Genomic DNA, 101,671 nt, shown 5'->3' on the forward strand with positions numbered 1-101,671 from the left:
CTGCATTCAGTCTTAAATTAGCTCCTACTGCCTGATTTGGTTCTTTGATTTATTTTTAAATTAGTCGTACATCTAATACCTAGTTAGAACTAAAAATGTGTCTCACATAAGTACTAAATTTGGCTTTCTGTGTCACATGAAATTTGTAATGAAACTGTTTGTAACCTTACAAGAAAATAAGTGAATAGAGAAATGTACCAGATGCAGATTCTTTAGTGTACTGTAGCGCAGGAATGTGTCTTTTTGCTTAACCTTTGCTCTCTGTGGCGAGTTATTTTCAGGGTTGATTTTTTTATTCCAGTTGGGCTACAGCTGCAGCTGACCCGAAGATTTATGTTTTGTCACAGATGAAATCAAACTGACACACTGATCCAGCAGTGACAGGAGACACACACTGGAGGTGGAAGAGCAACACAAGTGTGAATTTTCCAGTGGGGGAAGCATGTTGTGGATTTCACTTTCCCCCCCGTCCGTCAGCAAATGTTCTCTCTCTCTTTCTCTCCATCTTCACGATTCCTCTCACCCGCTCTGTTTTTCTCACACTTCTCTTCATCCCCGCTGTATTTACTATCCCTCCATCTGTTTTCTTTTGCTTTTTCCTCACTTTTTTTCCTCTTCGTCTCCTCCCTTGCCTTCACTTGCTCCCTTTACACCTCAGCTCCCCCTCTATCTCTCTCACCATCACCCCCTCCCTCCCCTCTCTCTCTCTCTATGGATAATTCATCAGTGTTTCTCAGAGCTGCTGTCTGCCTGCCTGCCTACTGTGATTTCCACTGGGACTCTTTCAGGGACCATTCCCACCTCAGCCGGGAATTAGAGCAACGGCTACAGAGAGAAATTAATCACAGCCACCTTATACTAACCTGTATACACAAACACACACACACACACACACACACACACACACACACACACACACACTTGGAATGTTCTTCTTAACTTTTCTCTTTTTTCACACACGTTTCAACTCTCGTTCACTTGAAACTTTCACACATGCACACATAAACATGCACCCTTTCTCAAACATACTTTTTTTTGGTCTTGCACACTCTTGATCTACACACACACACACACACACACACACACACACACACACACACGCACACACTAGCAGCCTCTCTTTAATCAGTTGTGTCCCCCGTGGCTGAGCAGTGTACCTGGACCGGAGCAGCGATCATGTTTTATAGCATTTGGAATAAATAAATGCTGCAATCTACACTGCAGGTGAATGAAAACACACGGCCCAAACACACACACAGACACACGTGTTACGTAATGATTGAGATGTTTCTTATTTGGATGTTTTTGTCATCAGAAGAAGAAGAGGAGGAGATTGGTTTAGCAGCTAATCATCTGTTTTTAATTGATATGATAGGATGAAGGAAGGCAAAGCGAAGAAGAGGAGAAGAAGAGGGTGGAAAGAGGAGCAAAAGAGCTGATACAAGAGAGGTGGAGGTAGTAGGGGGGATGGGAGGGTTTCACACATCCAGCATTACGACTCGATAACAGCAAAGGCACAGTTAAGTGTGTATGTGAGAGAGAGAATCAGGATATAGCACTGTATTGATCAGGGATCGAGTGGCTCCCAGTGTGAACACCAGAGAAGGGACTGGGAGCACAGTGAATGTCACCACACACACTGCACTTATAGTTCTTACAAGTGTGTGTGTGTGTGTGTGTGTGTGTGTGTGTGTAAGAGAGGGAGAGAGAGTGTGCACGTGCAGAGGTAATAGGGAGAAAGAGGCTTCACAACCACCATACAGAGCTATAGGAGAACATCTGCTGAGATCTGGCCGCATTACAAATTATTCACAGAGCCTCTTTTCTTGTATAACATGTTGCATCTAAAGGTTATATCTGCAGTTAATTACAGTGATAAGCTGTTTCATCACAGAATTTATTTTTCATGTGAGTAATAATCCACCACATTTTCATGTAAATAAATTAATTGGAAAACAAATAAACTGTTTTTGATGTAAGTCAATATTCAACTTACTGCGCAGTCTGTTCCTTACATCAAGTCCTTACATGTGCACTGCAATTACAGAAAGTATTCAGGGGACGTGTTCACCAAAAACTCAAAGTCCTGTGCTTGTTGGACCCATTCACTTTCCCTCTTATCCTACCTACACGGATGTTTACAGTCTTTATACAATGTCCAATGCTCTGAACATCTGATACTGATGTAGGCTGGCTCACATTAAAGGTGGTGCATCTAATCCACGCACTAAAGGGTGCCCTCAGTGTCATTACAGGGTTTTCAGGGACACTGATGCCCTGGGAGTGAGACCAGCTTGCGTTCAGTAGATCTTGAGTTGAGATTGTTTTGTCAACTGAATTACTATTGTTAAGAGACTTAGCAGAGTCAAAATTAGGAAGAATAGCACAGCGAGCGGGTACCGAACTTGGCTCTTATGGAAAAACAGAGTTGAAAGAAACAACCTTTCATTTGCACAGCAATTAGTGTCACTCCCCTTTGTAGAGAAGCAGTGCAAACTAATTTACCCATGGGGAAATAAGAGAACTACGATTTAAAACAGAAAAATAGTGGCAGAAAGCTGCACTTTGAAAGGAACTAGCTTTCTCCTCACATAAATGGATAATAAATTCACTGCTTCTCAGTGTTTAGTTGCAGCACTACTGACAATTCGGCGTAGTGCAGGACATCTGATGCATTCAGATTTAAAACACTAATGTGAAGCCGGCCCATTTTCAGGGCAGGACTACTACATGTTGAGTGGCATCCTTCTTGTAAGAGAACATGAAGGCTTGACGGGAACATGCAGCGGGTCAAGGGGAGCTTCATCCCCCCTTAGACAGAAGGGATGGGGCTCAATTGATTAGAGTCAATTAGAGAAAAGGTCAGGCCACAGCTGCTGATATAAGACTACTGTCACTGGGATCACTGCAGCAAAACACAGACACACACACACAAACACACACACACACACACACACACACACACAAACATATACACTCATCACATGTGGTTTCTCGTGTAAAACAACTTGGACACGAGTACATTAATAGAGACGGATGAATAGAACATGTCCATGACACACTGTGAAAAAACCAATAACAACAACAACACACACACACACACACACGCACACACACACACACACACACACACCTCCTGTTGCTTATCCGATTGCTGCTCCGAAACATTGGATCAATCCTCCTCGTGTGTAATGAGCCGTACAGACCATTTACAACTCTGTTTTCAACAACACTGAATATGAGTGTGTGTTTTCCACACTTCAGTAAAAATGCCTTGAAATACATGTAGCTACTGATTTGGTCGCTCAAGGTCTCTCTCTCTCTCACACACACACACACACACACACACACACACACACACACACACAATGAGAGCCCTTCCTCGTTTTTTGTTTTTTTTTCTTATAACAAACCATCTTTAAACATCCCTTGACACTTGCGCAATCTTGTCCTAACCTCCCTCTTCTCTCACTTTGCTTTCTTCTCTCTCCTCCTCTCTGCCTTCCCCAGTTTAACCATTCATTAGTATAACCTTCACTCCCTTTCTGTTCTTTCTTTCTCTCTTTCCCTCGTGTTCACCCCTCCCATGCATATATCTTCATAATCTGTCCTTCAAGCCCTTGTATCCACTCAGTATGTCTTCTTTCACTCTGTTTTTCCTTCACCCTCTTTTTCATTAAGTCCCCCCATTTATTCTCCCTTCACTCTCTGCTCTACGTACATTCAAATTATGTTTTAAAAGCAAATAAACTGAGAGGAAAAGGGAAGCCTCTCTCTCTCTCTCTCTCTTTGACAACTGCACGTTTAATACTTTTGATGATATCTACTTCGCAGCTTTCTCTTCTCTGTACTTTTTGTTTTACTTGCAGTGAATGTTGATGTTCAGAATGACTAGATGTACTCTTTTTGAAGAGTGGTCCCTTTAAGTTATTGATGTGTTAACCTGAAAGCAGACGCTGCTTCATATATACTGTTGTGTAGTTTAAAACAAGACTATAAAACTTTTGAAAGAAGAAATAACACAATCTCTCTGAAAATGAAAAGTTTTACTGCATAAGAAGTAAAACACACACTCACTCGATGAAACAACTGTATAAGAATTTGCTGTTAAAGTAACACTTCACCCACAAAATAACCATTTGTATATCAGGATGTTCTCATTCTGTCATCAAATATTGCAGCTTTGTAGTGCTTTTGGCAAAAGATCCCGACACCAAAAGCCACCTTTTGTGTCGCATGCAACGCTGCTGGACGCCATCAGCTGAGAACACAGCCGGACAATCACTGTTTGCTGTGTTATTACATGTTGACCAAACGGCGCGTGCAATGGCAGCATGATACGCAGATTGCGTCATTTGAGAACGCGGCTGGATGACATGTTGCACGATGATGTTATATGACATGAGCACAAAGGTCCCTATAGGGTGGGCAGGAGAGTCGGTGGATTGATCCAACAAACCCCAGACTTTCATGCAGGAGTCCAGTGTTCGATGGGTTTTTTCTACACCTTACCATGGGCCTATTTAGTCAAAACCTAACCATCCCTGCCAGCGTGTGGGTTTGTTGATGCCCTGGTGTTGGTTGTCATGTGCTTTTGTTGCCTAAACATAACATGCAGTGTAATCCCACCGTGTGCTTGTGTTGACATCATGATAGCGGCATCCTGGAACGTTAACAGCAAACACAGAGGGATCATAATATGTAGACGTGGAAGTCCAGAGTATCGTAGCAATGTGTGAGGACTTGGGATGAGAATATGTTGATATATAAATTACTCACTGTGTGTGAGCTTTTATTTGTGAGGAAAACTTTTCTCCTACATGCCTCCGCTGTAAACGGGCAATTTTTAAAAAACAAAAGCAAAACTATATCAAAACATCCTTTTACAAACTTTCAAACCACTCCTGCATTATAATGCATTTCTTTATCCAGTCATATGCTCAGTACTTCCCAAACACATGCAATTTCACTTAAAAATTTCGATTTAAAACATGTCAGTCTCATAATCGGGCAGGTAGTGCGCCTGGGCACCAACATGTTTGAACTTTGCTCACATGCTCAGTGGTGTAGCACTTGGGGTGTGCTACCCGTAGGCAGAACTAACACGCGGTGAATAATTGATATGTAAGAGGTCATTTTGTGGGTGAAGTATTCTTTTAAAGCCTTACTTGGTTTGGTTTGGCCAGGAGCTTGTGATGGCTATTCTCAGCTTATGTAACTCTGGCTGGATATTGCTGCGCAACAGGCATTACTGAGTTAGTACACTGACTTTGATATTCTTGTTCTACCATTTCGTTATGATGTAGGCTATCATTTATCATTTGTCATTTTCACTTGAAGCCACAGTGGTCACTGTCACCACTTTAGATAACAATGCATTTTAATTAATTCTTATTAAAATATGTCAAGAACTCCCAATATTTTTATTGCTTGATGCTGATTTTCTGACCGAAGTACTGTATTTCTGGACATCCTGCCACTAAAGTCCAGATTCAAGAGGATCACAGTAATTAAAAATACTGAAACCATAGAAAAAATAATAGACATAGCAACTGTGATGTTACTCAAGCCTTGCAATTGGCATTTCTGCTGTCGTCATCTTGGATTTTTGGAGCCAGACGTGACCATATTTGAAGCTGACTCACAGACTGTAGCGACGCCTTGCAGGCAGGCCGTCACTCAAGTGGCCCCACAAGATGCGTTACTTTAAGACTTAACAAAATGCAAACAGTTGATTCATATAAAAATGTACTCCCCATACAGTGTTATGAATGTTGAAATAAGCTACAGAGACAAAAATCCTTTTTTTTTTTGTACCACGCTGAAAACATGTTTATTTCTGCTGTAAAGTTTGTCATTTTAACATGAGTTCAACTTTTAAGCACTGGCGTAGTGGCCATTTGTCGGCAAAAATCAAAATCAAACTTAAATCAAACAATCAAAGAGAAACAGATGCACCGTGCACCAAGACGTCTAATATTTATTCAAAGCTATCGCGGTTCTTTTTGATTTATTGATCCAAAAACAAGCAAGTAAATAAAGGAACAAAGGAATCATAACTCCCGCTGCCTCTCTTGCTGTGATAAAAAAAGCATTTTGCCCACCCAGGTGCATGCTGGTCCTACCTGCCTACCTATCTTAATAACAGCGGGTGCCTTGTATTACCTAGTCAATTAAAACAAATTACTAATTATGCAGAAGCTAAATATGCCAAACAAAGTAATAGAAATAATTGAACTAAACAAATAATTAGAAAAAGAAAACACTATCAAAATCTAATCTAAATAATTCAAACATCTAGAACAAACGTTCTCAAAGTCTGGACTCCAGTCTGGATCCAGACCTGACGGTAAGTCTGTCCGGACCCAGCCTATACCTCATATTAGAAATGCAAAAATACAAAGTTATGAAGTGAATGTTTCTTACTTTGAAGACGAAAAGTTTTATACTTATTAATAAATTGCTAGTCTTGTTGAATATAGTCTATTTGGAGATTGTTACAGTGATCTCGGCCTGAGATCAAGGTTCAAACGTAATCATTTTCCTGTTTGGCATCATTGTCATGGCAACGTTGACAGCCACTGGCCATATGAGGTGAAAGTCATCACGTTTCAGATTTCAAGGGTCGGCTAACAGGAGTCCGTTCAAAATTAGCAAATTAGTTAACTGCTAACAGGCGTTTCGTTCACTATCCTGCGGCCACTTCGTCCAGCTCTTCCCGGGGGATCCCAAGGCGTTCCCAGGCCAGCTGGACATAGTCTCTCCAGCATGTCCTGGGTCTTCCCCGCGGTCTCCTACTGTGGGACGTGCCCTGCACACCTCACCAGGGAGGTCCAGGAGGCATCCTAATTAGATGCCCGAGCCACCTCATCTGGCTCTTCTCAACGCGGAGGAGCAGCGGCTCTACTCCGAGCTCCTCCCGGATGACCGAGCTTCTCACCCTATCTCTAAGGGAGAGCCCAGCCACCCATTTCGGCCGCTTGTACCCGCGATCTTTTACTTTCGGTCACTACCCAAAGCTCGTGACTATAGGTGAGGGTAGGAACGAAGATCATAGATAAATTGAGAGCTTTGTCTTTCGGCTCAGCTCCCTCTTCACCACGACAGATCCGTGCAGAGTCCGCAGTGCGGCAGACACCGCACTGATCCACCTGTCAGTCTCCCGCTTCATCTTTCCCTCACTTGTGAACAAGACCCCGAGGTACTTAAACTCCTCCACTTGGGGCAGGATCTCCTCCCCAATCTGGAGAGGGCACTCCATCCTTTTCCGGCTGAGAACCGTGGCCTCGGATTTGGAGGTGCTGTTCTCAGAAAAGTCGACCAAGAAAAGTGAGTTTTCAAAGACGAGTGGACAGAGAAATATGCGTTCATTTTGCCCCAATCCAGCCTGAAGGCCATGTGTTTGATTTTCACAGAGACAGTTGGAGTTGTGAGGAGGGGAAATGTTTTATGCCACTATGACACAAAGCACAGACATCTAGAACAGCAATGTCCTCAGAATACAGAGGTGAGGACAACAAAACTTTGACGGTTAAAATCTTCCTATGAATCAACAAAAAAGTTGTTTGTGAGATCAATGACACAGCAAGAGAGAGCAGTCTCTGTCTGAGTGCTGGGCGAAAACGTATCACCTTATCACCAATAGCTCCAGACCTTTGGCCTTGAATAAAATCAGATTCTGACCTTTTAAATATTAAATTTGAGAACCTGTAATCTAGAGTAATAAAACAACATTACTCATGTTTAGCAAACAACTAAACCATGTAGCACTTGATGACCTGGGATGAATATGCATTGAAATAAGAGCAAAAGTGGCAGAAGTAGTTAAGCTTTTTCAGTGACTTGCTTGAGGACACATTAGCACAATTTATAAGGAGGCCGACACAATTGTTTCTCACTCAGTACTGATGTTATCAGGTGACTTGAATCAGTAACCTTTTAATCAAAAGCGTCCTCTACAGTAATATAAAGGACACGTGTGGCCACTGCATTTTGCATATATGTACACACTGATTACAACTGTCTGTTTTCACCCTTTGCTGCACCAGGGGACTAAAGATAAAACTCCATGGTATGTAAATTCTTTGAATAATGAAAGCTTTTGTGGCTGTTAACAGGAGAACATGGAGGTTTCTCCCATATACTAAGCTATTAATAGACTCAGCTCGGTAATTACTCGATATGAATAATTTATTAGTTTAATGTCACTATCAGGTATCCATCAAATCTAAAAATATGACTGCAATAACCTTAAAGGATGTAGGCATGATGTGCTTGGTTAGCTTCTTATTTTAACAACTTCATGGTAAAAAATGAATCAAATCAAAAAGTTATTGGATTTGTTGACTGTGCGGGGCTTCTCCAGGAGTCCAAAAATATTGAGTTTAGGTATGTCATTGATTTTAGGTTTAATTTTTTCCCCCAATTTCTGGTGCCTGTAGTCCCATGATAGACTCGTGCTGGGATAGACTCCCGTGTCCCATATGGATGGATACCTTACATTAAATCCCTTTAATTACTTCCCCAGACAATGACTATATATATATATACCATGGCAATTCTAATAAAAAAATAAATTTATCAATATAAAAACTGAAAGTTTTATCAGATCTGTGTGAGTTTGTTGTAAAGAAGGGGCCTCGTTACTGAGAGCAGACTGAGCTTGCTATGGATGATTCTTTTTTTTTTTTAAACTCAACCACACAACTAATTCACAAAAAAGGAAGAACAAAAATACACTTCATCATTTCTGATATGGGAGTGTGAGTGTGTTTGAAAGTGCTTTAACTTCTACTCACAATGAATTGCTTGGACAATACGGATTGCCGCAGCTTGTCTTTCATCATGGGTACAATCATGTGCTTCACAGCTATCTCGTATATGTGCAGGAGAGCTGCCGCTGTGTTGGAAACATTTGCACCTCAGGGTCAGAATGAATAAATAACGAACTTTGGCACAGATTTCTACCCACAGTTTTCTGAGCACAAACCTGAAAAGAAGCTTTCCCTGTAATTGAGGCCACTGGAGCTGAAGGTTTGCTGCTCATTGCTTGTTGGAAACACAGAAGAAACTGCAGGAAGGGAAATAACCTTTGACGTAGATTGCTGAGTCCAAACTAATATCGTAACACCTTCGCACTGTCTACAAAGCGGATGTAGTTTCTGAGTCTGCAAGTACCAGTGTGTCAGTGTCCCAGACCATCGGAGTGTGTGTTTACATGTGATTATGCACTCAGTGTGTAAATGTGGGGAGGTCTGGGACTTCATATTCACTCTATAAACTGCTGCTGCTTCTCTGTTTACAGAGGCATCCGGCAGTGATAAAATATTCATTTGCAAAAACCATCCAAATAACTGGGAGCGACTCCTGCATAACATACGTGGCTTTCACCTGAGACTCTCACTCATGCTCTCTTACACCACACTGCAATGATGAAGCGCAGCGCGGGAATGTACGAAGGCCAAACACGCACACATACACACTCACAGTTACACTCTCACTTGCACACCATCTCTCTTTTACTCTTTGTTGTGAGATTTTTCTGTTCCCATAACCTCAGAATAACTGGTAACTCAAAGATGCTACTGCTCAAGCCATGGTTTTAGCAGGTGGTCAGCGACAGCAGAATTTAATCTCTGCTCTTTGCAGATGATGTGGTTCTTTTGGTGTCCTTACAGCCAGCATGTTTTGTCAATCAGCCCTGCTTTTGCAGTGCTCTGGTGTAAGATCCCGATGCCAAAAGCCACCTTTCGTATTTGCGTGATACCTCACTCGTCGGTGTCAGCTGAAAACACATCAGAATGAAACCTGTCCTCAGCTGGACAGTGTCAGGTTGATATGCTGCTGGTAACAACATGATTTAACAAGCACGAAGGTTCCTATAGGGCGGGCGGGAGGGGTGATAGGTAGATTCGACAAACCCCAAACTTTATTGCGGGAATCCGGTGTTTGCTTCGCGTCTGACTGTGATGTGTTTCTTTTCTACACCTTACCATGTGCTCTTTTGCCTAATCCTTACCATCCATGACTCTGTTGCCTATCCAAACCATCCGTGGCAGCATGTGCGTTTGTTGACATCCCTGCGTTGGCTGCCATGTGCTTTTGTTGCCTAAGCATAACCATGTGCAGCACAATCCCACCATGTGCTTGTACTGACATCATGGTAGCAGAAATGTAAATAGCAGATGCAGAAGGATACCTACAGCATAATATGTAGATGCAGAAGTCCACTGCAAAGCAGAAACATGTGATGATTTAGGATACAGATGGGCAGTTTGCAGCCCAGTGTGAACAGGTTTGGATAAGAGTCAGCACCTCTAAGTCTGAGTCCATGGTTATCTGCCAGAAAATGGTGGATTGAGCCCTGTGGGCTGGGAGAGAGTTGCTGGCCCAGGAAAAGGAGCTCAAGTGCCTCGGGGTCTTGTTCACACAAAAGTGAGGGTAAAATGCAGCATGAGATGATTGATCTGGCGCTGTGCCGGACTGTCGTGGTGAAAAGGGAGCTGAGCCAAAAGGCAAAGCTTTTGATTTAGCAGTCAATCTATGTTCCCACCCTCACCTATGGTCATAAGCTTTGGGTAGTATCCGCAATAATGAGACTGCGGATACAAGCTGCTGAAAGGAGTTTCCTCCAGTGGGTGGCTGGACTAAACCATAGAGACAGGGTGAGGTGCTCAGACATCCGGTGGGGGGTCAGAGTAGAGCTGCTGCTCCTTTGCATCAAAAGGGGCCAGTTAAGATGATTCGGGCAACTGGTCATTGAGCATTGTTTTGAATTAAAATTAAGGTATCATTATAATGTAAAATAAAACTCAAAATATAGGGAGAATATACTGCAGTTTTAAATGCACGCAGTCGAACTATCCCTATTTTGGATATTTGCCCCCTTAAAGTAAGAAGATACTGGTTTTAATCTACATGCAACCTGAATGGATGAATGTGTAATTAATATAAGAAACAATACATATTTATACCGTATATATATATCAGCATTCTCAAAATATATACTGTGTGTGTAAAATGCATTATTCAGATGTGAACCTTTCTTGGTATATTTGAAATATGTTGTAAATGTGATAATTGCTGACAGACATACATGTGCACTACCTATGTAAATTTCCATAAACCCATATATTACATTCATGTATGGGTTACATTACAGTCCACAAGTTTGGCTCATTGTACGCAAACAGCAACAAAAGGTCAGAGTGCCCAGTGTAGGACAACACCTCTTACTACATTCAGGAGATATTTTAGGATGCCCCAAGGGTTAAACTATCCCTGTGGTGGTTTTGCATGAACATGAGGAGTGCAGGAAGTGTTTAAGTATCCTGAATCATATTTCACATAATGGCCCTAATGTGCAAAAATAGTGTTCCTGGAATCTACTCTGAAGCACTAACCCACGGGAACAAACGTGAACCTGGAAGTTTTTTTCAAGAAAAAAGACACGACATGTTGTGTGTGACATCTTGTCAGAGAAAATGCTCAAGCAAAGAGCCTGAGAGAAGATTCAATCAAACTAAGGCCATGTGTTCAGCTTTGGTACTCATATCCAGCAGCTGTTGAAGAAAGCAGCAGAACATTTTCTTTTTCAGCTGCTGGTGCTCATTATTGCCAGGCACATGTTGAAAGTTCACTTCATTTGCTTTATTCGAAACAAATTCAGCCAGAACTCCTTGATGGTGTTCGGTGCAGTAAGGCCTTCAAATTTTAACTACAAATTACTTGTAAAAACTATCCATCCAAAAGCATTGTTGTCTGCACTAGACACATTTTTGAGTGACAAATATACCTTATTTATGAGAATAAAAAAGTGTGGCTGCAACAAAAAGTTTGTCTCGTCTCTGTAAATTGCAGCAGATTCCCCGTCTGCCCAAATAAAATCCTTCTGTTGGATGTGTTGACTTTTTCTGGCCACAGGAAATGAAGAATCAAAATTTAAGAGTGAAATCCAATCTGACACAGCAGAGAGAGCAGCACTCTGTCCAGAAAAAGCTGCACTCAGCAGACCTTTTCCGCCTGCATTACTTTCCTCTCCTCTTTAAAGCATCACAGACGAGAATGTCGTGCTGCTTACTGATGTCACCTTAAAGGGTTTCTGGGTACTGAAGTTCAAAATGTTCAAACACTTATCTGTCGCAGCCATTTGGATCTGCAAACATGCTGAGTTGCCCGGTGACGCTTTAATCTGGAGTCATGAAATGTCACAGGAAAACATCTAACAAGTTTTGGGGGACATCTTGTGTCATCCAATCACATCTGTGGTGTAGCTACTAAAGGCTCATTTATGCTCAACAATAGATATGAACTCTGTGTTCATTTTGTCCATATTTGTGCACGTTTTCTGAAAGCTTACGTAATCTGCTGGGGTAAACAAAGTGCACTGACTGTAATACTGCAACCAATAGGAATAGTAAACACATTCTCATCACAAGTCGTCACATATTGTCGCTTAGACTTCCGTGTCTAAATATTACGCCCTAAGTATCCTTCTGCGTCTTCTGTTGACATTCCAAGTGGCGCTATTGTGATTACACTGCGCATGATTATGTTCACACAACACAAGCACATGGCAACCAACGACAGGACCTCAACAAACACACATGTAGAAAAAAACATCACAGACGGTAACAACACCATAAACAGTTCTGTACGGCCGTATTAACGCAGACAACGTCCAACAGTGTATCATGCAGACGCAAAAGAGGGCTTTTGGCATCAGGATCTTACACCAAAAGCAGTGCACTAGCAGCGATATTTGATGACTTTGGAACCAGATCGGGCTGTAAGAACAATGGCAGTCTGTTAGGTTCATTTATGAATATGATTAGCCTTCATTTGCAAATAATTGTTTGGCACAGTAATACTTGGTTGTCTTTCATAGCATTTTTTTAGGATGTGCCCCCCCCCAGTATATATTCTAATTATGGCAGAGAATTATTTTACAAAAACTCTTGAACCAGGGAGTTGCTCTGTAACATTTGATGGTGTTAGATCCCTGATGAGGCTCTGAGAGTGAGGGGAGTAGCAATAAAAATGAAAACAGAAAACAACAATACTTCTTTCTTTAAAGAATCAAAGGGGTCACGGTTAGATTTAGAGATTAAAGTGTTTAACAAGGTCTTAAAAAAAGTTAAATGTTCAACAAAAATAAAGTTCTCACACCGAGATGGTCACTGTCTCTGGTGCACTTCATGTTGAAGTGCACAACTCATGTTACTTCAGTCTGCACTCCCAAAACACAGCTTTCGTGCTGCCACACTGACCCACTGGTTTAAATACTGCACACTCCTAATCAGCAGATTAAACACAGGTGTGCTCAATCACTCTCTGCACGGTGAGGAGGGCAGGGTGGCACCTGCACAGGCACTCACCAAAGAACACACCTACCTTACCCATAAAACATAGACGTTCAAAACATACAGTTTTGGTAACCTTTGTTTCCTTTACAAATAAATTTGGCGAATCTGATTCTTTATTGGCAGACTTATTCAAAGCTATGCATGCATTCTCAAATCTCAGCTATTTACTTTTTGACTTATAATTACCAAAATGAGGACAAAACCTATGAATATTAAAATACCACAGCTGTAATAAACCAGAATCATCCTTGGAAATGCCTGCCTCTTTTGTGTGCCTCATTCTTAAGATTTTTACTCTTTTCATTGCATTATTACAGATTTTCCACTTATTATGTTTCATTTTATGTTGCATCCTGAGATACTGAAGCCCTGATGGTCTGTACACCTTGTCTGCATGAAGTGTATTCCTTTTCTACATTCATGTTTTTTCTCTGTATTTTCTATTTTTATATATTTTTACTCCTTCAAAGTAGTTTTCTTATTATCTTGTTTCTGTTCTGTCTTGCACTGTGACTGCCTTCCTCCCGTTTGGAGCTGTGTATACAAGATGTTCAAAAATGATATTGTCATGATTCTGCTCTGATAATTACAATTAGCCTGTTTTGATTGCTGAATTGTTAGACAGTGTTTGTGTTGACTGTTTTTAAATGTATTGTTCTATGTGTGTATCGAGATATTTTTACCATGAGGTAACATATTTGATAGTGGGAAGTGACCTCTAATAGGCTAAATACACACAGACTGTAGAGCTGATTGCAATTTCAGCTCGTGGTCTTTGGTTAGCCTCACTTGAGTAGGCTTTACCTTTTTTTATTAAAACTGATGGTCTGACTACCAAAAAATAAGAATGTTTTTTTTTTCAAGTTGTAGGACAGTGTGCGATAATTCTCTGTTTTACTCCTCTCACACTTGGAATTTGCATACAAGAGATGCAAACTACTAATGTGAGGAGCACACATCTTTGAAGATACTGAGCGAAGGAATCTCAACTACACTGCATAAATTAATGCTGCAACACTATTTCTCGTCAGGCTTAAGACTTGCATTTCAGTCAGAAATCTGGCCCTTACTTTCTTTTAAAACTTGTTTTCTGCCTCATATTTGCCCTTGCTCTCTAATGTTGACTTACAGATGCGTTTCTGTTTGTCTTGTGTTTTTTCACTTGGCAGGTTTCCATTAACCCTCAAATTATGCAAATTGAAATAATGAATATGAAATATGCCTAATGGGAGCACGGCAATGCAGAAAAGAAAACACAAAAAGTTTTTACGCTTGTATGAGGTGGTATTTCAGGTGATTCCAAAAAGCCATATTTCACCAAACTGCAATGGAAACACCTTTTTTTCCCTCTTTTATAGGTCACACGATGCTATGGCTATGTGCTAGTCAGTAGGAACTGATGATGCACGATGCAGCAGGAGCTACAAGAGGTATTATTGCATCACATAAGTCTGCAAAAGTTGAGAGGATCATTCGGAAGTTTTGAATCCACAATTCCTCTATAAAATCGTGGACTATCAGCTCCCAGAAATTCCTCATACGTGACCACTCCCACATATAAGGGGCTTGCCTTTCCATTATCGATCGCATAACACACCTGTGTTGCCTTCGATTAAAAATAATGACGGCTTTTCACAATTGTGTAGTATCAGCACTTTGAAAATATCGCTCAAGTTTTGTGGATATCTGTAATGGAAATCCGCCTTCTAGTTTAGTCGTCAGTGAACTTCCACACTTAGCCTTGTTTTTACACTGAAGAGCTTTGAGGACAAACATGAACTCTCATTGAAGTAATGTCAGTGGTAAGGGTTCGCTCCTCAGGATTAATACAGCTCCAAAAATACAATATTACTGCGAGTTCAGCTCATAAGACCTGGTCACAACCCACTCCAGCTGCTTTGGGTAAAATGCAGCCTTAAAGGTTTCAACTGGCATGAGAGAAGCACATACTGTAAAATGTTTCACTCTCTGAAGAGCTGGGGTTTTTTTACAATTTTTTTCCTTTTTTTTCCAACGTTGTTTTCAACCCAAGCACTTAACCCCCTGCCCAAAAGCATTCACTTAAACATTAAAAAAAAGAGCAATATGAAACACACTCAATTAGTCAGTTGGTCAGGCAGCACCAGTTTAATGATTTTCTATAAAGGTAGCAAAACCTACTACGTATGGATGGTTAGAAGGATAGAGGGGCAGAGAAAATACCTGAAAGAGGAGCAGAGAGCTGGTTCATGTAAGGGAAAGAAATGCCGGAAAAAGTGGGAGACAAGCAGACATTACGAAAGACAGCCAAGGACAAATACAGAAATTCTTCACAAAGTTATTTTTAAAGCACAAAACGCGGCGTCTGCACCATTTGAAAAGACTCTTGCTTCTATGCGCTGATGAACAATACGGAGCTTTTGTTACTGTCCACACAAAAACACAGCTATGTGATCTGTATGTGCAAAGAGCCTCTGTTGTGCAGCTTCCTGCTTTCATCCCTGGAAAAGTCCGTCCTTCATTCGTGATCCCAGATGTTTGGATCTCCATTCTGTTTGATGGGAAGCCCAAAGCAGCAACAGCAGCACCACTTTAAAGCCAGCCCGGATGTTTTTTTTATAGAAACGCACTCTCTTTGTCTCTCAGCTTCACATAGGGTTGTGATGTATGTATGGAGTTAACATATGTGTCACAGGATCATACACTCTGTTTCTCACATAAAAAGGCAAAGAAAGCTCAGCACTGCATGCTACTTCTACAAACAAACAAAGTCAGGGAGCGACATTCGGACTGGAAAGTGACGGAGAAGAGCATTTTAATCAGTAACAATGAAATGTACAATGTGTCATGTGGATGAACGGTCAATTCAAGAAGCTAATTTACACCACAGTGAGATATTTGATCTCTTTCTCACATACGCTCTCTCACACAACCTTGGAGACAGAAAATCATCTTCTGCGGTCCAAAGACAACAATATAGTGAGGAAAGGACAAACAGCTGAGTGACATAAGTCCATTGACTTCATGGTGAGCTGCTTTTTTAACTTTTCTGTTTGACTAAATTGACTAAAGGTGGAAATCCAGGTTGAAACACTTTACATTAGATTAGTCATTTTAACACTGTATCTGCGTTGAGCCCGTTCTCATTCCAACGTTGCCAAATGCTGCCGCATTTGCAGTGCATTTGGCGTAAGATCTCGACGTCAAAAGCCAACTTTTGCATCCACATGATATGCCGCTGGTAGTTGTCAGCTAATAATGCATCAGAACAGAACCATTCATGGTATTATTTTACGCCGTCTGACAGCACCAGCTGTGGCAGCATGATACGCGGACAGTCGGCGTCAGTTGAGAACGCAGCTGGGCAGAACTTGTCGCATCTGCATGATATGCCACTTGACAGCATCAGGTTGAAACGCTGCCCCCAATGGCTTAATATAAGGAGCACAATGGTCCCTGTAGGCCAGGCGGGAGGGGCGGTGGAAGCAGAATACTTGACTGGTTGCCGTGTGCTTTTGTTGCCTAAATATAACTACATGCATGGCTGCACAGGACCGTTCGCTGTGTAATACTTCGCTGCTGGAGGGACGGATGGCACCTGCCGCGGCAACATGATACATGGACGTTCTGCGTCAGCTGAAAACACAGCCAGATGGAAATGATGGAAATGAAGGTCCCTATAGGGAAGACGGACACACCCCCAACTTTCTTGTGGGAGTCAGGTGTTCGCTTCCCCTCTGAATGTTATGGATTTTTTCTACACCTTACCATGTGCCTCTTTTGCCTAAACCTAACCATCCATGCCGGCATGTGTGTTGTTAATGTCTCGGTGCCGGTTGCCATGTGCTGTTTTTGCCTAAACATAACTCTGTGCAGCGTAATCCCACTATGTGCTTGTGTTGACACTACAGGGTCGGCATCCTGGAACATCAACAGCAGACGCCGAAGGATCAGCAGAGCGTAATATGTAGACGCGGAAGTCCACTGCAAAACGGCAATAAGTGACGACTTGGGATGAGAACGTAATGGTATATTCTGCTTGGTCAGTTCACCTTGTTCGTAACACCACAATACCATGCACGAATTATAGAGAGCCAAAATCACGATGTCATGTCTGGTCGGGCTAGTCTGACTAGTGTCTGTTAGTCAGTGCAGTCTTTCATTCAAGATGTTTTGTCTGTTTTTCTGAGCAAAATTAAGCATGTTTCTGGGGTTCACTTTCATATTTTAAGTCAAATCTGCTTCACTGCAGCAGCTGTTAGTAATCACAATCTATGTGATTTTAATTGAGTTAAACAACAACTGGGCTACAGCAGCACGGGTACATCCAGCCCATTCTCATTTCCAGGTCATCCAAACTCTCGGTTCAGTGAAACCATAGTTCACGCAGGGTATCATGGCCCTACGAATAATGTGGATACGGTTTAACCAACAGCTAATAGAAAATGTTAAAGCTTTAAAAGTAGCACTTGCAGGGCATATATGATATTGTCTATATACATATGAAATATATTACTGCTATATACATTAATATTCATAGAACTGTAATTATTCACACTATACACAGTGATGTAACCTAACTCATTGTCAGTCTGTGTGTGTGTGTGTGTGTGTGTGTGTGTGTGTGTGTGTGTGTGTGTGTAAAATCAGGAGATGCATTAAACTACTCTCCTCATCCTCCATATTAGCAGTAAAATTAAGCTAAAGGAAAAATAATTATTTTCCTCATTCTTCACAAAATGTTCAGTGACGTACACAAGTCAGTGCCATTCTTATCTTATTCAGTTTTCCCAGTTTTCAGTTTCTGGTAATTTCTCTTTTGTCTTATCAGTAATTAAAACTGTGAGGCCTCAGGTTTGAAACTGAAAACACAGCTGTGCTCGCAGCGACTTGCTCGAGGCGAGTCTATGAGTCTGGTACCCAGGTGAGAGTTTGTCTGTCTGTCTGTAGTCTGATCCTTGCTGTTCCACTTAAGGCTCTGGTCAAAATGTCATACATTTTTCACCACTGCCATCTGCTGCGTCTCTCCCCACCCAACTTGTTCACATTCGAAGTTGGTGGCAAGCGTCGAGCCTGCATGGGTAAGGTGTTTCATACCTTCTCAGCTTTTCAGTCAATCACGTAACTCTTGAGAAGATGATGCTTGTGCATATTTTCCAAAATGTTTCTCAAGATCATTTTAATAATATGTATAAACTCAGTTTGTTCTCAAGTTACATACGCCTACACTTTTGGGTGTTTGTTTTCTTTATAACGCTGGTTATGATCATTTCAGATTTGAAGTCAACTTTTCATGTGATGGCCGATTATGACTGCACAACTACGACATTATAAACACTGACAGGTGACAAAAATAACATTGAACATCTCACAAAAATGCAAAGTTCTGCTGGGAAACCTTGAGTTCTGGCATTCATGTGGATGCCACATGCACCCCCCACCGAAACACCGAGTGCACCTCTTTATAGCAACTGCACTCCACAATGGTAAAGGCAGCAGGACAATACAACCGTCAAATACAGCTGCTTTTGCAGCTTTTCAGCGTAAGATCCCCACACCAAAAGTCACCTTTTGTGTCCACATAATACGCCGCTGGACGTTTTCAGCTGAGAATGCGGCCAGACAGAAATTATTGTGGTGTTATTATATGGTCAGACAACCGGACAGCCGTAAGTCACCTGCCGCATTCAGTTAAGGACACAACTGGACAGAACCTGTTGCGTCCGCGTGATATGCACCTGGATGGTGTCAGATTGAAATACTGCCTGTAACAACGTTATATAAGGAGCACAAAGGTCCCTATAAGGTGGACAGCAATCCCCGAATTTTCATGCAGGAGTCCAGTGTTTGCTTGCTATCTGTATGTGGTGGGGAGTTTTCCTACACCTAACCACGTACATTTTTTTCCTAAACCTAACCATCTGTGCCAGCATGTGCATTTGTTGACATCATGGTAGCAGCATCCCAGAACATCAACAGTACACGTAGAAGTATACCTAGAACGTACTAGAACGTAATATGTAGACGCAGAAGTCCACTGCAAAGTGACAATATTTCAATATTTCAAGCGACGACTTGGGGTGAGAACGTGTTTCTCCAGCAGAAAAAGAGTAAACACCGCCTTGCTGAGGAGGGGTACATTGTAAGTTGAAACACCTTTGATGCAACATGAAGCAAAAGGTTTATGTAAAACGCCTTAATGTGAAGGAACATACGCTTACAACTGCACGATTTAGAGACTACTAATTTACTCCGCCATTAATAATTAACAACTATACTGTACCAATAATGTGGCAATGATGCATTGGTGTTTGAGAAAATACATTTCTCCTGCAGTTGTGTCTTCCCAATTTAACCTGTTTGCCAGAGCACTAAGCTGTTGCTGGAGGCGTAGAGATGAACAGTCTCAAACGCAGTGCTGAAAAATAATTCCCTTCTTCGCTCTGGTCAATAATGTTGCATTTACCCTGCAGCACTATTGCAAACCACTCTGAAATCAGATTTATCCACATACCTTACATGAAACATATCTTCTTATAAATAGATTACTTGAGGGCTTTTTTTGGTGTGTTTTTTAGCACCCCTGTGCAAAACTGACTTTAAAATCTAATCTGAAGTAGTTATTTTCCCATAAAACAGTGCTGTCGGTGAGGTTATGATGACTGAACACACTGTAGGCCTGTATTCATACAAAACACAACCAATCTGATTTTCTTAGGTAGCCTCGAGTTTGTGATTTACTCTGATTTAGCCTCCAGTGACAACATCTTATCTGAGCTCCGCAGAGATGGTTTTGAAATTGCTGCACCTTGGTGAATCAGCCATTGAGGCCTCTAATTGCTAATTCTGTCAGTTTAATTAAAGTTCAGAACTACAGCAGCCTCTTTAAACCATCCAAGCATATCTCTGGGTGAAGTCCCTTATGTAGAAAAAATAGCTGTGGGCTGATTAGAGTTTTTTTTCCAGTTTTAAAGAGTAGTCTCTTTATTTCTGCTCAGTTCTTTTCGCCTTCCACTTAGATTTACCAGGCGGTGTATTCTGCCAGTGCGATACTGGATTACTCTGATCATCAGGGTCAACATGTAAAATTGGTGTGTCGAGAATCACAAACAAAAAGTTTACCTTTGAAATTGAGGTCCCAAACCATAAAAGACTAATAAAATTCCAACTACTTAATAGAACTGTCTCCAGATCTGCTTGCTATACCTCTCTGTTTAATTCAACCCTGAAGGTGTGCTTAACGAACTTGCCACCGGCATCGGGCTCAATGAACCACGGCTCCTTTTGTCTAATAGGTTTTTATTTATTTCCTCCACTCTTACTGTTGCAGCCTTTGAGGATTTTGTTTTGGTTAGTTCACTAACTCTTTAAAGTCGGCCCAGCTTTGATTTATTTTTTTGTGTGTGAAGAAAGCAAAGTACAACCCAAAGCCCTCTGTGTAAAACACACTCGCTGCTTGACAAGTGGATTCAATCTTCAACTCGGCAGAACGGTGTTTGTTTTTCCAGGTATACTCATCTTTCTCTCTCTCACTCTCTCTCTGTCTGTCTCTAATCTGATAGTATTTCTGATCCTGGGCCAGACAGAAACAACTGTTACCCAGAGCCACTTAGAATAACAAGCAGCTTCAGCAGGCCTGCGGGGCCAAACTACGACTCCTGGAGCATGAAATACACTTGGCATGCGAGAGGATCGTGATTCTGACTCAACATATTGGTCCCATACTGTAGGACTACGGTGCGGGATGCCAAGGAGGAGCCTCAGAGGATTTCATACCTGGGAAAGCACCAAATAAAAACAACTCCAGTGCACTCTTACCTCACTTTAACTTTAGCTCAAAACTCATGTTGCTGCAGCAGCTGTGGAGGAAACTGTTTTAGCAAATAAGAAATCCATAGCATTTCACGCAACTTTCAAAATAAAAGAATAAAAACGATATGTTCTATGTCATTATGTTTGCCCCTCAATAAATATGTCTCCAATTTTAGTCAAATGCATAAACATCAATATATATATATATATATAACTCAATATATATAGATTTTTGTAGAGCAGGGATTCTTAATTTGCTTTGCTTGGGGGCCACTTTTGCAAAAGGGGTCAGTCGCAGCAGCCCCATACATGTTTCTAGGATTTTACGAGGATTTTAGCACATTTCTAGGATTTTGGGACATTAGGCGCTTAGCTAGGACCTCTGTCTGAGGGTGTGGAGGATCCCCTACTACCATCTTTTTTGATGCTGTTTTATGCACTCATATCTTATGTATACTAAAAGAACTGTGAATTAGTAAATGGTTGGGGGCCACCTGGCACATAACAGATTTGGTTAGAGTATCACTGTTGCAGGGTCTTGTTATGAAGTCTAAAACACTTTAGAGCATTAAAGGATTACACACCTCTTGTTTTTATAGTAAAACTATTCATCCATCAAATTTCCCAGCACTGCGGTTGAGACTGTATGCAAATGTTCCTTCATTGTCTTTAATTTATTCAGATTTGTGATCCTATATGATCCTATGGGGCAACAGTGCACGTTCAGTGTGAAGACAAATTGCAGGAGGCATTATTCCCAGTTTGATCGCATTGACATTTCAGATTCCCTCAGATGATGCTGTTTCTCAACAGGCAGCTAAAAAAAATAGTTTTTCCTACTATTTGAAACAAAGTTACTGCAAAGTGTTTTCAGACAAATCTGTACGCCTAAAGCTAATTTATAGTGCTGTATGTGTCTAGGCTAAGAACATGTACTCAGGGAAATAATGCACGACTTTTGGAGCACCCAGTAGTTCCTTTATTTGGAGGAGAGTTGTCAACACTGGCGGGAGTCCTTCCCCATTTCTTGTTCTTGGGCCTTGGGTTTTTTGTCTAGTGATTCCCCGAATAATAAACATATTTGTATTCTCTACTCAGCCAGAATTTTGGAAAAGGACTAAATTTACTTTATATGAATCCTTGAAGGGAGATCTGAAAACCCACAAAAACCTTAAGTCTCATAAAACCAGACCACATTTGTGCTTTGCTAGCAAACAAGAGAGGTCTCGAAGAGCTATTATTCAATCAAAATCATGAAGGACACAACAGAATGAAAATAAGGGCATCTTCACCTTCTGAAATGTGATGTCGTTCTGAGTAAGATGGGAAATTCAAGAATGATTTCATCTACAACTTGGACAAGAAGAAATGCACGTTAGGACTTAATTGCTATTTGCAAATTACATGACTTTTCCAGGGTTTACATTGACTACACGAACCCTATGATTGACAGATAGAAAGATAACCAAACAATAAGTGCTAGAAAATGGAATAAGAACTCGAACTGTCACATTTTGAGCACATTTTCCTCAAACATCTTTAAAGGAATCCACAAAATGAACTAAATTGACCTATCTTTAGTGTACAATACAATGTTTTTGATTTCGTTTTCTCTCATTAGCATTCATATTTTTAGCTTGTTGTTGGTCACATAAACATTTAGAGGACAAAAGAGAAAGAGAAATAAAACAGTAGCGTACTGAGTAGCGTCTTCGCAGCACTGGAGTCAAACTGGGAGGTGGGTCGATAACCAAGTATGTTAGATTTCCATGAGTCTCAAATGCTTTATATTGCAAAGCTAATACATGACGGCATCTTGTGGCATCTGGCCTCTTTATCAGTTAGTTTTTAAGTTTGTCTCTCTTACTGCACTCAGAGAGATAAACTCCCAATGGAACCATCACATACAGGCTCACACTAACCAGATAAACTAGATTTAGGGGGATAGGAGATAAAGACGGATGACACGACAGCTGCTGTATTTGTCTGTTTAACTATGCATGTGTTTGCAGGTCTGTTTGTACAGTGGTTGTGCATCTCTGTATGAATTTTCTGTGTTTCCAACAGAGAGACTAATTAAAAGGCAGAGAATATGCATGAAACGGCACAGGCAGTTTAAAGATACATTATCAAAAAGACTGTCGGGCCTCTGAACATGCAGTTAGAAATATTCACCCTCTAGCAGAGCAGAGGAAAAACAAAACAGTGGAAAGTCTATGGACTTGTGGAAGAAAAAATACACAAAGTTTATATCTATTCACACTAGTCCCATTTCTTTGGGGGTAGCTATATCCAAACCAACAGCAGCAGCAGAGGAGACAGTAGCATGAGAATGTGGAGGGGGCCCGCCAGATGATCAACACACCCTCTTAGAGACTCTTGGTTGAGCTCTTCCTGGTTGGACGAGCCGTGCGGGGACACTGAGCCCAATGGGTAGTTGTGGCGGTTGGAGCACATGTCGTACAGGTTTCCAGAGAACTGCATCTTCTTGGATTCCTTGCGGAGAGACTCCCAGACAACTGCAGCTTCATCCGGACAGCCGGCCATCGCCACGTTGGCGCAGTCGTGGAACTCATCCCACGACCTGCAGACAAGAGAAGGATGAAGAGACATGAAGACATCTCACTTGGGACAAATGGCACCAGAAGCAAAGCATGTAAGAGACCAAAAACTAAATGAGTCAAAAGCTCAAATAATAAGTAAAAACAGCAGGTGTGCTTTAGGAAATTGTAAAATTCTACACAAAAATTAAAAATGGACAGCTTGAATTGTTAGAGGCAAAGTTCCTGTGTTTGCAGTAAATATGCCCAGCTGCCAGAAGAAAATGCTGTCATTGTATGTTTCTGAAAACCAAGCATATGTCACATTTAAACATTTATCCTAACAACATTTCCAAAATGACCGTTAAAGAGTTTAACGAGTTTAAAGACTTTTACCCCTTTCCACCAAAAATAGCATGTGCACATGGATGTTTCAAACAGTTGCCAGTAAACCAGAGTCATGTACACGGCTCTGCAACAGACTTTGCAACAGACCTAACTTTTTCTATGTCAGTTTGGAGCCACAACAAAGGCCAGAATGTACCCTGCAGCAGACAGTAAGGCTTGTAGCCGAGATGATTTTTGGAAAACTTGTGGCCCTTATCGGTTATAAGGGAAGTGAGGAGTCAGCATTCAATGACGTAAAAAAACAGTCAATAAAACATATTTTTTTCAACAACCGCAACCAAGAGAGGACCTTGAGCATACAGTCATAACAACACATGCTCATCCCAAGTTGTCACATGTTGCTGCTTTGCAGTGGACTTCTGCATCTACATATGCTGTATGTGTCCTTCTGCCTTTGCTGCTGATGTTACTTGATGCCGCTACAGTAATTTCAACACAAGCACAAGACTGCACGTGGTTATTTCTAGGCAACAAAATTACATGGCAAACCATGACAGGTGCATGCATGGCCGCCTGTCTGCTGATCAGGCTGCCGTGGAAAGTGCTCTCTAGTCGTCCATCAGGGTTAAACAACTCCACAAACTATTCTGTATCGCCACATTCTCATCTGTTGCCAGGAGCATATCATGCCGACGCGAAAGGTGGCTTTTTGCCATCATACACCAAAAGCACTGTCAAAGCAGCGGTATTTGAAGACTTTGGAGTGAGATTGCCACACAAATTATTAGGCTCACTGGTTCAACAGATGCAAACAAATAAACACACGCACAATGGATTGTATATAAACATGGACAACATGACAACTCCGCCAAAGTAAAACTTAACCAATTCGACTGCCCCCTGGTGTCTGGCTACAGTTGAGGTCATAAAGCCCGCCCCTCCGTGTTAGTGAATGGGACATGGATCAAACTAAAAAGTCAAAGTACAAGGTAAATACATTTTTCCCTAATTTGTTTTTGTTATTTAAGGTAAATCTAATCACCCTGATGCTTGTTCAAGTGATTGTATTCCTGATAAGTTCATTTTAATGGGTTATTCAGTCCTACAAAAAGGGGATTTTACGCCACAATCAGCCAATCAGTGCACTCGCATTCAATGGCGCTGCTTGCATTCGGTAGGATGGGTGTTTTGGTGGGAACTCCTCCACCACAGAGATCGCTACTGTGCAGCCTCCAGCTCCAAATGATGTTACCAGTGCAAGATGGCAGCGGCCATATCGCAATATTTTAGCTTCACTTAAGCATAGTTGGGTAAGTGGGGGCATGTCGTCCATCTTTATATACAACCAAACACATGATACCTTAAACCTGATGAAGATAATAATCTCCTGAGGATACATGATTGTCCTGACTACATATGCTCACAGGACTGAACTAATGAAGATCTGAACAGACAGCTCTTAAAATAACTAAAGAAGATGCACTGACCATGATGCACTAGTCCCTTCACTGAGTAAATCAAATTCAATCTATTTGTTTGCTCCCTTGACTTCTCTTTGCGGTTGCCAAGAGACCATCTGCTGATCTTCACTACTCTGGGAGCAAAGGTCGCTCTGTGGGTTAGACTGAAACGTGGAAAAACCTTCATTAGTTCAGAAAATGGAAAAACTGTCATGAACTGGGTGTTTGTTGAACCACTGCTGTGTTATATCCATCCATTTCAAACACTCTCTCAGACCTAAGAAGAGTAACAATAAGGGGAAAAAACAGTAAAAAAAGAAGAATAAAGAGGAGGAGAGAAAGATGAAGAAGCGGAGACAGAAGGAAGTAATCTTACACAGAGCTCTTTTGGATATAAACATCCTTTTTTTAGTGAATTACAGCATTAAACTTCATTCCAATAACCTTCAAGCTCCACATCCAAAGCTGAGTCTATCTGACTGTAATTGGCTGCTAATTCTTCCCCTCATCATGAATGTGTTGGCTAAGTTGTCTCAGAGGAAATACTGGCTGAGTGTTAAGTGGAAGAAGAGAGAAGGAGGGCTGGTGGAGAAAGCAGAGGCAGATGGCTGTTAAAAATGGGCCTGACACAAAACAATTAAAGCACTTTAACACAAAATACATAGAAGTCCGTGTAATTAATATGAACAGCATGACACTTTCCCACTTACATAACTGAGGCGCTCTGTGCATGTTGTCCAGACACCAAACATTTGGTGTAACTTTTTTGTTCTATACTTTTACTGCTTTGTGTCGTCTCCTTAAAATACCAGTCTGGCATTCTTTCATTTGCAGTTTTGAAAAGAGGTCGATTAGTACTTGTATTATTGTTGCTGTATAGTACTTGTAATACTGGTGATGCAGCCTGTTCTCACACCAAATTTGTCAAATAGCACTGCTCTGTCAGTGCTTGCAGTTGCCTGCGCATGAAATGCTAAAGGACAGCGTCAGGTAATAAGGCTGCTTAACCATGTAATATACATGACACAAATGACATGTTTAAAATTGCGACTGTCAGAACGATTATGTACATCACTTTCACATTCAGTATAATATTGTTGTTGGGTTTATTAGAATTATTATTTATAATTTTGCCATCACAGAATCCCCCCCCCCAAACTAGATAGAAGTAAAAGAATAAACAGTAGGTTAATTAACAAACTTTACTCAGCTTTTTCCCTTGTTAGAGTTTTTGACTCTCAAGGACAGTTGGTGTTGTGCAGTTTTCCACTGATTATTTTTTTACAGCACAAAAAGTGTTGGTTACCAAGGCAAGTACTGTTGCTTTTGGCTGTCTCTGTCACATATGCTGTGCTCACACAATTTCAGCAGAATGGGAAAAACATCACAGGGGCCTGCTTCCATAGTTAAGCTAAGATAATGACACCTTGGATCTGTCTCTGCAAACGCACAAAAATGAAACTAATATCAAACCTCTCAACAGAGATCCAGATCGATGGCTCCTAATTTCCAGCACTGTTCCTTTAACCATATGTGCTTTTATGTTTTTTTATGTAACAGCAAACGGCAGCTTTGCATCGTGCTGGTTCTGGGCAGTGATACACAACTTACCATCCATGGGCCAAATCTGGCCCTTGATAGTGTGACATTTTCTCAGTCAAAATAAAACATAAAGTGATTCAGACTTGGATTTTTTTTGTAATTTTAGTAAACATAAGTTACCCGAGTGCATCAAACAGCATCAAAATAGAGTTGTGGAGGATCCCCGCACCCCCGACAGAGGTCCTACCTAAGATTTTAGAAACATCCTAAAATCCTAGAAATGTCCCAAAATACTAGACAGGTCTCCAAATCCTAGAAATGTCCCAAAATTCTGGAAATGTCCTAAAATCCTAGAAACATCCAATAATCCTTGAAACGTCCTAAAATCCTTGAAATGTCCTTAAATCCCAGAAACATGTATGGGGCTACTGTCAGAAGGTAAGCATGTGATACATCGACAAAAAGACGAAACATGCGAAAGAAAAGATACACAAGAGAAACAAAGATCTAATTGTTGGTGAGACCAACTTCCTTTTAGATGGAGCAGTTTATCATTTTTGATTTATCGCTGTAGTTGAAGAGGGATTGATCACCAGAATCTAATTCAGACGTGTGAGATAAATCACAATGGGATTGTTTCAGTCGCACATCGTGATGCCCTGAAGGCTTATTACTAATCTTCCAAAGTGTGGCTGTTAATCTCACCTAAACTGAACTCCTGGATCAAAACTTTTCAGGCCTGAACACTGAAAAATGCTTTAAATAAGTAAGAAGTAACAACGTTTTCTTATCTGTAATGTGTGTCATTTTGAGGGCATTTGCTTCTGATTACACACACACACACACACACACACACACACACACACACACTTTATATCTCCATATAACAGATTCCAGCACACACATATAATTTCTTGTACTCAGTGAATTTGGTGACTGTTGACTCAGTGAGGGAGATACACTCAATAACACACTCACTCACAGCTTTATAAAATTAACAGCCACCACTGGCTTGGGTGGTATCACACTATTAAGAAATACTGTAGGTATGTTTTAAACAAGCCATAAATACAGGCACTCCTCTTTCTGTTAAAATCTCTGAATGTAGTGCACAGCATGCACCAGTGGAGCTCAGTCTCTACTGGTGGGACAGGCAGCTAAGCTGAAAGACACTGCAACATCTAGTGGTGAAGAAGTTACAGGACTGTAAACAGCCGGTGGACAGCAGAGAGAGCCCATGGTGAATTAAGGATTTATTTTAATCAGAGTTTGTGATTGTTGTAACAGTGGACTTACTAACTAGATTACTAGAAAGAGTAACCAAGACAGTTTGGGTGAATTTTATTTTGTTTCTGTCAAGTTTGAATGAAATTGTATGATGAGTTACGAGGCAATTAAGCATCATCAGTCTTCCGTGACCAAGAGAGAGTTGAATTCTCTTACTTCTTATCTAATTCTTATTTTTCTTAACATTTTGTAGGTTTTTATTGTGTGTTTACTAGTCTTAAAAGCTGAAAGTAAGTAGCACACTCATCATCTACGGGGGTTACCTCCACACACTTATACAGTAATATACTGTATATGTGGGTAAAATTTCAGGAGGATATCAAGGTATGATATATTACATACAGCCGAACATGACCCCTGCAGGATGGGCCTCCCTTAATGACTCTGCATGTGTGTGTGTGTGTGTGTGTGTGTGTGTGTGTGTGTGTGTGTGTGTGTGTTGGCCAGTGTCCAGAATTTAAACACTCCAGTGGTCCCCTTTGAGTGCTGGAGGACGGCTGCGTACCTGCTGGTGTGGGCAGAGCAGCTGATGGAGGGAGGCGAGATGGGGGGTGCCAGCATCTGGCAATTGTCTGTTTACCTAAGTGTGTATGAATGTGTGTTTTTGTGTGTGTCCAAGGGACAGGAAGAGGATAACAAAGCAAGAAAGAGAAAGTGATGGTGTCCTGTTCAGAGGTGCAGTTTTTGGTGTTGATGGAGTTTGTTTTCCTGCAGTGTGTGTGTGTTTGTGAGTTTAGGCGTAGGTTTGTGGGTCTCTGTTCAAGTCACAGGTGGTGCAGAGACAGCAGAAACACAGCGAGGACACTGACAGACAACCAGCTGCTTTCACAATAATAAAACCTCCTGAGAGTACGTCTGCTCTGCTGCTAACATGCTGCTGCTGACATCCGAAAACCTCCAAATCCCAGTTCTAAACTTATTTTTCATTGTTTTTTTGTTACTTGAATGAATGTACACAGCAATATGGTCATTGGGCATTAAACTAAGTTTTATGGTTCTTTGACACACGATACATTTATTGACATCTGGGGAAACATCTAACACATTTAGCAAAGAAAAGACCTTTCAGGAAATTGGAGAAGGCAACAGAATGCACTTAGGGAGAACCGGGAAGAGTGAAACACAGCAGAGCAGCACAAGATATATTAGAGGACACAAAGAACAAAAAGATAATGTGCTCAACTTTAGTGACACAGTCTGTACCTTGTATATTGTAGATGACAGTGCATCTGAAAAGATCGAATCATGGCAAAGTTTCTAAACTTCTGGGTCAGGACTCCACATGAAGCCACTTGATATGTAAATGCTTTCAGACGTATATATTGATATTTGCCAGATGCTGCTGTTACTGTGAGCACCATGGCATGAGGCAGTCAATGATTTATACAGTGGCAGCATGTTCTGGTCGATTAAAACATGTAGTACAGGTCAATATAACATAGGCCTACAAGATTGATAAAAACTAAACCCCGCAGTTTTGGCTCGTAGGCAGATTTTTGCTTTAGGAGAGGCCAGGCGCGCTGTGTCTGCCATTATGCAGTCTCTGAGCCAAACCAACTTTCTTTGCTTGGGGGCCACTTTTGCAAAATCACAGAAGGCCAGGGACCAGTCGCAGCAGCCCCATACATGTTTCTAGATTTGTTGGAAATTTGTAGGATTTTAGGACGTGTCTAGGATTTTAGGATGCTTCTAGGATTTAAGACAATTTTAGGACATTTCTGGAATTTCAGGACATTTCTAGGATGTAGGACGTGTCGAGGATTTGGCCAGATTTGGCCGCCGGACTGCTGGACAGCACCTGCGGCTGCAGCATGGTACTCCCCTGGTCAGGTTGAAATGATGCCGGTAATAACATAATACAAGGAGCACAAAGGTCCCTATAGGGTGGGCAGGGGAAGTGATGAATGGATCCAACAAAGCCTAGACTTTCATGCGGGAGTCCAGTGTTCGCCTCCCCTCTGAATGTGATGAGTTTTTTTTTCTACACCATACCTTGTGTCTGTTTTGCCTAATCCTACCCATCCCCGCCAGCATGAGTGTTTGTTGACGTCCCATTGTTGTCTGCCATATGCTGTTGTTGCCTTAACATATCCACAAGCAGCTCAGAACTGCAGCATCCTGGAACGTCAGCAGCAGACACAGAAGGAAAGCTAAAGCCGGATATGTAGACACGAAATTCCACTGAAAAGCAGCAATATGTGACGACTTGGAATGAGAACGTGTTGTTAGTCCTCATACAGAGAAGTCTTTTAGATTCATGAGGGTTTTTTTTACACTTTATTATGAGGCCATTATAGTGCCAAACATTTAACAAATACATCCAATTTTCACTTCCATCTTTTATATTAAAGCTGGAAATAACACGACATGGATGTAAAAGCGAATTTGTCTAAAAACATCAAATATGCAGGTTTTTATTCACATCCTGAAGCAATCTCAAAAAGTGTCGTGACTATTCTGTCCAAGGTTGATGCACTAAAAGGTTAAAAAAAAAAGAAGAAGAAGAAGAAGAAGAAAAAAACCTGCTGCAGCCTCTATGCTCTGGCGAGTTGTACGAATTGAAAAGAGGCAAAGAAATGAAAAGAATTCAGCAATTCTCGAGGAAGAGTTTGACAAGGCTTTTATATTAAAATCATCATGCTTCAGCTGCAGTGGCCTTCATCAGGGTTACCGTGTTGACGTGCTTCAAGAAGGCTTCCTTCACCTTGTTGAGCAGAAAAATAAACTTTCTCTACTTTCCACCCACACAACACTTGATCTATATTTTGCGGCTGCAATATCTCAGCAGTAAAGGTTTCAGCGGTATATGTCTATTTTTATACATGTTAAACAAGCTGTTTCATGTAGAATTTGTGAGGAGCAGAAGCTTCAGATCTATAGTCACACTTTCTTATACGTAGCAGCTTTGTTGTAGAAATGAAAAAAAAGGGAAACTGAAATTCTTCCTTCTTGCCCCTTAAAATAAATGTCTAAATCTACATGATAACCAAAAAGAAATGCACATCTTGGGAATATTACGCTGCCTTTGTTTGGCAGCAGTTTAAATCCTAACTGCTGCATCCTAAATGAGCTGCGGAGCTCAAAGTGACTTTAAAGTGTGGCAGAAATAGGAATAGAGACGCTGCAATGAGATGCAATGAACGCATGAATGGCCTTATCTAAATCTGTGGAGGATAAAAATATAAAGGCTGTGGTGAGAGACGACGGAGTGAAAGAAATGAAACCTCGTGAGAGAGTTTTCTGATAACACCCGTTTTAGCGATCGGCAGACTCCAGCCTTTGTTTGTGCGACTGTAACCAAGGAAACATGTTCCACATTTTTACCCCTACCTTTGAGTAAAAGGTCTGAATAAGGTGTTTTTTAATGCTCTTTTGTTGTTGCTGTTGTTGTTGTTGTTTTGTTTTTTTTTTTTAACTGAATCAATTTTGTTTCAAAACTTGCAGTGTTCATACCACCAGGAAAAGTTTTTGTTTAACAATCTGTGGAGTGAAACTATGGAACAGTTACAATGTGGAGCTAAAGCAATGTCCAAAAATAAACCAGTTTAAAATATTTTAAAACATGATTCCCACGAGGTGCAGGGATCAAGAGGTGAAGAGGGGTTTGAAGTCACCAGATGTTTACAGGAGCTACTTCCTATGTATTTGGTTACTTAATATTTATTTTGAATATTTTGAAGATATTTGAATTTGGGTTTGTGGGTTTCTGCATACATGCTTAATTAATTAGAGTATAGGTTCAAATTAATAAGGAAGCTGAATAATTAAAATCCAATGGCATATGGAGAACGGGTGGGATTAAATAAATTTGTACTTCTTTTCAAGTATTTTTTTGTCTGTCTGCTTGTTTGCATATAAGTTTCTGTATTTCCTTTTTTGCATGTTCAAAATAAATCAAATTATGTGTGTTTTGAAACAATTTTTTTTCTTTGATATCGTTCAGATGACAATCTGGAATAAATCTCTTCTCGCTCTGTAGTCATTTGGTATCTTTGACTGATGCAATCGAGTGTCCGCATTCTCACAAATGTTGCCACTGCATATTTAAGTCAACATCATGGATCTGGATTTTCTTATGAGTCATTCACACTTTTTTGACTGTTATCAGAAAAGCTCGCTGACATCATTAATAAAACGTTATCCTGCTTGTGAATTTTTAAGCCTTTACGCGTCTTAAAAAAAGGCGGTTGCTAATAAGTGGCTAAATGAGACTGCAGAACGTCATGCAGAACACGGCTTTACAGTCTCATGACCGCAATATTAAGTCGTTAAGTGCAGTTTGTTTAAAGCCTAGAATCAGCTTTTTCCTCTGGAGATCAAATTTCTACTTCAGCAATCACAAAAGTGGTGTTTATTTGTTGAGATTATCTTGTTGGAAAAAAAGTGTAAATATCATAAACTTTTGTTTACCACCGAGTTTCTCGAAATTTTAAGCTGACCTGACAAAGTTTAAGAACTCTAAAAGATCACACATTATTCAAAGGAACAGCAACTGAACATCACACAAACAAATCAAGGCTCAAACAAAGACTGAACTGAAAACCAGAGCTTAAATACAAACTGGGCTGATGAGGGGATGAAGTGCAGGTGGAGAGAAGGACTAACGAGGCTGATGCAGGACAGGTGTGTAAATGGTAAACGAGGGAACAGCAGCGCAGGAACAAAGGAGGAAAAAATGAAACACAGTAAACTGAAACCCCAAAACCAAGAAAACACATCTCCTTAATAAGCCGACCAAGTAAAAACACATTACACATAACACATATTTCCACATTGTGTTATTGCATTGAAAATGTAACTTACGCAAAAGTACAAAAGTTTAAGCATCAAAATATACTTAAAGTGTTCTACCAAAATGAATATAAAAGTAATATAAATCATATTATCAGATTATAATTTTTGATTGAAGGATGAGTAAAAGAGTAATTCAAAAAGTCTAAAAATATTTGAAAAACACAAGTGGACTTGAACCCCGTGACATGACTCAGTCTTTCACAATAAGAGACCTATATGAGGGTCAACAGAGGGAAATACAAACAGTTCAGGGGGATTTAAACCCACAACCTTCAGTCAATAAAGCTGTCTCTGAGGAGTCCTGCAGAGAACAGTTAGGTGTTCTCAGTTTGTCACTGTGATTGAATGTCAGAGAACCACCTAAAGAACCACAACAACATCTTAATGAACACCAGAACCGCTTTCACTGTGCAGGAAACTTTCTTTCTCTGCAACTTATATACGTATATACAAAAGTACAAAATAACATCACAGGTAACTACACCAAAACCTACAAAGGAGGATAGAGTCATGTTAAAAAATAAATCAATCCATTTTGAGAATAAAGTAATTAATTCAAGAGAAAGAAAGTTGTAATATTATGTGATAAACCCTTCGGCATGTCCAGTGGTTTTAGAATAAAGTCATTAATTTAGGAGGAAAAAAACCTGCAATATTACACGATTAAACCAGTGGCACTTCCAGACTTTTTTTTTTCTTCTGGTGGGTCTCTGACTTGCACGGGTACAAGCACCGCTGTGGGCACACACATCAGTGTAGCTTTAAATTTTTTTTTTTTTCGCGACTACCGATACTTATTGTAATACTATTACCTACTATTACCTACTACCTATTTTAAAGGTTTGTGGAACAAAAATCCATGACTTTTCCAAAACTTTTCCAGGCCTGGCAATTGCTATTTGCAAATTGCATGACTTTTCCAGGTTTTTCATGACTGTGCGAACCCTACTTTTTATTAAGTTCATATCTCTCCTGTGTCCTAAACACAGTATGATAAGAAGACTGCCACAAACTTCTAGTAGGCGACGTGATGATTAAGAGGGATTACTTTTGTATGAGTCAACAGATTTTGTTTTTAATCCTTCACAGTATATCTTTAATAAACTTACTGATAACCTATAAACCTTTTATAACTTTGCCTTAATGTAAAATGGTACCTACGTATTTCTCATCTGAACATCCTCTATTCTTTTTAAATCTGCAGCAAAAGGTTACAGTTTAATTCTATTGTGCTTAATAACTTTGTATCTGTAGCCCTAAATATTTCCTTTTCACCTCACCTCCTCTGGATCCACAGTGAATGATTGCAACTGCATAAATCCTATTGTGAATATGAAAAGTAAAAGCAGCGCTGCACTCCTGGGAGAGCTCTGACAATGGAGCAGCCTTGGCCTAGATGCAAATCATAGCCTTTTATTCAGACTGCGCTGTTGCATGTGTGTGTGTGTGCACGTTTGAGTGTGCACGTGCTCGAGGATCTTCAGAGGGGTGCGCCACGCTACCTCCTCATTAGGTGGCTCTAATAGGAGCGCTAAAACCATGTTCCTGAGTGGAGAGCAGGAGGGAGGGAGGGAGCTGAAAAGAAGAACAGAGCTAAGGGATGGAGGGAGGTGAAAGAAGACAAGAGGGAGGGAGGTAACAAAAGAGGAAGACAGAGAGGGTGGGAAAGAGGGATGAAAAGAGAGGGTGAAAAAATAAGAGAAAGAAAAAGTGAGGTGAGGACACAGAGTGTAGATTGGGAAGGAGTGTGTATATGGACGTGTGTGTGTGCATGTGTGTGAGTGTGAGAGAGAGAGAGAGAGAGAAAGAGAAAGAGAGAGCGCTTATGTCCCTGCATTAGGCAACACTCACACTAAGGTGGCTGGGTTGCAGGATTAGTAGTTTAATTGGTACCTCAAGGAATAGAAGAGATTTAACAACAGTGGAGTGGTACCACAAGTGGGCTGCAGGACCATGGTGACACACACACACACACACACACACACACACACGCACACGCACACACACACACACTTACACAAGTTGTTATTCAACTTGTGAGAATATTCTCTTGAACCATTCCCTTACCCCCCTTTTTAATCAAAAGTCACGCTTTTACATTTTTTGGAAAATTACAATGTTTTTGCAGAAATGCACACTAATTCCCACTGTTTATTATCATATTGATTAAATGATGCAGAATGATCCTGGTTTTGTAGGGTTGGCCTGAATATTCAGATGAAAAGATTAGAAACCTCTTGATACAAGCACAAGTATGAAGTACAAGAATCAAATTTGTTAATATCCGTAACCGTGATGAAAGAAAATTGTCATTTGAGTAGTTTACTCTTGTGATCAAAAATGATCTGATGCTCACTTCTGATGCTGTTCTGTTAATTGTTTTCTAATAAACAATAAATATAAGAACTGATCAGTTCGTATAAATTTCAGACTTAGAAGAACTTCCTAATTATAATTAACGTGCTCATCACTTGGTAAGAGTGGCGCTCAGTTTACTTTACAGTATATTCTGCTGTGTATCGTGTCAATTTCACCAAGGAATCAATTAAGACTTATTTTAACCTACAATATTACACCATAATTTATTTGTTGATTAAATGTTTGTGTTTGTTTTTTAGGCTTTTAAGAAACAGTGTCCCCCTGGCCCTCTTACTGCACTATTTGGGGAGGTTGAGTCAAGAAAAGTGAATAAGTATGGAGCTCAGATCCTCTCTGCGTCCACACTGCTGGCAAGAAAACTGCTGCTACAATTTTGGAAATCTGAGAAGCTCTCGACATTTGATGTGGCGGAGGGAATCAGCAAATGTTGTACATTTGGAGAAAATAAGATTTAAGATGTCAAACAGGGAGAAGCTCTTTCAGAAAATCTAGGGACCGGTTATTAATCTGATTGGAAAATCGAAGTGACCTCTAAAAGCAACATACTAGCTGTCACATTCACCCATTTACACACACATTCATACACTGATGGCAGAAGCTGCCGTGCAAGGTACCAAGCTGCTCATCAGATCAAATCTAATCTAATCATTCAGTTGACTCACATTCACACACCGATGGCACAGCCTCCGGGAGCAATTTGGGGTTCAGTGTCTTGCCCAAGGATTGGGAGAGCCGGGGATCAAACTGCTGATTTTCCAATTAGTGGACAAGCTGCTCTACTTCCTGAACCGCAGCCGTCCCAATTTCACAAGACAAGTACAAGTACTTCATAACTGTACTTGACTAAATGCATTTAGTTTAGTTTAGTTTGCAAGTGGCACTGGAGAAAAAATTAAAAATCACCAGTCATTATGCTCATTTTTAGGTTCAAACTTAAGGTTGAGATGACAACATGTTTACATGTTTTAATGTTCAAAAAACACTTTAATTTTCCTCATCCTGTCTGTGCTGGAAGACTTATATTCACCCTCTGTCTGAGACCTGTCTCTTTAGACTCCCCTCCCAAAACACCCAGTCTGCTCTGATTGGTCAGCCTTCCTGAATCTTCTGAATCTCAGCCTACCTGCAACATGATAGAAAGACTGTAACGGAGAACAGCTGCACTTTTTACAGTGACAAATCATCAATTAATGCTTCTAAAATCGGCCCGACAAACACGTGGTGGAATTATGCTGCATGTGCTTATGTTTACCCAAAATGGCACCAGACAATCAAAGGTAGCACATCAACAAATGTACACGCATGCACGGATGGTTAGGTTTAGGAAAAACAGACACATGGTAAGATGTAAGAAAAAAATATTGCGTTCAAATGGGAAGCAAACGCCAGACTCCTGCAAGAAAGTCCAGCGTTTGCTGGATTCATCCACTGCCCCTTCTGCCCACACTATAGGGACCTTCATGCTCCTTATATTACGTAATTATCGGCAGCATTTCAACCTGACACCATCCAGCAGTGTATCATACACATGTATCAGGTGCCATCCAGCCATTTGGTGGCGAATGAAAATATGGCAAATGGTTCTGTCCAGCCTCATTCTCACCTGACACCATTCAGCTGCCTATCTTGCAGACACGAAAGGTGGCTTTTGGTGTCAGGATCTTACGCTGAAAGCACAGCAAAAGTGGTCGTATTTGACAACTCAGGAATGACAACAGGCTGGGTTACCCGCAGCGTTTCAACTTGACGCCGTCCAGGAGCGTATCATACCACCGTGACAGTTTCCATACAGCCGCATTACAAACTGACGGTGCCTGGCGGTGCATCATGCCTCCAGGAAAGGTGGGTTTTGGCATCAGTATCTTATCATGATATCACTGACAAGGCCACAATATTTGACAACTTTGGAATGAGAAAGGACTGTAAGCGCAATGCTGCCTGCAGAGTTCAAAAAGGAGGGAAGGAACAAGGAAAGGAAAGTCCAGAAAGTGCAGAAAAGCTTGAGCCAAGAAATCGATGAGAAACTACAAGGAGAGGCTCACACACACACACACACACACATCCTCACATGAGGATATACATTCAGGATAACTACATTAGGTTTTCCTCAAGGACTATCATGTCAGGTTTTGTAGATCTCAATAAAATGTGTCTTGAACAAAAGGAAAACCCTCTCTGGATTCCCTGGAGTCAATTTCACTGAGTCACACACAGTGAGCTGTGCGACAACAATTCAGTGTGAAATCATGTCTGTAAGCTCTACTATATAGAGCATGTATGGTGCCGCTGCGTGATCACGCTCTTAAGTCTGCAAAAGCCTCATTCATAATGCAGTGAGAAAAGACTGCTCGTCACAATTCCTGCAAAATCACATTAAATATCTACTAAATATATCAGCTCTGCAGTACTGCAACTTTGTTTGGGCGTAACAAATACTTTGAAGTGTTTAGTTGATCTCTACTATCTGTGTAAAGTCTGCTGTGTACTTCAAAAGTTCAATATGATTTTGGCAGCGAACAAATTTCACTCAACAGAAACAGCGCTCTAAGATCAGCGATCCTATTCTGAGACCCCTCACACATTAATTGCTGCCATCCCTGGTCGAGAGGATACAACTCCTCTGAAAGATGGATGATAGAGGTATGTATAAATAGAGTGGTGAGCGGAGATGACAGAGGGAGAGGGAGGAATGATGGATGGATACAGGATATAGAGAAATGGAGTGATGGTGGAGGGAAAAGGAGGGGAAAAGGAGAAGGGAAGTGAGAGATGTTCTGCATCTTTAATCAGCGTCATCAGGCCTCCAGCCCAAACAATGAGAGGCTAAAAAGAGAGCTGCAGAGTGAAGATATGCTCGGAGAAGGGAAGCGGCAGCGCTGTTCGGGATTAAGTGTTCAAAGTTAAAATCAAAAGGAACTTTTCTGAGAAATCAGTACAGTCTTGGTGTTTATTTTGACAGGAATAGCCCACTTATCTGGCGAAATTTGTAATCACCAAAGAAAAGACCATACATTTAAATTTAATATTTCTTTTCTGCAGTGACCAATTTGATTGTTTCAATATCAGTGTGGGTGGGCACTAAAAATAGCTTATCACTTACAGCAGTGATATTTAACTTGTGGCCCATGGGCCAACTCTGCATGCATAAAACAGCATCAAAACAGAGTTTGTTTATTTAAAAAAAAAAAAAAAGTGCCAGTTGAGGATCCGTCACACCCCCGACAGAGGTCTTTCAATGTCTTAAACCTCCGGAAATCCTTGAAATGTCCTTAAATCCTACACTGTAAAATCTGACAAGTTGACTTCACTTTTAAAAAATCTAGGAAACAGATTGTCTTGAAAAATGTAAGTAAATATAACTATTAGTCTTAACTTTTGATCACTAATTGTTAAGTCGACTTAAAATTTAGTTATATTTGGATAATTTCGTGAAGTTGTTGCAACTTAAAAATGACAGGATTAATTATATCAATCTTTCTAAGTTTTAACAACTTCAGTAAACTAAGTTTAAGTTTTGTGTGCTATACATCTGTATTCTGCTGCAGCAAACTAGTCAGTCATATTTTTATTTTCTTAAACATGATCCTCGAACTTCATCATTGCCAAAATCATCTCAAGTTGCTGGCACTAAGAAAGAACAAGGTATTTCCACCTGGCACTTTTAAGTTGCAACAAATTCACAAAGTACCTAAGTACGGCTAAATTTTGAGTAAACTTGACAATTAGATGAAGGAAAGTGCTAAAATGTTAGTTAATCCTAATGTCCTTAAAACCTCACATTGTCCTTAAATCCTAGAAATGTCCCCAAATCCTTGAAATGTCCTAACATCCTAGACATTCCCTGCTATCCCAGAAACATCTTAAAATCTTAGACTAAAATCTAAAATCGTACACACGTCCTAAAGTGCTAGACACAGTCTAAAATCCTTGCTACATCCTCAAATCCTAGAATCGTCCTAAAATCTAGAAACATGTATGGGGCTGCTGCGACTGGCCCCTGGCCTCCTGATATTTTGTAAAAGTGGCCCCCAAGCAAAACAAGTTGAGTATCCCTAAATTAGGGAAATAGTTTGACATTTTGGAGCTCTCCCGCCAAATGTTAGCTGAGAGGACTAACACTAATGTCAAATCTGTGCGCTCAATAAGAAGCTACTGTCAGCGGCTTTTCCTTTAAAATCTAACAGCCAAACAGACGCTCCACTAGCTCGGGGAAAGACAGCGTGGCGTCCTATCTGTGATTCGAGCACTGCCAATGTTACATTGTGATTCCTTATGACAGCTAACACCTGGTAGATCTCTTCCTCTGTATAATGCAGAACAAACACAGAACACAGTGTACAGGAGCTGCTGACGACCCAGCAGGTGTTCAAGTAACATGAACAAAAAGTAACTTTCCTTCTGGTTGGAATCGGTGCTAATAGAAGCAAGCGAGACCCGGGTTTCTCAGCACCATCCCAAATAAATGAGGGGGGAAAAAACCCAACACGACTTAAAAAGGAGACAAAATAAACTGGGCCGTGCATGTGTTACTTCTTTGTCAGCTGTAATGATCAAAATAAATGTTCTGCTCGCCCTCGTTGATTGATGGTGTTGATTGAATTTTGGTTGCAGCTGCCCCCCTTCAGTGACTCAGCACAGTGGTCAGATCAGCTCCTCTGCAATTGTTCACGGTTTCTTGATACAAGCTTCAAGAGCATCTACCACACAGCTGGCTTTCACAGTGGCTTTTGACTGAGTTGTTCATAGAGTGAGTCCGAAAACCTGGAAATGAGTTAGCTTAGGACATTTCTAAGCACTTCCGTTTCCCTCATCTTGAAATGAATGGGGTTTTTTTGGATGGGTTTTTGGTTAGAGGCCTGAAATAAGGTTTGTGTTTTACACAAACTTTACTCAACAACATAAAACACAAAATCCCTCAGTAAATATCCTGCTTGTGAATTTTTAAGCCTTTACGCGTCTTAAAAAAAGGCGGTTGCTAATAAGTGGCTAAATGAGACTGCAGATCGTCATGCAGGACACGGCTTTACAGTCTCGTGACCGCAATATTAAGTCGTTAAGTGCAGTTTGTTTAAAGCCTAGAATCAGCTTTTTCCTCTGGAGATCAAATTTCTACTTCAGCAATCATAAAAGTGGTGTTTATTTGTTGAGATTATCTTGTTGGAAAAAAAGTGTAAATATCATAAACTTTTGTTTACTACAGAGTTTACTGTCTACAATAATCCAAAACGCAATGGGAGAATCCCATTCAAGTTAGTTCTTGAGTCCAAGTGAGCATTTGTGCCAAATTTGAAAAAAATCCCTAAAGGTGTTCAAGGTAATATCTCGATATCACGTTCACAAGAATGAGACGATGAATTCACGGTGACCTTGACCTTTGACCACACAAATCTAATCAGTTCATCCTTGAGTCCAAGTGGACATCTGGGCCAAATTTGAAGAAATTCCCTTCCTGAAATATCGTATTCACAAGGATGGGACAGAGGGATGGACAACCCGAAAACATAATGCCTTCTGCTGAAGCTTTCACTAGTGTGGAGGCATAAAAACAGTATTAAATAATAAGCTGGGGCCGTCTTTGACTCACTTTCAGAACAAATGCGTGGGGTAGCCACACAGAGAAGCCCAGTAATGAGTCCTAAAACCCAAGTTAGAAGCCTGTCATGAGGTCTGTGGTTAACACACACTGAAGAGACTTTCATGTTTTGTCCTGCGACATAAAATATGTCGGTAAATACTCCACCTGTGAACTTTAAAGCTTTTTTGTGTCTGCTTTACAGCCTTGTAGTGGCATTGACGTGGCCAAAGTGTAGTTTGCTTGTAGCCTAACATTAGCTTTTTACTGCTGGCGATTGCACTGAGGTTTCAAAAAAGTGGTGTTCATTAGTAAAGATTATCTCACTGAACAAAACATTTCTTTACCACAGAATTTACTTTCTGAAATAACACAAAATCCAATAGAAAAAAACCTTCAGATTTTTTGACAAGGGAACCGCGACGATGTTATCTTCGCGGCTGGCCTACAGTCATAGATGGGGCAATCTATAAAGAGCTTCAAAAAGCAAGGCTTCATGAAGCAGTGGCGGTCATGGGAAATGCGGTCTTTATTTCGAGAAACTTTTGTCCAGAGGGGGCGCCAAAATCAACACAAAATGAAGGTTCCTTGTAGTTGCTTTAACAGCTCGATGTGTCCTCCTGAATGTTTAATGTTAAGATCTTAAACCGTTTACAGTACATAATCAACACTATTGAGACTTGGCCAAAAGGGGAGAAAAAGTCCTGAATCAGCATTAGTATGCTACAGGGCTATGACATGCTCCAGTCTATATGACAGTGCATCTTAGCAACACTGGCTCTCAAATGTCATTCATAGGACACATCAACCCAGAGGCCTGAATCCTAAGAACTTTGAGAAATAGAAAAATATAAGCGATAACTACAGCATCATTGCAGTTTATATTTCCTCACATTAAACAAGAGGAGGTTTAAATGACTCCATTTAAAGTGCTGCATGTAGCATTTTTTAATATCAGTGTCAAATGAAATGTGATGCCTTTATATAAAATAAATGACACGCTGAACAAGATAAACACGTTGGAAGTGATGCCTCGTTCAACATCGACTGACACCTGGCAGAGTTGTGGCAATCTAGCAGTCAAGCTGCATAAATCACCGTAATCACTCTGTTTGTGTTAAGTGAAAGACTCAATATCCCCCTCATTGAATCCCACTCAGTAAAATCAGTTTTTATTTTATCAGAGTGTTTATCACAATCCTATGAAGTGTGCTTTTCAAAGGCACATCACTGGGGGAATTCTCAATGGCAAACAAAGATTTAGTTTGCAACAACACAAGCAAAAATGAAACAAAATATCAGTAGTGGTGATGTCAGTGTGGTGCACCAGCATCATCAGTATCATGCTGTTGTTGACGCAGAAATCAGAACAGAACAAATCTCTCTTTAGTGTCCACTGTGCAGAAATCCCTATCTTTTACCTACCAAAATAGTCCACGTGTTTTTTTTTGTTTTTTTTAATATGGGAAACCCCTCTAAATTGAGATGACAGACTCTTTTGGCATTGCCATTACCAGTAGATCAGAACCGTGTATGGCTCTATATTATGTATCTTTTTGTTTTTTTATGGTGTGTCATGTTTGACGTCACAAATGCAACATAAAACAAGTGCAGTAATCAGTGGAAAGCAGCATGGAGCCCAGTGAAAATGTTACAGTGGTTACTTCTTTTTTATGTTACTTAGTCAGTCTTCAATCTCTATGCAGACTAATGAAGATAAAACGGAGTACTCCACTTGGTGGTGATAGTATTAAAAAAATACATTGTACTCGGATCATGTTGGTCAGCCACATTTTAGAAAAGATTTTTACTTAGAATTAAAGCGCCTTGGATGCTTTTTAGGCGGCCAACCAACACCATTAACTTCCACATTAAATAAGTATTTCACTGATATAACGAGAGTCCTCACTTAAAGATAGGCCGTCTCTGCCGTAGGAAGGTGTAAATACTTTTGAAATTGGTGCTAAATGACCAAAGAAAACAGAGAAAAAGGACTGTGGCATTCACTTTTTTTCAAGAGGTAGAAAACCTACAACTACCAGAATGCATCTGACCAATAAACGCTCCGGCTGGTTGATGACATTATGCGACCTTGTCCTTTCGACACGATGGCTATCCGACAGATCTCATGTTACAATTAAACAGTTAGATAAAATATGTTTCTGAAAACATTTGAGACAAAAAAATACACAACACAATAACAGAATCTTGGTTTATAGTTGATCAGCGCTGCTGCGGCAGTTCCTGTTCACAAACTCTTGCCGTTATGACAAAATGGGGCATTAAAATACATTTCTGAAAACATTTTAGGAGAGAAATAGGCAGTGCAGTAAAGTAATCTTGATTTATAATCCATCGGCAGTGCCTAGTTCTACCGTCTGATTGGATTTTGATCCAAAGTTGAGAGACGGAGAGAGAGGGGCGGGTATGTCTTTTTATCAGCTGTATACTCTTTGACTATGTGGTGGCAAGGTTGGTGGGCAATACAAAAATGTGGAAGTGCTGCCTGTAATTGGAGCAACAGCCCTCAAGAGCCAGCGAAACACAGCCAGATCGTCATTCAGCTGTGTTTCGCTGGCTCATACACAACACATGATGCAAAGCTGGTTGAAAATCAAGTATCTATTCAAATTGCTCACAGGTTTTACACACCACTGACACGCTCTAAAGCCCCTTAATTCTCATTTATAACAGCTATGAAACTTTCATTCATTGTTTTCAATTTGCCTTTGGTAACTGCATGTGAACAGGTCATGAGCCAGTCCAGTGAGGGATTAAAGAGCCAAGACTTTCGATCTGTGGTATTGTACAGATGTACGTGCCCTATTGATATCAGATAGCTGTCTGACTTTGTGGAATTGTAAAATGCTTGTCTAAACCCTTCTTTCCAAAAGCCTTGCATACTCAGAGAATATGTACTGCCTTCCCCAGACAGCTGCCGTCTTTGTTTTCTAAACTCTCTCTCTTCTAAAGTAACTGAATACCCACTGATACTGACCCAACTGCCCTGTGGGGTTTACAAATGCATTTCTGAATACTGAAACTCGGCTGGATTCCTATCTAACCGTATTCAGTGCTGTGGATTTTTTCAGACAGCGCTTCTGTTTAACATGGCATAGGATGTGTGTGATTACACTGACCTGCAGATGGAGTGTATCTCGTGCATGTCTTCGTCCTTGTGAGTGCTGTCCGTGAGACTGTCGCCTAGAGCCATCAGACACTGAGCGAAACCCTTATAGATGAAGTCGCACCGTCTGGCTGACAATGCAGCAACAGGGCATGGGCTCAGCACTGGACACACAAAACACACATACACACAAATGAATTAAAAACTGAACTCGCTGTGTAATATTAACTCTGCAGAAAAATCAGAGCAGCAGTTGATGATAAAGTATATCTGTTACTCTTTGTTAATGGCTGCAGCTGTTGCACCAGAGTGAGATGTGCAGATAAAAAGAGCGTGAGTGACACTGCTGTCTCTGCAGCTTTCTGTTTCAGGATGGATTGAGAGGTTGAGTATTATCCATCATACACTCAGAGCTCCAGACAGCTGAGGGTCCATCTTCCTCTCTCACTCATTCAGTGTTTAAAGTCCGCCGCTGATCGATCGCTCACATCAAAGATGAGACACGTCAAGGCTCGTTGACCAGGAAATGGAAACACAACAGAGGAAAATTTATTTATTTATCCTCAGTGATCAGATTCTGTTCAGATCAACAACACACACACACACACAAACACACACACAATCAAGTTAGAGTGCAGCCCTTAATAAACCTCAACATTACTTACACCTTGAAATTACTTGACAACCCTCACAAAAGGACCATTTCCACCAAGAAACATACACTCACTACACAAACACAGATCATCTTTTAGAAAAGGATCCAACCAAGAGCAACAATAACAAATCTGTCAGGTGTCAAGCTGCTCAGACAGCATCTTGTCAGTTGTCAGCATGGATTGTCAAGACACTCGCTGATGGAGAACAAGCAGGACGAGGTGCTTACTGTCAGTTCTGAGTACGTACAAAGATTAGGGTATGAACTGCAGCACAAACTGTGCTTCCGCAGGAAAAAGGGGAATCACATTTTTAACTGGAAATGCATTTTAACAGCAGGTGTCAGGAAATAATAGAAGTTACATACACCCACGCTTTTGGGTGTTTGTTTTCTTTATAATATTTGTTAGGATTATTTCTGATTTGAAGTCAGCTTTCCTCAAAATGACGGATCATTACAACACCATGACATTAAAACTGCTGACAGGTGACAAAAATAACATTAAACATCTCACAACAATGCAAAGCTCTGCTGAGAAACCTTGAGTCCTGGCATATATTTGGACGCCACTTGACATGCACCCACCCTGAAACCCCTTTGCTGACCAAGTACACCTCTTCATGGCAATGGCAGCAGGACAATGCTCCATGCCGAGTCCATTCTCACTCTGAAATCCTCCACTAATGCCGCTTTAGTCAGATTGAAACACTGCCAGTAATGATGTGATATAAGGAGCACAGAGATCCCTAAAGGGCAGCAGGAGGGGCAGTGGATGGGGCAGGAGTTCAGTGTTCGCTTCCTGTCTGAATGTGATGTTTTTTTTCTACACCTTACCATGTGCCCTGGTTGCCTAATTCTTACAAACCGTGCCAGCATGTGCTGTTGTTGATGTCCCAGCGATGGTTGCCATGTGCTGATGTTGTCTAAACATAACCACGTGCAGCATAATCCCACCATGTTTATGTGTTGACAACACAGTAGCGGCATTCAGGAACATAATTAGCAGACACAGAAGGATATCTAAATGTAACATGTTGTCACGCATCATTGTAAATCTGCTCAGGAACGCCCGGAAGAATGTGACAGTGAGCTCAAGGTGTTGACCTGGCCTCCAAATTCCACAAATCCCAATCTGATCGAGCAATCTTCGGATGAGCCGGGAAACCGGAGGTCCTGTGTTTTATGCCGCAACAGGAAAGAGCCAAATCCAATGCATGATGGGGCTTCTGATTTGTCAAAACATGGACACAGGACCTCTGCGGGTGACCTGTGGCGTTTGGCACCAAGGTATTGGCAGCAAATCTGAACAACAAGGAGAGACTAATGCACGCTTTTATAACCTCTCTGGTCTGCCAAAGAATATATTTAATCAGCTGCAACTAATTCAGATTTCTGCAGCACAAGTTCTGACTAAGGCCAGAAGGAGAGCACACATTACACCTATTTTAAAAACTTAATACTGTCTGCCTGTTAGTGTTTGCATTGATTTTAAAATTATTTTATTAGTTTATAAGGTACTACATGGCCTTGCCCCAGACTACATCTCAGAGATGCTTTTAGTTTATGAACCAGGAAGGCCCCTCAGATCCTCCGAATCTTATTTTTCAGCTGTTCCTCAGAGTAGAACTAAAACATTTGGTGTTTCTGCTTTTAGCTTTTATGCTCCAAAATGCTGGAACAGCCTGCCGCAGGATCTGAGAGGAACTGGAAATTTTGATACTTTTAGTCTGGCTGTTATGTAGCGTCTTCACTATCACAGTTTTTTGGTTTATACTTATTCTATTTTCTAAGATCCATTTTTGCTTATTTCCTGTGTTGTTCTTTTTTGTGTTTCTTCAATCAAACTGTGAAGCACTTTGAATTGCATTCGATTTGAAAGGTGCAATGTAGATAAAATTTGACTGATTGATTTGACTGGTTGATTGACTGATTGAAATCCTTGGAGTCCTGTGGGTTACAAGGTGGGGCATGTCCCACAAATGCTCGATTGGATTGGGATCTGGCTAATTTGGAGGCCGGTCTGATGCCTTGAACTCCTTGTCATGTTTCTTTGGACTAGTCCTGAGCAGTTTTTGCAGTTTGATATGGTGCTGCTTGGAGGGGGGGCACTGGCATCAGGGAGTGCTGATGCCATGAGGGGGTGTATTTGGTCTGCAGCAGTGTTTTGGTGGGTGGTACATGTCAAGTGGCATCCACATTAATGCCAGAACTCAAGATTTTTTCAGCAGGACATTGCAGTCTTGTGAGATAATCAGTTACTCATTTCACCAGCCAGTGGTTTTAAAGTTCTGGTTGATCAGTGCATTTGTCCCACCAGGTAAACCCAAAAGATGAGTACAATCAGGAGCCCATTTAGGAAACCACCTTTTGTTCCTCTATGAAAATGTGGATAAACCCCAACAAAAGCTATTCCCTGGATTCTAAAGTCTGGCACTAAAGTGCACACTTCATGCACACACACACACACACACACACACACACACACACACACACACACACACACACACACACACACACACACACACACACACACACACACACACACACACACACACACACCCCTGAGAACCCAGTCTCACAAATCATTTACTTTGTGCATAGCTATTTACAGCATCTCACCAAAGCCCAAAGCTGTTTGTTGAGTCAGACTTGAGGAGGAGAAATTTCATCCAGAGAGATGTGCATTTGGTTGAAATAATTATTAGCAATCATTCAATGGTTTTGGTGTTGTACCTCCATTTATAGAGGATTGAAAAGACAGCGAGCTAAGCTTTAATGTACACACGGCAGAGACCTAGATCTCTTCCGGGGTGTGGGCACCGCTGTTTTATTAGGCTGATCCTTTCTCATCTTTTAAGCAGCAGCAAATGAATGTGAATCAGAAGCCTGAGAAGACTTCAAGGAGCGGCTAAGTGTCTTGAAAACAGAAGATGGAATTATTCCATCTCAGGCTTTAAATTTGCAATATAACTTCCTTCATTCAACTCAGTGCTTTTTCAACATGCCTTGACATTTCAAGGTTACAGACCTTTCAATCACTGCCCACAAGTTGGGCCAATGGACGTTTGAGATGGTGCTAACGGCATTCATTACATGCTAAAAAGTAACAACTCTGACCAGGCAAGGCTGCAAGACAGGTGAAGTGGTAGCTTTTTTAGCGACCTAGTTTTCACCACCATCATGAGGATTTTCCACCATCACTGACCAATATCTGCTCACATCCACTGGGCTGACTGCCTTTTTGGTTGCTTTTTTGTTTGTTTTGACTCACTGTTAACCTTATACAATAATTACTAATATGAATTTAAAAATATTATTAAAAATAGTGACAGGAAAACCCTGTAATCCAGAAATTAGTAAAACTAACTGTGGTTAAGTTTTGGGCATTTTGGTTATGGGTTAGAGAAAGATTATGATTTTGGTAAACCTGTTGTGTCTCACGCTTCCAGTAACTTTAGACTTAGTCTGAATTAAACCAACAACAAAATCTCTCCCCAGCCTAGTCGGAAGGGTAATGTGCTATTTACTTTCAGTTTTTAGACCTTTAAATACTCAATAGAAACCCACAAAATGTTAAGACTGTTCCAACAATCACAAGCTCGAATGGTCGAAATAAATTCCTTCACCACAGTCTCTCTCTGCCATCACTGGCTGCCAACTGTTTACAGTCCTGTAACTTCTCGTTCCACCACTAGGTGTCTTGATGTCTTTCACTGGAGACTGAGCTCTGGTGGTGTGTGCTGTGCACTAGGTACATGCAATAAATAAGAAAGAGGAGCGCATGAATTTATGACAGTTTTGAAAAAAATACCTTTGGGGTATTTAAATACCCTGGTATACCGTGATACCGAGACGCCGACAAAGTCTAGCTTAAAATTGTAATCCTTATGATTATCATGGAATCCATCCAGCTGTGGTGCTGCTTATACAAATGAAACATCCTGCTGCAGTTTCACATTAAAAGTGTTTTTGTGAAGCTGTTACAAGAAAGAAATGTATTGTTCACCTAGGCTAAAGCCGACAAAGAACATTTATAAAACAAAGCATCTAAAAGACATATCAGTGGTCAGTTTTGACATTTTTTTTGTCAGTGGATCATTCGAAGACACAGCCACCACAGCAAACTGTTAGACAAAGAGTTCACCTGATTTTACTGTGTCCTGCCAAGCATGGCCAAAACAACCAGGAATTTAATCCTTCACCAAGCTGTGAGAGCCTAAACATAACCATGAAAGTTAAACAATTCTATATTTGCTGTGGACACTGACTGATTTGGTATAAACATTTAGCAGCTTGCCGTATACATGACTTAAAAATGTTTCCTCATTATGCCAAAAAAGCAGAAACATAAAAAATGGGTGGCATTCCATTTCTTAAAAAATGGTTTTTTTTCTCTCTTTTGCCAATTAGCATGATAGAACCACAGTTTCTAGGCGACTGCAGGGGAAAATGCCAAAAAATATGGCAACAAACATGGTCAGAATGATGTTGTGCAGCTGCATTTCTTCAATCCACATCAAACATGTTGTCAAAATTGCTCCCAAAGCTTCCATGTTGACTGAAAATTATGTCGGCAGGACAGATACATTGCTTGTTACTGATCATGGCAAAATACCAGCCCTCCCACACAGAAATCAGCTAACGAGCAGGAAGTCAGACTGAATGATGCGGTGAAACTGAATGCCAATTCAGTCCGATTATCAGACAACTTTTCCTCTCCATCACGATTTTAACGTAGGCGTGTCGGCAGTGATTATGTCCCAATCACTGATAGTGCGGGAGACAAGAAAGGTTGCTTCAGATGGATAATATATTGGATAAATACATAAATGATTGACACAGCCCTTTCTGAAATATATCTGTTTTAAGGATGAAACATAGCGCATATTCTTACCTCCACCCTTACTTTGCTACTTTGTTGACAGAGAAGGTGGAGACAAAAGGTGGTGCAGTGAAAGGTTTTGGCAGCTTCTTTCTCCTGCCATCTGTTACTTATTCCTGTCTTTCTTCTATCTGAATTCATCTCTTTACTCATTCATCTCGACACTCCTGTCTCATGACCGTCAACGCACACCAATGACTACCTGCCTATCACAGGGTTTGAAAAGCTATCACTGCATATACATGAGAGAGGGACGATACAGAAAAACTCTCAACGACAAAAAGAGACGATAAAACCTGTGACCTTACATTTAAAAACAAAGCCAGTATTAACACAAAAACAGTTTGATTTAACCCTCTTAACTCTGCAAAAGAAATGGTCCACCAGGGCCCACATTGGTGTTTTTGCTTATTTCTTGGAGTATCTTCAAATGTTTTAAATCCCTCAGATCTGTAAAACCTCAGTTAAAAGGTTGGTTGTTAACCATAATAGTAGATAAAAGTATTGAAATTGTGTAATAAGAAAAGAATAAAATCTATTTTTTCATAAGATTTCACGAAAAAACTATTGATCCAAAACATGTTTAAATGTCAAAATATAAACAAAATGCTTTTTACACTCCCAAAGTTATTTGAACTGTATACATTATTTAGTTTTTGAGATATGCTCATTTTTAATGAGCAGAGTACAAAGGCACTAGATTCATCCCTCATTCATCTGGCACCACTGCATTTTTTTGCACCACATCATGATGTGATGACACAGAAGACAAAAGCTGTAGCTTTGTGCTGCAAAAAAACAGGTTGTTTTAGCTATAATGGTTTTTATTTCAGACGGATGTGTATCAGATTATGCAAACGACAATCTCCCGCAGCCATTAGGGGGAAATTACAGAGGAAATTCCAGCATTTTTAATGGGAAATTCTACATTTGCACTGAACACAAAGTGAAGAAAAATATTATTGTAGATCTATTTAAACAGAATCATGCAAACAATGATCTCCCAAAACATCTCTCGCTTAACAGTCCACAAATTGTTGTTCCACACAACAATTGAGGAGCATTTAAAAAATGCGTAAATATCATTTAATCAAGTTTAGTTGAGGTTTTAGAATAAATTATAATGACTGGATTATTACATTTCAGGGCTAAAGTGATACTATACTATACTATACTTGGTGCATTGATCCCTATTACTGTAATTTCAGGTATATGCTGCTTTTTCTTTTAATCATTTTGATTTATTAAGTCTATTTAAACTTTTTTACATGTGTAATTTTACTTTTAATACTTCATTGTATTTCCTTGAAATCACATTTACTTTGTTTAAGTTAATTAAACGGTAGGCCTACATTAATTTTACTTGGAAGAAATTCTTCTTACAGCCTTTTTTGGTGTAAATAATTTTTTTAGGGGGTGTTAACTGTGCTAATAGGTGATTTATGATCAGGTGGGATTCATCATTGAGCACACCTGGGTAAGAGCAGATTTGGTTGGCTAAGAAAATTCGGTGCATCTGGAATTGAATTCTCTCTATTTTCTCTTACCAGAAAATTAATAGAGAAAATGTATGATAAATTTCAGAAAATTGTTCTGCATGAGGCCCAGCATTTCATCATTTTATGTAATTTGGTGAATTTTTTGAGAATGATTAAAAAAAAGTGTTTTTCAATGGGTAAATGAAAAGTTTGACTCCTCCGTCAATGTAAAAATCAGCCGTTTTAAATGTAGCTAAACTGTGACACAGTCCCAGAAGAGCCGCACGACTGGAAACACAGAAAGCTGAGACAATGTTACTGAAGAGTTAGCTCATCCCAGCGGAGCCTCATCCTGACTTGTTGACAGCCGGCTCTCCGGTAGAAGTAGATCATTTTGGAGCTGGCAGTGACCGATTTTTCACTGAGCTAAGATGGCCCTCTTCAAGAGTGTGACAGGCACAGATGCATCATGTCATGATTAGTGTACAAGGCGGCGAGGATAACGCTGCTGAAGAGTGTGACTTTTCCAGAAGTGGCTTGTCGTGACAAGTAAAAGTCAGAGTGGAGCCTGGCAGGTGAACAGGAGATGCTAATTGGGTCAGACACTGCATCACCACAACTCTTCCCCCTCTCCCCAGAGGCCTGCTGGTTAATATTTAATAAACCAGACCTTCTGCCTACCCCCGACTCTCTTTGTGTTGTTGTTGTTTTCTCTAGGAAAACTATTGATTTCAGGCAGGGTTGTTCATGGGGCCTGAAGATTATTGGCTTCACTCATCTCCATGAAGTTTTAATGAAGACCTGAGGAGGAAAAATGGCTGGCGAAGGCGAAAAGAAGACAGGTGTGAGAAGAAAAGATGTGGAGGTGGAGTTGATGGGGTAGGAGAGAACAAAGTGCCCAAAAATGCTAGATGTAGTAATGAGCAAAGCAGGAGTTGCTGAGGGAGATTTGGGAGATTGAATGGGCAAAACATTTTTTTTTCTAACAGATGAGATTTCACAAGGTGGGTTGTCATAGCAGATTTGCACAAAACTTAAGGGATATTTCGAAATGTCGATAAAACACAGTTACGAGATGACTGTCTTTTCATTGAAAGATGTTATGCAACTTCTCCTCTCGTGATAACAAGAAGCATGATGATGGGTGTTCAAAGCATTTGTAGGTTTATTTCTATTGCAGTCACTGCACTTGTCGTCATTATTTCCAATCAAAGATAACGTAGGCGTGTTATGCGAGTGATAATGTGAAGGCAAGCCTTATATGTGGGAGCGGCCACATATGAGGGATTTCTTGGAGGTGATAGTCCACAAATTCATAGAGGAATTGTGGATTCAAAACTTCCCCATGATTTGCTCAACTTTTGAAGAGTTAAGTGATGCAAAACCACCTATGTAGCTCCTCCTGCACAGTCATAACATCATTTGACCTATAAAAGCCAAAAAAGTGCACTTTTACTGCAGTTTTGCCAAATATGGCTTTTTTGAATCGCCTGAAATACCACCTCACACAAGCGTAAAAACTGATAAATGATAAATGGGAGTTTTTTTTTTTTAAATTGACATGTTTCCATTAGGCATATTTCATATTCACAATTTCAATTTGCGTAATTTGAGGGTTAATGGAAACCCACCTACTGTCCTACGCAAAGGAACAACAATTATCCCACATTAAAAAATCCCCCCTAACACATCCATCTACCCTTCACTGTCTGCGGCGTCTCTGGCTACAAGTCAGGTCAGTGAGAACAGCTTTCAGTTTTCTTCTCTGTACAGGCACAGACTGATCAGGATTATTGAACCTTAAAGATGATGTTAAGTTACAAACACTATTATATATATATATATATATGGGGAGAAAAAAGCAGACCTAAAAATGTACAAAAGTTGTTTGTTTTTATACAGTTGGTTTTCGGAAATATCAGGGAAATCATGCCGCAGATTCTTGGGTTGCAGATCCCACTGACATACGTGACACTTTACTTGGGCCACCTGCCAGAAGCAATAACAAGCAATGATACATAGATACCTATTGAAAATATTTACAGTGGCAGCAACACAAAAAAGAAAAAAAGAGATAACTCATCAGTGGCTACAAACCGACACGGCTACAGTAGATAACTGGCTTGAAATTATTGAAGAGATTCATGAGATGGAAAGACTGACTTTTCTGCTGAGAAAGGAGAAAGGACATGCAGGACGGACAAAATGGAAAACATATATTTTGGAATAAGGAATGTGTTTGCTGGTTCGCTCTTTTCCCCTTTTTTACTGTCTGTTTTTTTAATTAAGGTAAATGATATGTTATTTATTAAGTGCTGTAATAGGCCTCATGCTTATAACCCATAACATGGTATGTCTGTTATCCAGATATGACGACTGTCATAATGCCTGGCTATGTTCCTCAGGTTTGTTTTTTTGTTGTTGTTTTTGTTTATTTCAGAGGACGAGGAACATAGAAGGAAATTTCACTTTAAGCACCTGTTTGCACAGGCTACACTGCTCAGGCTACTCTGGAATTTTCTGCATAAAGATTAAATATGTTGCAATAATATTTTCGGTATAGGAGAATGTATAAAGAAAGAAAAATTAGACAATATGAAACTGTCGGGTACTTGACTTAGTAGTATGGCTCCTGATTCTTCTCTATGTATGCATTTTTATGTTGGTTTGTATAGGTTTTGAGAAAGGGGCAGGTTAAATACGATTTTTTCTTCTCCCTGCTCCCTTTTTGTTCGTGCGTTGTGTACAAGAGTTGTCCTGAATTTAATTCTGATTGTTGCACATTAACATGAGCAGAACAAATAAAAGAATAAATGAATGAAATCTGGCACCTTACTCTGACGACACAACTCTGAGATGCTGCGCTCAGTCCCTGCTCCTAGTTCTTTCCTCAGCCTTCAGTCTTTATGCTAACCTATGCTAACGACATCCTGCCTCCAGCTCCGCGCTCAGCACACAGACACGAGATCGATATCAATATTCTCATCTCACTCTTGTATAAACTAGAGTCACCGCCTCGAGGTTCTATGCCTCTGCAAACCAGTCCAGTTGCAGTAAACATTCAACTTTGTCCGGACTCATATGTGTGTACGCTGTGTGCTTTAAGTATGGATGTTGCTGCAAAGAAGCTACTAATTAAAAAATGCGGATGCTTCAAACACATCTTCCAGGTCTTTACAATCAGCACAGTTTTAAGATGGACACTCCAAGATTAGTGTCATTAATTCAGTATCTGATCATACGTCTCCCCTCCTGTTCCTGAGATATGACATTGAATAATGGCCAAAAAAAATATCATGTCACAGTGGTTTTGACCTTTTGGATATAAAATGAAATAACTTTAACCAATCAGCACATACATCCTTGAGTTATGGCCAAAAACGGGGAATTTTGAGGTCACTGTGACCTTGACCTTTGACCATTGGTGTTATGTAATGAAGTCAGAATACTTTGTACTAAGTATTGTTTGGGATTATATGTATTTTAATTGAGTTTTTATATTTCTGTCAACTTTTAATTTTACTCCACTACACTTGTCTATTCTCTGTAATTCAATGTTGTTGAACTTTGACGTATTTTTAAAAACCTTTTTCACTTTATGTTATTTGGCGACATTTATGATATGTGATTTTATGCTGTTTTATTGCTTTTGCTTTTTTTAAGGTGACCTTGAGTGTCCTGAAAGGCGCCCATAGATAAAATGTATTATAATTTATTATTATTATTTCCTAAATAAATGTATACTTTTACTCCACCACAGTTACCCCACACATTTTAGTTTACTTGCCACAAAAGAGGGAAGGAAGGAGGGATAAATCAAAAAATAGAAGAGAAAAAGTGGATTTTGTTCTTGAAATCTTTTAAGTTGCAAAATAAAGACCTTTGTCTAAGTGTAATGCAGGCTCCATTTTTTAAGATATTTTTTTGGATGTTTTTGCCTTTAATTGATAGGACAGCACAAGTGTGAAAGGGGGAGAGAGATTGGGTGATACGCAGCAAAGGGCCGAGGCTGGAATCGAAGCGAGGACACAGCCTCTGTACATGGGGCGCCCGCTCTATCCACCACGCCACCAGGTGCTTATGTTATGAAGAAATAAACTTCATAATCTTAAAAATTACAACCTCTTGGTTTTTTAATAACATAATTCACTTGTACTTTTACTTTCAATTACAAAAATTTAAAGAGCAACAGGTTCAGAGACGCTCACACGCTGCTCACACATGGAATATGTCCCAAGGATTACACTGACACCCTCATTTCAACACCTTTCATTACACTAAACTTTGCAACCTTTACTTCTTTCCCACTATTCCCACTCCTGAAGTGCGCCTTCATATAAAGTTAAACCAGAATACTGTTCAGCTTCCAGCTACTGTGCATGAAGAAACGCAGGTCAGATCAGCTTTTCAACAGCCAGCAAATCCCACTGCAATTTCTTCCAAAATTAAATTCTCTAGATGAAGTATATTTCTTAAACAGTAGAACCATCTCGAAGTGCCAACAAGCCCGTAATTATTGTTGCAGCATGTATGTATGAATTGTGTGTAATTCAGCCCCATTATGATGATAAAATGTATACCAACAGGGTATAAGAAAGTCCCAGGACGCACTCATTTGCATTTCTACAGTTCTTTGAAAGAGGTCCTCAGAGATGTTCTGTATGATTACCTCCACAAGCCGCTATTCAAAACTGAAATGAGTTCATGGGGTGCAGTTGGGAAATCAAGGCAGGGAAGCACATCTGTTCAATTGGCAGGAATTTGTTGTTCCTGTTTTGGCTTGTAAACTAATGATCTGTTTGCAGGGCTTGATTGAGCCTTCTCCACCTCGCACTGAGGTCACCGGGGGGTCCGACAGGACGGCGATGCTTAGCTCTAATGTCTGGTTGCTTTAATACTGAGGCTTCACTGCAATAAGAATCTCTGGAGAGGATTGAATAGCCTTTACTGTATAGAGTTTATACGCTCCTCTGCTCGCTCTCACATAAAGGCATGTACTTTATGTGAGGAGCCCGTGAACTATCCACAGTTTTTTTATGTATTTATTTACTCTTTTCAACCAAAGAGTCCTGGGATCAAAACTCAACAACTCAAGAACACTTGAGTTCAGTGAGGGGCTTATCGACATCAGTGGGATTCATTCTCTGGGAAGCATGACTGTCTGGACTAAATTTCACAGCAATCAATTGAAAAGCTGTTGAGATATTTCAGTCTGGACCAAAGTGACAGCTCAACTGAACCAACAGACTGACATCGCCAACCTTAGAGCCTTGCTCCCTCACATCACTGAAAAGCAGCATATACATACTGTCAAGTTATGACATGAAATTATTTCCCAGTTGGCGAGTTGTTTTCTGACGTGACAGGCCGTTCATGGGAGTGAGAAAGTTGTCATTTGGATTATTCCGACACCACATGAACGCAGTGTGCTTGTTTTGCTGACGTCCACTCCCGTCTTAAGATATATCGGAACAGCACCAAGTTAACCCCAATCTGCACCAGCACTTACTTTCAGAGGCACAGTGCACTACCTAATCCGAGGCAGGGACTTTTTTCACCCCAATAAAAGTTCTCAAAAGTTGTCCTACAGGTGCAGTTCCTGCAGTAAAGACATGCATCAAACAGGCGAGACCCCATAAAACCAGCGCGAGTTCCAGCAGTGGACACAACCTGTTGTTGGCTACAGACATCTAGGTGCCACTAACATTTGCCAGCTTCTTTTGTGTTAGAATTGTGGCGCAGAAATCAAAGCAGTCATAGATTAATGCCGTTAAAATGCAGGTGAGGCTCCTCAAAAGGTTCTTGGAAAAAGCTCACAGGATCAAAAAGGGCCAACGGCCTGTTTGTTACTAAATGATGAGGCGGTGTGCATCCAGGTTGTGCACGGTCGGACCCTGATTCCTGCTTAGTGCATGTTGGGGAGGAAAATAAATCATTGAATGAGTCAAGGATATAGCCAGCTCGAAATTTAAATAATTTGGGTCCACAGAGAATTATTAACACTCTTGACGGACTTTCCCCATTAGTCAGTGGCAAGAATCTGCCAAGGTTAGTGCCGATGTCTGCTCACTCGCTGAATTTGAATGGACTTTTTTTAACACTAGCGGGGCTGAGCGTCAGACGGCTGGTTTGAATCTTGGAATTGAAATATCACAGCTTTTAACGTGCTGCTTCACGGCATGAAGACACATGATAACAAGAACAGAGGTGCTCAGTGGAAAAGAAACTGAAATGTGGACGTATGGAAAAATACATCCAAGACAGAGAAAGAGAAAGAGAAACATACTTGAAACTACAAATGCTTATTAGAAGTATAACTCCAGCTGCTGGGACACATAAGTGCTGAGGGGAGCAGGCAGATCAATGAAGGGACAGCTGATCAACTACTTCTCAACCTGCCTTGATTAATATTTGATATCTGAACTAAGACTGAGCTCAGAGAGAGAGAGAGAGCAGGAGGAGCAGAGAGGTGGAGTGACTGATTGATATGGACAGTGAGAGAAATCTCTCGGCTTTGCAGACTTGATTGCGATCGGAGAGAGATGAAAAGGATAAAAAGAGATGAAGGAGTGTGGAAAGGCATTTTTCTGAAGAGGTTGATAAATTGCATTGATAAATAGTATTTGTTTGGCAGAATTGTTTAGGACTATTGATGTCAGGAAATGTTGCTCTCACTGCACCCAATACAGCGGGGTATAATATCTATATGACAAATGTTGAAGGATAAGACAGGGTGTTATCCAATATTTTTTGTTATCGTCAACAAATCGCATGAAAAGACTAATAGCGTGATAGTCTGTCTCTTGTCTCCCTCAGTCCATTTATTCCCACTGAAGATGTAAACTTTTTTTAAAAACAGGAGAAAATGATGTCCTGAAACAGCTGAGCACTGCAGTGTTTTGCCAAAGTTTCTCAAAAAAGAGAACCAACCTGGCAAAGTGGGCAGCAGATTTGGCTCTGCCCAGGAGGTGAAACTAAATCCAAGTTTCAAATACTTTGGGGGAAAAGAAATGCAACACTTCATTTTCCGCATTGGCAACATTTCCAGTTGTGAGCCGTTTCTTTCCAGTAAGCCGCACAACCAAACGCTACTTCTCTATATTCATTTTCTCTCAAAGAAAATAAAAGAGCTCAAAAATGATTACGGTGCATACAATCTGTTCTCCTTAATATTTCTTTACCGTCTCATGTGCAAACACAAATTTAGGAGAGAATCAAGCAGCAGTTTGGTTTGGCCTTTTTAACCATTAGGGCCCTTTTTAGTATGACACACACTCATATCCCTTTGTGCACAAAATGCGATTTTCAAAATGACTTCAAAACTGTTTCAAAAAATAAAAAATGACTCATTTTACAGCCCTAATCAATACACATTTGGCATGTCACAGTAGTAGGTATTTATGGTAGCATGAGGACATACAGTATGTGAAATCTTAGCATTACCATCATACCAGTTTCAGTAGTGATGAAGGAGCATGTTATCCAGTGCAACTGTGTGGCTGATTTATGTGTTTTAAACACATTAAAGACAACAATTAAGCTCTATGGAAGAAGAGGAATAAGATATATCAGGCTTGGAGATCAATATATTGTTGATTTCACTGTATTTCTTGTTAATAAGAGAAAGATAAGTCAAGTCAAGTAAAGTCAATTTTATTTATAAAACCCATTTTCACAAAACACGCTTTGCCTCAGAGGGCTTTAGAGCATACGACATCCCTCTGCCCTTAGACCCTCACATCACCTAAGGAAAAACTCCTGAAAGAAAAAACCCTGTAACGGGGGAGGGGGCATCCTAAAAAGAAAATATTATATATGCCTTTGTATTTCTTGAAAAGCATGTAAAACCATTCGCCTAAACAGTTCCTTTTTTTCTGGCCTGAGAGAAATAGTCTAAAGTATTTCTGCTGTGTTTGTAGCTTCAGAAGAAAAACCTCCGCAGTTAGCGTGACATGTATATTCAAGAAACAAAACTATATCAATCAAATTTAAGTAAGAAATATGCAGTGATACTGTGCTATGCATTTCATGCCGTTGTTTTGAAAGATGTGACACGTTTGTTGATCTTTGCGAAGTGTTCACTTTTATTAAGATTGTTTGGGAAACTCAAAGAGACTCTCTTCTTTTTTAATGTCTTTGATTGTTGTCTCGGAGATGCCAGACAGCTCACCTTTTCTCCCTGCGTCTTCCATCGGCACTTTCAAATTCTACTGCACTTATTAAAAGGCGTTTCTCAGAGTAGATTTTTTTATCACGAAAAACATAAAAAGTATATGCTGGATTCTACTTTCTCTTGATTTAAGATTCACCCTGACAGGTCGGTATACAGAGTGACTGTTAGAGCAGTACGTGTTTTGCTCAAATATGTGATTCAAGGCCTTGAATTTATTAAAGGGCAATGTTAAACACATGCAGTTTTACCCACTGTGACAGGTTGACTCACTTGTTATGAAAGCCTGTAATTGAGCTATTTTTTCCATGAATCCCATTCTTTAGCACCACAGGATGTATACTACTTCACACCTGTGTTCACTGTGTCAGCTGTTTCCACCTTTTTGTGTGTGTGTGTGTGTTTATATCCAGCAATAGTGATCAGTGTTGATGATGTGGTAAGAGGTGTGCTTTGTTGTACCTCTAACAACACCCAACAGTAATATCACAGTGTACATACACACCCAGAGTACCAACCCATTCTCACCCCAGGATGTCAAATACAGAAGCTTTGTCACATCCACAAAGTTTTCCTCAACTTACAGCCTGCCGGCTGTAAGTTGAAGCCAAATCTGGCCCCTGATAGGGTGCCGGGTACTTTAAGTATACATTAGGTGCCAGCCAGAGTGCATAAAGCAGCATAAAATCGGGATTGCTTATCAAAAAAGTACCAGAGGAGGATTACCCCATATTCCTGACAGAGGTCCTAGATAAGTCCCTATGTCCTAAAATCCTAGAAATGTCCTTAAATCCCAGAAATGTCCTAAAATCTGAATATTGTCCTAAAATACTAGAAATGTCGTAAAATCCTAGAAATGTCCTAAACTCTAAGAAACATCCTAAAAGTCTATAAATGTCCTGAAATCTAAGAATGTCCAAAAATCCTAGAAATGTGCCAGAATCTTAGAGAAGTCCTAAAATCCAAGAAATGTCCCTAAATCCTAGAAACATCCTAAAATCCTAAAAATGTTGGGTGCCCAGTAGCTCAGTGGATAGAACTGGTGCCCCATGTAAAAAGGCAATGTCTTTGCCGCAGGAGCACGCCTACATCCTGTCCTGTCAAAAAAAGGCAAAAAAAAAATTATATATATTTTTTTAAATCCTAGAACTATTAGAAAATCAAACAAATATCCAAAAATCCTACAAAATATGTTAAAATTCTAGAAATACCTTCAAGTCCTAGAAATGTCCTTAAATGCAGGAAATGTTTCTAAAGTCTAAAAACATCCTAAAATCTGAGAAATGTCCTAAAATCACAGAAACATCCTAAAATCCTAGAAACATAGCTACTGCTACTGGCCCCGGCCTCCTGTCATTTTGCAACAATGGCCCCCAAGAAAAGTAAGTTGAGTATCCCTCAAAAACATGGTCTTATGCTGTGAAACTGTCCCAGTTAGGTTTAGGCAACAAAACTACTTATTTGCATGCAGTTATGTGCAGATATGCTCACAGGGTCACTGAAACAAGGAGGGATTTGTTTGCCAGGAAACATCCAAACAAATGTCTTGGTGAAACAGCCGTAAGATATCCTTAAGATGAGAACATTGTGAATACATTTAATGTTTCAAGCCTACATATTTACACATAACATTTCAAAATGTCTTGTTCACAAATGAGCATTTTGGCTGATGGCTACAAGTAAGGTCAGGAGGTCACAAAAATAATTTTCATCCTCTGGGGACCATGAATATTGACAGAAAAGTTCATATAACCACACAAACATGGGCAAGAAAGCTAAGAACCTTTACAACAAAAGCTTTGACTAAAACTTTTCTGTTCTGCCAGAAAAGCGCTGCCATCAAATGAGCTTGAAGGTCAATGTCATTTCCATTTGCTTCTAGTCAAGCTAGTGATCAAAGCAAAGCTTTAAGGCCTGAGAGGACTTACTCTGAATTATACGTTTGGTTTCAACTGAAACAAATCAATCAAACGAGCAGCAGCATGTAGCGTTTCACACCAGACTAAGCAGAACAATCCACCAGTCAACCTGAAAATCAGATTCTCGATGTGTGGTACGAGTAAATGGATTCTGCTAAATGACTTCTGACACACTGAAGCACATGTCGACTTCATACCTCTGCTACAGTGTGACTCCTCCACTCAGTCACAGACAACAGGTATCACCACCAGCCACACTGAAGCCAAAAAACAACACTCCACTGTTAGTGTTTTGCTTTCAGTGTCAACACCTATTCAAATCTTGATTACAGGCCCATATGGTTCACTGAAATACATCACTTCTTTTTTTACTCACCATTACTCAGCACTTTGATCATGTGATCGCAGCCTTTGGTTAGATACAAAATGTTCTGCACCACTTTTTGTAGGATAATATACAAATGGTTCCTTAGAACAGTCTGTTATGTACAGTTCGTGGTGTCAGCAAACTCGAGCTTGCCTGTACCACAACTTTGTTGACGGGAAACAACTCTAACATGCGTCTCTGCGTGAAACCGCTCACGGAGCACGCACGCTCGGGAAAAGTGAGCTCGCTGATGTCAAACTCTCTTCATGAATTTTTGCCGTTCTACCAACTCTACCAGTGTTCGTGCCGTAGTTTCAGCTCAGGTGTTGTTTACATTTGAGCGTGCAGTGAAAAAACATCAAAGTTCTTCTTTTCCCCTCTGCTCCACTTTCAAAGCGGCGTGCTGTGTGCAGAGCAGCGAGAACACAGCGACGCCCCGCTGACAGCACAGAGCCGGCAGAGGGCTGCTGCCCTGATACACACTCCGACGTCCAGGACATGAGATGGACTCACAGTCACCATAATGTAAAGTCTTTGAGAAAATAGGATGCAGATGGTCTCGAGACACATCCCTAACACACACAGTAGTACACACACACGCATGCGTGTGTGCACACCCACCCACACACTCACACACACACACACACACACACACACACACACACACACACACGCACACAATGTACTGATCTATTCATGAGTCTGGTCGTACAGAGGCTGGCAAGATCACTGCTGACTGGACTGAAATGCTGCTGATGCCTGCTGCTCACCTCACCTGACAAACACACACACACACACACACACACACACCTATACACACGTGCCTATACACAAACACAAACACACACACACACACACACACACACACACACACACACACACACACACACACACAGCAGTTTCTCAGGGGAACACATTCAAATTGATTAGTCCTGCAGCTATTTTTCTTCAGTTGTCAATCTATCCCTGAATGATGAACATGGCTCCTCCTTCTGATCCCCCACACCCACACACACACACACACACACACACACACACACACACACACACACACACACACACACACACACACACACACACACTCACACACACACACACAATCACATGCACATCACGTAGGAGCAGATGTTTATTTGAGGCTATGGTAACTTTCACTATGGGAACTTCCGCCTCTGACGTGCCTCATCTTGAAAACATGTATAGAGCTAATGATGGTACTCAGGGTGCCCTCGTTGCATGCAATACACCATCCCATTGAGACTGTGGAGAGTGTTTACGTGTGTGTGTGTGTGTGTGTGTGTGTGTGTGTGTGTGTGTGTGTGTGTGTGTGTAAAAGAGAGAGAGATAGAGAGAGAGAGAGTATTGCTCCAGTATCTGTGTTTTCTTGAGTAATTCATTAAAAACACAAAATACAGACAAATTAGTGTATGCATGTTCACGTACACGGCCTACATCCTTCTATGCATATTAATGCAAGTGTGTGTGTGTGTGTGTGTGTGTGTGTGTGTGTGTGTGTGTGTGTGTATGTGTGTGTTGCTCTGGCTGCCTGTGTGTTCATGGGACCAGAAGTGAACAACAACACTTTATAATTAGACTGGTCCAGGTCAGGTGACTCTTCTTCAACGTGACTGGGAAACCTGCTCTGCAGTTCCTTTCCATTAACACCTCTGTGCGTTTGTGTGTGTGTGTGTGTGTGTGTGTGTGTGTGTGTGTGTGTGTGTGTGTGTGTGTGTGTGTGTGTGTGTGTGTGTGTTTGCTGTCTCAGTGCCTCTTATCACCGTACAGGAGGGGCAGGAGCCCAGAAAGGAATAGAATGAAGTGAGGAGGAAAAAAATAAAAGGAAAAAGAAAGGCGTCCAATCAGCAGGTCCTTGGTTAAAGAAAGGTTCAGGTAACCTACTTGGAATAGTGTGCAACCTGTGAAAAGGGTGAGAAGTGCACAGAGAGCATCTGTGGGCCCCTTCCACGCTTGTTACCATGAAAAGATGTACGGCAGAGACAGAGACATAAACTTAATTTTCTAGTCGTTTGAAGCCTCATTCTGAAGTTCCTCCCACACAGGACTCCTTTTCCTCCTCCTCAGATGACAACTGTTCAGATTACGGCTCATGTTTTATCCACACAGAAGTGTTTCACAGAGTTAAAATTAATGCGTTATTCATATAAACTCTGCCAACCCCAGATAAGCCCCTATGACATCACTGATGCAGAACAGATAGAGAAAGAAATAAAAGAGACGTTTAATTCCCTCTGCTGATTACTGACCTTTGTTCTTTTCCGTTTTACATGATAATCTGTGAAGAACTTCTGAACTGTTTTTTAACACTGTTAGGAAAGGTGGTATGCAAACAGAGTTATTTGTTAATTGTATTCATTTATTTACAAGTGGGTCTACGCTGTTGTTGAGTTTACCTTTTTTGCATCGTGGATCGAGCAGTGATGCTGTTGGATTTAACAGGCACACAAAATGTTGTTTTTTTAACCAAATATGAACACTCACAAGAGGTGGCAAGGAAATAAATACATTTACCAGTGGCATGAAAAGTTAGAAATACTGTCGTAAAAGACCTGAATCAGTATTTTAAAGAGTACACAAGTATTTACATCCAAGCACCAAAAGTAAAGTACTCACTTTGCATAATGGCAGAATATTATCTTATAATCTATATTATATTATTGGACTTAAACTATGGATGCATGAATGTGAACTAGTGTATATACAGGTTTTCCACGGACATGCAAACCTGGAAAAGTCATGGAATTTCGAAATAACATTTCCCACGCCTGGAAAAATCAAGGTATTAGTGAAAAGTTTTGGAGAAGTCATGGAATTTTGTTGTGTATAATGAAATTGTTAAAGTAATCCTCTGTGGATAACCTTTCAGTGGTCGATGTAATGTAGCTGTAATGTAAGTTGATATTGAATGTTTGCGCCATGCGTTTCTTCATTTTCTCCGTGCGTTCTGTCTCTCTCTTCGTGTATATCAGCTAGCTAAAATTACGGATATGGACAATGAGGTATAGAGGTAAAAAAGCAGGGTAAACATGTTTATTTCAACTGTAAAGATGTGAATTTTAACATGGAGATCTATGCTTATTCAATGAACTGCAGTTTTTTGGCATTTCCAACCTCATTTCCGGAGGTTGCTGCTTGAATTAGACTGTGGTTTTCCAAGGCAGCCTCCAGGTGTGAATGTGTGTAACTGTGTGAGTCTGAACATGGTGTCAAAGGAAAAGTTTTGAGGTACTTGCACTTTATAATTTAATTTATAATTGAGATGAGACTTTCTTCAATTTCATTGCACTGTTCTGCAATAGCTGAATAGCATCTGTATGGAAATCTTGTTGCAGCCAGCCCCTGATGTCTGTGCAACAGTAGTGAATGGGAAAAAAAGATAGCATTTTCTCTTACATATGTTCTGGAAATTATTCGAAATTTTGCACTAAATCTGGATGGAAGTGTGGAAAAATATTTATCTCTTTTTTTTTAAATCTGTGTTCATGACCAACTGACCTCAACTTCTGAGCAGGTGTGAAAGCAAATTAAGACTTTGTACATGACATTAACTTTTATTTCAGTAAAACATTCACCAGCAAATTCAACGACAGCTAAAGCATAAAAGACTGAAGGGCAGAAGATAAGATGCGTTTGCAAACCCATTTTATGAAATAACTTTAGTGTGAAAAGAATGAGACAGAAGACTGTACATACAGAATGCAATGTTCCTATCTGCTATATGACGCACACCTCTCATCTCAATCCTTTCTCTCTGTCATCTCTTCATTAGCCTGCTATTTTCAAAAGAGACTCATGCTGAGTAAAAGACACTATTTATAAGTACAGAAAAGGATGAGAGATGTAAAGAGCTTTGAGTGGACAACTAGACCCTTTCATAATGTCACCAGTGGTGGAAGAAGTATTCAGATCCTTCACCTAAGTGAAAGTACTAATACTACACTGTGAAAATACTGTTACAAGTAAAAGTCCAGCATTGAAAATGTTTCTTAATTAAAAGTCAGTATAATTAGGAGCATGTACTTACAGTACTTAGGGTAAAAGTACCCAATGCAGAAAATTTTTTAAAAAATTAAAAAAAAATAAAAATTAGGGAAAACACCTCCAGACACAAAATTATGTTTGAAAAAAAAAAAAAAAAAACACCCTAAAACTATATATATATATATATATATATATATATATATATATATATATATATATATATATATACATATAAAAGAAGAAAAAAAAACCCCAAAAACTAAAACATATTTATAAAAATAGAAAAAGACTTAACTGTTGAATAGTTGTCAATTTAGAATAAAAAATCATATTTTCTAAACTCTACCTATGATTTTATGCAAAAATCTTTATCAGTAAGGTAATTAATGCTGTCATGTAACACCAATATCAAAAGTATTTGCAGGTCTCTATCACATTGACAGACTCATTTTGTTGAGAGACCATCTCCCAAGCAGTGAAATACTTCATAAATTAATTAAAAAGAAATATTCATAAAGTTAAAGTCTTGTTTTTAACTGATTTAAGTGTATATTTTATTGTCACAAAGTACTCTTGAAAATCAAGTAAGGTATTACTGAATGTTCAAACACAAATAAACAATAATAATAATGAGATGAAAATCTTTTCTTTATCTTACTTTTCCTCTTTTCGCCAAATATATTGTTAGTAACGTAAACAGCAGGAAGAATTACTTTGTCACGATTGGGCCAATGCTGTATTTATACCAACAAGCCATCAGCACAACTCTGCAGAAGTTATTGCACTTGCAGAATGAGCCAGCTCTGATCTTAATACGTTTGGTGCATTAGACAGTTGGCAGGAGTGAGATGTTTAATACCAACTAGGCGGACTAGCACAACTTTCCCTCTAAAGCAGAGATGAAATAAAACGAGCCTCGGAGTTTACGCAGGGCTTTTAAGTCTGATAAGGCTTGTGATCAGTGATTAAATTGGCTTTAATAGCAGGGAGGTCTGAGCATGTGTGGGTGCAAGCGTGTGTGTTTTTTGGTTTGATATAAATTGGTCAAATTGGAGCTTGTAGCGGCATTTTACAACTCTCTCGCTCGCCTCGCTCTACTGCAGGGCAGGTGCTCATAAAGGAAACTCGTATGAAAGAAAAACTTGTATTTTATCTCCATATGGATCCCTTTTCTCCTCATCGCTCAATAGGCAGATGCTCTCCCGTCTCTCCACCTCTGGATGATCTTGGAGCTGTGTTAAAGGTAAAGGACGGGATGAGAAAGTATCAGAAACTGTTTTGTCCCCTGCTGGCTGGCGATACGTGACAGTAGGTGAATGAATATTCATCAATACGCCACACGTTCGAGGTCACAGCTGGAGTTTATCCGAAGAGCAGCCGGAACACACGGCCTGCATTCACGCTGCAGTGAAATATGGCCGTTTCTCCTCATTCTCCTCATGGGACGCTTAAATCCTTTACACATGCTAATGAGCCAGCATGACACCCCATTCTACTATCAGGGCAAACATGAAGTGCTGATTCAGATCATTTGTGCACCAGAGGACCAGTGGCTGAACTAAATAATATGATAATATGACATGATTAAAGTCACTTTCTCCTTAACGCATGGAGAATAAGTCAAAAGAAATGCCACATATTAAAGCTAAAGCAAGATATGACAAACAAGCCATTTACCATCTTTGGTTGGTAATAAATGTTGCTATGGTTGCAGCATGCTATGGTTACACACAATACGCCTTGTCAGCAGAACATCCGCTTCCACTTTGTATGCCGTTTTAGTTGTTCCTCCGCGCTCCACAGCAACATTTCCCTAGAAAATCAATGCAGCTCTACACCAGGTATGCACTCACACCTGCAGCAGTGTAACCTGAGGGCTAACAAAAGGATTACCGTCCCCCTTAACTAGCATACACAAATTACAATAACTGTAAAAAAAAAAAGGTTCAACAGAGTATAAAAGTGGGCTGATCTCATTATTCACAGTGGCTGCTGCTGTCCACATTGCAGAGTGAATGAGGGAGACTCGCTGCTTCTCTGAGCCCCGAATCTTTGCACAGGTTTAGTTCACTTAATCGGCTGGTTGCTGCTGTCAATCAATAATTTTCACAGCAGAGGAGGACTGATATCTTCATTGCTGTGTCTTGTCTACACCCCTTTTCTGTTCCAACGGCAACAAATTAACATTCAGCTTTGCTACTGTTTGGTGCTTGTTGTGTAAAAGATTATTCACAGCCATCGCAGGACGCTGACTTAATGCATTTTGCCTTCTAAACAACAGCGCTCATCTCACTCCGCTCTGCTATAATATGTAAAGCATACTTTGGTATTCACTTTCATATCCAACAGTAATCAGCACCAATCAATGAGTCTTCTACTTCAATCAACACCCAGAGTTTGCACCTCGACTGCAGGAACTATCCAGCATATATTGTTCGTTTGCATTTAAGAGTGGCCGCGCTGTTAGTTTGCAGTTGTGGAGGAAATCAGTCATACTGACAAACTGTAGTTGCATTTTGTTGCACTCTTATACTGCATGTCTGTCTCTACAACAGGCAGAAAAACATCAGAGAAATGATGGAGCCCACTGGGACTCTGTGGAGAGGTTTGATAATTGTCCTAATTGTTTTCTTGACTCAATCCGTTAACTGCCCGAGGCTCTTGCTGAAAACAAGGATTAAACACAACAAGACCATCTCTGACCAATGTATCCTCACACAATGGTTTGTATGATATCTTAAAAAATCCACATTCAGTAGTTTGTATGGCATCTAACAAATTAACACCCCATGAATGACGTCACGTAATGAATATAAAGTTAAAATAACAACTGGTTCTCATTCTGAGCCGTCGCATATCTCCGCTTTGCAGTGGACTTCCACGTGTAAATATGATGCTGTATTAAGTATCTTTCTGCATCTACTGTTGATGTTCCAGGGTGTCGCTACCATGATGTCAAACCAGGGACATAGTGGGATTACGCTGCATGTGGTTATGTTCAGGCAACAGAAGAAAATGGCAACCAATGCCGCGACCTCAACAAATGCACATGCTGGCACGGATGGTTAGGATTAGGAAAGAAGTTAGTTAAGGAAAAACAGGCACATGGTAAGACGTAGAAAAAAAACCCATCACATTAAATGGGAAGCAAACACCTTACTCTCTCATGAAAGTCTGGGATTTGTTCCATCGACCAACCCGCCCGCCCTACAGGGACCTTTGTGCTCATTATATTACATCGTTACTGGCAGCATTTCAACCTGATGCTACCCATCCGCATGTCATTGTATCATTTTTGTATCCAGATGTAAAGAAAAATCAATATTTGTTTGGTTTTGCTCACAGTCAGTCACTGCAAGTATTCTTTGATTTACTGTGATGTGTTATTTGACAGAGTTAGTAGTTCATCGTGCCAAGATACCGCCAAAACTTTTAGAAATTTTTTCCACATGCCTGTGACCTAAAGCTTCTATTCACATGATGGGTATCAAATGAGGGTGGAAAAAAAGATATCAAATTCAGTACTCTTTTGGTATTACTTTAAGGCAGCGTTTCCCAAACCTCTCCTCACGTACCACTTGTCCTGCATGTTTTAGTTCTCTCCCTGCTGCAGCACATCTGAATTAAACGATCAGTCTGTCAGCAAGCAGCTTCAGGAGCTCATAACAATCTGATCATTTGAATAAGCTGTGCTGGAGCCACGGCCGGCACATGCATTTTGGCCGCTCTGGGCAAAAAACAATTATGCTGCCCCTCTATTTGCAATGAAGTCTTCCATACCAGCATTAACACACAAAGGTGAAAATGCCACATAAAGCAAGAAACAGGAACAACAAACACCAATATGACTTACACATAATGCAAATAGCCAGTGCAACAATCACGTGCTCGAAGTGTCACCAATGTAAAAAGTATGCATGTCTCATCATGCAGGCGTTTGGTGGATCCATACACAAATAACGCACCAAATAGATCTTCATAATAACTTCAATAACTTGGTTCAAAATTCTATACACACAGTGATGACAGCACATTTTTCCAAACAATACAATTTTATAATATCATAATATAAACTAGAGGGCACATAAAGCTTGGTCTGCCTTTCAGGTGTGTACACAGTGTTTTGCAAGACCAAATTAATGTCCAGCTCTTTCCATTCATTAAACTTTCATGGTCAGCTTATTTTCCATGGCCGCTAAGGATGACATATTTTCCAGTATTTAACACCGTATTCAAAAGAAGTAAAATGTAACATCCACGCTTGCCTTTTCAGACTCTACATTTGTTAACATCCAACTACAATAACACACAGAAAACTTTCACTCAGTAATGTTACCTGCTCCCTTATCCTCGATTGTTTTTTTTTTCCAAAGACAAGTTTCCAATCAAAGTGTTGGCCTGGCTGAAATTGGCTGTTGAGAGCTGGGGGCAGGATGTGAGGCAGCGATGCGGCTGCAGATGCAGTGTGATAAACACGTCTCAACAATTCATTGTGCTTACAGTAAACGCAGCCTAGTATGATAAGAGTTTATGGTTTATGTGCAATTTACTCACGAATAGTTGGCACACATTTTGCCATCCTTGCCAAAGTGCTGCCCTGGGCAACTGCCTAGTTTGCCTATATGGATGTGCTGGCAGTGGCTGTAGCAGAGAGACATCAAAAACATGAAAGACAAGTGGTACTCAGAGAGAGGTTTGGGAAATGCTGCTTTAAGAGGGCAGGTTTTGACACCGGTCCTATGTAATTACCTACCTACCTACTTACTAATGTACCTCTCTACCTATATTCCCATGTACCTATACATACATTTTTCTCATGCATTATGTTCAAAGGATTCCTCCATACTAAGGCTGGGTCCACAAAGTCATTAATTTTCAATGGAGCAGCTTCACAAAGAGTCTCTTGATGACGTCACAGACAAGGGTTTCTGGACCTTTTCACACAGAAAAGTTAAAATTGTTGTATTTACAAATGCAGGGCTGCTGCTCTCTAAACCATTAACACTGCTCTGTGCTGCATTAGTACTGCAACATCTTCCAAACTCTCTGCTTTTACTCCGTGCTTCTTTCAGTTCACCTAGCAAATCTGCCGCACCGAGGCCACGTCCATCGTCTCTGTTCCGAAGAACAAGATGTGTTAGGATGCCAGTCAACAGACTGGGCTGAAACGACTGCAGTGCTGTAGTGTACAGTGACTGCATGTTGCTGATGGGTATACAGTGTCTCCACCAGGTGATACAGTATATGTCTGTGGCATCTGGATCAATAAGTGAGTGTAAACTGCTGGAGAAAGATGTGGGAGCAAAATCCTCCACTACAGCACTGCTCTGTGTTTCTCTTTTCTTTTGTTCTCTCACCAAATGTTAATATGTTTGATTATTTCTTAACTATTTCACATGCATACTCTCATTTATTCACTCATTCACAACACAAACATCTCGTACTGTATTTCCAACTAACGATCACTGGAAGAAATGCCAATTTGGGGAGGGATTTAGGGAGTAAAACCTGTGTAATAAGGCTCTGTCTTGGCTTTAAGTTGCTGGTGCATAGCCAATTACAAACTGACTGCCAAAACCTATATTTCCCACTGACAAACAAACATCCAGACTCTGATTAAGGTGAGTTGAAGCCCAGACAAGCCGGCACCACTGCTAACAGAGTTGGACAGATCAGAGGGAGTCTCAAATTAACACCGGCCGATACTGACTGGTGGATTTTGGCACAGTGACTGTCTCAATCGGATAACCAACTAACAAGCTGATAGTGTTAAATATTAACTCCCTTAATATATTTAACTAATTGACGCTATTGCAAAATCTGGCTAATTGTATCTACAATTCTGGTATGTCTTATGAATGAGTTAAAAACATATTTAAACCCAACATACACACACAGAGTTAGCTATGTTAGGGCTATATGCTCTGCTTCAATTGTGTGAGAGTCGGTGTCGGCTGACCAAAATTTCTTGCATGTCAGAAATTCATCCGACCTTCCGACGGCCGTTTAGAAGCAGATAATTGGTGCTCGCTCCCCCCTGCACACTGTACGGAAAACAACGCCGGACAATGCTAAAATCCAATATGACTCTAAAATGAGCTCAAAACTCGGGTCAAAAATGTGCTTAAATCACTTGTCTTAAGAGTGATTCATGAATCACAAGTGAACCCTTTCAAAGGATGATTCCTCCGCTCGGATCTGCACTGAATTGATAAATCAGGGCCATTGTTACTAAACACAAAATGCTACTTTTTAACAGTTCAAACTGATAAATCAGCATCGCTAGAAGAGATGTTTTGAGGCACTGGAGGAAACTGTTTCACTAATCAGGAGCTACAAAGAGTTATTGCAGATTTATAGTATTCCACGAATAAAATCTGGTAGTTTAGACTGGTTTACCCTCCACTAAATCTCCAGCGCCGCTCTGCATCATCTCACCACACAGAGCGGCACGTAACACAACTTAATAAAGTTGGACAGGAACACATCAGACTTTCCGCATTTTTGGAAATATGCAGAGTTACGTCGATGAATATGTATAAGTCTCGGATCTGAACCGCCGCAGCACATGTGTAAAGTGAATTCCTCCAGAGACCGACTCTGATGGGTACAACCTCACTCTCACACAAGACGATCTAAGGGAGGCAATCCTCTGAGTGGGAGCGACTGATGCATTTATCTGAGAAACAGAAAGAGGAAGAGGGAGAGAGAGAGAGAGCAAGCCGGGAAGAATTTTAAGAGAGGACGAAAAAAAAGGGAGGAAAGTTAGAGGAGGCTCTGGGGAAAGTTGGGACGATGGAGCGAGAAAGAAAGGTTGGTGAGGAGAGAAAGAATGAGAGGGGAGGGAGGTGAGGTAGTAATGCCTGTGAAGAAGAAGTGGGGAGAAGAGGACACCTTGAGAGGGAGAAAGAGGAGAAGTAAATGACAGTTGATTAAAAATGCAACCACTTAAATCGTGCAAGTTTGCTGTCTGGAAGTTAGTTAAAGTGTTCCGAGCTCCAGCTGTGAAGAAGGGAGGAAACGACAGAGAGAAAGTAGATTTAGAAGTGGAGGAGACAGAGAACGCGCAAGAGAGATGGAGACGGACGGAGAGATTCAGAAAATGAGACAGAGACAAAGTCGTTCTGCTGTGATAAATATCTGTCAGTCTCTGGTATAAAACAAAGAAAGCAGCGATGTGTGGTCATGATTGCGCCTGGTGATTTCCCTACTGGTCTCTGTCACACACACACACCATTGTAAGTGGAGACAACACACACACACACACACACACACACACACACACACACACACACACACACACACACCCACACACACCCACACACACACACACACACACACTCCTGCCTCAGTTTCAGTCCCTGCAGAGCAACACAGGGGTGATTAAAAAGCCTTTTGAACAAAGGCATGCGTTGAGGAATGTCTGTTCACCTTACAAAAAAGCATGTGTGTGTGCATGCGTGTGTGTGCGTGCAAAGTGGTTGGGGATCCTCCAGGCGTTTAAAAGCTGAATGCATCTCTTGCCACACACACACACACACACACACACACACACCTCAGTGACTGTTGCACCTCAGGAGGTGGAGGATCTAATCATTTTGGCAGGAAGCTTTTAACATCAGCGCCTGTGTTTTATTCAGCAGAGTTGCTCCCATCAGCCTCCCTGCGCATGAGGACAGCGCCTGACAATAAAACAAACGCACCTGGCCACAGGAGACGAGAGCGGGGAGCCATAAGATGAAGTTTTTCTTCCAAAATCACCTGTTTCTTGGCAGACGTACATCATGGAATATAGATGACTCGAAGCTTGCGAGCAAAAACATTTTGGATTGAAATAGATACAAATTGCAGCGCTGTATTTGGCCTGTTCGGACTCTACAACACTCATTTGTTTGTTCTGTGGCCAGTTTAGAGCCAGCAGCCAGGTAATTAAAAACAAATTAGAGTGAACTTTCCCTCTAACTCATTCTAGCCGTTTTTCGGTTGTCTCGTCTGATGACTCTGTCAGCTCCGTGGGTGTTTTAAGTGCAACCTGCTGAGCAATAAACTCGATTCCTCACGGCGACGTAAAAAAAATAAAATCGGGAGAAACTTAAGTGCTTACAAAAACATTTGTTAAAAATGAAAACTAAAAATATTGGCTGCCCTGATGAGGCTGACATCACCTCTGGGAAGCCCATTTGGCAAAACCCAAACACAGAGTTAGTGTTTGTGAGCAGAGCATCTTCAGTCTAGCAGGGTTTTTTGTTTGTATGCCTTTACCACGCAACACCCTGAGATAATTACCTTGTTTATAATCCGCCGTCTGCCGCCATTTCTGATTCTACTCAAAGCTGATGCAAATGCAGCCGTGTTCCAAAAATAATTATCACAGTTTCTGTCAAAATTATGCAAAGTTACAATGTCGGCTTTATTCATAAGTGCCCATGCAGCATTATGAGGTGTTGTGTGCAAGTGTACACAACATTACATAACAGCCTATCAGAGAGCAGTGAAATGGCACAAATAACGCTCCAGACGAGACTGCACGCACAGGAAACCTCATCTGTCGCTAAAGGAACAGATTTAGTTTATCTGACGGCTACGTAAAGTGACTTTTCACTTTAAGAGAAAATATGATGATCCTCTCTGTTGCTGAATCGTTTTCAAAACTAAAGCTGAAGCCTAAATCTTTCTTTCATGATGTTTAAATAGCACATGTGACAGAATATATAGTAGCGCTGCTGTTGTGAAGATGTTCTGTCTCAGTGTTTTTGCTCTTGAAATGTCATCAACACCCATCAAGCTTTTTTGTCCTTTCAGCTGATTTCGTGCTTGCTGCAAAGGGTTAACAAATCAAAGGTTCAGATCTGGATTTCGCTGCACTACTCTGAACTGATGGATGTGGTTAAGCCAGCTTTAATTATAATCCAAAGTAGATATATTGTCATTCTTTCATTTACTTTATGATACAGAGTGACAGGAGGCTTCAAATGTACTAATGTAGTTAGTTTTTATTTCTGTGTCACGTCAGTTTGGCCCTTCACATGTGGAATTACGACACACCATCACAATACAAAGCATGGGTCATCTTTGTTTTACAGATATCAGCAAAAAATACAAAAATACACAAATAAAATAAAGTTACAAAATAATTTAAGACCAATATTCTTGCAAAAAAAATGAATTTTACCGTGAAGAATTAATTCTACAAAGTTTATAAATCTACAGTTTATCTTGATTAAGAGCTTGTTTTCTCATCTCTTGTGCTTTCTTCAGATAACAAACTAATGCAAATGTTTCAAATATGATCGCAACAATAAATCCACTGCAGGCTGGGACACTGAAGTCCTCCCCTATCAAATGGTAAATATAGCAAAGACGATTTTAGTCGTGGGCGCCTGTTATTCCAGATAAAATCAGGGAGGGACTTTGTAATTTTTTGGAAGAAGTTTTTTTACAGGTGCAGTGGTATATTCTGAAATAGTAAAGAAATGTCCGAAGTATATTCATTTTAAGAAGGTTAATTTATCCAATTAAGGAAATGAGTAATGATGTCCATCGTTGTAGCAGCTCAGCCACGAGGTCCAAAATAGGGTTCTAATTAATAGAGACAATATTTTCTATTTCAGATGATATTTTTATGCCCAAATATGTAAAACTATCAGATAGTTTAAACTTGCCTGCATATTGGTTCGTATTAACTATTTCATATGTAAATAACCAATAATAAGTTTGTAACTAACTACTGCCACTATTTGGATTTGTGTCACTACTGAAAAGGGAACTATATGTCATTTGTAAGTTCCTTTAATGCACTGTGGTAAAAGCAGCAGAAAGTCCACTTTAACTTGCTAAAAGGTTTTTTGGGTTGGGATTGTGTGGGAAACTTAGCAATGTACTGCTGTGGATGGGGGTCAGCAACAAAATGTATTTTAACCAGCTAAAAAAAAGGTCCCACCTAAAATAATCAATATCAATTTAAGTGTATTTTCACAGCTTTATCTTAATGTCAGACAGTGATTTCCAACAGGAAAATTAAGCCATTATATCGATCTCAAAGCCAGACTATTGTTTGCGTTATTGTGTGACTTTTTAAAGGGGTTAATTCGGTTTCACCAGTGTATATAACATATACATGTTGTTGGGAATGTGGGTGTTGCTACAATAAACCCTCATTCCCACTGCACAAAAAAAACCTGCTAACATCTGACCTTTGCTCTGTAAAGCACTTTGAATTGTCCTGTTGTATAAAATGCGTCACACAAATAAAGCCGCCTTGCCTACATGATGCTGCACAATAGTCTCACAGTAGCATACAGTCAAGACACCTTATAATGTATCTCCCTAAATCCTGCACACCGGACCTTTAAATGACTTCTGTCTATTTAGGTTCACACAACTCAGCGGTGACTTCGGACAGCTCAGACCAGAAGTCAATCCAAAGTCCATGGTGTAGAGGCTGAGTGAACGTGGTCTGGACTGTGTGGAGCAGAGTCATGGTTTCAGAGACGCTGTAGAAGGACAGAACGCCTGCACTGTGATCCAGGTACACTCCCACTCTGGAGGACTGAGGACCTGAGACTGGAGTGTGGACATTGTTGTGCCAAAAGTGATTTCCACCACTGATACAATATAACGCCCAAGACTTGTCGTTGTATCCAAATCTGCATTCATTGGAGCCCCCTGCTCTGCGGATATTACCGTACGCGACTGCTACACAAGCGTCTCCTCCTTGCCACTCCACCTCCCAGTAACAACGTCCAGTAAGACTCTCTCTGCTCAGGACCTGACAATATTTGGTGAATCTGTCCGGGTGACTTGGATGAGGTTGTTTATGACTCATTTTTGTTGCTTTTCTGCCTCCCTCGGATAACAACAGGTGTGTGTGTGCTGTGTTTGGATCAAATGTGAGGTTACTGAAACACTTTAAGAACTTAGCTCTGGTCTTGGCCTTCAGTTGTGACAGTAAAACGTCCACGTCAAACATCTCACTCAGAACGTTCTGCAGTTTATCTCTCACTTCTGACACAGCCGCTGTCACACTCTCAAACTGGCGCAGAGGATGGAGACTGATGCTGGATGTGGATTCGCTGAGTGCTGACAGTGAGGCGAAGCTGTGTAGAAACTGGGTGTGATCTTCTGTGTGCGAGAGCTTCACCAGTTCAGCGTCTCTCCTCTTCAGCTCGGTGATCTCCTGCTCCAGCTCCTCCTGAAGCTCTTTGACCCGACTCACTTCAGTTTTCTGCTGCGATCTGACCTCCTGCCTCACCTCGGAGCTTCTCTTCTCCGTGAGACGGATCAGCTCAGCGAACATCTTCACACTGTTTCCCACTGCTTCATCAACAGAGCGATTGATGGCCTCCACCGCCTGTTGGAGCAGCTGCACATCTCTCTCTCTGTCCCGGATTCTCTGCTGGATGTTTTGCCGACTCACCTCGAGCTCTCTCTGCCTGCCAGTCCTCTCTGCTGCAGCTGAAACTGTGTCGTGGCCTTTATGTTCGTCCACCGGGCAAAGAGAACAGATAAACTGCTGATCGGTGCGGCAGAACATATTCATCACCTCATCGTGACGAGAGCAGATGTTCTCTCGGAGCCTCTTTGATGGGTCCACCAGATTGTGTTTCTTTAATGGTGCTGAGTTGTAATGAGGCTGGAGGTGTTTGTCAAAGGCCAAATCTTCAGGTGCGGCGTAGCAGCGATCATCAGGAGCAGGTTTCTGCAGTATCTCCACCACAACTGCTAACGTGGCGTTTTTCACCAGCGCAGGCCTCGGCGTGAAGCTCTTCCGACACAGAGGGCAGCTGTGGATTTGCTTCTCGTCCTCCTGATCCCAGAAGCTTTTAATACAGTTCATGCAGTAGTTGTGTCTGCAGGGAATAGTCACTGGATCTTTCAGTTGATCCCGACAGATAAAACAAGAAAAAGTTTTCCGCTGTTCACCTTTCTGCGCCATTTCAGCCTCAGCGACAGCGACCGTCTGAGTTTCACTTTCTGAGAAGTGAAACTAGTTTGAGCTCTGATCTAAATCGCATGTGTTTCTGCAGAAAACAGGGCGTGCCAGGGCTCGCTGCTCTTCACCATGTTGCATACACCCGTGTTTAAACTGTAGATCTGACGGGGAGGGAGGAGAGAAATCTATGAACAGATGCTGCGTTCATGTGATGTTGGAAGGTGGGAGTTTCCCACCTGGGAAGTCATTCTTCTGACTTTGTTGTGTTCATGTGCTTTGAGGTCGTGAAGTGGGAACAACACGGAAGCTACAAAGACGATGGGTTGCATTTTAATGCTAAGGGCGTTTAAACCAGAGGTTGATAGCCGTTTTCAGTTTACTCATGACAATGAAGAGCAAAAAAAAACAGATCAGGTGAGCCGTGATTTCAAAGATATGTATTCTAAAATAATAAAATATAGCTTAAAAATAGCTTTGCATGACTGATTACCAGGGTTTATGCTAAAAGAATAATGTTTTGAACTAATCTAGGTCACTCTACATGGACAGTGGTCAACACTAACACCATATTACACTTAAAAGGTGATGAAAAATCAGTATTTATTACTTTATTACTATATAATAGCTTTTTTAAATATACATTATGAAAAAAATAATGAATTAAAAACAGGATTGGATTATTAAATATAGAATATTCAAATAAAACAGGAACTGCTTGTTATTTATCGGGGGGGCATCTCAAGAGCCTTTTTTAAATTTGGTTTTGGAGGAGGGGTATACAACTTAAAATGGATGTATTTTGTTTTGTTTTGGATTTTTTTACTGCCAATTTTTAAAGAAAACATGCCTTATGTTTTTTTAACTTTTATTTTCTTTCAAAATTTTTGGCCAGCTGGTTTGGAAGGCACAGTGGGTTTTTTTAATTACCAAAAATTACACCATTCATCACAGCCAGAAACTGTAAAAAACAAAACAAACAAAAAAAAACAACAGAAATAATCCTTGGATTTTCAAATTTTCAACTGTTTAAGGTGATAGTAAGCCTGGTTTTTGAGACATCCCCAAAAATAATTTTACGTACTTGTTGTAGGAATTTCACACACTGGGGAATGGACAATGTGGTGTCACTTACCTAGGAACGGATGTATTCGAGAATGTTTTTGGAAGTGACTCATATTGATGAGTTAAACATTTACTAAATATATCCAAACTCAACCTCAGTAATCCCCCACAGAGTCATTATAGCCACCGTAAACCTTTTTGACCTTTCCCTTGGGGCACAGACTATTGATTTACAATAAGTTAACATGTTTGAGGAAACAGATGCCGGCTCCTACTTTAACAGAATATAGATCCCGCTGCTAGTTTGAGTCCACTAATGCTGAGGAGTCACATTAACCTTCACAATTTCTTTCACTATTTAGTTATTTTTGCCCGACGGAGCGAGACAGAACGGCTCACAGTGCCACATGAGAAATTCTAACAATTTCAGTCGTTTTCTTAACTAATTGAGAAATTGCCCATATGTCCTACTTTGCACCCTTGGGCAAGGCACTTAACGCTCCAACCTCCCTCCAGGGCCACAGAGCTGTCCGCAGCGATGCCAGCAGCAGATGGGTGAATGCTATGGAAATGAATCTGACCTACGAGAATGTGAATCTGATAATAGCCACACACACTCGCATACACACACAGCTGATGTTCACAGACCTGCAGCAGAGGCCGCTGGCCACCGGTCGGTGCATTATTCAGCCTAAAAGCTTGTTAAGGAGAGCTCACAACGGAGCCGTAATGAAAGATTGATGTGTAAAAAACAGTTTAGTTAGCCTGTGTTATGTAAAGCAATAAAACAGACGTTGCGAGATGGGCATGTAAAGGCAGAGAGGGGGAGACGGAGAGATTTAAGAGGGAATTTCAGCACAGACGCAGGACAGGAGGACAAACGCCCTAACAAGGAGAAGAAATGAGAATGAGCGACAATTGAAAACAAGATCAAAAAGAGACGGAGAAGTCCTAGAAAAGCAGCGAGAATGAAAGACGGAGAGCGAGAGAGAGCGAGTGATCTCAGATGAATTAATGAAGTTCTCCCGAGGCATGAGCTAACATCTCCAGATGAGACACAAGTTACAACCTCTCCAGACCAAACACAAGTCAGCAGAACACAGCGCATTACAGCACAGAGACAACGAGCATCACTGGCAGCACAGCAGCGTGCGGCGCAGAGCAGAGCGGCATAAAACGCACCAGGAAGACAGTCGGCTCGCCATGACGATACAGGCTGCTCTCTGTAGCATGACGCGGCTCTGGGATTAAAGGCATCTATCTCACCAAAACCACAACTTTAAGAAGACGGTGAAAATGGTAGCAAAAGTTAGCCAGAGCTATAATGTTATTATTTAATTATTATTATTATTCAAAAGAATAAACCTTTGCACAATTTAGCCCATTAACCCTTTAAAATCTGAGCAAATTGACTTGATTTCTTTCAAAAACATGGGAAGAAGGGACTGAGCAACCAAAGACAAAATTACCCCAAAATTTGCAAGAAATTAGTAAAAATGACCTGATAATTATTTAAAAAAAATAAAATTGTAGGTTCATGTTTTGGTCCTGTTCAGTGTTTGGCTGTACTAAAATACCTCCTTAAGCAGTGATAGTCAACTTACAGCCCACGGGCCAAATCTGGCCCCCGATTGAGTACTAGGTGGCCCCCCCAACCATTTTTGAATTCACAATAAAAATAAACTTATTCACACCAGGAAATGTTTTTGTACTTTAAGTATATATGAAGTGCAAGAGTGCAAAAAACAGCATCAAAATAAGTCTTGTTTATCAAAACAAGCGCCAGTGGAGGTCCTAGCCAAGCCCCTAATGTCCTAAAATCTGAGAAATGTCAAAAACCATAGAAACATCCTAAAACTCTTGAAATGTCCTGAAATCCTACAAATATATTCTGAAATACTGGAAATGTCCTAAAATCCTAGAAACGTCCTGAAATCATAAAAAATGTCTTAAAATCCTAGAAATGTCCTAAAATACTTGAAATGTCCTAATATCTTAGAAACATCCTAAAATTCTAGAAAAGTCCTAAAATCCTGGAAACAGGCATAGGTTTGGCTCCTGGCCTCCTCTCATTTTACAAAAGTGGCCAAGCAAAGCAAGTTGAGTATTCTAAAGTGTTGGATAGTTTGCTTGTTTTAATTGTTTTAAACCTGTTTTTTACCAACAAAAATTAGCATTAGCACTATCATTGTTAACCACAGCTGTAAATGCATCGTGCTAAGCCAGCTTGCAGCTCGCGTTGGAGTTATCTCCACCCTGTCGTCCAAATACGGTCACTTCTGCCTCCAAATATCCAAGATTGCAGCGGCCTATACGACAAACTCAAGGCTTCAAAATGGGGTGACGTCACAGAAGCTACTTCCAACATTTTATATGGTCGAACATCTGCTATGAAAAAGGCTTATTATCTTAAGTCTCTGGACTTATCATGACAACTTATGTCATAATCACTGTTATTACTGAGCATGTTGTTGATGTTCTCTTTTATTTGTTCCTTCCACGTCCTCCCTCCCTCTCTTACTAAAGTCAGAGGAAATGAACCATGTAGTCCCATTGATCCAGCAGCTCACGCATGCATGCATAAGCTGAGAAAAACGCAGCCGCTCCCACACACACCGCTCCCCTGTGAAGAAGACAAAGTGGGAGGTATATTGTGGTGGACGGAGCCACTGACCTCCTTGTTGAGTTAATGAGCTTTTATTGACTTCAGCACCTGAAGCTGCTGCTGTAACTTATCACTGTTAGCACCTCACTCCCGAGACGCACAACACACAGGGGAGCACGCACACAGACACACACAGGCAAACACACATACACACTATCTGTGTGTGCAAAGATCCATGGAGACACTGTAACACACAAACTGTCAGCGCTCGGTGTGTAAACCCACAGCGTCTCCCGGGATACAAAATCACAGAGGAACTCATAAACAGAGCTTTAAACATGTTTCATAGTTTGTCATCTCAATTTACTGCTCACTGCCGAGTAAACAGCGATTTGTGTCTGTTACATATGGAGTTAGTGAATGAGTGAACAAAGAAGCAGCAGACTTGTCACGGCAGCAAAAATGTGTGAAAAATAAAATTAAGAATGATAAGTGGGAGCGGCCACGTTTGAGGGATTTCTGAGAGATGATAGTCCACGATGTCACAGAAGATTCAAAACTTCTGCATCATTCGCTCAACTTTTGAAGAGCTAAGTGATGCAATAACCCCTGCTGCATCATGACCAAAGACAAGTGCAGAGCTATAGCATCATGTGAAGAAAGCGGAAAAAAAAGTTGTTTTTTTATTGCAGTTTCGCAAAATATGTTGTTTTTTTTTTTTAAATCACCTGAAATACCACCTCATCCGAGCGTAAAAACTTTTTTCAACAAATGGCAGTTTTTTTCGAAATTGATGTGTTTCCATTAGCAGTGTAGTATATTTGCAATTTCAATTTAATTAATGGAAACCTGCTTTGTAAAACCGACGCACAATAACATGCCCTGAAACTAAAGCAGCTAAATGAAATTCAGCCATCACTGATTTTTATTATTACCACTTTTGCTTTTCATACTGTGAAATGGCCAAATATTACATCAAAACACCAATTTTTCTTTGCCATAGGGGTGTAAATCACCAGCTTCATCACAATATTATATTACATTGATTCTGTCATTCATTCAATCTGCTGCGATACGATTCAGATTTGATTCAGGGGCCTGTATTCAATATGTGACGATATATGATCACACAGTATTACAGAAGAAGCTGCCACCCTTTTTTTTTTTTTTCGGTTTTGGCCGTAAAAGATTATGTTTACAAATTGTAGCTGGTTAGGTGCAGTAAAGTTTATTTTAAATTGACTCCACTGACACGCATCAAACAACACATAGTTAAGCACAAGTTAACCCTCAGGGCTTTCAATCAGAAAGCACTTTCTGGAAGAAATGTTTTCCTTTGAACCTAAATTATGATCTTTTTCCTAAAACTTCAGGGCTATCTGGCTCAAAGCCCTGAAGGCAAACGTCTCCCAGCAGCCATAAAATATGGATTAACTACAAAACCGTTTAACAAAAGAGCAAAATTCGGCTCAATAACAACTGTTTTACACAGTATTACGATTGCAGCTGGCACAGTTAAGCTTAATGATTTAGATATATTATTAGTATTTATTCTTACCCACCGTTGGTTTAAGTCACTGTTTAGCGTATTGAGTTTTTATTGATGCAATTAAGGGTTTTTTCTTGTGGAACTGGACTGCATTATGCTTAAAGCTGTCTCTAATATTCAAACCGACATCATTTTTTTGACGCGAGGAACAAAATATTATATTAATATAAATAATAAAAATAATTTTAAAAATAATATTACTTTTATCAATAAAATCAATTCAATATGACACCATCACAAACTATAGCCTAAATTTTGATCAAAACCATTATCACAAAAAATTGAAAATCATAAAAAAGGACTTATTCTCAAGCAACACCAGGCTAATAAGGCAGCATCGACACAAACATAAGGGTGGAAGGAAAACAGGAGTGCACAATCGAGACTGTTGGTTTACATGGCAACAAAAACAGAAGTAACAACGTACCCGCTGACTTAAACAAGCTCCACTTTTTCATCCCCGCAGTGATTTTTAAACCTCAGACCTGAGTCTTTACACATCAGTTCAAATGATGTCACTTTTATTCATTTGGTCCATCACAAATCAACACCCAAGGGACAGCGGCTCGGGGTAAGAATGATCTATTTAAACAGTGTGTGTGAGTGTGTGTGTTTCAGTGAGGATTTATGATTGTGATAATCATATCTTTCTCATTATAGAGCTAAGAACATAACCGTTTTAGATTCGCTGTCGTTAAAATAAAGAAAAATTTAAATCTTTCACCACTAAAAAGATGAAAGATGTTCCCGTTGTAGCTGATTTCTTGGGTCTGAACCTGCACCTTTATTCCCTCCAGGCTGCATCCACACACACACACACACACACACACAAACAGGAAGCTACCATCCTCTGGCTGAAAAAACACCTCTAATGTACGCAGTATGGAAATCTAACCTTCCACTTCCTGTCCCAGGGGCTGAATGTGCTGTGTGTTGTTATGTCTCCATAAAGAGCCTGATGTATATGTGTGTGTATAAATTACTGCACAAGAATCAAAGTAGATCCTTATAAGTTCTGTTACTCAACTCACAGTAAATAATTAGGTCTGTTTGTGCGTGTGTGTGATAACCTGGGGATGTGTTAATAAATGTGTTAATTTCCATCCACATTTACATTTCAGAGCAGTGAGTGATTAGGACCGAACCTGTAGCTGTGCCATGTTATCAACACATTTGCATATGTGTGTATTTACAGCCGCGTGTATGTTTCTGAGCAGTGGCGGACTCAGACTATCCGAAGGGCAGTAGCGAAAAAATAAAAAAAAGGGCACCTTCTGCATTCAATTCAGTTCAAAACACTTGACCCTAAGGTGTAATTTGCAGAGGCACGTAGCGTAGCTTACACAATATATGGAATCTTAAACATGCGAGGAAAGCTGAACACATGCAAAAGGAAGCTGTTCAAATAATGATATGATAATGAAGATTTGGTGGGTCGCCAGCGTGCAGACAGTCTTCGAGCATGATGGGCAACATATGGCACTGCATCATGTTTTCTCTATTTTAGGACCAAGGAACTTTATCATGTTTTAGCTACCATGGCGGCACTCAAGAGGGATATTTGTCTGCATTTTTTCTCCAAACATGGGGGCACCAAATGGGGCAAACAGACTGGTAAGTAACATCTAACATTGGTGTAACTAATGACAACATAAACTGTAGGCTTACAGTTGACGATAAACTTTTTAAATGGCGTGATGTGACTGTTTTCTTGTTACTGCAGCGTTGCTAAAACTGAGCTAATAAAATCATCATTTCACCGGTTGTATTCTTGCTCTGCTGTCAGTTATGAGTTCCTTTATTTATGACTGATGACTGTAAATTTCAGCTGTATGGACGCAGAAGAAGAGCAACATTTAAAAGGGTGAAATGCTGCCCCCTATTCAGTTGGACTGGGTGGCTGTAAATTACAAATAGTTCCTTTATGGAGCTGAAATTTGCGCATTCATTTAGGTGTTTCCATCAATGCCAGAGGCAATAAATACCTGTAACTACTGCAGAGACACTCGAATGCCAAATGTACACTTTCCCACTGCATTAAAAAGCCACATGTTAGGTTTTTTGTGCAGTGGGAATGAGACACACAGATATGGCCCAAACAGCATCCCATTTATAAAAGATGGAAATTTGTTTCAGCTTCACTTATCCAATCTGCACTGCCCAAAGAGCAAACTATGGGTTAATCAACCACCCGGACCTGACTCGACCCACATCACTGCTCTACAAACTTAGAGGTTACAGGAGTTCCTGGAGCTCAATTTCAGCCTTGCTCAGGAGGTGATACTAAATCTAAGTTTCAGGTACACTCACAAGCTTCTAGCAGCAGTGCTGTCGAGCCTGACTGCTCAAGCAAATGTGTCACATCACAGCAAAGCTAACAAACGCATAACAATAACCAATTTATGACTACAACTACAGTGACTTTGCTTTCACAAAATGAGTGAGAAAAATGGAAAGAACATCATTATGACTTGATGAGCATGGGAAGAAGAAGATGCCATTCAGGAGGAGCTGGACTCAGCTGAAGGATATTAAAATGCATGGAAGAGGATATTGAATGCATTTTAAAAAAAACCTGAAGATTTTCAGAAGGTGCACAGAGGAAATGAAGAATCTCAAACATGATTATGTAAAAATCAAGGACCAGACTTCTCTCTGGCATGTATTTCTAAAGCATTTTTGTATGTGAAACTCAAAGGAAAAGTATTGAATGCGAACGTCTCACAAGTTCTTAAAGGTTTAGGTTATAGAAAGGTCGTGAGTTGTTAAGATCCTGACATCCAAAACAGCTATACGTGTCTAAATGTCTGTGTAGGTTGGCTCAGTTGTGAACAACTCAGGCAGGCAGACAAATGCGTCTTCCTCAACCTTCACTTCTTTGATGGCTTTGGTTTGATTTTCCCGTTGGCTTGCTTTTCTCTTTCCTTTGACTGCGTCTGGTTTACCTCCTCTGTCTGGTTTCTGAAGGAGTCTGCGGTCGATCGTGCTCTTTCTTCGTCTCTAAGCCTCAAAGCCCTCGGCCCCGCAGCCTCAAGCCCGCGCTCTGTCCACCTTACCTTCCCCTCTATCCCACACACACGCGTTCATGCATGCAAGCATACACAAACAAACACACACAGGTAGGTACGCAGGGGCAGGTGCACGCCTGCATATGTGCTCATCCGCCGAGGCATGCACATCTTTTTTTAATGATCGTGTCACTTCACATCCTCGCAGGTTGAGTACATTTATTCAAACAACTTCCTTTCTCATCTGTAGCAGGATGCAGACAAACAAAAACACAAGAACAGGACTTCACATTGACTGAACTGCTCAGGAAGCTGCAAAAGCAGAGTTGCTGAATGCAAATCAGTAATTTGAATCGACAAAGCAGAATCGTTCAAGGTTTTGGGAAATAAAATTATTTGCTCTTCTCTCCATGAATTTGAGGAGGAGATTGATATTAATGTCCTTTTTTTGTAAAGTATGGATCCAGAGGCAGCGGCCCATTAGCCTAGTTTAGCATGAAGATGCAGCCTGTTGTCATTCCAAAGTCATCAAATACGGTCGCTTTTTCAGTCCTTTCGGCGTAGGATCCCGAGGCCAAAAGCCACCTTTCGTGTCCGCGTGTTACACTACTGGACGTCGTCAGCTGAGAAAGCAGCTGGACACAAATGTTCAGGGTGTTATTATCAGCGCCGAATGGCTGGATGCTGTTTTTAATCCAAACTCATTGAAACAACAGCAAATACTGCGCTGAACAGACAAAAAATATCCAATTTAGCTGTCAGTTTGACTTCAGTTTCCGGTGGGGCAGACACGCACCCGTGACCATAGTAACGCACTCACTCCAGCCCGGGTGCATGAGAGGAGAGGGAGAGAGAGCTGTGATGCTGAGAAAATGCACCTTTGGCGTCAGAGTGTGTGAAAAGCTCCAATTGTCTTAACTCAGTGCAAGAGTTGGCAGCCCTTTCAACTTACTATATTCATAGTTTTTGCACATGTCACACTGCTGCTCCATTTACATGCGTCGCTACATGTACGCTAGCTAGTATTCGAGAACAGCTGACCCCGAAAATTTTTAATCAGATTGAGAAAAAAGTGTGCATGTAAACACAGCTATTGTTTTGGTTTTAAAACCTGCAGCTTCACTGTTTTAGTTCACATGGCGCTCTGATCAGCTTCTTTTTTAGCGGCAGGTAGATGCTTATCGATTATACTCTACCTGCCCAGCACCAAGGAGGTTGGAAAGAGGAGAAGTAATTTTCTCAAATGACGTCACAGAATTGGGGGACAGCACATGCACATTGAAATCTGCTCTGCATTTTCCGGGCAATCGTCCGATAAGACCAGGCAACTGCGGAGCAGATTTTACCGTGCATGTGCTGTCCCCAATTCTGTGACGTCATTTTAGACAGTGGCGTCTCCTCTTTCCACCCTCCTTGCTCAGCACTTAACAGCAATCTGACCAACTTATTAACAAGCTGCTGAACATAATGAAGCACTTAACCAAATAAAGAGACAGATACACCCCACTGGAGTTAGATACTAAAACTGCTCAAAAAAGAGAGTTTTAAGATTAAACTTTTTTTGTCAGGTGGGCAGAAACACAACTGCAAATAAATGCTAATGTTGGGCCGTGTCTGCTGTAAAAGTTAAAAAGGGAATTGTTTGCCAGCACATTAGCCATAATTAATTGTTTATAGGTGAAAATATGTCCGTGTTTTGTATGCAGCCTGTTCAGTTGCTCCCAAGTGGACAAAAAAATCAATTACTGCAGCTTTAAAACAACACCAGCATACTGTGCACTGTGCATAGAGTGCATTAGTGAACTGCAGTGGTCACCAGTCTGCTCCTGCTCACATGCAGAGCCTTTCTGACTGTGTTGCTGGGTAATGCTCTGCCCATCAGGGACAAGATGAGAGCATTATCAATCTAAAGATGCTACATAATCTGGCCATTTATTACAGTAACAGGCGTTATCACATTTTCGGCCCATTTAGAGGGAAGCCTGATTACATTTTGATTAATGACGACATCATCAGTTGCAACATGCCCCCCTTGTCTCTGTTTACGCTGCTAATGTACTCAAAGTCTTCCTTGAAACAGTGTGGGAAACAGATGTCCACCTCATTCGTCCTTCACTGAACAGGACTGCTGGTTTTCTGTCTATCCGTTCCTCTCTGCTGGGTTTTATTCAACGTTTCCAGAGTTGGAGAGCTTTTGCAGGATCTCTTTCTCTCTTTTTTTTTGGCTTCAGATCTTATTAAATTGAATTGTCCGGAGGCTCTGGTCAGTGATCCATGATGGTCCGCCTTTTTCTGACAGGCCTGATAAATACAGGTCCTGATCTCTCTCTGCGTCTCTATCCTTCTCTCCTCCTCCTTCTCTCCATCTTATTCTCTCCGTCCTCTCTCTCCACTTGTCCTCTGCCTCCCTCATTCACCTTCATAACCTCTCCTACCGCTTTCATGTATTGTGTTCCTGTAAACTACATTGCAGTTTTTCACTTTTCTATATTTCCCTCGTTTCTTTCAGACTGAAAGCTCTCTGCACTGCTTCCCTATAGAATTGTGTATTTGTGTAGTCTTACTGCAAATGTCTGTGTGTATGTCTCTGTGAGTGTGTGTTTGTGGTGTGGAGGCAGACTAAAAGACAAGCGCTCCTCTGACCTTGGACACCCAGTCCTCTCCTCTTTACCAGTACTGTTCTATATGTTCTCTGTACACACTGAGGTATAAGACGTAGCACGTTTGCATGCACAATTTAGTCGAGCTACGGTTATTGCTTGATTAGGCCATTTAATTGGACTTCTGTCCTTGTCCCAGTATACAAGCACTGGGGGAGAATTGATTTATTGAAGGAGGTATGTCCTACTCCTCCACGGTAGGTGGCGATGTGCCCCCTTTCAGCTAGTTGCTATTGGACCCTCTTCCACTTGACCTATTATGTCACATACGAACAATGACAACATGGATAACTTTTCAGTGCTGTACATTTTGTGCGTACTCTACGTTTGACGTAGTACCTTTGTCTTGTTTTGTTTTTCCCGGCTTTTGTCTACGAAATCATGCTGTTCGACTTTTGGGTCAAAGCCCGGCGTGAGGACTATGGAGCATGTCTACACCAGTTCAGGCTGAGACGTATACATGAAAGACTAAACCCAACTGCACAACCCGACCCCCAACTGCATTATCTATGTGTGTTAGTCCGACTTCAAGAAATTAGACTCGACACAATTTTAGCCAGACTAACATATTTACATGTGTTTTTAAAGTCCAGGTTTTGTTTTTTTAAGGTTACTTATTGGTTTTCGGACTTCATTGGATGGGACAGTCGAAGCGTGAAAGGAGAAGGATGACATGCAGCAAAAGGCCAAGGTTAGAATCGAACCTGTGGCCGCTGTGGCAAGGATGCAGCCTCCGCACGTGGGGTACCCACTCTGCCAACTGAGCTGGGCGCCCCTGAAACTCAATAACTCAATAACTAAACTTTTTCTAACATCATGTAAATGCACTGAGTGTGTGTGGTTATGGCAAGAAGAGTTTAAGGAGAATTAGTACACACACACTCCCATATATGCATATCAAACACATACACTCAGATTAAAACTTTGGTTTGGGGAGCAACGTGCCAACACACACACACAGACACACACACACACGACTCACGATGAGAACAGGGGATGAATTCAACTGGACTGATTACTACAGAGGACAGAAACTCCCTCATACTGTATATGTGCGGGTGCATGCCATTCACGGTCTTTAAAATGCATGTGCGTGCCTGTGTGTGTGTGCGTGTGTGTGTGCGTGTGTGTGTGTGTGTTTGTGTGTGTGTATGAATATTCATGCTCAGTGCAGTTTGTGGATAGGGAAAAGAGAGTCATGCTCTGCTGGTACTTCATTACTTGGTATTTGTTAGAGGTACCCTGACACACGCACACACATACACAAACACACACTCACACTCCCACTCTCTCTCTCACACACACACACACACACACACACACATAACCAAAGCTTTTGGTCCTAATTGTCTAAATCCAGTCCTTTCTTCATTCTACACGTGTGTACACACACAAAGTGTCACACTTACATACACACACACTTACATAAACAAACCCCCCTGAGGAGATAAAGGAGGAGGTGCAGATACAAAAAAATATGAAGGACACTAATATATGTGTGTTACATGTGTGCATATGCTGTTGTATATGTGCTCAGTGTGTTTGTTGGTGTAAGATTGAAGTGCGCCCTTAGAGGGGTTTAAGGGTCTTTGAAAGATTTAGGTGAGTGTGTGCACGTTCACGTATCCTTCTGCCAGTTAATTAGATAAGAGTGTGTGTGTGTGTGTGTGTGTGTGTCTTTTCCAACCACACATGTCTGCATGTTGGTTAACAACTGACAGAAGATTACAGCACACAAACAGGGAGACTGTGGAAGAGATGGAGGGATGAAAGAGAGCGCAAGGGTAAATTAGGAAAAACAGGTGGGGAAAAAAATGGACTGATTCATCTCGTATCGTGTCTAACTTTGGTGGATCATAACGTATCAGGTATGTAATTGATCTGCAGATGCTTCGCTTTAAAATGAGACTAAACTTTGTTGTGGATGTCAGCTTTTAAAACACAATGAAGGCCAAAATGTGGTCTACAGCAGACAAGCTTTTAGCCGACCTCCCAAAAACTTGTGGTTGGTTACATGGAGTGTGGAGTCAGCGGCCAATAAAACAGGTTTTTCAATAACTGTGAATCACTGCAACTACAGGAGGACCTTGAGTATACAATTATGAACGTCCACACAAAATATTGGGCTAACTGGCCCGGTAGGATGTAAAGCATACTATGCTGGTGATGTAGGTTAGAAACGAACGTACTTATTTTGAGCCAAACCATGATGTTTTGTTCTAACCTAATCCCATACTTTTGCAGCCTAATCCTAAGGAAGTAAACCTAAAAATGAAGTGTTTACCTGTATTTAAGTTCATTTTAATTCAGTATGTATTTAATGAGCAGAAAGAAGAGTTTCTAATGACTTTGCTGGTTGTTTGAATCCAGCACATGAATAGCGGACTCTGCCACTGCCAATAAAAACAACTATAAAGAGGAATAATTACTGAGTGTAAATACATTCAATATTTATTGCTAATAAAATGTTGACCATGAATAGTACAACAAATGGGGTCTGATTTAATGACAATGTTACAATTAAAAAGCATATATAATCAATATTTTTATAATAACAATGAATTAAATGATAATGTGAAAACAACATGACAACGTGAAAGAGCTCGTAATGATGAACCTACAGAGAATTATCACCTGGAGCTCCCTGCCGCTTAAAATGAGTTTCAGCTTTTTGTTTCACTGTCTGGGACGCAGCTTTTTCTTTTTGGTTCACTCTCATCAGTCTCGTAATGTTGTTTTTAAGACAGTTGTTCATTTGAAGAAGTATTTAACCGATATAAAGAAGGCCCTCACACAAAACTAGGCTGTCTCTGCAGAGGAGGGATACAAGTATTTTTGAAAGTGGTGCTACATGACCAGAGAAAACAGAGAAAAAGGACGCTTTTGCTCAAGAGGTAGAAAACCTACATCTACCAGGATGCATTGTGCCTTATTGAACCAATAAACACTCTCACTAGTGGGTGACGTGTTGTGGACTGGTCCGTGTGAAACTATGGTGGCCGGCAGGATCTCTTATTACAGTTAAACGGTAAGATAAAACATGTTTCTGAAAACATTTGAGGTGAGAAAAACGCAGCAGAGTAACAGAATCTTCCATTTATGTTTGTTCAGGGTTTTAGAGTTTTACGGTTTGATTTCCGTTTTTCCTTTGCAGGAAGCACTATGGCACCCACTTCCTGTTCACAAACTTTCGCTATTACAGCTAAACAGTGAGTTAAAATATGTTTCTGAAAACATATTAGGAGAGAAATAGCCACTGCAGTAACATAATCCCAATTTATATTCAAACAGCACACTAGTTTTACTGTATGATCAGCTTTCGGAGTTTGAGAGACCGAGAGCGGCAGGTGTTTCTCTTGATGATCTGTACACTCTTTGTGTGCTTGGTGGCGGCAGCAGGGTTGACTGGCAACACGAAAGTGCGGAAGTACAGCCTGTAGTTCCAAAAACAACCCTTAGAGGCAGTGAAACACCATTCGGCGGTGTTTCGCAAGGACAGAAGGAAGGAAATCTAGGCACTGGATATGTGAAGGGACATTTACCACAGTTCAGTACAGACAGCCCACACTGTTTTGAAACAAAGCAGGTTGAAAATGGTTAAATACCCTTTTAATAAGCAACAATGAGCTAACAAGTTTGCCATAAACGTAAAAGGTGATAATATGTCAATGCTGTGTTCATAACTTGCTTCTGCTGCCCCCATGTGGACAAAAAAATCACTAACTGCAGATTTAACCAGAATGAATGTGCCATTATTACAATCTTTAACTCAACTTAAGTATTGTGTGCTCTCCATGCACAAATAAGAGGTTATTTTAAAAAAATGTTCTTTCAGTTCTCCAGTCCCCAAAGAGCAGAGCGCGATGCAGAACTCGCCACAGTGACACTGACGTTTCAGTGGACTCATGTTCAGCTTTAGGATTATTCAGGCTGAACTGACTGAAAGAGGAGACAGGTGCAGCTGCTACCTGCTTTGTCTTATAAAATGAGGACATACAGCGCACATCCTCATGGTGAACTGTTTCAAAATCTGTTTTAACATGGATGCCAGTGTGCCAAACATAACGTTACTGAATGTTTTGACCTGGTCAGTCAGGTTAAATTACCATCGGCATCTTACACAGCTCTTGCTTCTATTGCAATTTGCAAGTCAAATTCATAAGAAACACAGTTCAAGTTCAGACAGAGACTCTTCAATTGATCCATCACTCTCACACACACACACACACACACACACACACACACACACACACACACACACACACACACACACACACATACACACACACACACACACACACACACACACACACAGGCTTCAATGGTAGTGACTGAGAGGAGGGGCAAATGTCTCAACAGTCTTTTTATTTTTGCTCCATTTTTGATGACGAGTAATCACTGCTGCAATGTTTCCTCACTTGTGATCTCATGTCAGTCAGACAGCAAGGCTCACATGGGATATGTACTATATATCATGACAACTCTTAAGATCCTTCTGCTAAAAAAAAAAAAAAAAAAATCCTGGACATTAAGCGTCTCTGCTTTGATTTGAAACATGTGACACAGGATTCTCTCTATCAGATTTATCAATATTTGTGAATCCCTGATAAAAAGGACGGAGGGAGGACGGAAAAGAGTGGGGGAAAAAGAGTAGGAGATGATGAAAGAAGCAGAAGCAGAGACATGAGTAAGTCTGAAATAAAAAAGAAGAGAAGCGATGGAGGGATGGCAGAGAGATATTAATGACTGCAGAGACATGAGAAGTAAGAGAAAATGAGGTTTGCTACGAGTAAGGAAGGAAAGAGGAGGGGGGTGAAGGAAGCAGGAGGAAGAAGGAGAGGAGGAGGAGGATGGAAAAAGTGTGCAGCGTGGTGGACGCAGTTTGTGTGAATGTGTGTGTGTGTGTGTGTGTGTGTGTGTGTGTGTGTGTGTGTGTGTGTGTGTGTGTGTGTGTGTGTGTTTTCAGCGGTACACACTGTGATCTTTGTGAGTCGCATGGGGAGGAAAGGAGGGAGGAGGGAGGGGAAGCACAGGCAGTTTTCCATGAGACTTTTAAACCTATTTTAATGAGGAATGTTTCACTTCATGTGTCTATGCTGCATTTTTAAAAAAAACACCTCTAAAAATCACTGCAGTCGACCCACTGAGGGGGAACTTAGAGAGAGAGGTTAGGACGTGTTTCCTGAGGAGAACAATTAAAAGCCAAATATATTCTCCCTCTCGCCCATGGAGTGCTTTTAATGTGATTATTTGGGCGCTGATGACGCACAGAGGAGACCTGCACCCAGGGGAAACCTCCCCGTGTCTCTGGCCCCGATACGTGCAGCTTTTTGAGGCGAGACAGCGGAGACAAACAGATCACTGATACTCAACTGGAGAGGAAGAAGACACAGAAAGGGGCTCCCTGTGTTCTCACAATAAATCAGAGAAAATCAATACTAGTTACCACTTTAAAATAAAGTTAACCCCTTCAGGTCCCCCATCTAATCCATTGGATGTTATTTTTCTAGGACATCTAGATCTATGATGGCTATTTTTATTTATTTATCTTTTATTGAACATTTCACTTGACTTTATTTGTAAAAAAGTTTCTGGGAACTTGCTGCATATGATGTTGAAAGTTTCGGTTTTGATTAAACATTTGCTAAAGGCCTTTATAAAAACTTTTGTGTTGGAGTTTGTTTTATTTCAGATTCTCAATGTTGATAGACAGATTTAATTTTTAATGCATATCGATTCCAAATATCGGTTATTGGTCTAATAAACTACTAATATTATCGATATCAGCCCTGAAAATCCATTATCGGTCGCCCCCTAATTAATACTATGACTCAAGTCTCTAAAGTAAAAATGTTGCTTGAGCCAGTAACCTAAAAAGCCGTGACAGTATGACCAAGATACGAAAGAGAAGAGATGATCAAGCTTTATTATTCACCTGAGCTTTTCCCTCAGTGAAAAAGGCCGATTGTTCTGCAGATATATATTTATGATGTAATCAGTATGTCATTTCTTTCTTTTTCTTCACTTCTAGAGACAGAACTTCTGATGCCGCTGACTGAGTAAAAGCGCCACACATGAAATATAAAATGCATGCGCCGGTAATTGTGCACATATTGAGCAGATTAAAATTTCTCCCTCCAATGCTTCCTGCTTTTTCCCTTTGAGAAACGTTTTAGATTATTTGCAACATTTGCCGAATGCTCTATAAATATTGTGAAATACCTCCCACTGGACTAAGAAAAAATTACAAAATACAAGTATGTTGGAGAGACTCTACGCGAGTGTAGTCTTGCATGACATATAGGAAAAGACGCTCAGAGCTGTAAAGATCCATAGTGATCAAAAGAAGCTATAAATACTGATCCTATTATTAATCTTAGCCAATTTATGTTTTAATAGTCATTTCAGTGTATTTGAAGCACTGACATTTTTCTGACACGTTTTTGATCTTCAGATGAGATATTTTAAGACTTTGTGTTTGATGATAGTCGGAGTCAAAGGTGACAGGAATCTGCTCGAAGACACGTCAATGTACACTCACAAACACACTAGCACACACGCAGTTTGATATGAAGAAAGCAAGAGTTGTGTGAAAAAAATATCCTATATTAATGCATAACGAGCTCTTTCCTGTGTGTGAGTAACATGACGGAGGGACGGAGTGAGTGAATGAGATGAGAGCAGCAGAGGAGTGTCTCCTGGTCGGGTTCAGATGCTCGGCTGAACGGAGTCTCCAGAGACTCTGCTGAGCAAGAGGAGGGGGACAGATGTGATTCATTCATCATTTATCTCCATCGGAGGGACATTTTTTTTTCTTTCCCCTGACGGTGTCACACTCCCACAGGACCCCCATCCCATCTACCCCCTCATCCACATTGCTCTGACATATGTGGAGGCATACAGGATGATGATCAATGATGATGATGATGATGATGATTAGTTTGAACATTTACTGTAGTTTAGTTTTTAAAATGGATTAGATGCCATGTCAGATCACCAATTCAGATTTTTTGTTAATTTAAAGGGCCACTCTACTAAATGTACATCTCATGTTCAGCCTTACTCATCATGAAGCGTACTATGCAGCCTGGAAAAAACAGTTGTGTAACGTTTTCTGTGGCTCCGGAGGAAGCTTGCCAAAAAGCTTGACAAAGTAACCCTTGACGATGTCACAGTAGGTGGGTTTCCATCACAGATTTGAGCAAAACTTTAAACGATGTTTTCGAAATGTCAATAAAACACAATTGCGAGATGACTGCGTTTCCACTGGCTGACGTTATATGACTTAAAGCATGGCGATGGATGTTTAAAACATTAGCAGCTTTATTTCTGTTGCAGTCACCTCACTAACTGTCATTATTTCCAATCCACGGCGTAGGCGTGTTATCCGAGCGATAATGGAAAGGCAAGCTCCTTATATGTGGGAGCGGCCAGGTATGACAGATATCTGGGAGCTGACAGTCCACGATTTCACAGAGGAATTGTGGATTCAAAACTTCTGGATGATCCAGTCAACTTTTGAAGAGTTATGTGATGCAATAACAGCTCTTGTAGCGCCCTCTGCATCATGCTTGAGGAAGCCAGTTCCTACTGACACTCTTTGTTGTACATCATGTACCTATAAAAGCAAAAAAAGTTTTCCATTGCAGTTTGAGTTATGGCTTTTTTGAATCACCCGAATGCTACGTCATACGAGAGTTCAAACTTTTTGGTATTAAATGTGAGTTTTTTCAAAGTTGACGTATCTCCATTAAGCGTATTTTATATTTGCTGTTTCAATTTGTGCAATTTGAGGGTTAATTTAAACCCGCCTAGTGATGCACCCGGGGTTACATCAGCTTCAACTCAGAGACTTTTGATTTTTAACAAAATGTTTTTAGTTACAAACTGTGGGCATGGTGTTTGAAAGATGTGGGCACTTACCAGACAAGGATGGTCTAATGAAATGTGCTTTCAAGTTGCATAATGGGAAATGTAGGATTTGACCCATTCGAGGGACATGAGGGGATCTTTCGATTTTTTAAGTGTGGTTGTATGAGGGGCCATATAAACATGCTGCATCTTTAACTGCCTGGAAAAGGTTGAGCACTAGGTGCTACTTTTCTGTCTACTTTGTGCCAACTTTCAATGCATGCGGAGGCAGGCTGCATCTAAGGTTGCTAAGCAACCATAACCAGCACCGTATCATAGCCCTTTTATCAAAAATCCTGGGTGCAGAGCTGATTATCTTCCAGGTGTTTCTAAAGTGTGTATTGGGTCTGAAATACGGTGCCTTGCAAAAGTATTCAACCCCTTGGCGTTTTTTCGACTTTCTTGAATTACAACCTGCGAAATTTTATATTGATTTTTTTGTAATGAACCTACAAGACAACTTTGCTGAAATTAAATGAAAAACATAAGCTGTTTTTAAAAATGTGGTAAAATAAAAAACTTGAAAGTGGTATGTGCATATGTGAAAGAGGTATGTGCTCCGGGAGTGTGACACCGTGGGGACTCAGAGGTAGAGCGGGTTGTCCTCTAATCTGAATGTTTGATCCCTTGCTCCTCCAGTCAACATGTTTACGTATCCTTGAGCAAGATACTGAACCCCAAATTGCTCCTGACGCTGCGCCATCGGAGTGTGAGTGCGTATGAATGGTTACTGAGTAGCAGGTGGCACCTTGTATGGGAGCCTCACCTGTTGTGAGAGACCCCACAGTCTGCAGCACCAGTAAGCAAAGGAAAACCAAGGAGCTCCTCAAACCAGTCAGAGACCAAGTTCTGCAGAAGTACAGATCAGGGATGGATTCTAAAAAAAATATCTGACTGAAACCATGAAAGTCCCACTGAGCACCAATAATCCATTATAACAAAGTGGGAAAAATATGGCAGCACAACAAACCTGCTCAGAGAGGACCATCCATAAAACGTCACAGATCAGAGAGGACAGGCATTAATCAGAGACAACAGAGATACCAAAGATACCACTGAAGGAGCTGGACACGTCCACAGCAGGGACTGGACTATCTGTCCATAGGACCACTTTAAGCTGGACACTGGCCTGATCTGACAGTTGTTTTTTAAATATATCTCTTGTATGTCCCACAGCTTTTAGGAAGTGTGGTATAAAACTGCTGGACTGTCCCTTTAATGCAACACACTGCAATAAACATGTTACTGCATATATAGGGTTAACCTGCAGAGCGATAGGTGGGAATCCCAAAGGGAACTTTCACTATGGGTTTGACAAAACAGGTTGCCATTATCTGCCTATTCAAGGTAACTGAAACTACCATTGCTGCACTTTTACTCAAATATACAAGCTGGGCAAGAGTATTAACCCTTTGTGTTAATGTGGAGTGACATCACGTTTCTTCTGCTGCTTTAAGACGCCTTTCGGGAGTATGTAGACCTTTGAACCCTGGGGAAAATAGTTCAATTTCTTTCAAAAACATGAGAAAAAAAGACAATGAGCAACTTGGTAAGAATCATCCCCAAACTGCAAGAAATTAGATTTAAAAAATTATTTTCCAAGGGAAAATGTCAAGGGAAAAAAAGGAAAATGACATATTTAAAATTACAGAATTACTATATTTTTAAGCATTTCTTTCAAGTAATTTCTTTTTTATTTAAAAAAAAAAAAAAAAAGAAGATCCTTTTTCATCTTTTTTTCGAGTGTTTCCCAGTAATTTTCTTTTTTCTTGCAAATGTTTAGGTCATTTTTTCTGTCCTTGCTGATTGCCTTCTTCCTATGTTTTGGAAAACAGTCAAGCTAATTTTCTCAGGTTTCAGAGGGTTAATAAACATTTTACTGTATATATGCTGTTAACTTGCAAGTTGGTAGGTGGGAATCCCAAGAGAAACCTCTACTATGGGTTTGCCATAACATGTTCCCATCATCTGCCTGTTTAACATTAATGAATGTACCATTGCTGCACTATTAGCCTACTGTAATGCACAAGTTGAGCAAGGGTACATTATATCATATACCACTCTTACTCAGGAACACTCCCCCCTGCTGCATACACAGCCTTTAGGCTATTTTTGTTTTTTATGGTCTCTCCCTGACCGGATCGCTCCTGCAGCAGCGGCACATGTTCCGCTGGATGCTGGAGATAAATGTGGGAAGCTACGGGACGCTGTGACTTGCAGTGCACACGGATGCAGGACAGAGTCAAGTCTATAAGAAGGGTTATATAGTCTACAACAGATGAATATACACGCATAAATATCCCCTCAAAGTCCAGATCTGCATCTGTGCCATCCGGTTACGCACAACGACTGGCAGGCAGAACTACACCAAACAACCAAACCGCTGCAGTGGAAGTTATGCACTCTTGAGAAATACAAGTTTTTCACACAATTATGCTCATATTTTCAGTACTTACTCAGTAGCAGAGCAACAGGCAAGAAGAGGAGGCACGCAGAGTTTATCAGAGAAGCCATGCTGACCCGACAAGTCGTCCTCAGCGCGCACGATAACTTTCAGGCTCGCACCGAAATCCCCAAGTTGTTCTTCCAGAAACAAAATGCAGCCCACACTGTCCCGCTGCTCAGCGCTGGTCAAAGTGCTTCCCTCCTGTCTGTCCTCGGTGCAGCTCTGTACTCCAGCGCGAGCGCATCCACGGCGCGCTCATCCGCTCCGCTAAGGGGGAGGGCGCGTCCGTGCCGAGGAGGAGGAGGAGAAGGAGAAGGAGGAGGAGGAGGAGGAAGCTCTACAGCACCTCAGAGAGTCCCCGATGAGCTGCACAGGTCTAGGTGGTTCCGATCCTTTAGCGACTGCAAAAGAAACAACGTAAAAAGTCTCAATTAGGCTACAAATAAAGCGCTGCATTTCAAATCCTCACTGAGTAAAAATGCAGCGGTATTATTCTGATATCAAAGCTTAATTTTGCAGTTGACAGACCTAAGATCAGTGATACTCAGCTTAGGGCCCGCGGGCCACATCTGGCCCCAGTAGGGTGCGAGGTAAAATCTGAGAAACGTCCTAAAATCCTAGAAACATCCTAAAATCCTACGAACGCCCTAAAATCCTAAAAATGTCCTAAAAACCTAAAATCCTATAAGTATCCTAACATCCTTGAAATGTAAAATAATGGAAACATCTAAAATTCATAACAATATCCTAAAATCCTAAAAACATCCAAAAATCCTGAAAATGTACTAAAATCATAGAAATGTCTTAAAATCCTAAAAGTATCCTAGAAACATCCAAAAATCCTAACAATGTCGTTAAATCCCAGAAACGTCTTAAAATCAGCGAAATGTCCTAAAATAAGACAAACATCCTAAAATCCTACATCTTAGAAAGATGCACATGGCTGCTGCACCTGGCCCCTGGCCTCCTGTCATTTTGCAAAGGTGGCCCCCAAACAAAGTAAGTATCTCTGATACACACAAGTACCAGTATGTTCATGCATTCACACCTTATGCTGTGTTCACACAGCTGCAAGCGACACGTGACCAGCTTCGTTATCGCTGAGTCACCTTTAAGTCTTGCTCAGGTGATCGTTAACGTAGATTTGTCATCACAGGCGCGTGTTTGTCTGCTTCTCACCTCAAAGCATCTCCATGGAGTATCATCTAAAGTTTTTATTTCATCACAAAATATCTTTGTTTTTGATCAACGTGTGAGCCCAATTTTAACATCACATTATCAGTCTAGCTGGAAACAAAACCGTAATTAAATAACACGCGCACACATGTACTAACGTGGTTGTCGCTTCGCCGCGTTATTGGAGAAAAAAGTTGAGGCCAGCTCAAACTTTGATTTGTAGCACGTCAGTTTGTCACTTACTTTGAAAGTGACTTGTTGGCTGTTGCTGTGTCGCTCGTAGGCTAGTGTCAGCTTTACACCCTGGAAAATAGCCTAATACACGTGTGACCTCCCTCACTGCTTTGAAGACTGTTTTGTTTTGAATCCACATCTTCGGCATTGTGGCCATCTTGGATTTTTGGAGAGTGGAGACATGCTGCCTTCACGTGCTCCTCGGAAATATCGTACCTACCAGCTGTGCAGTTGTGATTACAACATGCATGCATTCAAGTGCTCTGGTCAGAATAAAGCAACAAACATGGACGCTTAAAGTAAAGGGTCGTTTTTTCATTTACTGGACCTGTATTGTCAGTGTTTGTAACATTAATGTTAGTTAGCTAAGTTAAAGTTGTTATTAATGTTAGTATACTCGCTTGGCATGCTTTATAGTTAGCTAATAGATGCATATATTAAAATGTGCAACCACTTAAAGTAAATGACAGCTACTAGGAACAAAATATATATATTTTTTTGACAATCAATTGTTGACACTGTTTCCATGCTTTCCGCCATTTCTGCTGCCCTGAAATATCATGCGAACGTCACAACCTGGCAACTCGGGTATCATCGAAATTTCCAAATTTCCTACTCGTAGTTACACTTTGGAGGGCGTCGGGCATGCTCAAAACTCGTAATTATGATAAATACAATATTTTCGAGGATGCAAAGACAGCAATTACACTAATGCTAGCTGCTAACTTAGTTAGCATGGTGCATTTACAGCTATGATTAGCTGTGATGATACTAATGATAATACTAGTTTAAAAGCTAAAAAACATTCAAAAAATACTTACTAGATAAACTGACTCATTTAGAGGCTCTTTTTGTACAACCAAATGTCTTTTTTAGGCAACCAGAACATTAAAATTAACTTTAGTGAACTGAAAACAGTGAAACAGCAGCTCCACTCGGTAAATTTGGGGTACTTTAGCTGACCAATGTAGTTGCTGTGGTAGTGACTTCATCGGAGGGCACCCACCTGTCGCTCACAGCAGTCATGTCATTATTTAACGCTCAACTTTAAGCCTTAATTAAAATGTCAGCTCCCTGAACAGTGAGGCCTTTCCCCCAGCAGGTATTTTGACTTGTCAATAGCAGGAACAGCACAGGTGTTACTAATAATGCTGACGATGACTCTGTGCTAATCAAGTGCCCCAATGAGAGAGACAGTGATCCAGCATGCAGGACACAAAGATCCTTAAATCAAAGCAGGTCAGTCATCATTTATTTAATTATTAACACCTGTGTTGTTTCTTCTGAGACAGTTCGACGTGTCTGCTGTGAAAAGGCCTGTTGTCATGAATGCTGAAAGTAGCGATAGAGACCAAACCTGTTTTTTTTTATAATATACCAGGCTGTAAACATGTTTATTTCTGCTGTAAAGTTG

General features: G+C 40.7%; 2 protein-coding genes across 4 annotated transcripts; both read right to left on the reverse strand.

Annotated features, from left to right (window-relative positions):
- Nucleotides 1–22,111: 22,111 nt before the first annotated feature.
- nrn1la (neuritin 1-like a) lies at nucleotides 22,112–101,441 on the reverse strand. 3 transcript variants are annotated; one of them, XM_088079755.1, is made up of 4 exons: nucleotides 101,264–101,441; nucleotides 98,858–99,248; nucleotides 44,218–44,368; nucleotides 22,112–23,739 (listed from the first exon to the last, which is right to left on the reverse strand). In XM_088079755.1, exons 2-4 carry the CDS (start codon nucleotides 98,913–98,915, stop codon nucleotides 23,442–23,444), a joined length of 507 nt encoding a protein of 168 aa, XP_087935881.1. In that variant the 5' UTR covers nucleotides 98,916–99,248; nucleotides 101,264–101,441; the 3' UTR covers nucleotides 22,112–23,441. The 3 variants fall into 3 exon arrangements, with proteins under 3 accessions (XP_087935881.1, XP_087935882.1, XP_042351624.1); XM_088079756.1 differs by lacking the exon at nucleotides 101,264–101,441 and adding an exon at nucleotides 101,079–101,242; XM_042495690.2 differs by lacking the exon at nucleotides 101,264–101,441 and adding an exon at nucleotides 100,267–100,427.
- LOC121949871 (tripartite motif-containing protein 16-like) lies at nucleotides 74,648–77,636 on the reverse strand. Its single transcript, XM_042495689.2, has one exon. The coding sequence runs from the start codon at nucleotides 77,607–77,609 to the stop codon at nucleotides 76,038–76,040; it is 1,572 nt and encodes a 523-aa protein (XP_042351623.2). The 5' UTR covers nucleotides 77,610–77,636; the 3' UTR covers nucleotides 74,648–76,037.
- Nucleotides 101,442–101,671: the final 230 nt, after the last annotated feature.

The sequence above is a fragment of the Plectropomus leopardus genome, chromosome 7 (genome assembly GCF_026936395.1).
Source record: "Plectropomus leopardus strain MGB_pleo_1.0 chromosome 7, ASM2693639v1, whole genome shotgun sequence".
NCBI lineage: Eukaryota > Metazoa > Chordata > Actinopteri > Perciformes > Serranidae > Plectropomus > Plectropomus leopardus.

Bases quoted from the DNA above. Each gene is read 5' to 3' on its own strand.
- LOC121949871 (XM_042495689.2), bottom strand. From the start codon at position 77,609: ATGGCGCAGAAAGGTGAACAGCGGAAAACTTTTTCTTGTTTTATCTGT.
- nrn1la (XM_088079755.1), bottom strand. From the start codon at position 98,915: ATGGCTTCTCTGATAAACTCTGCGTGCCTCCTCTTCTTGCCTGTTGCT. The intron at 44,369-98,857 runs GTAAGTACTGAA...TTGTGTGTCCAG, and splicing joins GCCTGTTGCTCTGCTACTGA to TGCTGAGCCCATGCCCTGTT. The intron at 23,740-44,217 runs GTCAGTGTAATC...TCTTGTCTGCAG, and splicing joins GAGATACACTCCATCTGCAG to GTCGTGGGATGAGTTCCACG.